The 114,618-nt window shown below is 51.3% G+C and overlaps 1 protein-coding gene across 1 annotated transcript; it reads right to left on the bottom strand.

The window, feature by feature from the left end:
- Positions 1-7,069: 7,069 nt before the first annotated feature.
- On the bottom strand, positions 7,070-73,510 carry ARHGAP8 (Rho GTPase activating protein 8). The gene is made up of 10 exons (XM_032139505.2): positions 73,364-73,510; positions 57,470-57,557; positions 51,010-51,141; positions 44,868-44,954; positions 37,243-37,341; positions 33,872-33,982; positions 11,350-11,423; positions 8,654-8,731; positions 7,648-7,776; positions 7,070-7,203 (listed from the first exon to the last, which is right to left on the bottom strand). Exons 1-10 carry the CDS (start codon positions 73,440-73,442, stop codon positions 7,193-7,195), a joined length of 888 nt encoding a protein of 295 aa, XP_031995396.2. The 5' UTR covers positions 73,443-73,510; the 3' UTR covers positions 7,070-7,192.
- Positions 73,511-114,618: the final 41,108 nt, after the last annotated feature.

Genomic DNA, 114,618 nt, shown 5'->3' with positions numbered 1-114,618 from the left:
AACATGGTGAAACCCCATCTCTACTAAAAATACAAAAATTAGCCGGGTGTGGTGGTGGGTGCCTGTAATCCCAGCTACTTGGGAGCCTGAGGCAGGAGAATCACTTGAACCCAGGAGGCGGAGGTTATAGTGAGTAGAGAATCTTGGCCACTGCACTCTGGCCTGGGCAACAGAGTGAGACTCCATCTCAAAAAAAAGGAATTTATAGCTGGCCGGACAGTAATGTGAGTTGTACTCTGATATGTTGGATGGTGTTGCCTCTAAACCTCATGTTGAATTATAATCCCCAATGTTGGAGGTAGGGATGGGTGAGGGGTGATGAAATCATGGGGACAGATTTCTCATAAACGGTTAGCGCCACCTCTTTGGTGCTGTTCTCATGATAGTGATTTCTCAAGAGATCTGGTTGTTTAAGTGTGTGGCATGACCTCACCCCGTCTTGCTCCCACTCGCACTGCGTGAGACACATGCTCCTCCTTCGGCCTCAGTCCTGATTGAAAGCTTCCTGAGGCCTCCCCGGAAGCCAAGCAGATGCCAGCACCATGCTTCCTAGAAAGCCTACAGAACCATGAGCCAATTAAACTTCTTTACAGCAACACAGACTCGGTGACAGCTGACATCCTACCAGCCATCACCAGCTCTGGGGGTGCTTGTCTTTCTTTTGGCTATCTATGGGGTAACTTTGGCTCTTGGGGTACCAACCATCACCAGTTCTGGGGCGCTTGTCTAAGTCTGTCTTTCTTTTGGCTATCTGTGGGGTAACTTTGGATCCTGGGGAACTCTGAGAACTTCTCTTGTATCCATGGCCACAAAAAGGCTTATTGGTTTTGAGTTACATTGGATTAGGTACACCTTTGGTCAAAAACAAAAAAACAAAACAAAAAACTAGGTGAAAAGGACTATTTGGAAACAAACTGGGCAAAGAAAAAAATCTTTAGGGCCTTCTCCTGAAATATTGATAACAACTTTCACCCTCAACAGGTAATCTTAACTTGTATGAAACTATGTATGAAAGTTATAAGATCTTGGTTTGTGGCCAGGATAGTGGCTCATGCCTGTCATCCCAGCACTTTGGGAGGCTGAGGTGGGGAGATCACTTGAGCCCAGGAATTTGAAACCAGCCTGGGCAACATGGTGAGACCTTGTCTTTACAAAAAAATATTTAAAAATTAGCTGGGTGTGGTAGTGCCTGCCTCAGCTACTTGGGAGGCTAAGGTGGGAGGATTGCTTGAGCCTTGAGGTCAAGGAGAAGGAGACCTTGTCTTAAAAAAAATTTTTTTTTGTTTACAGATCTATATATTATGTCTATGCGTGTATGTTATGTATATGTGAAATTGTTCTCCCTCTGATGGTATTACCAAGTTAATTTATAAAATCCCTTACATGAGTTCTATTCAAATTGGCTTAGAGATACATGAGCATTTATAGAAAATATTTCTAAAGCTCTCAGAAATACAGAAACTAAGCCAAATATTCTTTTCAAGTTCATGTGACTTGAGTAACTGACAAGATTAGTCTGATATTGTTAGTTTATTTAAGAAAGCTATATAGGTTGGGCACGGTGGCTCACACCTGTAATCCCAGCACTTTGGGAGGCCACGGCAGGCATATCACCTGAGGTCAGGAGCTCAAGACAAGCCTGGCCAACATGGTGAAACCCCGTCTCTACAACAATACAAAAATTAGCCAGGCAAAATGGCCGGTGCCTGTAATCCCAGCTACTTGGGAGGCTGAGGTGGGAAAATCGCTTGAGGTGGGAGAATTGCTTGAACTCGGGAGGCAGAGGTTGCAGTGAGCTGAGATGGTGCCATTGCACTCCAGCCTGAGCGACAGAGCAAGACTCCGTCTCAAAACAAACAAAAAAAAAACCAGCTGCATCTTCTGAGTTATCCATATTAAGTATAATCCAAGCATACATCTTTACGTAGTTGGGTTTACTAGTGAAGTAGGGTTAAAAATAGATAACAAGGGCGAGGCGTGGTGGCTCATGCCTGTAATCCCAGCACTTTGGGAGGTCGAGGTGGGTGGATAATTTGAGGTCAGGAGTTCGAGACCAGCCTGGGCAACATGGTGAAACCCCGGTCTCTACTAAAAATACAACAATTAGCTGGGTGTGGCGGTGCACACCTGTAATCCCAGCTACTTGGGAGGCTGAGGCGGATGGATCACTTGAGCCCAGGAGCGAGAGGTTGTGATGAGCCAAGATCAGGCCACTACACTCCAGCCTGGGCAAGAAAGCAAGATTCTGTCTCAAAAAAAAAAAAAAAAGATAACGAGGGGAATTCCTTGAAATGATGACTAGCCTTATTCAGTTTATGTACGGTATTACAGTGAGTAAGGAAGGCCGCTTCCTGGCAGGCCCAGGAAACTTAAAATATGTTGGTTCTCAGTACCTTGAGAAGAGAGGAATTCTCTCAAATCTACAGACACTACAGGCAAAGTCTGATGGCAAATTTTTTTTTTTTTTTTTTTTGAGACAGAGACTCGCTGTGTCCCAGGCTGGAGTGCAATGGCGAGATCTCGGCTCACTGCAACCTCCGCCTCCCGGGTTCAAGCGATTTTCCTGCCTCAGCCTCCCGAATAGCTGGGATTACAGGTGCCCACCACCACGCCTGGTTAATTTTGTATTTTTAGTAGAGATGGGATTTCTCCATGTTGGTCAGGCTGGTCTTGAACTCCCGACCTCAGGTGATCCACCTGCCTCGGTCTCCGAAAGTGCTAGGACTACAGGCGTGAGCCACTGCACCTGGCCCTGATGACAAATCTTTAGCTTGGCTTTCTAGCTTCAAGAGGCTTTTAAAAAGTGAATCTGAGATTCCTTATTAAAAGTTCTAGCAAGGTAGACTTAAAAAGAGCCTACATAGGTCAATTCCCATTCTTGCTGCCCTTATGTAAATAATCAGGCCAAATCTAGTGAGACCAGTCTTATTTTGTAATTGAGAATCAAAAGAGAAGCAGCTGTAAGGAGAAATGATGCTCCAGTGGAAACTACAGTGCACACTTGCGGGTTCTCAGTTCCTCTCGTTTCCTCCAATATCTGGCTACAACGCTCCAAGCTAACACTTCCAGTTTTTCTCCTACCCGCTGAGTTGACATGACAAAGACCTAAAACCTACCATTTCCCCAAAGCCCTGAAAGCTGACACTGGAAGACTTGATATAAACTTCAAAGAAATCATCACAGCAGATGATGTATGGATAATCCTTGTGCCTCCTGCTATACAGGCCACTCAGCAAGTTCACCAGAACACCCAGTGCCATCACCAAAGACATCGAAATTGCAAACTACAAAATAATTCGCTGGCCAGCTGCTGCCTCTCTCCCTCTACCATGAAAGGATACTTCAAGCCAACATCTAGGAATCTTCTCAACTAAATGTTCTCTTGACTAAAAAAGTGGAGTTTAGGCCAGACATGGTGGCTCATGCCTGCAATCCCAGCACTCTGGGAGGCCGAGGTGGGCGGATCACAATGTCAGGAGATCGAGACCATCCTAGCCGACATGGTGAAATACTGTCTCTACTAAAAATACAAAAAATTAGCCAGGCGTGGTGACACGAGCCTGTAGTCCCAGCTACTCGGCAGGCTAGGGCAGGAGAAAGGCTTGAACCTGGGATGTGGAGGTTGCAGTGAGCCAAGATCACGCCACTGCACTCCAGCCTGAGTGACAGAGACTCCACCTCAAAAACAAAAGACAAAAAACAAAACAGACAAAAAACAAAACAAAAAAACCCCCAGAATTTATGGTTTGTTCAAACCATTGAACTTCACGTTTGTTGACATAGAAAGGCCCCTTATTAATGGGCTGACTTAGGTAGTCACCCTACTCCCACCTCCACCTCTGCCTCCTGAAATGAGGCACAACTGTTTACCTGGAGTGACCTAGTCACAGCACTGAGAGGAGGATTCATGCAACATGAGACAATCTACCAACTGTTTCTGGACTGTAAAACTTCCTGGGGAAAGTTTCAGATGTGGGAATGCTGGGGTCCGGAACACTACCGTCCCAAATACGGAGCCTGGGCAGGCTGAATATGTTATTGAGCTGAAGGAATCTGAGAAAGGCAGGTGTGGGAAGGGCTCTCTGACTCCCCCTGCTTCTCTGTAACAGATCATAAAACCTTCTCGTGGGAGGGGGTCCTCCTTATGCCCAGAGGGTGTCTTATCTCTAAAGATGGCGGAATGACAAAAGGAATTGAAGCCCCATGACTTTCCACTCCTCATCAAACCTAGTATCAAAACATTCAGGCTGAGCCGTGTCTTCACCTTCCTTCTTTTTTTTTTTTTGACAAAGTCTCACTCTGTGGCCCAGGCTGGAGTGCAGCAGTGCGATCTCGGCTCACTACAACCTCTGCCTCCTGGGTTCAAGCAGTTCTCGTGCCTCAGCCTCCTGAGTAGCTAGGATTACAGGCATCCACCACCACACCCAGCTAATTTTTGTATTTTTAGTGGAGACGGGATTTCACCATGTTGGCCAGGCTGATCTCAAACTCCTGACCTCAGGTGATCCACCCACTTTGGCTTCCCGAAGTGCTAGGTTTACAGGAGTGAGCCACTGCGCCTGGCCCATTTTCTTTATTTCTTTTCTTTCTTGCTTGCTTTCCTCCCTCCCTCCTTCCTTCCTTCTGTTTTGGGGACATGGTCTTGCTCTTTTGTCCAGGCTGGAGTACAGTGGTGTGATCATGGCTCACTGCAGCCTCAAACTCCCAGGCTCAAGTCATCTCCCACCTGAGCCTCCTGAGCAGCTGGGACTACAGGCATACACTACCAAGCCCAGCCAATTTTTAAAGTCTTTTGTAGAGATGGGGTCTCACTATGTTGCCCAGGCTGGACTCAAACTCTTGGACTCAAGTCATCTTTCTGCCTTGGCCTCCCAAAGTGCTGGGATTACAGGCATGAGCCACCATGCCCAGCCTGGGTCTTCATTTTCTTCATTTTCATAAAGGTTCCCATGTCAGGTGGAGGTTGCAGTGAGCCGAGATCATGCCACAGCACTCCAGCCTGGGCGACAGAGTGAGACACCATCTCAAAAATAAATAAATAATTTTTTAAAAGGCTCCCGTGTCATGTAAAACTTATATTAAATAGGCTGGGCGTGGTGGCTCACACTTGTAATCCCAGCCCTTTAGGAGGCCGAGGCAGGCGGATCATGAGGCAGGAGATCGAGACCACGGTGAAACCCCGTCTCTACTAAAAATACAAAAAATTAGCTGGGCGTGGTGGCGGGCGCCCGTAGTCCCAGCTACTCGGAGAGGCTGAGGTAGGAGAATGGTGTGAACCTGGGAGGCGGAGCTTGCAGTGAGCCGAGATTGCGACACTGCACTCCAGCCTGGGCGACAGAGCAAGACTCCGTCTCCAAAAAACAAAAAACTTACATTAAATAAACTGGTATGCTTTTCTCATGTAAATCTGTCTTTTGTCAGAATAACAAGTTACAGGGTCCCCACCCATGAACCTAAGATGGGTAGCAAGAAACGATTTTTTCCCTCCCGACAGAGGGTTGCTTAATGACTACGCTCTCCGGGTTTGTTAATTGGTGCCTATCCGGAAGAGGACAAATGTCTGGTATCTTTATGACCGGAGGCAGTGGTGCAAGCCAGAGCTGGGTCCTTCCCTCCCTGGGGACTGGGAGGCAGGGGTAGCACTTTGAAGGTTTTCATTTCAAAGAGTTGGCTCTCAGGTCCTTGAGATAGCTCTGGGTGGTGGATGATTTTCATCTCAAAGGACAGATAAAGGATTCATAATTACAAGTTTGTTTTTTTTTGAGACGGAGTCTCGTTCTGTCACCTAGGCTGCAGTGCAATGGCACGATCTTGGCTCACTACAACCTCTGCCTCCTGGGTTCAAGTGATTCTCCTGCCTCAGCCTCCCGAGTAGCTGGGATTACAGGTGTGCACCACCACGCTCGGCTAATTTTTGTATTTTAGTAGAGACAGGGTTTTGCCATGTTGACCAGGCTGGTCTTGAACTGCTACCTCAAGTCATCCACCCAACTCAGCCTCTCAAAGTGCTGGGATTACAGGCGTGAGCCACCGTGCCCGGCCCACAGTTGCAAGCTTTCAAAGGAACTGCTGCTCAAAGAGGGGTTCCAGGGCCTATCTCCCTGTCACCAGGTTTTGGCTGGAACAAACAGTAAGTTCGCCTGGCAGCATTGAGTTTTCTCAAGCAGGAACCTACAGAGGCTGGAGTCATCATCCCTCTGCAGGGGCTAATGAAGTTGGGAGGCTTCTGGAAGCTTCTCTCTAGGACAGAGCCTGGCGCATTCAGGTGATGGAGCATTGTCCATCTTGCCTGCTCTGGGCCCAGCTGGTAGGAGGATGCTGAACGTAGTGCCTCCTTCTCTGTCTCCACCAGATAGCTACCTCTATACCCATGATCGAATTTGTCTCCATGAGGCTCAGCCTGGCTCTGAACTCTCCCAGGCTTCCCATCCACTAGCCAAAGTCAGTCAGCCCTCAACATCTTCCATGGTCTTCCAGGCTGTAGGAGAGACCCTCACCATCTCAGACAGGGCCTTGCATTTGGCAGGCGCTTAGGAGCACTGCTGAATAAATGGGTGTAAATTTGCCTTTGAGGGGAGTTAGGGGTCTAGCGACCTTGACGGGACACCTTGAGACTGAAATCAATCTCCAGCCCCCTGCCCTCCCCAGAGGTCAGGCTGGTCTCACGTGACTCAAAGCCTGCACCCTCTAACCGTGTAATTGGTCTTTCTGGAATGGCCACCCCTATCTTGAGTCACCATAACCATCAGTTACCATAAACCATCAGGGCCCCCGATGAGTGACAAAGATAACTCCTGTCCCTTGGGAAATTCCAAGGTTCAGAAGTCACCCCCCAGGGGCCAGGACAAAGGCCAGGCTACCCTTTGGGTAAAGGTGATTCTTGAATACACAGTGGGGTAGAAACATTGATTTTAAGATTCAAGATTTGTCTTTAAAGTATCTTAACCTAGCTGCTTTAGAATTCACACCAAAATCAGGTTTCCCCCTTCGACTGATAGTGCTCCAAGAAGAAAGGGGGAGCTGGAGGTAGTCCCATTTGAAAAGACGGTGTTCGATGACTTAGATGAAGGCCTGAGTGGTTTTATGGTTCTTTTGAGGCATCACTTTCCTTAGCATTCACCAGTACTTTGAGATGCTGTTACAGAGTTGTTTACGAGTCATCTGTGCTCAGCCACACTGAGCATTTGACTGATCACAAAGTGCCTGTAGGATCAGACCCTATAGCTGCTCAGTTCTTATAAGCTTGACATCCTACAATGATTTGGGGAGAAATGCCGAGAGCCCCTTTCTAGATGAGAGAGCTGAGGGTCTGGGGGCTGGGAAGGGGTACAGGCAGGACTTTGACCAGGATCATGAGCCCCAAATCTAGAGAGCTCCCCATCACCCTGCCTCCCAGCCCAGCTGAGCCTGAGAGACCAGCCTGGACAACCCTGACCGACCCCACCTCCCCTGCCTTTGGACAGCATGGCCTGGCTGTGCATGGTGGGGCAGCCCCAACGACCCCCTCTCTTGCCCTGCAGTGCCAGGTGGCAACAGGATGAGGGTGGGTACGCATCACCTCGGCCACCCCAGAGCCTGACCCTGAGCCAGTAGCTGGGAGACAGCATCTGAGGACCAAGCCCCCACCCCTGCCCGGCAGCTACGCACAGGTGATCCGGAGAATCTGCTCGTAGGCCTGGAAGGTCAGAAGTGGCTGGGGCAGCTCTCTCAGGAAGGTCTTCAGGATCACGGCAGGGATGTGAATGTCCCCGTAGTCGTCAAAGTTCACGGGCTTCCCTGCACACAGAACACAGCACTGCTGAGGTCTGCACCCCGGCCTGGGCACTGCCGCTGCAGAACGAGCTCTGAGACACAGGGCGTGAGATGTCCAGATGGGAAGCGCCTGATGCTGGAGCCACATGTCCTGGGGATGCTGCTGTCCTCACCTAGAAATGGGGGTGCTGTGGCCCCATCAGCCCCTATACCGCCCTCACTGCCTCCTCCTAGGCTCGCAGTGGAGGTTGGGGTGGGCTGCTGGCTTCTCTGTGGCGTGCTGTTGCTCCCAGCTACAATGCCAGCTCTCTGAGGCCAGGTCTGTGGCAGAGATGACACTGCAGGCCTTGGGCCTGAGACGGGCAGGCCTGAGCTGGGCCCCGTGCAGACGTGATGCTCCATGATTGTGTAATGCACAATTGATCATGGGAGCAAGTGGGATTGAGGGCAAGTCTTGTCAGCAAGACAGCGGCTTCATTAGTGTCAGTGCGATGCATCCTCAGCTCAGAGGCCACTGCCCCTGCCCGCGGGTTACACATGGCAGTTAAGGAAGCCGTGCTGAGCCAATTCGGGGGAGCTGCCAGATAAAAAACCAGCTTCCCTGCACTGCAGTGTCTCCTGAAAGCACGTGCCATGTGGTGCGGATGGAGAGACCCTAAAGGCAAAATGGCATCATGCGGCCACCATGTCCCAGTGGGGTTGGGGGTCTGGACAAAAGGTCCCCACTCTGGACTACCAGTGGGCCCCTCGATGGCTCCTGGGCAGCTGCCCCCACCCTGAGTGTTTTCTGGGAGTTGGATGGGTTGTGGGGGCGGTGCTTCCCTGCCTCCGCTCTGAGGCCCCGGAGCGCTGTGCTCGCTGACCAGGCAGCTCAGGGCTCAGGACTGCGGGACACCCTCACCTTGGTTGTAGAGCCTCTGGATCTCGCGGATGGTCTGCACGCTGGCTGATCTCCGGAACAGGCCCTCGGTGCGCAGGCCTGCAGGAGAGGAGCTTCCAGGCATCTCACAGGTCCCAGCCCACTGAGCTTCCAGAACGTTATATGACACTCCCTTGCCTACGGCATCACCCACCTGTGGCTGCCCTCCACACATTTGTTCCTCAAATCCTTTCCATATTCCCCAACCCACCCGATTTCCCACCTCTGTGGTCCGTGGAAATGGAAAGCGGAAGTAGACAGATTCTAAACTCAGACCTAGGCTCTAGTCCAGCTCTGCCTACCAGCTGTGTGACCTCAGAGAAAGCACTCGGCCTCTCTGAGCCTATCTGCCTTGTTTATCTACAGAATAAGGCCATAAGCTCCTGTCTCCAAGGGCTGCAGAGAGGACTGGACACGGTGATGCCCAGCACGTGCCTGGCACCTGGGAGACCTCCAGACACATGCCTTCCCACAAGGCCTAGGGCTGAGCTGTCCAGCACAGCAGCTGGTAGCTGCACATGGGGATTTAATTAAAATTAAATAAAATTAAAAATCTAGTCACTCAATTGCATGAGCCTCATACGAACTGCCCTATTGGGCTACTGCCACAGGGGCTGGTGGCTGCTGTTTAGACAGTGAAGATACAGATGATGTCCAAGTTCGATTGGGCAATTCTGCTAAAGAGGTGACTGTAATCAAAGAAGAAAACTTGTCTCCATTGTCAGTTTATAAAGGGGGTTTTCAGCGCTTGTAATTGGCTCATGAAAGTAGCCCCAGGGTGGAGGGAAGGATTTCCTCTGGCCAGGCCCCTGCTGGCTCCAGAGCCAGGAAGAGAAACAGGCCTGAGCCTGCCCTTGGGGAGCCTGCGGTGGATGATGGGGGTGCCCCGCAACATCAGGACCTGGGACTGTGGCATAGGCATCTGGAGATGCAAGTCTTCTTGGGACTTGCAAGGCCTGACCTCCCCTTCTCCTCCCAACTTCCATTAAGTCCCACACGCTCCCGCACTCCCACGGCCACGAGCCCCTGCACCTGCTTTCCTCTCTGGGGCCTGTCACCCGGCATGGCCAGCTTCTCCCCATCCTCAGAGCTCAGCTCCACTGCCCCTCCCTCAGGGAAGCCCCCCAACAAGGTCAAACCCCCTAACAGGGACCCTGGTCTGGCAGGGCATTTTCCCTGATGAAAGTCAGCATCCAGGCAGCTCTCGGTGGAATAGCTGCTGCTTCCACGTCCCGTGTGCTCACTTTGATATCCCCAGAGTCTGGCACAAGGGAGGCTCATAGTGAATGTCTCCCGAGTGAATGAGTGAATGATGAGGCGGCGTGAAGAAGGCAGTTCTGTCCGGGAGACGGGCAGAATTGGAGAGGGCTTCCGGAAAACAGGACCTAACCGGCAGAGGGCAAGGAAGGGCAATCCAGGCTGGGGACAGGCGGGCCTCTTGGGGTCCCAGCGTAGGGTGCTCCCCGTACCTGCTCACCTGCCAGCTGAGCATCGTGACTGCGGGAAATGCTGGGGCCGTGGGGTCTGGGGTGTGAGGGAGATGGCCTCCCAGGCCCCCGCCCAGCACATCTGCTCACTGATACTGCCCCAATGTGCACGGACTCTTGTGCCAAAGCACATTTCCCGGCCACCCTGTCCTACAAGTGAGGAGGGGCTCTCCAAGCCCCGCCTGTCTGAAGCAGGTTTTTCAAAGACCACCCAGCTGGCCTGCTCCAAAGAGGAAATCAACCCGCTCGTAACCAGAAAGGTGCAGGGCTAAGGCAGTGGCTTTAAGAGCCATTGCATGGCAACTCCCCGCCAGATGGAAACGTGAGAAACGGCAGCAGCCAAGGGACCACGCGGTGGTGGGGTCTCGGGGCCCATGGTGCTGAGTCCGCAGCAGAGCTGGGGTCTGCTTTAGGGGGTTTGGCCATGTTGGGGCGATTCCCTGAGGAAGCAACTGTTGAGCTGAGCTCTGGAGGCTGGAGGGGAGCCAGCCCTGCCTGGGTGGTGGGGATGGGGGGGCACTCACTTCTTGTCTGACACCCACGCATCTGCACTGCAGCTCCCAGGCTGGAGACCACCCAGCCCACCTAGCACACCTGCACCTGTGGTGCCAGGTAAACCTCCCTGGTGCCTGCTCCTCTGTGGGAACCTCTTTCCTCCCATTAAGGTAAACGCAGCCTCCATGCACTTTCTCCACGGACCTCAGTTCTAGCCTCAGGAGCCGTGGAGAGCCCACAGGGCTCACCCCACTCCAAGTGCTTGACTGCGCCCACCCCACTGTCAATGGTGTCTGCAAATCAAAGTTGATCCCATCAGAGGAGCCCTCATTTCCAGAGGGCTTCCTACAGACCAGCACCGCCCGAAGTGCTTTGCAGGCACTGTCTCATTTAGGGGTCACAACAATCCTACAAGTCAGGTACTGTTTGTTATTAACCCCACTGGACAGACAAGGGAATGGAGGCCCAGAGAGGGTGAGTAACTGGCCCCATGTCACACAGCTAGTACACAGGGGAGACAGGATTCAAACCCAGACCATCTGAGGCCAGAGCCCAGACCTGGAGCCACTGTGCTTGAGCCTCTCCCTTCCTGGTCACACCCCCTGGCTTGTGGGTACTCAGGATCCAAGACAAACCACCCAGAAAGGTGCACCCAGCAGCCCTCAGGTCACCCAGCTGGAGCCGGCCCTGTCTCACCTTTCTCTCTCAGGTACGTCACTGTGAACCTCAGCACAGGGGGGATGAGTTCGCCTTGATTTTTGTCTTTGAGGCTGAGAAAAGAGAAAAGAAAGTGGCAGTTTTTACCTGAGCTTGATGGGTGATCATAATGAATAAGAGGCTGGTCCTCTCCACACCCCTGTGAAAACACAGGACCCAGGCACTGTCCAGGAAGAGACAGGTAGGCTCAGCTCTCAGGAAGTAGAAAGTCTGGAGGCCAAATAATAAAATGATAGTGCAGTATTTGAGAACTCCATGAGAGGGCTATTTATGATACAGGGAAGACCTGGGGGTTGGGGAGGGCTTCCCCAGGGGGCAACTTCAGAGCTGGGTTTTGAGGGATGAGTAGGAGCCTGCCAGAGGACAAAAGAGAGAAGGGCATTCTAGACGGGGAAGCCATACTGGGAAGTCCCAGTGGTATGAGATGGCTTGGCTGTGAGGGCAGAAGCAGCAGCCCTGGACTGGATGCTGATTCATTTAAAAAACATAGTTGACAAAAACCCAGTATGTTATCTGGGTTAACCTGTCTCTTACTTTGCTATTTTGAGACAGAGATTCACATAAAGACATGTTGGCCAGGCGCAGTGGCACACACCTGTAATCCCAGCAGTTTGGGAGGCCAAGGCAGGCAGATTACTTGAGCCCAGGAGTTCAAGACTAGCCTGGCCAACATGGGGAAACACTGTCTCTACTAAAACTACAAAAATGAGCTGGGCCTCATGGTGTACACCTGTAATCTCAGCTACTCTCCAGGCTGAGGCAGGGGACTCACTTGAACCCGTGAGGTGGAGCTTGCAGTGAGCTGAGATCGCGTCACTGCACTCCAGCCTGGGCGACAGAGCGAGACTCCATCTCAAAAAATAAAATAAAATCCAATCTGAGAATCTCTGTCTTTTAACTGGAATGTTGAGGCCACTTAGATTTAATGTAATTATCAGTTATGGCTAGGTTTAAATCTACTATTTGTTATTTGTTCCTTTTTCCTCTTTTGACTTTATTTTGCTGGCTATTTTTTAGGATTTCATTTTATCCCCCTATTAATATATTAGATGTGGCTGAGCACAGTGGCTCATGCCTGTAATCCCAGCACTTTGGGAGGCCAAGGTGGACAGATCACAAGGTCAGGAGTTCGAGCCTAGCCTGGCCAACATGGTGAAACCCCATCTCTACTAAAAATACAAAAATTAGCCAGGCATGGTGATGCACACCTGTAATCCCAGCTACTCTGGAGGCTGAGGCAGGAGAATCACTTGAACCCAGGAGGCGGAGGTTGCAGGGAGCCAAGATCGCGACACTGCCCTCCAGTGTGGATGACAGAGCAAGACTTCAACACTCTCTCTCTCTACATATATATATATATATATATGCTGCATCTTTTTATTTGTAGTGACCCTAGTTTTACATTATACATATTTAAGGTAATACAGTCTATTTCAAATGATATTATACCACTCTACTTACAGTATAAGTCTCATATCCCATCCCCCTTTTTTTTTTTTTTTTGAGACAGGATCTTACCCTGTTGCCCAGGTTGGGGTACAGTGGTGTGATCTTAGCTAGCTGCAGCCTTGACCTCCTGGGCTCAAGCAATACTTTCACCTCAGCCTCCCAAGTAGCTGGGACTACAGGCATGTGCCACCATGCCATGCCAGTTAATTTTTCGTAGAGACAGGGTTTTGTCATGTTGCCCAGGCTGGTCTTGAACTCCTGAGCTCAAGCAATCCACCTGCCTTGGCCTCTCAAAGTCCTGGGATGACAGGCGTGAGCCACTGTGCCAGGCCCGTCTTCTTTATAATACATTATCCAGTACTCTAACATGTTTTAAGCCTCATGCTACTTTATTATTTTTGTTTAAACAGTCAATTTACTTTCAAAGATATTCTTAAAATGAGAAAATCAATTTGTTTTGTATTTACACGTTTGCCATTTTCAACACACTTCATCCCTTTGTGAAGACCCCAATTTCCATCTGGTATTCAATTTCTTTGTTCTGCAGAGCTTCCCTTAACATTTCTTATAGTGTAGTTCTGCTGAAAATACATTCTCTCAACTTTGGTTTATCTGAAAGAGTTTTTACTGGGCATTTATTTTTGAAATTTTTTTGCTGAGTATGTAATTTTAGATTGAGAAATTTAGTTTTTTTTTTGTTTTTTTTTTTTTTTTTTAATAATATGATGTTTTTTTGTTTTTTTGTTGTTCCTCCTCCCCAGTGAGAAATTTTTTTTTTTTTTTTTTTTTTTTTTTGAGATGGAGTCTCACTCTGTTGCGCCAGGCTGGAGCGCAGTGGAGCTATCTCGGCTCACTGCAATCTCTGCCCCCTGGGTTCAAGTGATTCTCCTGCCTCAGCCTCCAGAGTAGCTGGGATTACAGGCATGTGCCACCGCGCCCGGCTAACTTTTGTATTTTTAATGGAGACAGGGTTTCACCATGTTGGCCCAGCTGGTGTCAAACTCCTAACCTCAGGTGATCCACCTCCCTCAGCCTCCCAAAGGGCTGGGATTACAGGCGTGACCCACCACCCCTGGCCTGCTATAAATCTCATCTTTGCTCTTCTATGTGTACTGTCTTTTTCCTCTGTCTACTCTTAAAATTTTGTAACTGGTTTTAAGAAATTTGATTATGATGAGCCTTAGTATAGTTTTCTTCACATTCCTTATCTTGTAGTCCATTGAGCTCCTTGGATCTGTGATTTTATAGTTTTCAACAAATTTAGAAAAAATTTTGTCCATTATTTCTTCCAACATTTTTCTGCCCTCTCCTTCCGGGCACTCCAATTAGACTCTAACATATTATATGTTAGATGATTCAATATTGTATCACAGGATAGTCTTTTATTTTTGAGATGGAGTTTCGCTCTTGTTGCCCAGGCTGGAGTGCAATGGCGTGATCTCAGCTCACTGCAACCTCCACCTCCCAGGTTCAAGCAATTTTCCTGCCTTAGCCTCCTGAGTAGCTGGGATTACAGGTGTATGCCACCACATCTGGCAAATTTTTGTATTTTTAGTAGAGATAGAGGTTTCACCATGTTGGCCAGGCTGGTCTAGAACTCCTGACCTCAGGTGATCCACCCACCTCAGCCTCTCAAAGTTCTGGGATTACAGGCATGAGCCACCGCGCCCAGCCAGTCTTTTTCTTTGTGTTTTATTTTGGATAATCCCTATGGGTATACCTTCAACTTCACTAATTTTTTCTTCTGCAATGTCTAATCTGCTGTTAATCCTATCCAGTGTGCTTTTTATTTTAGAAATTTTATTTTATTTTGAGACAAGGTCTCACTCTTATCACCCAGGCTGGAGTGCAGTGGCACGATCATGGCTCAGTGCAGTCTTGACATCCTAGGCTCAAGAGATCTTCCTACTGCAGCCTCTCAAGCAGCTGGGACTACAGGCATGTGTCATCACGCCTGGCTAATTTAAAAGTTTTTTTTTGTGGAGATGGGGTTTTGCTATGTGGCCCAGGCTGGTCTAGAACACTTGGGCTCAAGCAATCCACATACCTCAGCATCCCAAAGTGCTGGGATTACAGGGGTGAGCCACCGTGCCTGGCTGTAATTGTATGTTTCATATCCAGAAGTTTCATTTGGTTTCCTTTAAAAATATCTCTTCATCACGTTCATGTTTTCTTCTACTTTCTTGAACAAGTGGACCATATTTGTATTTGCTGTTTTCATGTTCTTGTCTGCTAATCCCATCGTCTCTGTCATTTCTGGGTCTGTTTCTATTGACTGATTTTTCTTCTGGTTATGGATCATGTTTTCCTGCTTCTGTGCATGCCTTGTAATTTTTCTTTGGGAATTTCACATTCTGGATCATTGGATTTTACTGTATTTCTTTGAAAGAAGATGAACTTTGTTCTGTTCTGTATTAAGTCATTTGCAAGCTGGTAGGTCCCTTTAAGGATTGCTTTAAATTATGTTAGAGAAGGTCTAGAACAGTCTTTAGCTTAGGGCTAACTTAGCTCCACTAATATGCTAATACCCTTCTGAGGACTCCACCCAAAGCTCTGAGTATTATAAAGTCTGGGGTGTAGGGGTGAGGGTAGAGTACAGGGGGCGGGGGAACACTGACCATTCCCAGCCCTGTATGAGCTCTGATCACTTTCTGCTCTGCTACTTTCCAGTGGTTCTGTTCTGTTCCTTTCATTTCCTCTCACATATAAACAGGTTAGCATTTAGCCAAAGACTTGAGGAGAACCTTCTGCAGACCTTGGTGCTCTCTCTGTGCAGTTCCCTCCTCTCTGGAACTCTGCCCCACAAATGTTAGCCACCTTAGCATCCCCAGACCTTGAACTTTATTACTCCAATTCTGCAAGAGTGCTGGAGTCTGTTGGGCTTCTCCCTCCCGGCTCTGCAGCCTGGGAACTCCAGGCAGTAAGTGGGGGCAGTGGCAGGCCCGTTTCCTTTCTCTCAGGAGTCACAGTCCTATGCTGTGTCCAATGTCTGCAAATTCCTAGCTTCATGTAACTTTTTTTTTTTTTTTTTTCTGAGACGGAGTCTTGCTCTGTCGCCCAGGCTGGAGTGCAGTGGCGCAACCTTGGCTCACTGCAAGCTCCGCCTCTTGGGTTCACACCATTCTCCTGCCTCAGCCTCCCTAGTAGCTGGGACTACAGGCGCCCGCCACCATGCCCGGCTAACTTTTTGTATTTTTAGTAGAGACGAGGTTTCACTGTGTTAGCCAGGATGGTCTTGATCTCCTGACCTCGTGATCCGCCTGCCTCAGCCTCCCAAAATGCTGGGATTACAGGTGTGAGCCACCGTGCCCGGCCAACTAGCTTCATGTATCTTATCTACTTTTCTAGTGTAAGGCAGGATGGCAAATCTGTTCATGGTTCTCCATCAGGTCAAGACCCAGAAGCCACCAATTTATTGCTTAGGGGTTTCTGAAGGCAGAGAGGTGGTCTCATGGCCTGGCTACAGTCCCTGTTACCCTCCAGAATGACAGCCTCTCTGGCTCCTCTCTGGCTCTCATTCTGCCCCATCACCAGGTGAGACCCTTGAACATTCGGGGATGGGCAGCAGACAGGTGCAATTCCACTTCAATCCTCCAACTCATGTATGGACCTCAGCCTCTTCCCTTGGTTCCCAAGTTCAGCAATTCCTGTCTTTATTAGAAAAATTAGTCACCCTGCAGAAATACACAGCTTTGCCACTTGCAAAATGCATTGTTTCACTGGAAACAATGTGGTAGGCAAGGCAGCCTACTGTCACCCACTTCATGGATAAGGAAAAGGGGTCGAGAGAGAGAAAGGCTTCCGTGCTTGCCCACAGCTGGCCTCGTGAGGAGGAGTTTACATTCCAGCCGCCCACCTCTGGATGCAGGGTCCTCTCCCTGATCGTTACAGTCCACAGGCCATCAACAACGTAAACCTTCACCAAGATGAAAATGAAAACGTAGCCCATGGCATACATTCTCATCAAAACAGAACACAATGCTGGATGCAAACAAAGACAAACACAGGCCCATCTGGGGTCAAAGTATTCGACTGGGTCTCCCTGGCCTTGCTGGGGCTGACCGTGATGTGAGTCTTTGGACTGAAACAACTCTAAGATGCTGCTTTTCTCTCTCATTGCAAGAGAGCTCCTGGCTTCCCCCAGGCCCTGCCAACCTCCTGATGCTCAGCCCTGGCTCTGAGGGTCTATGTCACCCCTGGTGGCCCCCAAGGAAGCCAGGCTGGGCTCCTGCCCGCCAGTGCCAGCTGGCCCTCACTTCCAGCTGATGCATCATCTGTGTTTGCACATTGCACGTGAGTGAGTGTTAGGGTGAGGGACTTTCCTCTCGCCACCAGCCCCACCTGCCTGAGCCACTGAGGTCTGCCCGTGACCCCTGGCTTCAGGCTCTACAAAGCACGTGACCTTTCTGGAGGGTGATTCCACGACAACCAAAAACCTTACAGTCACACTGTTTGATCCTGTGAATCTATGTCAGGAATTCATCCCAAGGAAATGACTGGGGATGTGTATGCAAGACCTGTGCTGTTTTCGTTTATTTATTTTGAGACGGAGTCTCGCTCTGTCCCCCAGGCTGGAGTGCAGTGGCGCAATCTCGGCTCACTGCAATCTCCACCCCCCGAGTTCAAGCGATTCTCCTGCCTCAGCCTCCCGAGTAGCTGGGACTACAGGCACGCACCACCATGCCCAGCTAATTTTTGTATTTTTAGTAGAGACGGGGTTTCACCATGTTGGCCAGGATGATCTCGATCTCTTGATCTTGTGATCCGCCCGCCCCAGCCTCCCAAAGTGCTGGGATTATAGGCATGAGCCACTGCGCTCAGCCTGTGCCTGGTTTTAACCCTTCAAATCAAGTGTCCAACACAGGGCCTGAGACCCAGCAAACAGTACATACTTGGGGGAGGATGAGAAGCAGATTTTGGCAGTGCTCCCCACACCTGGCACTGATCAAGAGCCGCACGGGAGTAGACTGTGGTGCTGCCAACAAGCGTCCCCTTCCTCTCTGTGTCACCTTCATTTCCTGGAGGGCAGTCACCTCCCTGCCCCACTGGCTCTGGGCTGGGCCATGTGCCCTGCTGTGGGACGTGAGCAGACACAACATATACCATGTCCAAGGAGACCACGTAGTTTGGTGTGGCCACTCTTATTCCAGTCCCCACCCTGAGAATGGCATGTCAAGGGGCTGCTTCTTCAGCCTGGTGCCAAAATGCAGGTACATGGAGGTGGGCCAAGCCCCTGCTGGCCTGTGTACCTCCCAACCTTAGCAAGAAAGCAACATGTTGCAGCCCAGTGAGACTTCTGCAGCATAATTAGCAAGAGCTGACTGGTGTGCACGGGAAGAGGGATACCTTGAGCGCAGTCTGGTACTGCAGAGGAGGCATTTTAGGGATACCTGAAAAAGGAAGTTGGAATTGGCCACGTGGAGCTAGGAGTGCACTTAGAAGGCAGGGAGCAGGTGTGAGAGCTACTCGACGCCTCTGCCTCCACTTCCTCTCCTGTCACATGGGCGGGATACTAGCACCTGCCTCCCAGGGTGGGCAGGGGGGTGAGAATTAAATGAGAACAGACCCCAGCACTCAGAAAACATGCAGTCTATGTAACTTATTACAGAACAATCGGCAAATCATGCTATCACCGAGACTTAACAATTCTAAAAAGAAAAAATACATGGAAGCTTGACTCAGATTCTTGGCCATGACGCATACCTGAATCTTAACGTTAACTTGGATCAGTGCTTGACATCTTCCCTCCCCCGTTCCCTACGGGGGCCGCGGCAGGTTCCACCCTGCCAGGCAGGCACACACGCTTCCTCCTTGCTCTCTATGAGGCCAATAAATGTAAACTGGACTCCCCTGAAAGGCAGCCCCGCATGCATGAGGCCTGCAGAGCCAAGTTCTGGGGCTGTGGAGCTGGCAGTGCCTGGCACGGGAGGTACTCACCAGGGACCCAGCGAGGCCTGCTTCTCTGGCCACAAGCCCCTTCCCAGCCAGACCTCCCCAAAGGCCTGGCTCACCTCAGACACTCCAGGCAGATAGAGTGCTCTTTTAAAAGAGATCCCAGCCAGGCGCGGTGGCTCACGCCTGTAATCTCAGCACTTTGGGAGGCTGAAGCAGGCGGATCACGAGGTCAGGAGATCGAGACAATCCTGGCTGACACGGTGAAACTCCGTCTCTACTAAAAATACAAAAAATTAGCCGGGCGTGGTGGCGGGCACCTATGGTCCCAGCTACTCGGGAGGCTGAGGCAGGAGAATGGCGTGAACCCGGGAGGCAGAGCTTGCAGTGAGCTGAGATCGCACCACTGCACTGCTGTCTGGGCGGCAGAGTGAGACTCCGTCTCAAAAAAAAAAAAGCGACCCCAGAGAGCTTCCCCTTTCTCCACGTGAAGACGCGGCTAGGAGGCACCATCTATGGACCGGGAAGCAGGTCCTCATCCTACACCGAATCCTCATCATGAAAAGGAATGTGCCTGCTTCGTTGAGCTACGAGCCAACGGCACCGACGAAAATCATTCCAACCAGGCCACACAGAGGCAGTCCACATCACAGCTGAACAAACGGGCCCAGCGAGCTACAGTTACTTGTCTGAATCTGGTGGCACCTTGATCTTAGATTCATACAGCCTCCAGCTCTATGAGAAATAAATTTCCGTTGTTTATAAGCCACTCTGTTTATGGTACTTTGTCATAGCAACTGGAACAGACTAAGATACCTGACAGGATCACAAAGATGCTTGCAGAGGATCTTGTGAGCAGAAGGGAGAGGGGATGTAACAAGGGAAGCTGGGGCCAGAGTGATGCGCTGTGAAAACAATGGGAGGGAGGGCTGGGAGCCAAGGAGCATAGGCGCCTCTGGAAACTAGAAGAGAAACAGATAACCCCCAGAGCCTCCAGAAAAAATGCAGCCCCGCCGAGATCCTGATTTCAGGACTTGTGACCTCCAGAATCGCAAGAAAATAAATATGCGTTACTTTAAGCCACTGTGACAGCAGCCACAGGTCCCCAAGGACCCTGTGTGGATCAACAGAATTTGACAGAAGCAACTGTTCAGTTTCTGGGCCGGGTCCTTCTCTCCTGTCCTAAAGAGCCTGACTCTTCCCACCTGTGATCTCAGGAACCTTTGTGCTAGAAGCCCTGAGTTGCCCTGGAAGAAGCACAGCTACCCTGGCAACGTCAGGCTGGGGACACTGCGGGCAGGTGCTCTGGCCAGCAGTCGCCACTGAGGCCAGAGGTGCAGGAACATAAGGCATGTCTTGGATGATCCTAGCCAGCCACCAGCTGGACACCACCACGTGCCCTCTGCCAACGCCCCATGGGCAAACTCGCCTGGCCGAGTTCTGCTCAAATTCCACCAACACCAGGAGCCGTGTGACGTGGTTGCTGTTGGAAACCGCTAAGTCCTGGAGAATCTGTGAAGTGGTAACAGGTAAGGGAAGATTCGGTCATGATGAAAAGGGCCCCACTGAAACCCACTGGGCTGAGTGTGAGCCTTTCCTCCACGTGTGTATCGTCTGCCTCATTTCCACCATTGTTTCATGAGCCTAAGTTAGAGATGACAGGACGACACTGGGAGAGGCCAGGTGACCAGCTCAAGGTCCCACAACTGAGAGGTGGCACAGGGAGGCAAGCCCGGCCTGGGCTTCCATCTCTGCTTCTCCTGCTGGGCTCCATGGCCCCCTGGGAACGTCTCTATGTCAGATGATTTATCAGGTGAACATGGTATCGAGTGTGCTTTAATTTTATTCCAAGATTTACAGAGGAATCTGCTAATCCACTTAAACGGCGATTAGAACTCTGTCCACAGCCATAAGGCTTCTGCATATCCAATCTCGATGGGTGGTTTGGTTTCATGGCAATTTCGCTTTTGCTGAAGCTTCACGCTGGGGACACTGAGCAGCAATCCACAACTCCCCGAGGTGCCCTGGGGGCTGGCGTGACCTTCAGGAGGTCCTGCTGCTGCAGGAATACAGACCTGGCCCCCCGCCTCCTTCCCATCTTGGTTTCCACTCTGGGAGGGAGAAGGTGTCCTGGGGCCCACAGAGACGGTGTCCCTGGGGAGGGAGGAATGTGGCAGGCAGGTCCTTTTCTCCCAGGATGTGCCAAAGTTACAGGCTCTTTTCCTCCTCTCTGCCTCCTTAGGGAGCCAGACAGACCCTTTCAAACCCTGGCCCTCCCTTCCCATAGGAGCTAGATCACCACCGGCCAGTTTCCTTATCCTCTCCAGCCTCAGTTTCTCCATTTGGAAAGCAGAGGTGCTGGCGCTCTCTCCCCAGGGTCTGCAAATATTAAATGACAAGGGAGGTGCAGGCTTTGCTGAGCTACAAGCCAATGGCACTGACGAAAATCATCCCAATGCCAGGGGCTGAGCAGCCTCCCAGGCCGCACACAGGTGCTCCATGTCACAGATGAACAAATGGGCCCAGTGAGCTACAGTGACTTATCCAGGTTCACGCAGCTGGAGAGGCTGCATCCATTGATTCCAAAGCCCTGGCGGGCTACTGTTCCCGGGGAGGGAGACCCACTGAGTCCTACTCCACAGGTGGGACAATGCGGAATTATGAGGAGGATGAGTTCCTGAAAGACCCCTTTACCTACTGCTTTGTCTCTGTGCTGTCCTTTAAAAGTAGACTCTCAGGTGGGGCATGGTGGCTCATGCCTATAACCCTAGCACTTTGGGAGGCCGGGGTGGGTGGATCACTTGAGGTCAGGAATTCCAGACCAGCCTGGGCAATATGGAGAAACCCTGTTTCTACTACAAATACAAAAATTAAGGCCAGGCACAGTGGCTCACGCCTGTAGTCCCAGAACTCTGGGAGGCTGACGTGGGCAGATCACGAGGTCAGGAGTTCGAGACCAGCCTGATCAACATGGTGAAACCCTGTCTCTACTAAAAATGCAAAAATTAGCCAGGTGTGGTGGCACGCGCCTGTGATCCCAACTACTCAGGAAGTTGATGCAGGAGAATTGCTTGAACCCAGGAGGCGGAGGTTGCAGTGAGCCAAGATTGTGCCATCGCATTGCAGCCTGGGCAACAGAACAAGACTCCATCTCAAAAAAAAAAAAAAAAAATTTAGCCAGGCATGGTGGCGCACTCCTGTAATCTCAGCTACTTGGGATGCTGAGGCAGGAGAATGAATCATTTGAACCCGGGAGGTGGAGGTTGCAGTGAGCTGAGACTGCGCCACTGCACTCCAGCCTAGGAAACAGAGCAAGACTCCATCTCAAAATAAAAAAAAATAATAAAATAAAAGACCCTCAGAGCAGGAAGAGACTCTGAGATCATCCAGCCCAACCTCCTCAGGCAGATGAGAAAACAGGTCCCCAAAGAGGCAGGACTTGCCCAGAGCTGCCGTGCTCCCAGCCAAGCGTGTTTTCCGCTGCCCATGTATTTGAGGAGCACCCACATCTACTCTGAGGCTCTCGCAGCTAGCGGAAGAACAGGGCCCCGACATAAAATTACTACTCTCCATAGAGCACAAACCCACAGTTTGGGTTTCTCCTCCCCTGCCCATTCGCTACTTGCTGGCTCAGAGAGAGGCTTGTTCAATGGACTGACAGAGTCAGTGCTGTGCATAACAATGACCCCAGGGGACTCTGGTTGGCAGATGTGCTGTTTCCTGGCTGGGTGGGGATGCCCAGGGTGGTGGTGAATCGTATCATACCACGTTCATCTCGTGCATCTCAATGTGTGCAGGCCAGAGTCAGGTCTCAACAAGGATGCACAAACTGCATTAAACCCACACCATGAACGAAAGTTCCAAGATGCCTGCTGGGCAAGAGGACTCTGGAGCACAGAGCACAGTTTGTTGGTGAGCACAGCGTGCTCTGTGGCCAATGACTCCCACCTGGCTGACAGTCGTCCACCCACTGGAGGGCATCGGGGATTCTCAGCATATAATTCTTGCTTGTACCCATCCCCTCGGGAGATGTGCTTAGAGTAATTCAGAGCATGTTTTTTCTCTGGTTTTGCATGCAAGGAATGCACAAATAAGGATGAATTGTGACTTTTTAAAAACAGTAGGGGCTGGGTGCAGTGGCTCATGCCTGTAATCCCAGCACTTTGGGAGGCCAAGGTGGGCAGATTACCTGAGATCAGGAATTTGAGACCGGCCTGGTGAACATGGTAAAACCTCGTCTCTACCAAAAATACAAAAATTAGACAGGTATGGTTGCACGTGCCTGTAGTCCCAGCTACTCGGGAGGCTGGAGCAGGAGAATTGCTTAAACCAGGGAGGTGGATGTTGTAGTGAGCCGAGATTGTGCCATTGCACTCCAACCTGGGTGACAGAGTGAGACCCCATCTCAAAACAAACAAACAAAACAAAACAAGAAAAGAAAGAAACAGGAGGGAAGTGGGAGGGAGGAATGGCAACCTGAAATTACAGTGATAAGGGGGAGTGCTGAGCAGGCCTGCCTCAGCTGGGCACCCAGGCTTTTCCCAACCCTCTGAGATGGTCATGCATCTTCTGAATACAACATGTCCCCTCCCAATATTTGAAAGGGGATGAATGGCTGCAGCTTGCATCACTGACCTGCAAAGTTCTCAGTCACAGAGTCAGCCAGGGAGGTCCTGGATGCCCACAGAAATGGGCAGTGTATGTGAACGATCACAGTGACCACTGTGTACTGAGGACCTACTGTGTGCTGAGGACCTACTGTGCACCACATGCAATGCTAAGCCCACTCACTGCATCACTCTGCCCCCATTTTTATAGAGGACAAAACTGAGGCTCAGGCAAATTATTGTGTCTGGAGTCACACAGCCTAGGGTTGGCTAGAGCCAGGGTTCAAGTTAAAATCTGACTTCAAAGTCCTCATTATACCTGCGTTCAAAAGACAAGCAGTGTGGCACACACCTGTATTTCCCAGCTACTCAGGAGGCTGAGGCAGGAACATTACTTGGCCCCAGGAGTTTGAAACCAGCCTGGGCAACATAGTGAGACCCTGTCTCAAAAAAAAAAAAAAAAAAAAAAAAGGTACAGATCACAGCCTTGCATTTAGAGTTGTGATTTGGTATGAGGTGGAGCTGCTGTGAGGTGAAAGGTGGCAACAAGGCACTGGAATCCTGTAGTCTCACATCTGCAGGGCTGCCTCTCTTTGTAGGCAGATGGGGAATGAGAAACTGCTTGGTATCCTTAGCGAGGTCAGTCCCCAAAACTCTAATGGGGTAGAGGTTCTGGCAAGTCAGGTTGGCACACATGGCTCAGAACCAGAGCCTATGGGAGGCCAGTGTCCCACCCTGGGGCTGATCGCAAACAGAAGGATTGTATAGTCTCCAGAGAGCCACATGGTACAGGAGACCGAAGAAGAGCATATCCTAAGCACACAGGAAAAAAGAGACTAGAAAGACAGATACTTACCAGTTCTTTTCTGACAAAAGTGAGCCCTGGCTCAGTTAAAACCTTGGCTTTGGGAGATAAGCAGAAACTAAAAGGGCCACGTGGTCCTGCTTGCTAATAAGATCACCATCAGATCAAGTTTCTTCCAGTGGCAAAGAAGGAGGGTTAGAGTGGGGTGGAAGGCAACACCCAAAAGTTGTATTCTCTGAAGAGTTTGCCAGTTCCCAATCCTTCTTTTTTTCTTTTTTTTGAGACTGATTCTCACTCTGTCACCCAGGCTGGAGTGCAGTGGCGCGATTTTGGCTCACTGCAACCTCCGCCTCCTGGGTTCAAGTGATTCTCCTGCCTCGGCCTCCTGAGTAGCTGGGACTACAGGTGCGTGCCACCATGCCTGGCTAATTTTTTTGTATTTTTAGTAGAGACGGGGTTTCACCATGTTGGCCAGGATGGTCTCAATCTCTTGACCTTGTGATCCGCCTGCCTCGGCCTCCCAAAGTGCTGGGACTGCAGGCATCAGCCACCACGCCTGGCTCCACAATCCTTCTTAATTAGAACTAGATGGTTATATTTAAGATATAAATTCTAATCCCTAAGGCAACGATTGAGAAAATACTTTAAATATATATATATATATATATATATATATATATATATGGCAAAAGAAACAAAAAATTGAAACAGTACACTAGAAAGTACGTATTTAACACAAAAGAAGGTATTAATGAAGACATAAAGGAACAAAAAAGACATAAGACATACAGAAAACAAGTAGCAAGATGGCAGATGTAACTCCTACCTTATAAGTAATCACACTAAATGCAAATGGATTAAATACTCTAATAAAGAAGGTGGAATGGCAAAAAACATGACCTAATTATATGCTGTCTACAAGAGACACATTTTAGATTCAAAGACACAAATAGGTTGAAAGTAAAGAGATGAACAAAGATACACCATGCAAACAGTAACTAAAAAGAGCTATAATAATATCAGACAAAATAGACTTTAACACAAAAATTGTTACTAGTGGCAAGGAAGGACATTTTTTATCATCATGCAAGGATTCATAAGAAAGTAAGAATCGCCGGGCGCAGTGGCTCACGCTTGTAATCCCAGCACTTTGGAAGGCCGAGGCGGGCGGATCACGAGGTCAGAAGATTGAGACCACGGTGAAACCCCGTCTTTACTAAAAATACACAAAAAAATTAGCCGGGCATGGTGGCAGGCGCCTGTAGTCCCAGCTACTCGGAGAGGCTGAGGCAGGAGAATGGCGTGAACCCAGGAGGTGGAGCTTGCAGTGAGCCAAGATTGCGCCACTGCACTCCAGCCTGGGCGACAGAGTGAGACTCCGTCTCAAAAAAAAAAAAAAAAAAAAAAAGAAAGTAAGAATCATAAAAATGTATGCACCTAACAACAGAGCCCCTAAACATGTGGAGCCAAAACAGACATAATTGAAGGGAGAAATAAATAATTTTAAAATCATACTGGAGACTTCAATCCCCCACTTTCAATAATAAATAGAACAACTAGGCAGAAATTGACAGAGAAACAGAAGACTGAAAAATACTAAAAACCAAGTAGACTTAACTGACATTTATAGAGCACTCCACCCAACAATAATAGAATGTACATTCTTCTCACGTGTCCATTGAATATTCTCCAGGCTAGACCATATGTTATACGACATAACAAGCCTCCATAAATCTAAAAGAAGTTAAATCATACAAAGTAAGTTATCTAACTATAATAAAATAAAAATAAAAATCAATAACAGATACATGAAAATTTAACAACTTACTCCTAGAAACCAATGAATCAAAGAAAAAAACTACAAGAGAAATTAGAAAATACTTTAAGATTAATTAAAATTGTGGAAATAATACACTAACAGATACATCTACTGCAGGACTTAGAGAGTAATTTATAGCCATAGATGCTTACATTGCAAAAAGAAAGATTCCAAAATGATAAACATTCCACCTTAAAAAACTGGAAAAAGAAAATGAACTAAATCTGACACAGGCAGAAGGAAGAAAATAGTAAAGATTAGAGTAGAAATAAATAGAAAATAGGAAAATAATAAGAGAACATCATCAAAACCAAAAGTTGGCTCCTTGAAAAGATCAACAAATTGACAAGCTTTTAGCTAGACTGACGAAGAAAAAAAGGGTGAAGATTCAAATTACTAAAATCAGGAATGAAAGAGGAAACATTACTAGTGACATTATACAAATAGAAGGATTATGAAGAAGTACTATGAACGATTACATGCCAACTAATTGGAAAACCTACAGGAAACGAACAAATTCCTGGAAAGACACAAACTATCAAAATTGACTCAAGAAGAAATATAAAATCTGAATAAATATAACAAGCAAAGAGGTTACATTAGTAATTTTAAAACTTCCCACAAAGTAAAGCCTAAGATCAGATGGCTTCAGTGGTGAATTCTGTCAAATGTTTAACAAAGTAACTCTAATATGCTGCAAATTCTTCAAAAAATAGAAGAGGAGGAAACACTTCCCAACTCATTCTGAGGCCAGTATCACCAAAACCAGACAAGGATATCATAAGACAAGAAAACGACAAACTAATATCTCTTATAAATATAAATACAAAATCCTCAACAAAATACAAGCAAAGCAAATCCAGCAATATATGAAAAAGATTATACACCATGGGCCGGGCGCAGTGGCTCACGCTTGTAATCCCAGCACTTTGGAAGGCCGAGGCGGGCGGATCACGAGGTCAGGAGATCGAGACCACGATGAAACCCTGTCTGTACTAAAAATACAAAAAATTAGCCGGGCATGGTGGTGGACACCTGTAGTCCCAGCTACTCGGAGAGGCTGAGGCAGGAGAATGGCATGAACCCGGGAGGCGGAGCTTGCAGTGAGCCGAGACTGCGCCACTGCACTCCAGCCTGGGCGACAGAGTAAGACTCTGTCTCAAAAAAAAAAAAAAAAAAAAAAAAAAGATTATACACCATGAACACAGATGATTTACCCCAGGAATACAATGTTTATTCAACATATAAAAATCAATCAATATAATACACCATATCAACAGTATAAAGGACAAAAGCCATGCGATTATCTCAACGGCGATGAAAAGCATCTGACAAAACCTAACACCTTTACATGAACAAACCAACCAACCAACCAACCACTCAACAAACTAGAAACAGAAATGATGTTTGCAGCCTGGGCAACACAGTGAGACCCTGTCTCTACAAATTTAAAAATTAACCAGGCATGGTGGTATATATCTATAGTACCAGCTACTTGGGAAGCTGAGACAGGAGGATCGTTGGAGCCCAGGAGTTTGAGGTTGCACTGATCTATAATTGCACCACTGCGCTCCAGCCTAGGCAACAGACGGAGACTCTATCTCAAAAAAAAAAAAAAAAAAAAAAGAAAAGAAAAGAAACGAAAAAAGATGTTTCTTACCCTGATAAAGGGCATCTATGAAAAGCACACAGCTAACATTATACTTGGTAGTGAAGGACTGTTGATTCTTCTTTTTGTTTTTGTTTTTTTTTTAATAGACACAGGGTCTTGCTATGTTGCCCAGGCTAGTCTTGAACTCCCAGCCGCAAGTGATCCTCCCACCTCCATCTCCCAAATAGCTGAGATTATAGGTATATGCTGCTCAGCCCAGCTTAACTGCTGATTCTTAAGATCAGGAATAAGACAAGGATGTCTGCTCTTATAACTTTTATTCAACAATGTACTGGAGGTTACAGTCAGGCATAATTAGGCAATAAAAGGCAATAGGTTGAAAAGGAAGAAGTAAAGCCATCTCTATTTGCAGATGACATGATCCTGGATATAGAAAATTCTAAAAAAAATCCACACACAAAAAATATTAGAACTAATAAGTTCAGTAAGGTTGCAGGATACAAGATCAATATATTTAAAAAATGTATTTCTAGAAACTAGCAATCAGTAACAAAAAACAGATTAAAAATTACATTGACGGCCGGGTGTGGTGGTTCACGCCTGTAATGACAGCACTTTGGGAGGCCGATGCAGGCGGATCACTGGAGGTCAGGAGTTTGAGACCAGCCTGGCCAACATGGAGAAACCCCATCTCTACTAAAAATACAAAATTAGCTGCGTGCGGTGGCATACACCTGTAGTCCCAGCTACTCGGGAGGCGGAGGCAGGAGAATCACTGGAACCCAGGAGGCAGAGAAATGATAAAACTCTTGGAAGAAAACATAGGCATGAATTGTCATGGCCTTGGATTTGGCAATGATTTCTTAGATAAACACCAAAAGCACAAGCGACAAAAGAAAAAAATAAATAAATTGGACTTCATCAAAATGTGACTTTTATGCTTCAGAAAATACCACTAAAAGGTGTAAAGACAACACACAGGATGGAAGAAAACATTGGCAAACCACACATCTGATAAGGGCCTAGGATCTAGCTTATATCAACAAATCTTTACAACAAACAAAAAATGGGCAAACGATCTAGTGAATATACATCTTTCCAAAGAAGGTAAACAAATGGCCGACAATACATGAAAAGATGCTCAACAGCATTAGGCCTCAGTGAAATGTGAAACAAAACTATAATGAACTAACTTGACACCTACTAGGATGGCTATGATGAAAAATAAAAAACAGGCTGGGCGCGGTGGCTCACGCCTGTAATCCCAGCACTTTGGGAGGCCGAGATGGGTGGATTACCTGAGGTCAAGAGTTCGAGACCAGCCTGGCCAACATGGTGAAACCTCGTCTCTATTAAAAATACAAAAAAATTAATTGGGCATGGTGGCACATGCCTGTAGTCACACATACTCGGGAGGGTGAGACAGGAGAATCGCTTGAACCCAGGAGGTGGAGGTTGCAGTGAGCCTAGATTGTGTCACTGCACTCCAGCCTGGGTGACAGAGCAAGACTTTATCTCAAAAAACAAAAATAAAATAAATAAAAAATAAAAACACACAAAAAAAATTTAGCTGGGCATGGTGACAGGCACCTGCAATCCCAGCTACTCAGGAGGCTGAGGCAGGAGAATCATCCGAACTGGAAGGCAGAGGTTGCAGTGAGCCGAGATTGCGCCACTGCACTCCAGCCTGGGCGACAGAGCGAGACTCCATCTCAAAAAAAAAAAAAAAAAATAAATAAATAAATAAATAAATAAATAAATAAATAAATAAAAATAAAAAAATAGTAACAGCCAGGTGCAGTTGCTCACGCCTGTAATCCCAGCACTTTGGGAAGCTGAGGCGGGTGGATCACCTGAGCTCAGGAGTTTGCGACCAGCCTGGCCAGCATGGCGAAACCCTGCCTCTACTGAAAATACAAAACTTAGCTGGACATGGTAGCGTGCACCTGTAGTCCCAGCTACTTGGGAGGCAGAGACAGGAGAATTGCTTGAACCCAGGAGGCAGAGGTTGCAGTGAGCAGAGATCGTGCCACTGGGCTCCAGCCTGGGCGACAGAGCGAGACGCCGTCTCCAAAAAAAAAAAAGAGAGAGAGAAAAGAAAGAAAATGCCAGAGCTCAGCCATGGCCTGCCCCACCCAGCCTAAGGACACCTCAAGCTCTGCCCTGTACCCGCCTCCCCCAGCGGCCCACACAGGCCTCAGGTTTCCATTTTTCCTTTTCAGGGATGGCAAGCAAAGACCTCTTGAATCTTTGACTTCCCTTTAATATATTAACTTAATTAGCTCATTCTAAGGTGATAGCTTTCTGCTGTATGCTTTTGAACTTAACTCGGCAAATTAACATTTGTGAATAGGATTCAGTTATGAATTTTAATGACTTTCATTCATTCATAGACCAAACAAATTACATATCTAGTGCTTCCTTTAAAATGTTTCTTGCCATTTTATTATAATCATTGGCAATGAAACCGCATAAAATATTAATTTAAAGAGGCAACTGCATGGATTCTCTCTCTCTCTCCAAGCGGCACGCGCAGTGTGGCCCATTGTCCCGAAAGCAGCTAAGGACCGGACTTTTACAGTTACAACTCGCCCTGGGAGAGGGATGGACTATGGCAAGGTGACAGTTAAAGCCAACAGCCCTGCATCAGTACGTTCTGAAAGGCACCTGCTCAGAATGCAGGGCAAATGGTATCTCTGGTGGCCTTCTAGGAGCCGAGAGGCTACAGCCCTGGCTAACAATCTGCTCACACTTCACTCAGGTAGACGGCTTTCGAAGCTTGTTTTTTCTTTTTTTTTGTTGTTTTTTTTTAGATGAAGACTCGCTCTGTCTCCCAGGCTGGAGTGCAGTGGCAAAATCTCGGCTCACTACAACCTCTGCCTTCCAGGTTCAAGCAATTCTCCTGCCTCAGCCTCCAGAGTAGCCGTGATTACAGGCGTGCGGCACCATGCTCGACTAATTTTTTTTTTTTTTTTTTGTATTTTTAGTGGATACAGGGTTTCACCATACTGGCCAGGCTGGTCTTGAACTCCTGACCTCAGGTGATCCACCCACCTCAGCCTCCCAAAGTATTGGGATTACAGGCATGAGCCATCGCACCTGGCCTTTGTTTTTCATTTTTAAAGTTTTGTTAGATGATAAGAAGAGAGAAGTGGCTCTGAACAATGAAACAAGAGATGAGAAAGGCGTGGCTGGAGCCTCCCAGCTAAGGACCCACCCCTGGTCCTGTGTGTGCCAGAGCACATGGAAACAGTATCAGCCCAGCAGAGCCCCAGTAACGGGCTGGAGACACAGGGCTTCAGCAACGTGGGGAAAACGGTCACCTGATGGCTGGAATGAATATCCTGGCCTGGGCCAGGCGTGGTGGCTGACGCCTGTAATCCCAGTAGGGGGCCGAGGCAGGTGGATCACTTGAGATCAGGAGTTCAAGACCAGCCTGGCCAACATGGTGAAACCCTGTTTGTACTAAAAATACAAAAAAAATTAGCCAGGTGTGGCGGTGCACGCCTGTAGCCCCAGCTAATCAGGAGGCTGACACAGGAGGATTGCTTAAACCCGGGAGGTGGAGGTTGCAGGAAGCCGAGATCCTGCCACTGCACTCCAGCCTGGGTGACAGAGTGAGACTCAAAAAAAAAAATTGTCTCAAAAAAAAAAAAAAAAATTCTGGTCTGCTGGCTGAGCCTGGTCAAGGGCTGAGTTCTCACCAGTGCCCCCAGGAGGGGCCCGAGGTCACTGCAGGTGCCTGCCCCACCCAGCATTCCGGGGCAGGCCCTAGGGGTGGTGGGAGCGGAAGAGTGGTTCATACCCGCACATTCTCACAATGTCTGAAAAAGGAAAAGGAAGTACTATTTGGTAGTAAAATGTGTGTTCCAGATACATTTGGGGTGAACATTCTATTTCAACATATATTCTTTTGCTCATTTATTGGCAAAGTGCTTACAGAATGTCTAAGTACAACCCCTTTTGTGTGTGCCTAGTTAGGGAAGGTGAGGGTGAAACAGTCAGAGCTGTGCTGTGCAGTACAACAGTCAAAAGTCACATGCGATGATTCTAATTTAAATTAGTTAAAATGAAATAAAATCAGAAATTCAGCATGTGCACTAGCCGCACGCCATCACTGGCTACCATACTGGACCGTGCAGACCTCGTCCATCCTGACAGAGAGTTCCATCAGATAGTGCTGGTCTAGGGACCCACACTGGGGCACCAACTCTTTAGCTGTGATACACCTGAGATGCCTACCCAACTTCACATTTGCACTCCAGGCCCAGCCCTCTCCTGGGCTCAAGCAGCCTGGAAGCAACCTTGCTAGCTCTGGGAACAAGATTTAGACACACTTCCCTCCCCCTATACTGACAACTACCCACCACTCACTACCACCTACTTTATTTTCATGTGGCCCCAGTAACTAATTACTGTCAACTTGGTAGCTTAAAACAACACAAATGGGCCAGGTGAGGTGGCTCACACCTGTAATCCTAGCACTTTGGTAGGCTGAGGCAGGTGGATCACCTGAAGTCAGGAGTTCAAGACCAGCCTGGCCAACATGGTGAAACCCTGTCTCTACTAAAAATACAAAAATTAGCCAGGCATGGTGGCAGGTGCCTATAATCCCAGCTACTTGGGAGGCTGAGGCAGGAGAATTGCTTGAACCCAGGAAGCGGAGGTTGCAGTGAGCTGAGCTCACGCCACCGCACTCCAGCCTGGGGGACAGAGCAAGACTCTGTCTCAAAAAAAAAAAAAAAAAAAAAGACACCCAAATGTATTATCTCACATCCTGTAGGTGTCAGGAGTCAAAAAGGGGTTGACCTGATCGTGTTCCACCTGGAGGCTCCAGGGGAGAATCCATTTCTTGCCTTTTTCAGTTTCTAGAGGTGTCTGAATGCCTTGGCTTCTGGCCCTGCACCCCTCCGGCCTCTGCTTCTGCTGCCACATCTCCTCTCTGACTCTGACCCTACCTCCCGCCCTCTTGTAAAGACGCTGGCGATTGCTTTGGGCCCACCAGAGAACCCAGGATAACCTACCATCCCAAGCTCCTTCACTTAATCATTTCTGCCAAGTCCCTTTTGCCATGTAAGGTGACCTAATCACAGGTTCTGGGAATGAGGGCATGGACTTCGTCGGGGGCCATGATTCTGCCTCCCCCCACTGCCCTCCCTGAGCTCCTCCACTCTCGGCCAAGAAAGAAACAGGCAGGTCCCCAGGGCCGAATCCACTTCCTTCTAACCCCAGGAATGCCCCTGCCCACATGGCTCAGTAAAGGCGGGTGACCAATGCACCTCCTCCCCTGGCCCAGATGCCGCCCAGAGCCTCCTCAGTTCTCAAAACCTTTCAAAATGTTTCAAAATCTACCCTAGATGGCCAGGTGCAGTGGCTCACACCTGTAATCCCAGCACTTTGGGAGGCTGAGAGGGGTGGATCGCTTGAGGTCAGGAGTTTGAGACTAGCCAGGCAACATGGCCAAACCCTGTCTCTACTAAAAATACAAAAAAATTAGCCAGGCGTGGTGGTGTGCGCCTGTAATCCCAGCTACTCAGGAGGCTGAGGCAGGAGAATAGCTTGAACCCAGGAGGCGGAGATTGCAGTGAGCTGAGATGGTGCTACTGCACTCCTGCCTGAGAGGCAGAACAAGACTGTTCCCGCCACCCCCAAAAAAGGTAGTATAACAGGAATAAGGAAACAAGCTGAGAGAAGAGGTGAGTTCGAGGTCACGTGGCTGATAAAGGGTATTAGGAAGGACAGGTTATGCTACGGTAACAATGACCCTTAAATCTCAGCGGCTGAGCCCAGCACAAGCCTGTCTTCTCTATGCCTGTGTCCAGCCTGGGTGTTAGCAGGGTGCATGGTGATGCGGGGATCAGGGATGCAGAGTGACCAGGCGCCGTCTCTACCGGACCCAGGCCTGTACATCACCATGACAGGCAGCTGCCCACTGGCTCTGGAAGCTTCCTCCTAGCATGACACACCCCACACCTACACCTAAGCACATCCCATGACTACGCCCTCCTTGAAGGTGGTGGGAAGTGTCCCGCTGTGTACCCGGAGGGCAGGGGGCAGCAGTGATGAAAGCTGGGGCGGGAACCCCAGAGACCCCCATCCACTACCCACTGCCGGTCCCCCCCCCAGCACGCGCCCCCCAACCAGGCACCGAGCAGCGAGCCACGGCCGCAGCGATGAGCTCAGGCTTTGTCTTTCCTGCAGGGTTCAGCTTGGCTGCTGGAGACAAAGGTCTGGGGAAAATGTTTCTGGACCCAGAAGCGCCCCACAGCTCCCAGGGTTCCAGGGCAGAGAAGCAGGCACATCCCAGGCTCACTTACTATTGCAGACTGACGCCAAACTGCTGGGTGGGCAGCGGGGGCCGCGGCGGTGGTGTCTTGGTGGGAGGCGGCGTCCGGCCCTCGTGCAGGCTCTGGAGCTTCTCATCGTACCTGTAGACACAGCAGAGGCTGGGCTCTCACCTGGCAGGGGCAGCTGGCAGCCACGGAGGCGCTGGGTGGGGCTGGATGCCCCACCTGCAGGACACCTGGGCATCTCATCCCTCTGGGCGCACGTGCCACACTGCCAGCTCACACACACACTCACATACACACAGTCACAATCCCCCACTGCTGTGGGCTGTTCTCGTAAGAGGCAGTAGTCCAACCCCCAGCAAATGTCCAGTCTCTCCTGAGACCCCTGGCAGGCAGAGCAGCCTCACCTGCTTACCATGCGGTCAGCCCCAAGGTGGGCGTGACCACCCTCAGCTCTACCGAGTGTCTGAATTTAAGACAAGAGCTGGCCGGTAATGCTAAAGGAACCTCGTCCCTTTTGTTAATTACTTTATCCCCAGTGCCTGGAAAGGGCTTGCTGCCTAGTAGATGCTCAATTAAAATATTTGTTGAATGAAACAAGAAACCGATGAATGAACAGATGGACTCTGAATAGGATGGATACACTCTGAAGGAGATGGTTAAAGCCTTCAGGTGAAAAGAACCTCTGTGCTGGGCATGGTGGCTCACGCCTATAATCCCAACACTTTGGGAGGCCGAGGCAGGTGGATCACTTGAGGTTAGGAGTTTGAGACCAGCCCAGCCAACATGATGACACCCCATCTCTACTGAAAATACAAAAATTAGCTGGGCATGGTTGTGCACACCTGTAATCCCAGCTACTCGGGAGGCCGAGGTAGGAGAATCACTTGAACCCAAGAGGTGGAGGTTGCAGAGAGCCGAGATCGCGCCATTGCACTCCAGCCTGGGCGACAGAGCGAGACTCTGTCTCAAAAAAAAAAAAGAAAGAAAAGAAAAGAGCCTCTGTGCTGCAGGTAACAGTCCTTCCCTAACACAGTCCCTCCTTAACACAGTCCCTCCCTAACACCACAGTCCCTCCCTAACACAGTCCCTCCCTAACACAGTCCCTTCCCTAACACAGTCCCTCCCTAACACAGTCCCTCCCTAACACAGTCCCTCCCTAACACAGTCCCTCCCTAACACAGTCCCTTCCTTAACACAGTCCCTCCCTAACACAGTCCCTCCTTAACACAGTCCCTTCCTTAACACAGTCCTTTCCTTAACACAGTCCCTTCCTTAACACAAGCAAATACGTATTGAAGCCCTACTATGTGCCGGGCACTGTCCATACAGCAGTGACCCGGCCACAGGATGAGGGGGCGGGGGGCACATGAGCATTAGTTGGCAGCTCGGGAGCGAGGCAGTCAGTGACACAAGATGGTGCAGACACATGTCGCAGAGGCACCCGACACTCAGGGAAGGTCTGTGGAGAAGGTGGTGCACTGGACTGAGCCTGGCCAGCCAAGCAGGTGTGAGCTGCTAGCACTTGCGGTTGTTCTTTGTGAGTTAATCACAGCGCTCTGTGCCCCGAGTGGCTCCTCAGAGGTGTCTCTGTCCCTCATGAGGGGCCTACTGTAGAGGGGTTATTTTGTCTACTTTACAGATTGGGAAACTGAGGCTTGTCAAGGTCTGGTGACATGCCCCAGATCACAAGCTGGGATGACAGCCAGGATTCAGGACCCCAAGTCCCCGCCCTGCCACTGTGCCAGTGGGTCTCAGCCTCTGGTGCTCACAGTACCCACCAGGAAGTATGCGGGGGTGGATAAAATCCAGACTTAGCCCCACCCCCAGTCTAGTAGATGCTCAATTAAAAGCATCAGGATTGGATGTGTCCTCTGGGGTTCTGCTGCATGGCTATGAAATAGGGGTGCCGGCTGCCTACTGAGTAAGTTCAGGAGCTCCCAATGCCCAAGCCCACGCCCCTCTCCCAAACCTCATCCCCTCTGACTCACAGGACCCTGCACCCTCAGTGTTGCCAGCCACCTGCACATTCGAGGCCCTAGACTGCACCCAGTACCCATTGAGAAGCCGGAGCTGCGTGTTTCACAGATGCCATCCATTTCATCCCCAAATCGCTCTCCCACGCAGGAGGATGTGAGTTACCCTTTGTCACCAGACCAAATCACTTCCACCACAGAGCTGCTAAAAAGACATCTTCTGAGCCGTCTGCATGGACTGCCCCGGATCACTCTAGTGAGGTCTGGGAGTGGGGTCTTGCCAGGGCCCGCGGCCGACCAGGGATTCCCATCATCCTCCCATGGCCTCCAGGTCCAGTCCACTCTCCTCTGCTTGGCACCAACGACTCCCGGCCCAAGGTGACCTCCAGCTTCACGTTCACCAACTTCTGACTGATCACATGGGACTTCTCACTGCCTCCAGATCTCCCAATATTTCACCCACATGTTTGCAGGAGGGCTTCCCTCTGCTGGAAATGTGCTTCCCTGGCCTCTTGATCTAGCCAACTGTCCCTGTGAAACTCACTTTAAAAGCCACCTCCTCCTGGAAGTCTTCCTGGATTACCCCCACACACCAGTCCCCTCCCCAGCTGGGTTCAGTGCCTCCTCTGGCCCCTGTCATCACTGATTTGTGGCCCTCACTAGTCTGAGAGTGTCATGAGGGCAGGGACCACACTCCCTAAACACCTCTATATCCCAGCACCTGCCATGTGACTTGGCGTCCGGAGAGAAGTTATTATCTCCATTACCCCTGCAAGGCTACCAGCCTTACCTGCATGCACTTTGGCAGGAGCCTACTCCCTCAAAGGAGCCCCTCAGAGAGGGAGACACAGGGGCAGAGGGAGCCCAGCCTGGGGGTCCAGAGACCCAGGCTGGATCTGGCCGCACCCTGTACTGGCTGCGTGGCATGCGCCTTTCTGGGCAGCCTCTATTCATCTGGGCCTACATTTAAGCCTCGTAGCAGACACACCAATTAAGCTTTCAGCATCCAGGAGACAGGTCGTTTTCTACAGCACCCGCAACGTCCCTGAGAACATTTCATTCTGTACACAGCGTTATCCACACGCCTGGGAAATTCCCCTAATTGTCTGCTCAAAAGCAAAAACAGTAAACACCAAGGCAACAAACGGCCGTTGCCATGCTAGGGCTTATTTTTTAAATCAGTTTTGCAATGGTGGGCGAGGAAAACATCCCGTCCTGTATACAACCTTTGCAATTTCATTTCTCTGAGTCAGCAGTTAGCACCTTTTGCTGCAGATCTTTGTCGATGCCGCAGATTTCCAAGCCAAATCTAGCCAAGCACACATTTGGAAATCAAGCCTTAAACATTCATGGGATTGAACCAAGCCCTTTGGAAGCACGAAGATGTATTGATGTGGCTTCTGGGGTCTAACAGGCACTCACCGCACAACTTCGGGGGGGATGATCAGCTGGTCGTATTTAAGGTGTTCGTGGAGCTCACTCAGGTAGTTGAAATAGGTGACTTTTTTCCCAAACTTGTGACTAAGAAAGCAGAAGCAAAAGAATAAAAAACGATTAGGCGCCAGCAGAGAGGCCAGGGGTTGCAGGGAGGGAGGGAGAGTTGGTGGCAGAACAATGCAGGCATTTTTCATATTAAGAAAATGTAAACGCTGACACGACTTAAAACCCGAACATAACACAAGCAGCGCACGCCGGGAGATATTTTGCTTTCACGAGATCTCCGGTGCACCAAACACTCTGGAGTGGCTCATCTGCATAAAAATAAATATCTGCCTCCAATTTACATCTGCCCTGAATTTGCATATAGGAGATGGCGCGGAAGTGCCAAGAAGCGCTTTTGGAGGATGCAGGCTAGACAGGGGGCACTAAGCCACTGGCACAGAGAGAGAAGCTCTGAGGTTGAAGCCTGCCCTAGGGCAGCCTCAGTTGCTGGTGGTTCTGGCGTCAGTGGTGGCTTCACGTTTGGCCACCTCTTCTCTCTAAGGCCAGGAACCAACGAGGCTCTCCAGGTTTGTCTCCAGGACAGTCTCTCGGACCCCAGGGAGCAGTGCAGCCCCAAGGCCAGACATGCCCTGACCAGGTGCAGCAACTCCGTCTTCTCCCTCCCCTTGTGCCCCAGGGCAATTCACTCCCTCTCAGGGCCTGGGTCTGAAAGTGGGCGTTCTCCCTCCTAAGTGAGGGCGGAAGACAATGCAAGGCTATTTGCAGGTCTAGTCCACTGCCTGACGTCTGGTGGACGTGCTCGCTGTGGCCACTGCTATTAGTAACAAGGCTCAGTGTGAATTGCAAAGTGGAGATCGTTGACAGGTGGATGTGAGCAGGCCTTTAGACAGAAGCCTGTGATCCCCGCCTTCTTTACGACAGTCTAGGTTTGGTTTTTGCCATAAATATATCATTTGAGTTTTATTTTGTAGGACAGTATTATTTCCTTATTGTATGTGTTTAAGATATACAACTTTCTTTTTTTGAGATGGAGTCTCGCTCTGTCACCCAGGCTGGGGTGCAGTGGTGGAATCTCGGCTCACTGCAACCTCTGCCTCCTGGGTTCAAGTGATTCTCCTGCCTCAGCCTCCCAAGTAGCTGGACTTACAGGCGCACAGCACCACGCCTGGCTAATTTTTGTGTTTTTAGTAGAGATGGGGGTTTCACCATGTTAGCCAGGATGGTCTCGAACTCCTGACCTCGTGATCCGCCCACCTCGGCCTCCCAAAGTGCTGGGATTACAGGCGTGAGCCACCGCGCCCAGCCAAGATATACAACTATTAATGTGAGTAAAGAATTATATTGTTACTGGAAAAGTAAAGTTATGCATTCAGCCAAACCAAAGATATTTTGTTATTATGCGACAATTTGAAAGTCTTCAAATAAGTATTCATGCATTTTCAATGTTATTTTGTGAAGTCAAAATAATTCAAGTTACCATGGCAAAAACAAAAAACACGGAGATCATGACAGGTAGGAGGATCCAAAGGGGCAGCGGCAGCCCAACGCTCAGCCCAACGCTCAGCCCAGCGCCAGCGCTAGCGCCAGGTGGTTCCTAAAGGAGCCCCAAGGGAGGCCGAGCTGTGTGCATCGGCTCCCCCTAGTGGACGAGAAAGATTCGGACACGGGGGCTGAGAGAGAGGGACGGGATTGCCAGGTTTCGCATTCAAGGACGCTGCCAGGTTGGCCAGGGAACCCGGGCTGAAGGCTGGGGCTGCCGAATAGTCACCAAAGTGCAGTGTGCCCCTCACCCCAAGGACAAGGGGAGGGAGGAAAGTAGGGCCTGCCTTAGTCCCTGCACCCCAGCCCCCGGGGGGGAAGGGGCTGGTGGGACCCCTGCGGGAGTGTCCTCACCGACTGCCCATTTAGACTCCACAGGACTCGGGGACAGTCTCGTCTCTGCTGGAAGGATGCCAGAGGGTGTCCCGGGACTGTGAAGTGCTGTCAATGTCCTGTGTGATGGGCGGGAGGAACCCCCTAAGGGCAAAGGGAGTCTTGCCCCTCTGCAGGAACCATCCTCAGGGACAGAGGTGCCCGCTTCAGAGCTGCAGGGAGGCCTCCTGTGCCCAGCCCCTCACCTTCCCCTCTGCAGCCTCCCTGACCCGTCCTGCAGGCCAGGCTCTGCCAAACATGGACTCTGGGACAGGTGCAGCCAGGGCCCTGCCACTTGCCTCTCACTCTCGGGAAAAGGCCCACAGGCCAGCTCAGCCACGGGCTCCCAACACAGCATGCAGCGGAGTCGCTGGGGTTCCTGTTAGACCTGCAGCCACAAGCACCACCTGTGGGGATCTGAGTCAGGAGGTCTGGGCGAGACCCAGGGCTCTTCTGTTTGTGGGCATTTGAGAGCCTCAGAGTTCCTCCACTTCCTTCATTTACAAACGAGGACTTGGGAAACAGAGAGGTTATGTGGCTGCCCAAGACCTCACAGGCTGGGATCTAGAGCCCCAGCCCAATTCCTGTGGTCCTCTCCTGGCAGCTGCTTACGTCCAGGCATGAGGCAGAATGGGGGGTAGAACCACACAGGCCCAGGTTGGATCCCAGCCCACGCCCCTCCTCATGGTGTGACCTTGGGCGTAACCTCTCTGAGCATCAACCTCCTCTTCTTTGAAATGGGGAAAATGTGGCTGACTTCACAGTACTGTTTTGCGGTGCTGGCACACAAGGTAAGATATTGGAATCAAATTAATACAAAAGGGTAGTTTTAAAAGATTTTTTTCTTTTTTTTTGAGGCGGAGTTTCACTCTTGTTGCCCAGGCTGGAGTGCAATGGCGTGATCTTGGCTCACTGCAACCTCCGTTCCTGGGTTCGAGCGATTCTCGGGGCTCACCCTCCTGAGTAGCTGGGATTACAGGCACCTGCCACCACTCCCCGCTAATTTTTTGTATTTTTAATGGAGACAGGGTTTCGCCATATTGGCCAGGCTGGTCTCGAACTCCTGACCTCAGGTAATCTGCCCACCTTGGCCTCCCAAAGTGCTGGGATTACAGGGGTGAGCCACCACGCCCAGCCAGCTTAAAAACATTTTAAAACAGGGCCAGGTGCAGTGGCTCATGCCTAGAATCCCAGCACTTTGGGAGGCTGAGGAATTGGAGACAAACCTGGGTAACATGGCAAAACCCTGTCTCTACTAAAAATACAAAATTTAGCTGGGCATGGTGGCGTGCCTGTAGTCCCAACTGCTTGGAAGGCTGAGGTGGGAGGATCACCTGAGTCCAGGAGTTCGAGGCTACAGTGAGCCGTGATGGCACCAATGCACTCCAGCCTGGGAAACAGACTGAGACCTTGTCTCAAAGCAACGAAACAAAACAAAACAACAAACAAAAAACACAGTACTAGCAACTCTGGCAAGCCCTATTCTAAACAGTCAACATGGCGCACTCCTGTAATCCCAACACTTTGAGAGGCTGAGAAAGGAGGATCACTTGAGGCCAGGAGTTCCAGTCCAGACTGGGCAACATAGCGAGACCCTGTCTCAACAAAAAATTGTTTTAAGCTAGCTGGGCACAGTGGTGCACACCTGTAATCCCGGCTATGTGAGAGGCTGAGGTGGGAGGACCACTTGAACCCAGGAGGTTAAGGCTGCAGTGAGCCATGACTGCACCACTGCACTCCAGCTGGGGTGAGGAGCAAGAATCTATGAAAAAAAGAAAGAGAGAAAAGTAAGGAAGAAAAATAAAATAAACACTATATGTATTAAGTCAGTGAATTATTGTGACAATGCAATGACTTAAGTAGCCTTGTCAGCCACATGGGGAGACTGAGGCAGAGAGGGGTTGGCTCTCTTGTTGAGGGTAATGGATGGCAAGGGGCAGAGCAGTTGAGCCCAGGCAGTCTGGTGCCATCACCACCACTGCCGTCCAGGCTGCCACATGGAAAACAGGAGGAGAAGGTGAACTTTTTTTTTTTTTTTTCTGAGACAGAGTCTCGCTCTTGTTGCCCAGGCTGGAGTGCAATGGCACGATCTCAGCTCACTGCAACCTCTGCCTCCCGGATTCAAGTGATTCTCCTGCCTCAGCCTCCCAAGTAGCTGAGATTACAGGCATGCACCACCACGCCCAGCTGATTTTTGGATTTTTAGTAGAGACAGGGTTTCACCATGTTGGTCAGGCTTGTCATGAATTCCTGACCTCCAGTGATCCATCCATCTCGGCCTCCCAAAGTGCTGGGATTACAGGCGTGAGCCACCGCACCCAGCCAAGCAGGTGAACTTTTTTTCCAAGAACGTTAGAGGTTTCTAGAGCTCTAAGTGCAACAAAGTCTGACTCTGTCGCCCAGGCTGGAGTGCAGTGGTGCGATCTCAGTTCACTGCAATCTCTGCCTCTCGAACTCAAGCAATCCTCCCACCTCAGCCTCCTGAGTAGCTGAGACTAAGGTGTGCGCCACCATGCCTGGCTGATTTTTATCTGTTTTGTAGAGGCGAGGTTCCGCCATGTTACCCAGGCTGGTCTTGAACTCCTGGGTTCAATGATCCATCTGCCTTGGCCTCCCAAAGCGTTCGGATTACAGGCGTGAGGCACCATGCCTCGCCCTCTAAGGACTTTTCTTTTTTCTTTTTTGAGACGGAATTTAGCTCTTATTGCCCAGGCTGGAGTGCAATGGTGCAATCTTGGCTCACTGCAACCTCTGCCTCCCGGGTTCAAGTGATTCTCGTGCCTCAGCTTCTCGAGTAGCTGGGATTACAGGTGCGTGCCACCACGCCCGGCTAACTTTTTGTATTTTGAGTAGAGACGGGGTTTTGCCATGTTGAGCAGACTGGTCTTGAACTCCTTACCTCAGGTGATACACCAGCCTCAGCCTCCCAAAGTGTTGAGATAACAGGCATAAGCCAGCGCATCCAGCCCCTTTAAGGACTTTTCTAAGGTAAATGACAGGACTAGCTTTTTTGCTATGTCAAATACGTCACATGTCACATAGGGCACCAGAGTGCTGGGCCTGGTTAAACACAAACAAAACCTCACCTTCCAATAGGGGAATGTTTGCGGCATAGGCCAGTAGGTGACAAAAACTGGCAGGAAATTCTAGTGACATGAAAGGAGCTCTTTGGCCCCAAAAATCTCTCCTTATATTAAGCAGGAGCTGACTCAAGTCTGCTGCTCTGGGAATTCTCCCAGTGTGCCTCAGGGCCACACAATTCAGTCCCTGGAATGACAGCTTTGGTAGCTGATAAGAAGGCCGGGCATGGTGGCTCATGCCTATAATCCCAGCACTTTGGGAGGCCAAGGCAGGCGGATCACCTGAGGTCAGGAGCTTGAGACCAGCCTGGCCAACATGGTGAAACCCCGTCTCTACTAAAGACACAAAAATTAGCCAGGCGTGGTGGCAGGTGCCTGTAATCCCAGCTACTTGGGAGGCTGTGGCAGGAGAATTGCCTGAACCCAGGAGGCAGAGGTAGCAGTGAGCCGAGATTGCACCATTGCACCCCAGCCTGGAGGACAACAGCGAGACTTCATCTCAAAAAAAAGAAAAGAAAGAAAGAAAGAAAAGAAAGGCTCCAAGCTGCCTGGCAGGGCAGTTCTCTCTCCTTTTTTGAGAGTGTCTTGCTTGTTGCCCAGGCTGAAATGCAATGGCACAAACATGGGCCACTGCAGCCTTGAAGTCCTGGGCTCAAGCAATCCTCCTGCTTTGGCCTCCAGTGTAGCTGGGACCACAGGCACATGCTACACATCTGGCTAATTTTTAAATTTTTCATAGAGGTGGGGCTCACTTTCTTGCCCAGGTCAAATTCCTGGGCTCAAGTGATCCTCCTGCCTTGGCCTCCCAAAGTGCTGTGATTACTGGCATGAGCCACTGTGTCTGGCTGCAGAGTAGCTCTCAATGTGCCCCAAGGACCAGCGCTTGCCAACATTCCTCTGAGTGCCAGTCACAGTAAGAGACAAAGGGACACAGCGACAAGGGTGGGTCGGGGCAGTGTAGCCCTCCGGGGCGGGAGATTGCTGGTGGGAAGACAGGCAGGTGCCTGAGAGCCTGAGCTGTCCATGCTCCTGGGGGGCTGAGATGCTTCCCAGGGATGGATGGGGAAATGGGAAGGAGACAGAGTATGGACTCTGAGGTCCCAGCTGGCATTCCAGCTCTGTCTGGGTGCTCCCTGTATACGGAGCTTCACACCACTTGCACGGTGTCTGTGGGGCATGAGGAAGAGACCTGTGTCAGCAGCCTCAGACCCACTGGGCTTCAACAGGTGGAAAGAGCCGAGGGGGGAGATGGCAAAGGCCTGTGAGATTCGAACCTCTGGGGAAGAATGATGACCCCTCCAGGGATGTGCCTCCCTGTCCCCAAAGGCTTCGTCCCAGGGAGGCCCTCCAGGAGTCCTCCTGCCCTCTCACAGAGGCAACCACCTCACCTGACTATCCTGACCCGTCTGGTGCACACCTGGGCCCGCCTGCTCTGAGCCCCTCCCTCGCCTGCAGAACTCACCCAGGCAGGGCCAGAGCCACCGTGCAAGAACGACGTCTGTCAGTCTCTTCCCCGCCCCACCCCCATCATGTGGCTCCGTGCACACCGTTTGTGCCTGATGCATACAGCCAAAACGGAAGAAAATAGAAGATGCCCATGCGACCCAGGCAGAGCCTCCCAGGCCTCACCAGCCCCTTGAGCTCTTGCTTCCCAATACTGAGGCAGAAATCCTTCAGTAGGAACGAGTCTAAATATGGAAGAAGCTGACTGAAGTCGCCACATTTCCAGGCTGTGGCTGCCTCTGTTTAGGCCGCTTATTCGGGCTGCTATGCAATAAAGGGTTAACTCAGCAGGCTTGGGGTGTCCAAGCCCTGCACGTTCCAAAGAGAAGCCTGGCCATGGGCGACCTGCTCCCGGGTGGAAATCTCTCAGCTCCTGGAAGAGTCGGCCTGGTAATGTCTTTGCCCCCGGAGGCCTTGGGCCAAAACCACAGAGTTTGTGCCAACAATGTGATTGAGGGTGGGGGCCTTGGGCTGTATTCATCTCATCTCAGGAGGGGCTGGAGACCGAGTGACTGAAGTCAGCCGGGTGGATGCTCCATGCCTACACGACTGACCCGCAACAAAAACCCTGGGCACCAAGGCTCGGTGAGCTTCCCTGGCCAGCCATGCTCTCTCCTCCCCCACACATTCTTGCTGGGAGAATGGAGCACTGTCTGAATGAATCCGCCCGGAGAGGGCAGCTGGGAACTTGCACTTGGTCCTCCTGGACTCAGCCTTGTGTGCCTTTTACCTTTGCTGACTTAAATCTGTGCCCTGTCTCTGTAACAGACCACAACAGTGAAGATAACAGCTTTCCTGAGATCTGTGAGTCCGTCTGGAAAATCACGGAACCTGAGGGTGGTCACATAGTGTGGGGGCTCAGGCCAAAGGGGGGGGTTTAAACACTAGGTGCAAACCCCACAGGTGTCAAAGGCCGGCACTGCACTCCTGTCCATGACCTGGGCCGGCCTTGTGACCCCCCGCAGACCCCAGGGTGGGTGGGGAGCCCCAGATACACAGGCACCCTGGAGACGGGCCCTCCGTGGTGCGTGGATAGGGAAGGCCATCCCATAGACCCTGAGGGGTGAAACCTCCAACCCCAGCGGGGTCCTCTCCCAGAGTGACGCATACCTGATGAGGGGCTTCAAGATGTTCCACAGGACCTTGATGAAGCTGGTGGGGTGCACCACGTAGATGGCCTTCAAGTTCTTCTTGTATCTGAGGAGGGAAATGGGGGATGACTTCAGGCTGCCAGGCTCCGAGAAACACCCCACGCCCAATAACCCCAAAACAGCTGTCTCCACTGTGTCTCGGAATGTTGCTTCTCTCAACAGGATCAATTTAAGGACATCAAACAAAGAATGAAATAAACTTGGGGAAAATCAGGACCCCTTACCCGTTGCCCCCGCCAGGCATGCCTACAGCCCTTTACAGTTCACGGAGGCACACGTGCAGGTCGCAGCCCTGTTTATAGGTGCTCACTCACACCAGGGTGGGGTGGGGTCTGAAGCACAACCTGGGGGCAATTTGGCAACAGCTCTCAGAATTAAAACCGCACAGAGCCTCTAGGCCAACACCTGCCCTGCCAGGAGCGGACCCAGGCTAGAAGGAGCTCACCGTGTTGGTTATGACGGCAGAAAACCCGACAATAACCTAAAGATCAGCCGGCCAGAGTCCGGTTCGATGCAGTACAGCTGCCCACACAATGGAACACCCGGTGAGCTTCCCTCTCTCCCTCTGGCCCGGTCTTCACGCTTCCTTCTTGAATATTTCAGCCCAAAGTCATCAGGTTGGGCAAGAAAGGTAAGCAGCCAACCAGGGTGGGGATGGGGGCAGAGGACATGCCAGGGCTCTAGAGGGTAAGTGGGGGACAGTGTGTCCTGCTGGGGAGACACAGCCCAGGAGGCGAGAAGGGGCATCCACACGGCCCACGTGGGGTCAGCCTGTGGGACGCCAGAGCCAGCTCTTATCCACTCACATGGGCTATCAAAATTTCAGGAATTTTTGGAAGCCAATTGTGTATGTGTGTAGATGTATGTAAGTCTAAGTGTGTAGGTGTGTGTAGGTCTATGTAACTGTGTAATTGTATGTAAGTGTGTGTAGGTGTATGTAAGTGTATATAGGTGTGTATGTAGGTGTGTATAGGTGTAAGTGTATGTGTGTGTAGGTGTACCTAGGTGTGTGTGTAGGTGTATTTAGGTGTGTGGGTGTATGTGTCTGTGTGTAGATATAAGTAATGGTAAGTGTAAGTGTGTGTAGTTGTGTGTAGGTGTGTGTGTGTATAAGTGTATAGTGTATGTAGGTATGTATATGTGTGTATGCATATGTGTATGTAGGTGTGTGTAAGTGTATGTATATGTAGGTGTCTGTATGTGTATGCAAATGTATGTACTGTATCTAGGTGTATATGTGTGTATGCAGGTGTGTGTGTGTGTAAGTATATGTATATGTACATTCACACACACATACCCTAACTCTGTCCACTGAAAGGGCCTGGGGGCCACAACACCCCAAAAGCAACAAGCATTCCACTTGTCCAGATCTTGGTCTCTAAATAGCATTCTCCACTACAGGGAGCCAGGGCGACTGTGCTCCTTGGAGAATGGCAGATTCCTGAGCTGGAGCAACAGGAATACAAGATAAGCCTGGCACATCCTGTGCCAGAAAGTAAAGGAAGCACTCAAAGAGTGACGGGGAGTGTCAAAAGGACCCGGGAGTCCTTAAAACGGCACCCACATGGGCACATTTGGGACAATTTGATCATTAAAATGATAGTAATGGATCGTAACCCATTGAATAAAATAGGACATTTTACACATATCCATATTGAGATACATAAGCGAGGAGAAGAAAAAGCTCTTCCCTTAGTCAGATGCTGACCGGTCATGAGACCACTGTTGGCTGCTGTCATAGGAACGACTAAGCCAAGAAGCAGCAATGAAGGTGAAAAGTATTTTGACAAGCAGCAGGGTATTTATATAATCTCAAAGCATCTCTCCAAGAAATGTTAATTAACTAATTTTAAAAAGGCTCTGAGGCCGGGCACGGTGGCTCACGCCTGTAATCCCAACACTTTGGAGGGCTGAGGCGGGCGGATCACGAGGTCAAGAGATTGGAGACCATCCTGGCCAACATGGTGAAACCCCGTCTCTACTAAAAATACAAAAATTAGCTGGGCGTGGTAGTGCGCACCTGTAGTCCCAGCCACTCAGGAGGCTGAGGCAGGAGAATCACTTGAGCCCAGGAGGCGGAGGTTGCAGTGAGCCGAGATTGCACCACTGCACTCCAGCCTGGTGACAGAGCAAGACTCCATCTCAAAAAAAAAAAAAAAAAAAAAAAAAAGCAGAAAGAAAAGAAAAAAGGCTCTGAGAGGAGGGGTGGGGCATGGGGGCAGTAGCAGTGGCTTCCAGTCTCCAGAGCCCAGAGGGCAGCTGCTGCAAGGTCCACCCTGAGACCGAGCTTCCAGTGGCTTCCATTAGTTGACACTCATGGCAGGAGCCCTTTGGTGAGGCAAGCACTCCCAGAAGGGGGGTCGTGAACACTTGTGTGCGAATTTGTTCACCCCTAAAAGGAATGACCTGGCAGGATGGTCTGGAGGATGAGAAGCCAACGGCAGAGAGAACAGAAAAGAATGCAGGAAACCTGATGGGGTGTGGCAATGGCCGACTGAAAACCCTCATTGCATAAATCTTTTTTTTTTTTTTTTGAAACAGAGTTTCACTCTGTTGCCCAGGATGGAGTGTGGTGGCACGATCTCAGCTCACTGCAACCTCCGCCTCCCAGGTTCAAGGGATTCTTATATCTCAGCCTCCCGAGTAGCAAGGATTACAGGCGTGCACCACCACTCCCGGCTAATTTTTTGTATTTTTAGTAGAGATGAGGTTTCACCATGTTGGCCAGACTGGTCTCGAAATCCTGACCTCAAATGATTCACCCGCCTCGGACTCCCAAAGTGCTGGGATTACAGGCGATCTCATCTAATTCTATTTGGAGCACCACTTGCATACCTCTAACGATGGGAAACTCACCACCCCTGCAGACACTCCACTTTTGGGTAGTTTGATGCCTAGAGTGTCCCTCCTTTTTGCTTCTACTGAGCCAAGATCTGTAACGCTAACCCTAACCCCCCCACCCCTATCCAACCTCCTGGGGAGTGGGAGAGTCACACAGAACAAGTCCGCCTCTTTCCATCTGATGACTTCAAGGCCACAGCTGTCACCTTCCTCTCTTCCCTGCCTAGTCCCCTCTGGCCCAGGTTAAATGACCGCGGATTGGAAGTCACTGCTTCAAGTCTCCCCACCTGCGTGGCTCCGCTTATCAACGCCCTTCAATGTGAGAGCCCTGACAGCCTCCCCAGGCTGCCACAAGGCCGGCCTCCTTCCCCGGGCTGGTGCTGTTACCTTTGGCTTTGTCACTGCTCACAGGGCACTGCTGGCAACACAGATTCCAACTCCCCAGCTAGATTTCATCCATCGACCACTGGCACATCTTACCTGGCTGTGAAGGAATTCTGCTGCTTTCTCCCAAGTGGGAGTGACCCACTCCTCATGTGCGAACCAGCAGCCCCCTCGAGAAAGGGAAGGGAAAGCACCCTGGGCTGATTTCGGGTTTCTCTGGGCTTATTTCTGGCAACTGAGAAGTGGGGGAGCTGCCTCAAGGAATCTGCAGGTGCATCTTCATTTCTCACGTGCGGAAGTGCAGAGAGCAAAACCTTCATCTGCTTTAGCTCAAGACAGGGCTACTGTGCACATCCTGCTGTGTCAGCCTGAGCCTCCTGAAAGGGCTGCTTTAAACACGTCACTGGCCTCTCCTCAAGCACCTGCCATGGCTCCCTGCTGCCTCTTAAACACAGTCCAGTGTCCTCTGTGCCCCTTCCTCCTTTGCTGCCTCCCTCCACAGCTCCCCACGGGAACCCTACAGACCAGCCCCTCATCAATTGCACCGAAGTCCACCCTGCTCTTTCTTGCATCTGGCCACATCTCATACCAGAAAGAAAATCCAGTGATTGCCACTTCGCAACACCCTGCCCACCACTCCACGGGCAGCTCAAAGGCTGCCTCCTCCATGCAGCCTTCCTGATTACGCCGGCTGGAACCTTGGTACTTCCTGCCAGTACCACTTCACTCCTCTATCCTCCCATCTAACGCTTATTAAAAGCCTGCCAGCCGGGCACAGTGGCTCACGCCTGTAATCCCAGCACTTTGGGAGGCCAAGGCAGGCGGATCACGAGGTCAGGAGTTCAACACCAGCCTGGCCAACACAGTGAAACCCCATCTCTACTAAAAAGACAAAAATTAGCCGGGCATGGTGGCTCACGCCTGTAGTCCCAGGTACTCAGAAGGCTGAGGCAGGAGAATCACTTGAACCTGGGAGGCGGAGGTTGTGGTGAGCCGAGATCTCGCCACTGTACTCCAGCCTGGGCAACAGAATGAGATTCTGTCTCAAAAAAAAAAAAAAAAAAAAAGCCTGCCATATGCAGACCCTTTCCCCACCTGCAAAGGATGCAGAGATAGGTCAGGGGGTCACAGCCTAGTACAGGAGGCAGACCCATTCACAAACCCCTAAGTGCTAGGATTGCTGTCTGCTCAGGGACAGTGAGGCTGCAGGGGAGCAGCTATTGATTCTCCCAGGACAATCCAGGAAGGCTTCCTGGAGGAGGACACGCGCTGGGGCTAGGCCATCTCCAGCTTATACAGGTGCCCAGTAAATGACTGCAAAATGCAGCAACAATTCTTTCCCTAAGACATGGGACAGGGAACCAAGAAGTCCCTCCAAAGCTCCTGTTGATACTGACAGCAGGACCCAAAAGGCAACTGGAGGGAGGACTTCTGGGACATTCAGGCACTGCCTCCCACTGTCCCACTGACTCAGGTATCTGTGAAGCAGATTTCTGTTACAGGTTTGAAAGGACTTTGAAGAAGGAAAACCCAGAGGAATCTAGGATATTCACATCAACGCCCATCGCCACAGTCTACGAGCCAGATATATTGCAAAGTTGATTGCTAGCCCGGACGTCCCTCAGGAAAAGTCTGCCGGCTCCAGGTCATGGCCAAGTGGTGAGTAGCATTGGGTGGGAGAGGGAGGCGGGGGCCTGGGGTGGGATCCTGCCCTACCACACACACGCTGAGTGACCACGGGTTAAGTCACTTGCTCTCTGGGACCTGTGTCCTCATCTGTAAAATGAGGCTGCCCACCTCACCAACAAGAGGCATCAGAATGCCCCTTGCAGACTGTAAAGGGCTGTGCAAGCAAGAAGAGGCTTTAGTGAAGAAACGGTCATGCAGTTGTTTCTTTGCCAGTAATTCACTGGACCAGGGGTGGGACAATGGGCAGGCAGGATGAACCTAACCTGCTTCCTGCTTCGGTACAGCCTGCAAGCTAAAAATGGCTTTTTGTGTTTTTAAGTGGTTGGGAAAAAAAAAAAAAAAAAAAAAAAAACAGAAGAATATTTCATGACACGTGAAAATGACATGAAATTTACATTTCGGCGTCCATAATGTTTTACCAGAACACGGTCCGGCAGAGTTGTTGCAATAGAGCGACTGGCCTGCAAAGCTAAAATACTGACTGCCTGACCCTTTAAGAACAAGAGTGTTGGCTTGGCATGGTGGCTCATGCCTGTAATCCCAGTACTTTGGGAGGCTGAGGTGGGAAGATCGCTTGAGCCTGGAGTTCAAGACCAGCCTGGGCCACACAGTGAGATCTCTGTCTCTATAAAAAAAATACAAAAATTAGCTGGGCATGGTGGTGAACACCTATAGTCCCAGCTACTCAGGAGGCTGAGGCAAGAGGACTGCTTGAGCCCAGGAGGTTGAGGCTGCAGTGAACCATGATTACACCACTGCACTCCAGCCTGGGCAACAGGGCGATTTTTTTTGTATTTTTACTAGAGATGGGGTTTCGCCATGTTGACCAGCCTAGTCTCGAACTCCTGACCTCAGGTGATCCACTCACCTTGGCCTCCCAAAGTACTGGGATTACAGGTGTGAGCCATGGTGCCCAGGCGAGACCATCCAAAAAAAAAAAAAAAAAAAAAAAAAAAAAAGAAAGAAAGGAAGAAAGAAAAAGAACAAGAGTGCCACCCCTGCCTGGGATTCTAGAGCTTGGCCCAGAGGGGAGGTGAACCCCCACTGCCCCACATTTGCTAACCCTCCACCCTCCGCCCTGCCAGGCCCCTCCCCCACTGCATATTCTGTGACCCCTTGTGGCCACAATGCCTCCTCTTGCCACAAGCAGCCCACACCCACGTCCCTGAGGGCTTGTGGGCACGCACTTCCTGTCGAACTCCTTGTATGCACTCTGGAGCCAGCCCAGGGATGGCTTGTTCCGGCTGTTCAGCCCATAGTGGAAATAGACGATGGTATAATCGTTCTCGACGTACTGGTCCAACATGTACTTCAAATACCTGGGCACAACACAGAAGATTCAGTTATGAAAATCACCTGCTCATTATTGAAACTAAGTGTGCTTTCCCTATAATGGAAGCTGTGGTCACCCAGTGGGTGCCAGCACCGGGCCACACGGAGACTCCACGCACCGTGGGCCCCAGTTCTCATTTCCCAGATGACATCTGAGGCCCAGAGGCATTAAGTGACTTACCTAAAGTCACACAGCTAGTAAGTGGATGTGGTAGGCCAGATTGTTGGCCGTGGAAAGACATCCATATCAAATCCGTGGAACTTGAGAATGTGACTTTATCTGGGAAAAAGGTCTTTGCAGATGCAATTAAATTTAGGACCTTGAGAGGAGGGGCTCATCCTGGACTACCCAGGCGGACCTTCAGTGCAATCACATGCATCCTTCTAAGGCAGACATGAAGATGAAAAGTCAGAGGGGGGAAGGTCACGTAAAGACAGAGGTAAAGCAGAGCGGAGCGTGATGTGGCCACCAGCCCTGGAAGGCCCAGGACTGCCGACAGCCTTTATGGGCTGGACAGGCAAGGAAGGGATTCTCCCTCCGCAGGGAGCACGGCCCTGGCCACACCTCGATTTTGAACTTCTGGCCTCCAGAACTGAGAGAGAATACATTTCTGGTTTTACGCCACCACATTTGTGGTCATGGTTACGGCAGCCCCAGGAAACTCACAAGGAGGATGAGCTGGGATTCGAACCCAGGAATGCTTGACTGCTCAGCCCTTGCTGTTAAACCCAACACCACAGGCCCTTCTACCTCAGATGCCCTGCTGCCTGCTGCATTTCTAAGGCAAGCAATTCCTTCCCTCCGGGTGAGCTCCTAACATTTTGCTTTTCATTACAAAGCCAGAGTCCTGACACTGTTGCCTGCCACCCCCTATGGTGTAGGCTGTACCCGTTTCCCATGGACCACGTTCCATCCCGCCCTGCTGCTCCTAGGAAGCATTGTCTTCATGTCACCTGTGGGAAAGGGCTTGCCCTGCCATCTGCAGGAGGAAGGGCTCCAGAAGGATCCCCTAACCCTCCATCAGCACTCTGCAGGGCCTGACACTGAGCTGGTCAGGCCATGATCCCTCAGCTCAGGTTGTCCAGGTTCTCACCTGGAACACACCTTGTAATTAATCCCTCAGGTGGCCCCACTCTCTGTGGCTGTGGGTGGGGTGCTCTGCAGACAGATGCTCCCAGAACTGCCTCGGGGGAAAGCCGCAGCAGCCTGTGCCCACCTGCAGAGGCTTGGCTGGTCTCACTGCCCAGAAGCCTGGAGACCAAGGATGCCAGCTTCTCCTGTGTGCATTTGATTTCTTTTTTTTTTTGAGACGGTGTCTCGTTCTGTCACCCAGGCTGGAGTGCAGTGGTGCGATCTCGGTTCACTGCAAGCTCCGCCTCCTGGGTTCACGCCATTCTCCTGCCTCAGCCTCCCGAGTAGCTGGAACTATAGGCGCCTGCCACCACGCCTGGCTAATTTTTATTATTATTATTTTTAGTAGAGGCGGGGTTTCACCGTGTTAGCCAGGATGGTCTCGATCTTCTGACCTTGTGATCCACCTGTCTCGGCCTCCCAAAGTGCTGGGATTACAGGCATGAGCCACCACGCCCTGCCTGTGCCTTTGATTTCTAAACGACGTCAGAGTGCCCTCTGTCAAAAGCCCAAACCACCTGAACTGCAGGCCTTCTACACATTTAATTCTCCCAATGACCCTAGGAGGCCAGTACTATTATCTCCATTTTATAGACAAGTCAACTGAGGCTCACAGAGGTGAATCAGTAAGGGGCAGAGCTGGGCTTTGAACCAAGCAGCCTGGCTCCAGTGTCCACACATTCAGTGTCTCTGAGAGCCGTGGGCTGCCATCCACACCTGCTCCCATCCCGCTGTCTGCTTTGATGTAGAGAAATCACGCACATCTGACCTCACACCATGCAGGATTTCAGCTCACCCATTGAGGAAGTAACTTCAACACTCATTTTCCAGCGCGCTGTCTCGAACGCCATGTGGGCTAAGCCACTGGGGCATACTTCACCAAGGTCATCCTTTATTGAGTCACTTTCTCAGAAGAACCCGGGTCGAGACTTCCACCTGAACACAGAGGGGTGGAAGAGTCCACAAACCACTGAGAACTCTTCACTTCTCCTCACTTCTCAGGACAGTCACTTTTGCATTTTGCAAATGACTTTTTCCAAGAGAGGGAAACTGAGGCCAATGTCTCTGCACAGCTCCCTTCCCACTCTGGACGCCTCCTCGTAAAAGCAGGCACCCCTTTCTCTGGCCCCAGCGCTGGGCTTTCCCCGGTGCCTTCTGTTCAGTGTGCCGAAATCCGCCGGGTGTCAACGCATCTGCCCGCATGCTCCGCACAGGAAGTCATTAACTAAATTACTAGCTGGGTTTTAAAGACATAGACTTGTTTCTTCACCCACTTCAAAAATAGGAGCATGCATCTGGCCTCAGGAAAGCCATCCGGTTGGAATGGATAGGGAGATAACGTACGGGGTGTTAATTTTTTTCAGAAAGGCTGCAGAGAAGTAAGCCTGATGGCTCTCCTTATCAAGGCCGAGAAGCCCACAGAGCACCTTTGCATGAGTTAGAAAAAGATGCCTTTTCCTCTGGGCAGATGCTTGTCCCATGCTGAGTGAGAGCACCAGGTGATGGTAGCTTCTCATCTGGTTAGCCTTGTGCTGTGAACAACCTATACAACTGTTCATGGAAGCCATGCTTACTACTTCCACCTAATAGTAAAGGAATCTTGGATAAGCACATAAAAGAGCACAAGGTACCAATTTGTTGTCAGAGGTGCTTTTTGTCCAATTTAGTTGAAATTCACATAACATAAATCAACCACTTTAAAGTGAACAATTCAGTGGCATTTAGTACATTCACAAAGTTGTGCAATTACCACCTCTCTAAGGTTCTGAAATATTATCACCCCAAAAGGAAACCGAGACCTGTTAGTTATTCTCCCTGTCACTTCCCCAGTCCCTGGCAACCACCAATTCGCTTTCTGTCTTTGCAGGCACTTTTGTTTTTATAAGAACAGCAAATCCTGAGCTCATTCCTGGCCCAGCAGCAGCCCTCTCAGGGAGAGCTGACCCACAGGTCACAGGTCTTTCCGTGCCTAAATGACCTGACAAGGGAATGCGTCCTCTCAAGAGGACCCCAGGAGACGAGCTCTTCCTGGATCTGGCATCTGTCTCTCCCTGCGTGCCTGGTAAACACCAAGAGTGGGCTGCAGGCTGGCATCAGCTCCTCACTGGGGTGAGCACCTCCTGGGGAAAGCCAGCCTCATTGTCTGGGGTAACCTGCACCAGGATCCCCGCTTGCCCCACGAATCCTGCAGGTCTCGCCGTGCAGCAGCAGCACTGGTGGAAGTCGTTCCTGGCACGTGCTCCCCGCGAGGTCTCTGCCTTCGCCACTGCAGTTTCAGCTGTGGTCGGAAGATTCTTTAATAGACCAGATAGGATGCATATACTGGGGGGACTCTCATGAAGCAACCAGGCCAAAGTCTTCTGGGTGCTTCTACGATCCAATCCTGCCTTTGTTCACCTTGAGTTGGGGGTTCCAGGTCACAGCCTACTCCCCGAGTCCCTTGGCTTTAGCAGTTAGATGCTGGCATCTGGAAGTGGCGGCAGGCACAGCCTCCCCGCCAGGGTCATGTCCTGAGCTGTCCCCAGCAGTGAGGGAGTCCGCAGCAGGCCAGGTGCCATGTTCCCTGTCCTCACCAGGGCACAATAAATGTTTCCAGGGACACCCAGAGATCGGCCAGGGCTTGGCCTCGGGAATGAAGCTCAACCAGTTCACTGTGGGGGAGCAAATTCCAAGGCCCTCAGAACCGAACTTTCCTTCCCTAAGACAGCTTCTCCCCTGGGCCTGGGGCGTGTCACTCACACAGACACACAGACGGAGATTCCGGCAGAGGTGCCACTCTCGCTATTTGGCCAACTCTCCCCCAGCAGCAGCTCTCCGGGGCCTGGGGGTTTCACCAGGAAGGAGGCTCGGTGGCTGCCTCATCAAAGCAGTGTGGCCAGCACAGCAGACTCCAGCAGCAAGGGACAGATGAAAGAGGGTGACAGGGCGCTCAAGGCCACACACAGCTGAGGAGCAGGTGGTTCCTTCCAAGCAATGGGAAACAGCCAATGCAGAGGGTGCAGGGTGCAAGGCCCAGGTGGCTTTGAGGAGGGTGATGGAGGGAGGGAAAGAAGCAGGCAGAACTAAGAGGGCCTGAGGCCCAGGCCAGCGCTCAAGGCTGTGGACCCAAAGCTGCTTTGGGCTGGAGAAGGCTCAGTCCTGCATGTGGGTCTGGTGGCCTGGGGGTCATGTGACAGCCATCTGAGGACCCATGAGTCAATCTACTTTAGGTTAGCCTTTCACTCTGAACACCCAGTCTGTGCTGAGCATGCGACTTAGTGATGGAGAAGAGTGTGCATGAGAGGGGTGTGTATGAGAGCAGGTATGTGTGCACGGGAGGGAGTGGGTGCATGGGAGGGGATGGGTGCACGGGAGGAGGTGTGTGCCCGGGAGGGGGTGTGTGCACGAGAGGGGGTGTGTGCACGAGAGGGGGTGTGTTCCTGGGAGGGGGTGTGTGCATGGGGGGGTGTGTGCAGCGAGGGGGTGTGTGCACGGGAGGGCGTGGGTGCATGGGAAGGGGTGTGTGTACAGGAGGAGGTGTGTGCATGGGAGGAAGTGTGTGCACGAGAGGCGGTGTGTGCACGGGAGGGGGGTGTGCACGGGGGGGGGTGCACGGGAGGGGGTGTGTGCACGGGAGGGGGTGTGTGCACGACAGAGGGGTATGTGCACGACAGAGGGGTATGTGCACGACAGAGGGGTATGTGCATGGGAGGGGATGTGTGCATGGGAGGGGGTGTGTGCATGAGACGTGGTACCTGCGTGGTGGTGGGGGGTGGAGAGAGGACAGCCACAGTAGGAGACTGGCACAGGATGGGGGTGAGCACAAAAGGGGACATATGCAAGGGAGGATGTGTTTGGGGGTGCTGCATGCAAAGGCTGGGGGAACAGAAGGTGTAGACCCAGGAGGGATAATGTACAAGGAGAAGCCACACGCGGCCTTGGTGGCTATGAGCACCCCTGGGCCCGTCCCTTCAAAGGGTTCTGCTCAATGTAGTAAAAGGTTCCTTGGCCAAATTAGTTTGGGAAACTGCCTGAGACCTCCCCTTCTGAACGCTCCTGATGCCTGTTGGTATGGCAAACCAACAACCACCTTGATTTTCTATGGCCCCCCACCCTGTACCAGCTGTGGAGCCCACACACACCTGGGTGGCACTGGGTGTATACAAGGTACATGGGGCCCAGGCACCCCCTCACTCGGCCCCTTCCATGTCCCGCCACCTTCTGTCTCGGAGTCATTTCCTGGCCTTAGTTCTCCCACCCCAAACCACAGAGGTGATTTCCTCAGTTCACAGGTGGGCCCTGATACAGTGACTATCTATCCAAGGCCTCACATACAGTAGGTGCTCAATAGATGCCTGCTGAGCCAATGACAACAGCAGCAGCAGCAGGCCCTTGTCTTCCGTCCTGGGTTTGAATGGCACCCCTCAAAATTCCACCCAGAACCTCAGAGTGTGACCTTATTCGGAAATAGGGTCTTTACTGGTGCAATTAGTTCAGATGAGGTGCCATGGAATTAGAGTGGTTCTAGTGCAGTGGCTGGTGTCCTTATGAGATGGGAAGACACAGAGGTCAAAAGGCCATGTGAAGACTGAGGCAGAGATAGGAATGAGGCCGCCACAAGTCATCTGGGGCCCCCTGGAGCTGGAAGAGGCCAGAAGCTCCCCCATAGCCTCCGGGGGAGTGTAGCCCTGCCGCCACCTTGTCCTTGGGGGACTGGTGCCCTCCAGAACCATGGAGGATCCACTCAGAGCATTTTAAGCTGCCAAGCATGTGGTCATTTGTTATGGCAGCTACAGGAAACTCACACAGCTCCGAAGGTGTTTCCGGAGAGAGGCCCAGGGAGGTTTCAAAGGGACAGCGCGTGGGGGAGGCCTGGCCTTGGCAGCCATGTCATCTGCAAGGTTGGCCTACACCTAGGACCAGGGGACTGTCCCCAACTCCAAGGGGAGGCACCCACAGCTCGGGTGGCTAAAAGGAAACCAAACCTGGCTCCCACTGTGCTAATGAATGGTGCACAGAAGCCCAGGGACCAGGGGTGTCCACAGACAGCCCTTAGGTAGGCTCATGAGCGCAAGAGCTCTGCACACCAAGGTCACAAAGGAGGTCCCAGAACATAGCAGGTGACTCAGAGTGAGGTGGGGTGAAGGGATGGGGACAAGCAACATGGAGAGACAGGGACAGAAAGAGAGGGGCAGAACACTTACTCTAGCAGCCGCTGGTGGTCCAGCTCGTGGGAGGGCGGCATCCGGCAGCAGCTGAACGTGACAACGCGTCTTCCAAAGCGGTCGTTCCCTGGAGGAGCAGACACAGGTGAGCCTCTGTGCCACCTTCTCCTAGAAAACCCTCAGGCACTTAGCAAAGAGCAGCCTCCTTGGCCAGTCCAGCCCAAGCTGGGAGGCACAGGCAGCAGCGGTCCTCGGAGGTGACACCTGCTGAGTGAGCATCCACCACCTGTGGCTTTACGCACGTGGCCCAAGTTCATCTTCATGACCAGCTGTACACTGGAAATAATCCCCCCACTTTACAGATAGAAAACCAAGGCCCAGCAGGGTTAAGTCATCAGTGCAAAGCCAGCTGGCAGGCGGCACCAGGGACTTAAATCGAGACGCATCTGACTTCAAAGGCAGGGTGTAGCCACTCTACCTCCTCCTCCAACCCCAGGACTCTGGGCCATGGTGGAGGCCAGCGTGGCCTGGGGGACAGTGGCTCCTGGGCATGACCTCATGTCAGGAGTACAGGAGCCCTCTCAGGAATGCAGATGCTCAGTCCTGCCCTCCATCATGGCCCGGGTCACCCTGTGCTATGACAGTCTCAACACATCTGTGCCCCCCACACATGGACAGCTGTGGGGAGGGGTACCCCTTGAGAGCTGGGACTGGGTCTGCTTATCTCTGTCCTCAGAAGCCAGGCTCCGGGCAAGGCACTTAGTGAGATAAAAAGACAGATCAGGCCGGGTGCAGGGGCTCATGTCTGTAATCCCAGTACTTTGGGAGACTGAGGCGGGCAGATCACTTGAGGTCAGGAGTTCGAGACCAGCCTGGCCAGCATGGTGAAACCCCATCTCTACTAAAAATACAAAAAAAAAATTAGCCAGGCGTGGTGGCACATGTCTGCAATCCCAGCTACCTGGGAGGCTGAGGCAGAAGAATGGTTTGAACCCGGAAGGCAGAGGTTGCAGTGAGCCGAGATTGCATCATTGCACTCCAGCCTGGACGACAGAGCAAGACTTTGTCTCAAAAAAAAAAAAGAACAGACTCCTGAAGGAGAGAGCCCTGCAGACCATCCTCTGTGCCTGCAGACACAGCTGCCCCTCCTCTCCCAGCCTCAACCCCACCTTGCCCCACCCCACAGTGGCCCGAAGAGGCTGGAGACCTCATGGTTCAGATCTTCCTCCTCTCTCTGCCCAGGTCCCTGAGAGAGAGGAACCCCTGCGTGCAGGACACCCTCGGGAAGGCCCTGACAGTGATCAAGTGCAGTCTGATGTCACCACCTGCCCCCTACTCCCTGGATTCTCAGCACTTTCTCACTCCACGGCCACGGCTCAGGGACACGGAGAATAGACAGGCCGCCCTGCTTCCCAGCACCCACAGCTTCTTCATTACAGTTAAACACACAAGGACACAGGTAAGAACAGCCTGAGGCACAACACGTGCCGAGGGTGAAAACGGGGCACGAAGGGTTGCAGGCAGCAGTGGGGAGGGAGCCCAAACCCACACCGGGCTGTCGTCAGGAGTGGGGAACACAGAGATCCCTCCACTGCTGGTCCACGAGGCCCCTGCCTCTACCCCTGAGGACCTGGCCCAGCAGGCTTCCTTCAATTCTTCAAGGGCATCCTCCTGCCCGAGCTTCCACCTGGAATGCTCCCCCGCCTCCTTCCTGACTCTACACCCCTTCCCACTAAACCCTACCTCTGCAGGAAAGCTGTTGTCCCCCCATCCACGATGCCCTCGGGCCGGTCTGTGGACGCGCTGTTGCATATGGAGCGGCTCCTCTGGCCGTGAGCAAAGAGACAGGGGCTCCAACCCCAGCGGTGCAGGCCCAGGAGGGGTAATGTACAGGGAGAGGCCACACGTAGCCTTGGTGGCTTTGAGGGCCCCTGGGCTTGTCCCTTCAAAGGGCTCTGCTCAATGCAGTAAAAGTTTCCTTGGCCAAGGTTCCAGGCCCGGCACAGGTGCTGGGTGCTGTGCAAAGGGTCCCAGGCCCTGGCTTCTGCGAGGGTACTCATCTCCCAGGAGACCTTGGGGCGCCCAGGGTGGGGGCTGGGGATGGGAAGCCTGGAGCAGGCTGCAGCCCCTCCTCCCAGCACTTTCTGCTCCCTCTTCCTTTCCTCACACAGGAGTGGGAAGACCCACACCTGCGCCTTCCAGGACGAGAGCAGTCGAATTTTTAAAAGTCCAGCTCCTCAGTGGCACTCATGACATTTCAGGTGTCCAGCAGTCACGCGCAGTGGGGGCTGCCCTGGACAAGGCAGGGATGGAGCGTGTCCAGCACGCAGAACATTCCACTGGGCAGCGCTGACCTCAAGGGTACAGATTAGGGTGTGGAGCTCAGGGAAGGGGCTGTGGCGCCACACAGTCCGCCTCTAACTCTATGTAGTGGGGAAAGAGTGCCCCAGCCCCACCCAAAGGAAAACACAAATCCCCCTGGACCCTCAGAATGTGACACTGGAGGCCGGGCGCAGTGGCTCAAGCCTGTAATCCCAGCACTTTGGGAGGCTGAGGCGAGCGGATCACAAGGTCAGGAGATCGAGACCATCCTGGCTAACACAGTGACCCTGTCTCTACTAAAAAAATACAAAAAAATTAGCTGGGCGTGGTGGCAGGCGCCTGTAGTCCCAGCCACTCGGGACGCTGAGGCAGGAGAATGGCGTGAACCTGGGAGGCGGAACTTTCAGTGAGCCGAGATCGTGCCACTGCATTCCAGCCTGGGCGACAGAGCAAGATTCCGTCTCAAAAAAAAAAAAAAAAGAAAAAAAAAATGTGACACTGGAAAACAGGGTCACTGCAGATCTAATTAGCTAAGGATCAAGATAAGATGATCCTGGATTTAGAGTAGGCTTCAAATCTAATGACTGGAGGGGCACAGTGGCTCACGCCTGCAATCCCACCACTTTGGGGGCGAAGGTGGGAGGATCACTTGAGCCCAGGAGTTCGAGACCAGCCTGGGCAACATAATGAGACCTTCCTTGTCTCTAAAAAAAAAATATTTTGGCCAGGTGCAGTGGCTCACTCATGTAATTCCAGCACTTTGGGAGGCCGAGGCGGGCGGATCACCCTAGGTCAGGAGTTCGAGACCAGCCTGGCTAACATGGTGAAACCCCATCTCTACTAAAAATAAAAAATTACCTGGGCATGGTGGCGCACGCCTATAGTCCCAGCTACTCAGGAAGCTGAGGCAGGAGACTCTCTTGAACCCGGGAGGTGGAGGTTGCAGTGAGCTGTGATCGTGCCACTGCACTTGAGCCTGGGTGACATGGCAAGCCCCTGTCTCAAGAAGGAGAAAAAAAGTCATTACAACTGTTCTCAGAGTGTGTCCTTGGAACGAGAAGGGATGGCAGCGAGCTTTCTCACCCCTCAGCTATGAAAGGTCATGAATCAAGATTCCACACTTGGCTGGGTGCAGTGGCTCACGCCTGTAATCCCAGCACTTTGGGAGGCTGAGGTGGAGGGCTCACTTGAGCTCGGGAATTCGAGGCTACAGTGAGCGAGGATCACACCACTACACTGCAGCCTGGGCAAGACAGTGAGACGCTGTCTCTTGAAAAAAAAAAAAAAAAAAATTACACACTTGCGTGCACACACGTACCCACACGCACACTGGCATGAGCGCACACACACACACGCACGCACAGTGTGTGAACTCTTTGATGTCCCCGCCCTGGTTGCCTGGCCAGGGGGCTGTTTTTTATTTAGGCCACGCATCCGATTCTTCCCAGGAGCCTGGAAGCTACTCTGAGGTTTGGAGTCCTAGAGCAATTTCACAGCTTCAAAATACAGCATCCTCTTCATTTCACAGTTCCTTACGAATTCTGGTCACGCTTTCCATTTATTTAGCAAGCTTCTGTTTTAAACGGTTGCACTGCAAGCCACACTTTTATTTGCTTCCCTTGCCAAGTGGGAGTTTTCAGGCACAAAATCTTCAATGGCTATGCCTGAAAGTAGAGTGTTTTCCAGACAAAGTGTCTACCACCGCAAAGGCCAGGGTTCCACGGCTGACCCACAGCCTGTGCTCTCCTCCTGCGGGATAAAAGGGGAAAGAACAACTTTGCTCCTAAAGTGATGAATCATTTATACGGCTACTGAAGAAACAAGGAGTCAAATCAATGCCTTTAGGGTTGAAAGAGAAAGATAACATAAGGATTAAAAAAAAAAAAAAAAAAAAAAGCCAAGTAGCATTATCATCTCTGGAATCAGACCAAGTGCAAAAGTCTTGAGGGACGTGCTAGATAATTGGACCAATGGAAGATCAGCTCAACCAGCATTTGCTGGGGGCCCACTGTGTACTCAGCTCTGGGGAGAGAAGATGAGACACAGCCCCTGCCAGGTCCCAGCGTCCAGGGGAAAGGGATTTGGGGGAAGTGGGAGGTCTACGCCCAGCCCCACCAGCACCTCTCTGAGAACTGTGGGAGCCCTGACAGCCACACCCATCATCTATGTCTGCAACGGCTTTTATCTGGGCTTAGACCACCATTCACAGGTTGAGGGCACCCCCATGAGAATGCCACCCATGCATCTGACAAGCTGGCTCCAAATCTAGGGGTTCCTACAATCCCTTCACGTTTGATAATTTGCTAGAATGACTTGGAGAGCTCAGGAAGGCACTAGACTTACAATTACAGTTTTATTACAAACAATGCAATTCAGGACCAGCCACAGGAAGAGACGCGCAGGGTAAGGTCTGGGAGCGTCCTGGACACAGAACGTCTGTGACCTCTCCAGTGGAGTTAAGAGGCCTCCCCTTCGGGCCCACTGTCATAGCATCACCAGCTGGGGGAGCAAGGGGCCAACGGAACCTCTGGAAATCCAGGGCCCCCACTGAAGCTTCATTTCTTCAGTGGGATTGATGGAATCACGGGCCACAGAGTGAACTCAGCCTCCAGCCCCTCCCTTCCTGGAGGTCTTAGAGCCGCCGCCCCCCCCCCCCCCCCGCCCCGCATCGCATGAATAACAAAGATACTCCTTTCACTTGGTAAATTCCAAAGACTTAGTTACCTCAAGGGAACTGGGGACGAGGGCCAGCCCCATTCCAAGTGATACAGCATCGGCTCACCCCGCGCCCCAGCCCACCATCGGCTGCCCCCAAGGAGCACACTGTGGGGGCTTCCACCCACCGGGCACAGAGATGCAGCAGAGGCCGGTCTCCAGCAAAAGCAGAGGCAGCAGAAGCCAGGACAGCGGGCAGTGGCTTTGCTGCCCAGCTCCAGGCCATTCCCGGGAGCAAAGCAGTGTCTGCTCTGGGACCCCTGGTCACTGAGGAACCTCAGGGGGTGTTCAGAGGTCACAGATGTGCTTCCCTGGGCTACTGGGACCCAAATGGGAGGGAGGGTCAAGGTCGCCAGGGCAAGGACTGAGGTTTGACTTTTTCTATTGACCCTGGGAAGCCAGGTGAGGCGGGGTAGGGACAGCTTACAGCAAGGCCAGCAGAGGCTGCGGACATGGAAAGGAGTGTGGATCCCAGGGACAGTGGCAAGGCCACTTACAGGGGAGAGGACACAGGAGGAGGAGCTGCCTGTGCATGTGTGGGCAAGTGGGGCTGCAGTGCCACCTGGGGTGGGGGAGGGGCTGGGAGGCTTGTGGGAAGAGCAGCCCCCCAGACTGGCTGGGTCCCGGGAGGTGTCCTGGGAGGCCTGGTGGGAGAACGTGGCTCAGACCTGGTGTCCAAGAAAGAGAACCCTGTGGGCCACAATGGGCCACCGCAGGTCTTTGGCAGCTTTTCTCCAGGTCCTAGCACCCTCCTTCTCACACCTACAGGCCCACCCCAAACCACGGGGCTCCCCTCCGCCTCCCGCCCTCGTCTGGTTTGCAGGTGGTGTGGAGGGGAGGGCTCGTGGCCTGCCACTGCACCAGTGCCTGTTGCTGGTGAGGGGGCTTTGTGCTGTCTGGGGTAGTGTGGACAGGGGACCTGTGGCTCTGGTCAGCTAGCCCAGAGGGTAGACGGGGGTATGGGGATGAAGCCAAGATAGGCAGGTAACGATGAATTCCCACCTGAGAAGCTTGGACTCAGTTCAGCCAGCCACAGGGCCCAAGGTACCCAACCACGCCATGGACCCCCTCCACCCTGCCATTTGCAATGAGGGTAAGAGGGTCCCAGGGCAGAGTACGGCACTTGCAAAGAGACCCCAGCCCAGAGCCCACACTGGGTCACGTTCCTGTTCCTCACAAGCATCCTGCTTGCATACAGTGCTGACTCATTCATTCAATAAACACTTATTAAACACCTACTGTTTGCAGAGCCCACAGTCTTGCATGATACTAAGCTCTGAAAGTGAGCTGTTACTGAAGGCTTTTTACTCCCTCCCAAACCAGAAGGGCAACTAATTTGGTATTTTGTTTTCATACCAACAGATTTTTTTTTTTTTTTTTTTTGAGAAGGAGTCTCGCTCTTTCACCCAGGCTGGAGTGCAGTGGTGCGATCTCGGCTCACTGCAGGCTCCGCCCCCCGGGATTCACGCCATTCTCCTGCCTCAGCCTCCCGAGTAGCTGGGACTACAGGCACCCGCCACCTCACTCGGCTAATTTTTTTGTATTTTTAGTAGAGACGGGGTTTCACAGTGTTAGCCAGGATGGTCTCGATCTCCTGACCTCGTGATCTGCCCGCCTCGGCCTCCCAAAGTGCTGGGATTACAGGCGTGAGCCACTGTGCCCGGCCTTTTTTTTTTTTTTTTTGAGACAGACTTTGGCTGTGTCACCCAGGCTGGAGTGCAGTGGCATGATCATAACTTACTGCAGCCTTGACCTCCTGGGCTCAAACGATCCTCTCAGCCTCCCAAATAGCTGGGATTAAAGGCACAGGCTACAGCACCTGGTTCATATCAACAGATTTCTAAATGTCCTTCCAAATGAACACACAGCATTATTCAGATCTGATAAACTTATGAAGCTTAGAGCAAGTGCCATGACAGAGAAGTTGGGTTCCTTATATTATTATTTCTACATTTGAAGCATTTGAAAATTTCCATAATAAAGTGTATTATTATTATTATTTATTATTATTATTATTATTATTTTCCAAGACAGAGTCTTGCTCTGTTACCCAGGCGGAGTGCAGTGGCCCAATCTCGGCTCACAGCAACCTCCATCTCCTGGGTTCAAGCAATTCTCCTGCCTCAGCCTCCATGGTAGCTGAGACTACAGGTGCGCACCACCATCCCTGGATAATTTTTTGTATTTTTAGTAGAGACGAGGTTTCGCCATGTTGGCCAGACTGGTCTCCAACTCCTGACTTAATGATCTGCCCGCCTCGGCCTCCCAAAGTGCTGAGATTACAGGCGTAAGCCACCGTGCCTGGCCAATAAAAAGTTTAAAAAGAGAGAGAGAAAAAAAAGCAAAGGGCTCGGCCGGGCACGGTGGCTCACGCCTGTAATCCCAGCACTTTTGGGAGGCCGAGGCGGGCGGATCACGAGGTCAGGAGATTGAGACCATCCTGGCTAACATGGTGAAAACCCAGTCTCTACTAAAAATACAAAAAAAATTAGCTGGGCGTGGTGGCGGGCGCCTGTAGTCCCAGCTACTCGGGAGGTTAGGGCAGGAGAATGGCGTGACCCCGGGAGGCGGAGCTTCCAGCCTGGGCGATTCCATCTCAAAAAAAAAAAAAAAAAAAAGCCAAGGGCTGTACCCAGCCTGCCAGGGTAGAATCTCTTGCTCTGCCCAATCCCTGGCTAAGCTGGGCTGGCGCCTCTTTGGTCATCTGCAATATGGAAATAATAATGAAACTGACTTGGAGGGTTACAGGAAGGATTAAATCAATAACCTGCATGAAGTCTCCGCACAGCCCCAGAACACAGTAAGTGCATTGTGAGCTGTTACCATGGACCAGGTAGGATGCTGGGTGCTTCCAGGACTGCTGTGTCCCATCTTCTCATTTACAGGTGAGAAAACTGAGGCCCAGAGGCCAAGTGAGCATCAGGGTGGGTTGACACGAGCAGCTGGCCGAGGCTGACTCCCAGCCAAGCCTCCGCAACTTCCTCTGTCCTGCTCATGCCCCACACTGAGACCGGCCTCCCTCACTCCCTTGGTCTCCCCAGCAGCTGAGAGGAATCCCCGGAACCTTCAACCTTCCCACTTATTAAGCCATCAATGCCGCATCTGTGTTGATGCCATCAGTCAATATGAGTAAATACCCTTCGCTGTTCTCTGGGAACACAGGCCAGCACATCAAAACCAGACTTCAATATGATATAATATGGAAGGAAATGAAAACTATCAATAAAATGCAAATTCTTCAAGGCATCAGATGAATTCATGACCTGTTTCTCCCCTCGCTGTTTACAACACCACATCACTCACTGTCTCTGCAATAGGAGAAGCCCGGTTTATGAATAAAGAAACTATTCCCAGAGCCGTTACCCACAGGGTGCGCGGGGCGATTCATCATTCTCTCCCAGTGGAGGGCGATTAAAACGCACCATAAAGGCAGTAGCAATCTATCCAGAGGGAGTCACAAGTTTGCTATGGTTTTTGTTTGAAGTTGCTAACCATTGTTGCAAAAGTGGAAGGAGAGCTGAAGGCCCCTTTAGGCCCAGCCGGCAACAGAATGGGTTGTGTGCCGAAAGATCCGAACCGAGGGCAGTGGATGTGTGTCATCCTGCAGGGCCAGGTCTGGCATGGACTTCTCTTTCTCTCCCCTGTGACTCCACCCTCCACGTTTCTGAGCGTCTACCTCCACCTCTTCTGGTCCTCAGACCTGGAAACTTCCATCCCCTACCCTGCTTCACACCACCTGATAGATCTCCACTCTGAGCTCCCAGCCTCAGCCCCAGACCAGAGCTTCAGACCCTGCAACACATGCTCAGCCCCACAATAACCACTTCTTAAAATACTGAAGTCAACTTTATTTACAAAACACTATTCTGGCCCGGTGCGGTGGCTCATACCTATAAACTCAGGACTTTGGGAGGCTGAGGTGGGAGGATCCTGAGGTCAGGAGTTCGAGACTAACCTGGCCAACATGATGAAACCTCATCTTTACTAAAAATACAAAAATTAGCTGGGCATGGTGGCAGGCAACTATAATCCCAGCTACTCAGGAGGCTGAGGCAGGAGAATCACTTGAACCTGGGAGGCGGAAGTTGCAGTGAGCCGAGATTGCGCCACTGCACTCCAGCCTGGGCGACAGAGTAAGACTTTGTCTTAAAAACAAAAATAACAAAAACAACACTATTGTTTGTGTCAAAATTCTACAAAGCTTCCATTTGGCCAAGAATATAGTCACTCAAGTAGGGAGAGATCATTCAAAATTCCTTTTGACGGGAGTCTGGTTTCTGGCTATGGTTCCAGATGTTGGTCATGGGGGAAGCAGCACCTGGGACAGAAAAATTCAGAAACGCTTTGGTGGGGAGTGACACTTGGTCACACCTGAAGGACGCAGGAGAGCCCTTGGCCGAAGAAGTCCTGGAGGGGTCCATGCCACGCCCTGGAGGAGCAGGAGGGAAGAGGGTTCCTGGTCCTGAACTGTCCCGCTGGGCCCACAGGAAACTCAGGTGCATCAACTGCACTTAGGGGACGAGGGAACGAAGCTGATGCCAAGGTGAGGCCCAGGAGGAAGGGGAGAGGCCTCTGTTCTGCCAAGAACAGTCCTCGGTGAGGGGCCATCTGGGGGTGTTTTCTGCTGGTTGTCCCAATTGAAAAAGCGACTGGAAGCTGGGCGCAGTGGCTCACACCTGTAATCCCAGCATTTTGGGAGGCCGAGGCAGGTGGATCATGAGGTCAGGAGTTCAAGACCAGCCTGACCAACATGATGAAACCCCATCTCTACTAAAAATACAAAAATTAGCCAGGCATGGTGGTGGGTGCCTTGGAATCTCAGCTACTTGGGAGACTGAGGCAGAGAATTGCTTGAACCCGGGAGGTGGAGGTTGCAGGGAGCTGAGATAGCACTACTGCACTCCAGCCTGGGCAACAGAGCAAGACTCCATCTAAAAAAAAAAAAAAAAAAAAAAGAAAGAAGAAAAAGCTGCTGGCAATTGGAAGTTTTGCTCTAATAATTTTCTCTCTCTGTATCCAATGCATCTGCATTGGAATGTTTAGATTTTTCTTGCTTTGGTGCTTTGGCTGTAAACTCTATTTCACCCGAGTGGAGAGTGGCTTCCACTTAGCTCTTCTCCAGGCACCTCCATCCTTGTTGTTCCTGATGACTGCTGGTTAAGGCTGGCATCTTTTCAGGATGGCTGAGGCCCTCATCTGGTCTCTTGATATGGTTAAATTTCTCAAGAAGCTGGGGGTATTTTTGTTTGTTTTTTGAGATGGAGTTTTGCTTGTTACCCAGGCCGGAGTGCAATGATGCAATCTTGGCTCACTGCAACCTCTGCCTCCTGGGTTCAAGCCATTCTCCCGCCTCAGCCTCCCGAGTAGCTGGGATTACAGGTGCCCACCACCACGCCCGGCTAATCTGTGTATTTTTAGCACACACAGGGTTTCACTATATTGGTCAGGCTGGTCTCGAACTCCTGATCTCAGGTGATCCACCCAACTCATCCTCCCAAAGTGCTGGGATTACAGGCATGAGCCACTGCACCCAGCGAAGCTGGGTTTTAAATAAGTGAAAACTCTGCTCCAACACAAGAGAACTATCTAAAAGCTGAAGACTGCGCCTGTGCCATCATTTCCCAAGGACGTCTGCAGCATCGAGGCCCCGGCTCAAGTGTCAACTCTGACAACTTCATATACTCCCCCAAGGAGCGCACACCCCAGCACAGCGCACAGCCCCCTAATGACATGGAAGGACCACAGTAGACTACACTGTAATCCCACAACATCCCTCCCAGGCTGAACCCTGGCAGCTCTTCTTGTTCCAATTAGTTTTTTTTCTTTTTTTTTTTTTTTTTTTTTTTGAGACAGAGTCTCGCTCTGTCGCCCAGGCTGGAGTGCAGTGGCGCGATCTCGGCTCACTGCAAGCTCCGCCTCCCGGGTTCACGCCATTCTCCTGCCTCAGCCTCTCCGAGTAGCTGGGACTACAGGCGCCCGCCACCACGCCTGGCTAATTTTTTGTATTTTTAGTAGAGACGGGGTTTCACCGTGGTCTCGATCTCCTGACCTCGTGATCCACCCGCCTCGGCCTCCCAAAGTGCTGGGATTACAAGCGTGAGCCACCATGCCCGGCCTAGTTTTCTTTTCGCTGGGAGAAGGATGAATAATCTGGAAGGTTCCCAGCCCCCAGGGTACCCACCAGGAGAGCAAGTGGAGGGAGGCACATTGAAGAAGAAGGCCAAGTTCTGGGTGCGGTGGCTCACGCCTGTAATCCTAGCACTTTGGGAGGCCGATGAGGGTGGATTGCCTGAGCTCAGGAGTTTGAGACCAGTCTGGGCAACACGGTGAAACCCTGTCTCTACTAAAATACAAAAAATTAGCTGGGCATGGCGGCACGTGCCTGTAGTCCCAGCTGCTTGGGAGGCTAAGGCAGGAGAATGGCTTGAACCCGGGAGGCAGAAGTTGCAGTGCGCCAAGATCATGCCACTGCATTCCAGCCTGGGAGAGAGAACGAGACTCTGTCTCCAAAAAAAAAAAAAGGCGGCCAAGTTACTTCCCAGGGCTCCCCCTTTGTTTTTTTGTTTTTTTTTTTTTGTTTTTTTTGAGACAGAGTTTTGCTCTTGTTGTCCAGGCTGGAGTGCAATGGTGTGATCTTGGCTCACTGCAACCCCCGTCTCCCGGGTTCAAGTGATTCTGCTGTTTCAGCCTCCCAAGTAGCTGGGATTACAGGTATGTGCCACCATGCCCAGCTAATTTTTGTATTTTTAATAGAGACAGGTTTCACCATGTTGGCCAGGCTGGTCTCGAACTTCTGACCTCAGGTGATCTGCCTGCCTCGGGCTTCCAAAGTACTGGGATTACAGGGATGAACCATGGCCTGTAGGTGGCCTGACCACCTCTTCTCTTAATTTAAACTCTTCCTTTACACCCCTGGAAATCTTATCCCATGTGACAACCCCCACCCTCAGTTTTTGGTTTCAGCTAGGCCACCAGCTGGACGTTTTTAAAAACATCTCTCAAATCCACGCCCTCCTCTGCATCCCACTGCCACGACATTAACTCAAACCTCTATTCTTGCTCTTACTGGCCTCCCTGACTCCAGTAGCTGCCGTCATCATTCTCCAACCCCAGAGACTTCTAAATTATACATCTGATTACATCCGTCCTCTGTTTAATGTGCCCCAGAGCCACCACGACCAAGTGCAAACTCCTCTGCTGACCCTCCCAGGCTTTGACGACGTGATTTCGGCTGCATGTCCATCTTGCAATTAAAGTTTTTAAAAAACGTTTAGTGATAAGCTGTTTATAACAGATGCACTTTCTGTGCAGACTGAGACAGACTGAAAGGAAAAAGGATGGAAGAGGCACACCTTACCAACACCGGTGATGAGAAAGCTGGGAGAGCTGTCGTGGCTATATTAGTATCAGAAAAATCAGACTTTAAGACAAGCAGTATCACCAGACATAAAGAAGGTCACTTGGCCGGGCGCGGCGGCTCACACCTGTAATCCCAGCACTTTGGGAGGCTGACGCGGGCGGATCACGAGGTCAGGAGATCGAGACCATCCTGGCTAACACAGTGAAACCCCGTCTCTACTAAAAATACAAAAAATTAGCCGGGTGAGGTGGCGGGTGCCTGTACTCCCAGCTACTCGGGAGGCTGAGGCAGGAGAATGGCGTGAACCCCGGGGGGCGGAGCCTGCAGTGAGCCGAGATCGCGCCACTGCACTCCAGCCTGGGCAACAGCGAGACTCTGTCTCAAAAAAAAAAAAAAAAAAAAAAAAAAAGAAGGTCACTTAATAATGGTAAAAAAAATACACCTATAATCCCAGCACTTTGGGAGGCCAAGACAGGCCGATTGCTTCAGCCCAGGAGTTCAAGACCAGCCTGGGCAACATGACAAAATCCTGTCTCTACAAAAAAAAACAAGAAAATTAGCCAGGCGTGGTGGCCTATGCCTGTGGTCCCAGCTACTCAGGAAGCTGAGGCGGGAGGACTGCCTGAGCCCAGGGAGGTAAAGGCTGTAGTGAGCCGAGACAGTGCCACTGCACAGCCTGGGCAACAAAATGAGACCTTGTCTCAAAAAAAGGTCAATACATCAAGAAGTCATAACAATCCTAAGTATATATGCTCCTAGTAACAAAGCATCGGCCGGGCACAGTGGCTCACACCTGTAATCCCAGCACTTTGGGAGGCCAAGGCGGGCGGATCACCTGAGATCAGGAGTTTGAGACGAGCCTGGCCAACATGGCAAAACCCTGTTTCCACTAAAGATACAAAAATTAGCCGGGCATGCTGGCGGGTGCCTGTAATCCCAGCTACTTGGGAGGCTGAGACAGGAGAATCACTTGAACCAGGGAGTTGGAGGTTGCAGTGAGCTGAGATCGCACCACTGTACTCCAGCCTGGGCAACAGAGCAAGACTTCATTCCAAAAAAACAAAAAACAAACAAACAAAACAAAAAGCATCAAAACACAGGAAGCAAAGATGGACAGAACTAAAGGAAGAAATTTACAAAGTCCAATTTTGGGAGCTGTGAACAGTCTTCCATTAGTAACTGAGAGCAGACAGAATATGAATAAGGACGTAGAAGATGTGAACACAACTTAATCATTAATCAGCTTAACCTAACTGAAATACATAGAGCACTCTACCCAACAACGCATAACATACATTCTTTTCACGTGCACAAGAAACATTTATTTACTTAGACAGATCATAGGCAAGTCTACTAGTTTGCAAACTTGCAGGTCTCAGAACCCATCAGTATTCCTAAGGTTATTATTAAGGACTTTGAAGAGCTTTATTTTTTTAAGTGGATTGTATCCATAGATATTTACCATATTAGAAAACTAAAACAGGAAATTCAAAAATATTTATTCATTTTAAAATAATAATAACCAGCCAGCATGGTGGCTCACACCTGTAAACTCCAGCACTTTGGGAGGCAGAGGTAGGTGGGTCACTTGAGGTCAGGATTTCGAGACCAGCCTGGCCAACATGGCAAAATGCTGTCTCTACTAAATATACAAAAATTAGCCAGGCACGGTGGTATACGCCTGTAATCCCAGCTCCTCGGGAGGAGTTGCACTTGGGAGGGTGAGGCTGCAGTGAGCCAAGATGGCACTACTGCACTCCAGCCTGGGCAACAGAGACCCTGTCTCAAAAAATAAAAATAAAGTCCAGGGATGGTGGCTCATGCCTATAATCCCAGCACTTTGGGAGGCCAAGGCAGGTGGATCACCTGACGTCAGGAGTTCGAGACTAGCCTGACCAACATGGCAAAACCCCATCTCTACTAAAACTACAAAAATTAGCTGGGTGTGGTGGCAGGCGCCTGTAATCCCAGCTACTTGGGAGGCTGAGACAGGAGAATCGCTTGAACCCGGGAGGTGGAGTTTACAGTAAGCCAAGACTGTGCCATCGCACCCTAGTCTGGGTGACAAAATGAAACTCCATCTCAAAATAACAATAATAAAAAATAAATAAAATATAATAAAAATTTTAAACACTATATAAATAAAAAAAATATATTTCCTGCCTTCCTTTTGTTGGCACCTGGCCAGGGGATCTGCATTCCTCACACTCGGTCCAGTGTCCCTTCTACCTAAACCCTAGAAGTTTTCTTAAAAGGACATTTGGGGCTTCAAATGACTGAGTGCCTGTCAAGTCCTGCCCTCTTACCGTCCCTCCTGTACACAGTGTGCACTAAAGTGTTGGCTATCATGTTTCTGGGGTCTTTAACTGTTTGAGAACTGGCCTCTTTTTATCATTACCTTGACAAGGTTCCAGGCCCCTCAGAGATGGCAGCTAACGATTATGGAGCTCAGTACAGGGGACACCAATGTGAGGGTTGGAGTCACTACCCATGGGAGAAATGCATGCTCAGGCCTAAATTAAAGCAACGCAAGGCCAGCTCACTCCTGTAATCCCAGCATTCTGGGAGGCCGAGACGGGTAGATCACTTGAGGTCAGGAGTTCAAGACCAGCCTGACCAAAATGGCAAAACCCCGTCCCTACTAAAAACACAAAAATTAGCTGAGCATGGGGGTGAGCGCCTGTAATCCCAGCTACCTGGGAGGCTGAGGAGCAGAATCTCTTGAACCTGGGAGGCAGAGGTTGCAGTGAGCTGGGATCACACCACTGCACTCCAGCCTGGGCGACAGAGCGAAACCCTGTCTCAAAAAGAACAAAACAAAACAAAACAAAGCAACACAAGATGTTTTCCTCGACCAACTGCTGGGCATGGAGTTGTTTGTTGTCTACGTTTTTGCAGATGTTTGTTGCTTTGGAGGAGACATAACAGTGCCCTTGATTAATAAAACAATTCATTAAATTTCAGCCTCTGCTCTTTAAAGACTAGCAGGACACTACCCGTTGGCTTCTCGGAGCACCTGGGCAATGCTTTGACAAGTGTGTAATTTATTTCTGAAAACAACTAGCAGGCCCTCCTTTTCCAATTAGTTTTACTTCTTTTTTTTTTTTTTTTTCTTTTTTCGAGACAGGGTCTCACTCTGTCACCCAGGCTGGAGGGCAGTGGTGTGATCTTGGCTCACTGTGCAACCTCTGCCTTCCAGGCTGAAGCAATCTTCCCACCTCAGCCCCACAAGTAGCTGAGAATACAGGCATGCAACACCATGCCCGGCTGATTTTTGTATTTTTTTTTTTGTAGAGACGGGGTCTCACCACATTGCCCAGGCTGGTCTCGAATTCCTGGGCTGAAGCAATCTGCCCACTTTGGCCTCCCAAAGTGCTAGGATTACAGGTATGAGCCACTGCACCTGGCTCTAATTAGTTTTCAATCTTCCCCAGCTGCAGTGAGGCAGCCCCTGACAAGCCCACTTTGTCCCAAAGTTGCCGAGAGGAAGGCTGCTCTCCCCCATGGTCCTGCAGACTGCCCAGCTGGGGCCCTACCTGCCACCTGCAGAATGCCATGTCTGGCCACGTCGTAGAATGGGTGACTCGTGCTCAGCGCGGGGTCCTGGCCAGCCATGGGCACCACTGAGGGCCTCCTCCTCACTGCACCCAGCACAGCAGCCGCCGCCTTGTCTCTCTGCAGCTCTGTGGCAAAGAAGATTAAAGGAAGTCAGTGCATTCTCCAGTAAGGAGGGAAATGAGGGAGCCTCCTGATGCCTTTCATAAGACAGTTACCCACCTCTGCTGCACACCCACTATGCATCCTCTCTCAGCAGTGCACGACTATGCACCCTACCTCAGCCGTGCACCCACTATGCGCCCTACCTCAGCTGAGCACCCACTAAGCATTCTCTCTCAGCCATGCACCCACAGTGTACTCTACCTCAGTTGTGCACCCACTAAGTGCCCATCCAGTGTCCAGCACCACGGAGGGAGAAAAATAAGACCTAAGGGTCAGATGCTGTCCACACTGACAGCGTTGGCAACTAAGGCTCAGAGAGGGAGAGTGATTTGCTAATTGGAAGCAAGGTGTGGACTTAACTTTGGACCTCCAGCTCCAAATTCTGACCCAGGCCTCCATGAAAGACCCTGACACTGGCAGCCAGCAGGAAGCCAGCACTGCCGAAAGCACCAGGGTGGGCTGGGGTTGAGGGCAGGCACTGGGGTCACTGCCATGAGGAAGAAAGAAAAGGCTGCCTTCCTAAGTCGAATCTTAGCAGGGGAGGTTCTCATGCAAAACCAATCAAGGTTCTTAGAGAAATGTTTTCAGCTGCAAATAAGAACAGGAATTTTGAATTTCAAGGTCAGAGTAGATGTAGAACCCCAGGTGTAGGGGGTTGAAGAGTATTCCCCACCCCCAATATTCCTCCTGGAGCTCAGAATGTGCCCTTATTTGGAAGTTGGGTCTTTGGAGATGTAATTAGTTAAGATGAGCTCAACTGGATCAAGGTGGGCCCTGAATCCAATGACTCAGGAGATACAAGGGGAGGGTGTGTGCGGACTAGTGTGATGCGGCCGCAAGCCAAGGGACACCAGGAACCACCAGAAGATGCAAAAAGGACCGTCCCCTGGAGCCTTTGGGAAAGTGCAGCTCTGTAGACACCTTGACTTTGGACTTGTGGCCTCCAGAACTGAGACAGTCTTAAGCCACTAGGTTGTGGCACTTTGCTGGCAGCCCAAGGAGATGGGTAGAATCAGGTCCCATGGAGTTAGGAGGCCCAAGGCATGATGGGGCTGGTGAGGGTGCCTGGGGAGGAAGCACTGGCTTTTCTAACAATTTCTGGAGGTGATTCTGATGCAAAGCCAGGTTTGAGATTCACTCACCCAGACCAACACCCCATCGAGGAGGGAGCGTGAGGCAGGGCCTGAGGGCTGCCTCACATGGGCTAGAAGCTGCCTCCCGTGCCTCCGTGCCCACTCAGTCCTGGTCCACCCCAGTTCTTGGAGTGTTTACCTGGTATTTACTCAGCACTGCTCCGTGCAGGAATGGGGAGGGGGACGGGGCCAAGGCCCCTGTTCATCAACAGGTGTGAGGGTCCCAGGGTGGGGTGAGTAGGGAGTGCCACAGGACACCCCTCCTTCCAGTCAACAAATATGCATTGAGTACCCACTATGTGCCAAGAACGCTTTCAGGCAGTGAGGACCTGGCAGCCACACAGGCAAAGCCCCTGCATCGGGCAGAACAGAGGCCTCCCAGTGATGTCCACATCCCGCTCCCTGGACCCTGTGCATGTGACCGTCTGTGGCAAAAGGGATTCTGCAGAGGGGATTAAGTTAAGGATCTTGAGATGAGTGGATTCTCGTGGATTATCCAGCTGGGCCCAAAGTACAGTTGTCTCTCAGTATCCTGGAGGGATTGGTTCCAGGACCCCCCAGGGATACCAAAATCTTTGGAAGCTCAAATCCCTGATAGAAAATGGCGTAGTGTTTGCAAGGAACCTACACACACTCTCCCGTAGGGTTCAAATCACCTCTAGATTACTTATAATACCAAATACAATGTAAATGCTATGTAAGGAATTTTTATACTGTTTGTTTTTGTTTTGTTTGAGACCAAGTCTCACTCTCTTGCCCAGGCTGGAGTGCAGTGGCATGATCTCTGCTCACTGCAACCTCCGCCTCCTGGATTCAAGCAATTCTCCTGCCTCAGCCTCCTGAGTAGCTGGAATTACAGGCATGCACCACCACGCTCAGCTAATTTTTGTCTTTTTAGTAGAGACAGGGTTTCACCATGTTGGCCAGACTGGTCTCGAACTCCTGGCCTCAAGTGATCTGCCCTCCTTGACCTCCCAAAGTGCTGGGATTACAGGTGTGAGTCACCGTGGCTGGCAGTGTACTTTTTTTTTTTTTTAATTTGCATGGTTTTTATTGTGGTATTAAGATTTTTGCATTGTTTTTATTTTATTTTTTTATGTATTATGTTATAAAGTATTTTTGATTTGCAGCTGGTCGCATCCTTGGATGTAGAACCCGCGGGTGCAGAGGTTGAGTATAATCACAGGGGGTCCTTACAAGAATGAGGCAGGAAGGGCTGAGTCAAGGAAGCAGCCATGACCGTGGGTGGAGGCACAGAGAATGATGGGGAGAGGCTCTGCGGCTGGAGGCAGGATGGGCCCAAGCCCAGGAATGTGGGCGGCAAAGGGGAGGAAACAAAGCCTCCCTGGAGGCTCCGGAGGTACACCCGGCCGCCAACGCCTTGACCTCAGCCCAGGAGACGCCTTTCGGACAGGTCGGGAAGCTAAAGTCTCTGTGCCATTTGTGCCGCTGACGGGGCCGGGACTTGCTGTGGCAGCCGCTGGAAGCTTGCACAGCTGTGGCCTCGGGGATGCCGGTTCTAGTGGGGAAGGGTGGAGCAGAGGCATGAACAGGGAAAGGAGAGAGACCCAGGGGAGGTGGGTGCAGGAGGTGGGCCTCCAGGGACCTTCACCCCAAGCGTGACAGAGCCGCTGGATGTCCTGAGTCGAGGGTGGTCTGCCCTGCCTGACTGGGCTTCCGGGATCCCTCTGGCTGCAAGGAAGGGGGAGCAGGAGGCCTGTGGGGGCCGAGCTCTTCAATGACAAGCCCCAGGTGTGGGTCCTGGCCGGTGCTGGCCCTGAGTGGCAGTGAAATGGATGGCCCGCCTGCCTCTGTGTGGACAGCTTGGGGATGGACCGCTGCGGGGGTGGGGAGGGGGCACTCAGAGAGTGGCAAAGCCCTGCAGGCAGGGGAGGGCCTCCAAGGTCAGCGTGGCTGTGGGAGAGCCAGGCCAGACCATGGAACCTTGAATCGGGAGGACTTGGGCTTCATGCAAGGTCAGGAGTTCGAGACCAGCCCTGCCAACGTGGTGAAACCTCCTGGGGCCTGAGAGGATTGAGCAGAAAGATGGAGTGGGGCAGCCTGGCCCAGACGGAGGGAGGGGAGCATGTGTATCGGACTGGAGCTGGGCTGGCACAGGCCCATTGCGGGCACCAGCCTGGAAACCCCCGTGGCCCTACACGTTAGCCACGTGGACACCCCCATCACTGCACAAGTGGAGGCCTCCTGATGTTTCAGTGCTAAAGCATGTGGTGGAAAACAGCGTGGCGGCTTCCCAGAAAGCCAAACCTAGGACCCAGCAGTTCTACTCCCAGGGAGAAGCCCAGGAAAGCTGGAGACGGGGACTGAGCAAATACACACACACGCATGCTCAGAGCAGCACTGCTCACAACAGCCAAAGGGTGGCAACTGCCCGGATGTCCACCAGTGGATGGATGGATAAGCTATGTGCGGTCTAGCCATACCGTGGAATATTACTCAGCCGTAAAAGGATGAAGTTCTGGCCTATGACCCAACATGGAGGAACTTGAAACAGCTCTGTTCAGTGAAAGAAGCCAGGCACAAAAAAGCACACACAGTATGATCCCATTTACATGAAGCGTCCCGAATAGGCAAATCCACAGAGACAGAAAGCAGATGGGTGGATGCCAGGAACGGGGGGGAGGGAGGGCAGGGGAGTGGCTGTTTAATGGGAGTTTTCCACTGGGGCGATGAAAACGTTCTGGAACTAACTAGCAGCGGTGGGTATACAGCACTGTGAGTGGACTCAACAGCCCTGAATTGTGTGCTTTAAAGTGATTAATTTATTATTTTCATTTATTTTTTATTTTTTGAGATGGAGTCTCACTTTGTCACCCAGGCTGGAGTGCAGTGGCGCAATCTTGGCTCACTGCAATCTCCTCCTCTCAGGTTCAAGCGATTCTCCTGCCTCAGCCTCCTGAGTAGCTGGGACTACAGGCACATGCCACCACGCCAAGCTAATTTTTTTGTATTTTTAGTAGAGACGGGGTTTCACCACATTGGCCAGGCTGGTCTCAAACTCCTGACCTCAAGTGATCTGCCCACCTCAGCCTCCCAAAGTGCTGGGATTATAGGCGTGAGCCACCACACCCGGCCCTAAAGTGGTTAATTTAATGTTACATGAATTTCACTCCAATTCAAAAAAGAAGGGCTAGACATGGTGGTGCATGCCTGTAATCCCATCTACTCAGGAGGCTGAGGTGGGAGGATGACTGAGCCCAGGAGGTCAGGGCTGCAATGAGCCAATTTCACATCACTGCACTCCAGCCTGGGCAACACAGCAAGAGTCTGTCTCTAAAAATAAAATAAAAATAAATAAAATACGCCAGGCCCAGTGGCTCACGCCTGCAATCCCAGCACTTTGGGCGGCTGAAGTGTGTGGATCACCTGAGGTCAGGAGTTCGAGACCAGCCTGGCTAACATGGTGAATCCCTGTTTCTACTAAAAATACAAAAAATTAGCTGGGCGTGGTGGTGCGTGCCTGTAATCCCAGCTACTCGGGAGGCTGAGGCAGGAGAATCGTTTGAACCTGGGAGACGGAGGCTGCAGTGAGCTGAGCTCACGCCCTTGCACTCCAGCTTGGGCAACAAGAGTGAAACTCCATCTCAAAAATAAATATATAAAAATTTAAAAAATAAAATGTAAATTATTTTAAAAAGAAAAAAATGCTACAGTACATGGGAAGCACTATGGTAAGGAAACAGGATGAGGCAGGTCGAGGGACCCATCTGAACGCAGCCCACACTTGAACCTTATACTGCAATCTCCTGAATCTGCATCACCATCACGCCGCCACAGCAACCCAAGTGAGAAGTGGGTTCCTATCGCTGCACACCTGAAGCAGTAAGGAAAGTAAACCAGACGGCAAAATCATGACTTCTTGGAAGCAAACCAAGCAGCGTTATGTAAAACTCCGCCAAGGCTTCCTGCATCTGGGTGTGAAATGCTGATGCTAGATGCAGAATGGAAAATGATTTCTTCCAGAGCGGCGGGTCATCAGTAGGTTCTTAAGATCACCTCTGGTTATTTCAAACCCAGAAGGGAAATCTGCCCGGCAGCCGCCGGCAGCACACATGATAGTGACGGCCACTGCCCCTCACTTGGACACACGTGCACGGGAGTCCGTGGAACCAGTGGATACCTGGAAGCGAGGCGCTCCTCCCAGCTTGGACTTTGTCGTCTGCTTTCCTCAGATATGCTCTTCAGTGCCTCTGAGCCTCAGTTTACTTTTCTGTAAAATGGGACACAGAACCTAGCACCTTATAGGGTAGCTCTACCTTGAATGAGGGTGTTACCTCGCTCTAAAGCCTCACAACCCGGAAGGATGACCCTCATCCCCAGGGCTTTAAATCTGCACAACGGAAGTCTACAAAGATAAAACATGGACTAATGGCATTGGCCAGTGGTAGGGGTGAGGGCAGGGCCTGAGGATGGGGTGGAAGAAAGACTTTTCACTGAATACCTATTTTATTATTTTAAGATGGAGTCTTGCTCCGTTGCCCAGGCTGGAGTGCAGTGGTGCGATCTGGGCTCACTGCAACCTCTGCCTCCCTGGTTCAATCGAGTCTCCTGCCTCAGCCTCCTGAGTAGCTAGGACTACAGGCACCCGCCACCATGTCTGGCTAATTTTTTGTGTTTTTAATAGATACGGGTTTTCACCATGTTGACCAGGTTGGTCTTAAACTCATGACCTCAGATGGTTCACCCGCCTCGGCCTCCCAAGGTGCAGGGATTACAGGCGTGAGCCACCGTGCCCGGCCTGTTTTCTATTTTTTAAGAGATAGGATCTTGCTCTGTAGCCCAGGCTGGAGTGCAGTGGCACGATCACAGCTCACTGCAGCCTCAGCCTCCTGGGCTCAAGCGATCCTCTTGCCTCAGCCTCCTGAGTAGCTGAGACCACAGTTGTGCACCACTGTGCCAGCCCACTGAGTGCATTTCTATAGAGTTAGATTTTTTTTTGAGCCACATGAATGTATTATCTACTCAAAAACTAAATGTATACCAATGATCTTCTCCCAGGACCAGGCTGGAGGGAGAACATACATTAGCTATGCCGGCCAGCTCCTCAAAGTCCTGCCTGGACACCCTCACCTGGCAGATGGGGCACCCGCTGCCACCTCTCGGGGTCCCAGCCTGGGGGTCCCTCCCTCTGACACCCTGAGGGAAAAGCACACAGAACACAGAGGCGTGTTTCACACAAGCCCGCAGGGTGTGAGGAAATGCCCTTCAAGGGACCCGCCTGTTGTTTTGTCTAAAACGAAGAAAAAGGCCGAGCGTGGTGGCTCATGCCTGTAATCCCAGCACTTTGGAGGCCAAGGCAGGCAGATCACCTGAGGTCAGGAGTTCGAGACGAGCCTGGCCAACATGGTGAAACCCCATCTCTACTAAAAATACAAAAATTAGGCCGGGCACGGTGGCTCACGCCTGTAATCCTAGCACTTTGGGAGGCCAAGGCGGGCGGATCACGAGATCAGAAAATCAAGACCATCCTGGCTAATGCGGTGAAATCCCGTCTCTACAAAAAATACAAAAAAATTAGCCGGGCGTGGTGGCGGGCGCCTGTAGTCCCAGCTACTCAGGAAGCTGAGGTAGGAGAATGGCAGGAACCCGGGAGGTGGAGCTTGCAGTGAGCCGAGATTGCGCCACTGCACTCCAGCCTGGGTGACAGAGCAAGACTCCATCTCAACAAAAAAAAAAAAAAAAAAAAAAAATACAAAAATTAGCCGGGCGTGGTAGCCCATGGCTCACACCTGTAATCCCAGCTACTCGGGAGACTGAGGCAGGAGAACTGCTTGAACCTGGTAGGCAGAGGTTACAGTGGGCCGAGATCACCCCACTGCACTCCAGCCTGGGTGACAGAGTAAGACTCCATCTCAAAAAAAAATAAATAAATAAATCCCCAAACTGGAAACCTCCCATGTAAATCTCCACAGCAGGAAAAGGAGATGTAAATGGCAGACGTCCTACAGGGGGATGTTACGTGCCAGGTGGACAGGCCACTATAGCCACGCGTACCAACGTGAGTGGTCTCGCAATATGTTGAACAAAAAGTCAGACACCAGCCAGGCGCAGTGGCTCATGCCTATAATCCAAGAACTTTGGGAGGCCGAGGCAGGCAAATCACCTGAGGTCAGGAGTTCGAGACCAGCCTGGGCAACATGGTGAAACCCCATCTCTACTAAAAATACAAAAATTAGCCAAGTGTGGTGGCGGGTGCCTGTAATCCCAGCTACTCGGGAGTTTGAGGCAGGAGAATCGCTTGAACCCGGAAGGTGGAGCTTGCAGTGAGCCAAGATTGTGCGATTGCACTGCAGCTTGGGGGACAAAAGTGAGACTTTGTCTCAAAAAAAAAAAAAAAAAAAGCCAGGTGGGGTGGCTCACGCCTGTAATCCCAGCGTTTTGGGAGGCCAAGGCGGGTAGATCACCTAAGGTCAGGAGTTCGAGCCCAGCCTGGCCAACATGGTGAAACCGCATCTCTACTAAAAATACAAAAATTAGCCAGGCGTGGTGGCGGGTGCCTGTAATCCCAGCTACTCAGGAGGCTGAGGCAGGAGAATCGCTTGAACCCAGAAGGCAGAGTGTAGTGAGCCGAGATTGCGCCACTGCACTCCAGCCTGGGTGACAGAGCAAGAATCCATCTCAAAAAAAAAAAAAAAAAATTTTACTTGCAAACTACATGATCATCTAAATAAAAATCCTAAGGAATCTACAAAGGAACTACTAGAACCAATAAACAAAATAAGCAAACTTTCGGAAAAAACTTAATATACAAAAATCAATTCTATTTCTATATGCCAGCAAAGAACAAACTGAAAATTAAAACTTAAAAATCCATCAACAGTGAAACCACCTTTGCCGAAATTATAACAGCGAAAAAATTATGACAGTGAAAGAGATTTGATCTGACCAACTCCATCTTTCCCTTAACTTCCAAACTGCCTTTGGCCATTCCTGGGCATGGGCCAAGCTAACTTTGGGAGAAGTTTAGTTTATAGTTTAAATGATAATAGCCCTTCCCAAAACTAAACCATCTTTATAAAACTAATAAAAGGCTACAAGGTGAGGATTAATGAGAGGGGTCTGAATTCTGCAAAGACCTAGGTGTAGTCACCAGCCATTGTCCTGAAGGTCACAAGATTTATGTGTTCCCCAGTTACTCCCATAGATAACATCACTACCATAGAACCCAAGATTAGGCTGGGCATAGTGGCTCATGCCTGTAATCCCAGCACTTTGGGAGGCCAAAGCGGGTAGATCACGTGAGGTCAGAAGTTTGAGACCAGCCTGGGCATCATGGTAAAGCCCCGTCTCTGCTAAAAATACAAAAATTAGCCAGGCGTGGTGGCAGGCACCTGTATCCCAGCTACTCAGGAGGCTGAGGCAGGAAGACTGCTTGAACCCAGAAGGTAGAAGTTGCAATGAGCCGAGATGGCATCACTGCACTCCAGCCTGGGTGATAGAGTGAGACACTGTCTCAAAAAGAAAAAAAAAAAAAGAATCTAGGATTGGCCTTTTCAGACTTTTGCATTCCTGGCAGGTGACTCCACCTGCACCCAAGACTCCTGACTCTGGTCCTGTAGCCTCCCACTCAGAAGTGGACGCAGCAGACAAGAAGAATTTTTTTTCTTTTTTTTTTTTTTTTTGAGATGGAATCTCGCTCTGTTGCCCAGGCTGGAGTGCAGTGGCGTGATCTTGGCTCCCTGTAACCTCCGCCTCCCAGGTTCAAGCAATTCTCCTGCCTCAGCCTCCAGAGTAGCTGGGATTACAGGTACACACCACCATGCCTGGCTAATTTTTGTGTTTTTAGTAAAGATGGGGTTTCACCATGTTGGCCAGGATGGTCTCGAACTCCTGACCTCATGATCCACCAACCTCAGCCTCCCAAAGTGTTGGGATTACAGGCGTGAGCCACCACGCCAATCATTTTCTACAGTCCTGTGACTGCATCCTGAACCAATCAACAGTACCCATTCCCTAGCCCTCTGCCTGCCAAAATATCCTTAAAAAACCCTAGCCTCTGAATTTTCAAGGAGACGGATTTGAGTCATAACTCCAGTTCTCCTGTGTGGGCTGACCTTGAATCAATGAAACTGTTTCTTTACTGCAATCCTGCGGTCTCAGTGAATTGGTTTTTCTGTGTAGCTGGCAGGAAGAATCCATCAGACAATTACAACAGCACCAATAATTACAAAATACCGAGAGATAGAACATAAGAAGTGCCTAACCTTTACACAGAAAACTACAAAACATTGTTGAAAAAAAGTAAAGGGACCTAAGTATACAGGGAAATATATCACACTCCTGGATTAAAAGAGACAACATTGTTACGATATCAATTCTTCTCAAATCAATCTCTAGATTCAAACACAATCCCAATCAAAATCCCAGCAGGCTTTTTCACAGAAATTAATAAACTGATTCCAAAATTTATTTGAAACTAAAAAGGGCCCAGAATGGCAAAAACAATTTCAAAAAAGAAGAAAGTTGGAAGAATTTCTGATCTCAAGACCTGTTATAAAGCTACACTAATCAGGACAGTGTGGAGTTGGCATAGAGAGTCATACAGGTCACTGGAATGGAACAGAAAGTCTCGAATAGACCACATATATGTTCGGCTGATTTTCAAGAAGTGTTTCAGGCCAAGATTGTGGGTGGATGATGGAGCCTCAGGTGAAAGATGATGGAGAACAGGATGCTCACCAAAGCCCAGGGCTGCTCAAAGGGAAAAACACAGCCCGAAGCAGTGGCTTAGGCTGGGCACGGTGGCTCATGCCTGTAATCCCAGCACTTTGGGAGGCCGAGGCGGGTGGATCACCTGAGGTCAGGAGTTCAAGACCAGCCTGGCCAACATGGTGAAACCCCATCTCTACTAAAAATACAAAAATTAGCCAGGCATGGTGGTGCACACGTGTAATCCCAGCTACTCGGGAGGCTGAGGCAGGAAAATCACTTGGACCCAGGAGAAGCAGGTTGCAGTGAGCCGAGATCGCACCATTGCACTCCAGCCTGGGCAACAGAGACTCTGTCTTGAAAAAAAAAAAAAAAGAAAAGAAAAACACACCTCAACGACAGGGACTCTGGCAGCCACCACCTTAGCCAAGAAGCTCATCTGGCATCATGACAGTAGGGCGACCTGATGTCATACCTTCCTGCAACAGGAAGGACACAGAGCTGTGAAGAACTCTTGCCCAAAAGGCTTCATCTGAATCTAATTAAGCCTTCGGTGCTAATGTTCAGTTTACAGGAAATACTCCTAGGTCCAAGAACAAAAGACATCAAGGTGCCGGGCGCGGTGGCTCACGCCTGTAATCCCAGCACTTTGGGAGGCCGAGGCAGGCGGATCACGAGGTCAGGAGATCGAGACCATCCTGGCTAACACGGTGAAACCCCGTCTCTACTAAAAATACAAAAAATTAGCCGGGCAAGGTGGCGGGCGCCTGTAGTCCCAGCTACGCGGGAGGCTGAGGCAGAAGAATGGCGTGAACCCTGGGGGGCGGAGCTTGCAGTGAGCCGAGATTGTGCCACTGCACTCCAGCCTGGGCGACAGAGTGAGACTCTGTCTCAAAAAAAAAAAAAAAAAGACATCAAGGCCAGGTGCGGTGGCTCATGCCCATAATCCCAGTGCTTTGGGAGGCTGAGGCAGGAGAAGTGCTTGACCCCAGGAGTTAGAGACCATCCTGGGTAATGAAGCAAGACCCCTGTCTCTGCAAGATTTAAAAAAAAAAAAAAAAAAAAAAAAAAAAGCCAGGTGTGGTGGTGTGCACCTGTAGTCTCAGCTACTCAGGAGGCTGAGGTGGGAGGATCGCTTGAGCCCAGGAGGTTGAGGCTGCAGCTGAGGCTGATTGTGCCACTGCCCTCCAGCTTGGGTGAAAGAGTGAGAGGCTGTCTCAAAAACAACAGAAAAAGAAATGAGGCCGCATGCGGTGGCTCACACCTGTAATCCCAGCACTCTGGGAGGCTGAGGCAGGTGGATCACGAGGTCAGGAGTTCGAGACCAGCCTGACCAACATGGTGAAACCCTGTCTCTACTAAAAATACAAAAATTAGCCAGGCGTGGTGGTGGGCGCACGTAATACCAGTTACTCAGGACGCTCAGGCAGAATTGCTTGAACTCGGGAGGTGGAGGTTGCAGTGAGCTGAGATGGTGCCACTGCGCTCCAGCCTGGGCAACAGAGCAAGACTCTGTCTCACAAAAAAATAAAATAAAATAAAATAAAACGACATCATGCAGGGAGGAAATCCGACAAATCTAGGAGAGACATTCTACAGGACAATTGGCCTGGTTGCTTTAAATGTTGATGTCATTTTTTTAATTTTTTTTTTTTTTTGAGATGGGGTCTCACTCTGTCGCCCAGACTGGAGTGCAGTGGCTCGGTCTCGGCTCATTGCAACCTCCGTCTCCTGGGTTCAAGTGATTCTCCTGCCTCAGCTTCCCCAGTAGCTGGGATTATAGGCACACGCCTCCACGCCCAACTAATTTTTCTATTTTTAGTAAAAACGCAGTTTCACCATGTTGGCCAGGCTGGGATGTCAGTTTTTAAAAGGAGAGAGGCGGTAAGGGGTTGTTTTCCAAAGGAAAGAAGCTAAAGAGACACAACAGTTAAAGGCAGCGTGGGAGCCTTGGTGGGTTCTGGTTTATAAAAGAGCGCTGCTGGCCAGGCGCAGTGGCTCACGCTTGTAATCCCAGCACTTTGGGAGGCTGAGGCGGGCGGATCAAGAGGTCAGGAGATCGAGACCACGGTGAAACCCCGTCTCTACTAAAAATACAAAAAATTAGCTGGGCGTGGTGGCGGGTGCCTGTAGTTCCAGCTACTCGGAGAGGCTGAGGCAGGAGAATGGCGTGAACCTGGGAGGCAGAGCTTGCAGTGAGCTGAGACTGCGCCACTGCACTCCAGCCTGGGCGACAGAGCAAGACTCCGTCTCAAAAAAATAAATAAATAAAATAAAAGAGCGCTGCAACCATTCCGGGGACAACTGCGGGATTTGAATGTGGCCTGCATAGTTGATGACATTAAGGATTTGCTGGTCATTTTCTTAGTGTGATAATGGTATCAGGCTATACGGGAGAATGTCCTTCTGTTCAGGAGGGGCAGCTAACACGTTCAGCAGGGACTGCCAGGGGTCTGCAGCTTACTCTCCAATAGTTCAGCTTAGAGAGAGACAGAGAGAGGGGGAGAAAGAGCATCCGTAATGAACAATACCAACTTCTGAATCAAGAGAAGGAGTGTATGTGTGTTCTCAGCAATATTTCTGGAATTTTTCTGTAGTCCGGGGAAAGCGGGAAGGAGGGAGGGAGGGAGGAAGCAGAGAAGGAAGGAAACCCTTGCACAGCTCCATTAACTTGATATGTCCAACTTCTCCACTTATCAGAGAATCAGAGGCCGGTGAAGTACAGACATTTGTTCAAGGGCAGACACTTGTTCAAGGTCACACAGCAAACCAGCCTGAGGATGGCTCCTGTAACTCCCAGCTCTGCATTTGCTTTTACCTTGACACAGGTAAGCCCAGACTTTTTGGTTTTGGAGCCAAGCAGTGGCCGTTTTCCCAGACTTGATATCCAGTTTCAACCAGCCTCCTCACTCCACCTCCTGCGGCAGCCCCACCCCCACCCCAAGAGCCTCCCCAAAGCCCCTGTCGTCTGCTGCCAGACTGCTGTGTGGCCTTGGCCAGGAGTTTTGCTCTCTCTGGGCTGTGAGATGGAGCAAGAACCCGAACCCTGCCCCACTACTCCCCGACTTGGTGCCAACCACCTGCGGGATTCCAGAGCATTGCCAGAGCCCAGGACCGGGGAGAGGAAGGAGGAAAGGGCGGCAAAGACCCCCAGAGAGACCCCCCGGGAGGGTCCCCAGGAAGACAGGCAGGCGGGGTCTTGGAATCAATCATGTGCGTACTTTCCACATATCTCACACACAGAAACACACAAGCGCATACATGCACACAGACACGCATGCCCACATGCAGACACACGCCTGCAGACACACGCAGACATGCAGACACACGTACCCAGAGACACATGCACAAAGACACACGTGCGCACAGACATGCACACATGTGTGCATAGACACACATGTGCCCACACAAGCTCTGACTCCTCCGCACCTGCAGTTCTGGGCCGTCAGACTCCAGCAAGTTCCTCATGGACACTCCTTCCTCCTTCCTACTCCAGTATAGACAACTGATTCCAGAGCACCCTCCAAGGATGCACAACCTCTCACACCAGGTACATGACCTGCTGCCAGCTCCACCCCACAGCCTCCCCTGGGCTTTGGTCTGCTTGTGTTTTTCCACAATCACCTGATCCCAGAGACCACGCCATGGCTTCTGAGGGCAGGAGGCAGATGAGTGGAGGTGGTGGAGCCAGCTGGCAGGGCCCCGCGTGCAGACCCAGGATCAGGTTGGCCTCCCTGGCAGGGTGCAGGACCCCAGGTGCCAGGCAGGGGAGGCCCAGCGTGTCCCAGCCGAGGCCCCTGGGCCTGCCTTCTCCAGGCGGAGCCCCAGTGCCTCTTCCCAGTCCTCCCTGCACCGGGGAACAGATTGCTAGGGACTGGAGAGGGGCATAGGAGCAAGACCCAGGCTGGGACCCTGTGTTCACACCCTTTGGGGAGCTGCCCCTTGCCTTCTGGGAAAGTGAGAAGAACTCAATCATCTACACCCACAGCTCCCGCCAAACCACAGGCAGCTGGTCAGGAAGAAGGGCTGCCCGGCGAGCTGAGAACTTGGCGCATGCTGGTCATGTGTCCCTCGGCCGCCCAACAAGCCCTGGCTTCCAGATGCAGAGGTGACAAGGGCTGCTCCTGTCCTTGGCCCGGGGGGACTACCTGCCACCCTGTCATGCCACTCAAACCTCACGACAGGCAGGAGGGGGTCCCAGTGCTTGATGATGGGAGGAGGGCAGCTTCCAGTCGGGGACAGACCCGACCTGTCCCCACTCCCACCACTTGGACCTCACTGCAGCCCAGGCTCCAGGCCCCTCCAGCTCCATCCCACTCCTCCCCAGGGCCCCCAGGGTCTCAATTACACCCCCATTGTGGGCTGGCTGGGAAAGCCGGCCCTCACTAGCGACACAGCCTCCGTGACAAACCTGTTACAAGCCAAGCAAACAGCGGGGAAGCAAACTTCTGGGGGCACCAGATCCCACCTGGACACATCCTCCTCCCTGGCAATGCAGGGGCACCTCCTGAGGTACCCACCCCTCCCAGGGCACAGGGACACAGCTACAACATTCTTGCCTCGAAGCCTTGCAGGAGACAGTGACACCAGACGGAACAGCCAAAAGGGCCCTGGGCCTCTTCTTCCCTGTCCTCAGGGAATAGGCCTCCCTGCCACATGCAACCCCCACTGCAAGCCCCTGGCCAGCTGCGGCCCCAGGGCCACTCACAGGTCACAGGGCTGAGGAGCCTGCCCAGAGCCCAGCGCCTCTGAAGCCAAGAAGGCTTTGTTTGTTCCTCCAGCCTCTGCATCATCCAAACAAGGACAAAGCCTTCTACTCCTTCCCCTATCTCAAAAAACACCGACGGGATGATTTGTTTTGAAGTTTGCTCACTCAGTGTAAGCACCACATAATCCAGGCCTTGTGTAGCAACAGCCAGGAGGGGAGTGTGCCAGGGTGAGCCCCGGAAGCCCCTCTCCCCTCCCGCAGTCCTACAGTTGACAGCACTCTCAGCTCCCTCTCGCAGGGGTGTGTGTGTCAGGTGTGTGTGAAAACACACACACGCACACACATGCACACACACACACACACAACTGCTATTTTTTCTGTTGGCCTGGAGACCCTGACTGACGCAGGCCTTTTCTGCACACTCAGGTTTCTCTTTCCCGTGAACTGCCAGAATACCAGAGAGTGGCGCCAGGACCACCCCAGCGAGCATCTTGTGTCATCAACTGACACTGTAAAGAAGGAACACAGAGGCCCACAGAGGAACAAATCAAGTTGGCAGAGGGCTGCGTCTGCAGCCCAGGTCTCTTGGCTCCAGCCAAGAACCTGAATATGACTCAGAACACGCAGGGAATGTCAAACACACAAAGGAACGTGAGCAGGAATAGCCACCGTGACGCGTGCCACCACCCTGGACCACCGCAGCGGACCCTTTCCTGCCTTTCGAGGGGCTGCTCTGTGTGGCACCAGGATGTGTCTGTCTCTCTCAGGTCTGTCTTTGCCATGGGACCCCCTCTCCTCTTCCTCATCGGTTGTCTTGAACTATTATTTAGATCTCATGCCACAAATCCATTTTTCCAGCATTTGCTACCAGTCCCTGCAGGAGCTTCCTTGTAATTGTAGTGACAAATGTGGGCCTCAACGGAACACGCTTGCATCATGAAGACCAGAGAACGCTCCTCCAGGTTCTCTGACTCTGACTCTTTGGGAGTTGTTTTACAACTCTGCAAGCTGTGGATAACTTATAGCAGTGAAAATCATGGCTGGGCGCGGTGGCTAAAGCCTGTAATCCCAGCACTTTGGGAGGTCGAGTCGGGCGGATCACGAGGTCAGGAGATCCAGACCATCCTGGCTAACATGTTGAAACCGTCTCTACTAAAAATACAAAAAAAATTAGATGGGCGTGGTGGCAGGCACCTGTATGAGACACAGAATGGCTGAACCAGAGGCGGGTCCATTGCTGTATTGTCCTGAGTTTGTTTTTTTGAGACCCCATCAAAAAAAAAAAAAAAAAAAAAAAAGAAAAGAAAATCATTCTCGCCCATAAACACGGCGATTCTGCCTTGTCTGGCGGAAGTGCAATTGCCTTCTCTCCCTTCCTCCCCTTCTCCTGCCAAAACTCCCCAAATTTGCCTCCATTTGCACTTCCATTTCAATACCCTGATCTACAAATGCCCTGTCCTTCCGATTCCCTTTTCAGTCGCTAACATCTGCCTGATTCTCTCATGAGCTAAATAAAATCTTTAATGCGTTCATTTTTACATCTGTATGACAGTCATGATTTTACCCTCTTCTGAAAAGTATCTTTTTTTTGAGACAGAGTCTCGCTTTGTCACCCGGGCTGGAATGCAATGGCGTGATCTCGGTGCAACCTCCACCTCCTGGGTTCAAGTGATTCTTGTGTCTCAGCCTCCTGAGTAGCTGTGATAACAGGCATGCACCACTATGCCTGGCTGATTTTTGTATTTTTAGTAGAGATGGGGTTTCACCATGTTGGCCAGGTTGGTCTCGAACTCCTGACCTCAAGTGATCCACCCGCCTTGGCCTCCTAAAGTGCTGGGATTGCAGATGTGAGCCACCGCACCCGGCCTGAAAATTATCTTTTGCTCTAAGTTTGCTGTGGGCACCTAGCCCATTGAATGAGCAGGCACTGAAAAAAGGAAAGTCGTTTTTCTCCCCACCTTCCCAACCAGCATGAAAACAGGCTCTTAGCCTTGCTGTTTCACAATTTTGACCCAAGTTTTGTTATGTAGGCGTGACTGGATAAATCACTGGCCATTGGTGATCCACTCACACTCCAGTCTCTCTCCCTTCCCCAAAGGTTGTGAGGGACTGATAGCTCCAACTTTTAATCACATGGCTGGTTCCTCTGGGACAGCCCCCATCCTGGAGCTATCTAGGCCCCTCCTTGAGTCACCTCATTACAGTACAAACTCAGGTACTGTCAAGAGAGCTCATAATCGCTGGGCACGGTGGCTCATACCTGTAATCCCAGCACTTTGGGAGGCTGAGGCGAGTGGATTACCTGAGGTCAGGAGTTCAACACCAACCTGGCCAACATGGTAAGACCTCATCTTTAATAAAAATACAAAAATTAGCCAGGAGGGGTGGTAGGCGCCTGTAATCCCAGATACTCAGGAGGCTGAGGCAGGAGAATCGCTTGAACCCGGGAGGTGGAGGCTGCAGTGAGCCGAGATTGTGCCACTGCACTGTAGCCTGGGTGACAGAGTGAGACTCCATCTAAAAAAAAAAGAAAAAGAGAGAGCTCATAATGAATAACAAAAGATGCTCTTCCAAGGATTTTAGGAGCTCTGCCAGGAACCAGGGACAAAGACCTAATGAAGATGTTTTTTTGTTATAGAGATGGGGTCTCATGCTGTTGCCCAGGTTAGCGTGCAGTGGCATGATCACAGCTCACTACAGCCTTGAACTCCTGGGCTCAAGCCATCCTCCCACCTCAACCCCCTGAGTAGCTGAGACTACAGGTGCACACCACTGTACCTGGCTTTTTCATCTATTTTGTAGAGACTGTATCTCACTATATTACCCAAACTGGTCTCAAACTCCTGGCCTCAAGTGATCCTCCCATCTCAGCCTTCCGGCTCACTGGGATCACAGGCACGAACCACTGTGCTCAGCTAAGATTCATTATACCACAGCCCCCACCTGCAGGTCAGCTCCTATCTGTCCTTCTGATCGCCATTAAGACAATTCTGATATGGTTTGGCTGTGTCCCCACCCAAATCTCATCTTCAACTGTAGCTCCCATAAATTCCCACGTGTTATGGGAGGGACCTGGTGGGAGGTAACTGAATTATGAGTGGGGGGGGTCCCCCACACTGTTCTCATGGTGATGAATAAGTCTCATGAGAGCTGATGGTTCTATAAGGGGAAACCCCTTTTGCTCGGTTCTCAGTCTTTGCTGGCCACCACGTAAGATGCTCCTTTGCTCTTCCTTCACTTCCACCATGATTGTGAAGCCTCCCCAGCCACATGGAACTGTAAGTCAATTAAACCTCTTTCCTTTATAAATTACCCAGTCTTGGGTATGTCTTTATCAGCAGCGTAAAAATTGACTAATATATTCTCTCTTTCCAAACAGGAGCATGGCAGGCTCCTCTCCATATACTCTTAGCTCCCTGTATCCATTACTCATAGCTCTCAACCAGGTGCAAGTTTACAGATGTCCCTTGGGGAATTCATTCCAGGACTCCTGGCCGATACCAAAATCCACAGATGCTCAAGCCCCTGCTGAAATATGGTGTAGTATTTGCATATAACCTGTGCATATCCTTCTGTATGCTTTAAATCATCTCTAGATTACCTGTAACACTTAACACAATGTAAATGCCTATAAATAGTTCTTCCATTGTGTTGTTTAGGGAATAAGGAGAAAAGTCTGTATAAATTCAGTACAGACACAACCATCTATTTTCTTTTCCCAATACATTAAATCCGTGGTTGGTTGAATCCACAGATGAGGCACCCATAATATGGAGCCCATGGATACAGAGTCCACTGTTACAGAGGCCACAGACGTGGAGCCCACGAATACAGAGGCCACCAATACGGAGGGCTGACGGCACTTATTTCCGTGATCCTTTTGCTAATGTTAACATGGGCTTCCCTTAGCAGATCAAAGTTTCATGGGGACCGAGCCCATGCCTGGACTTGCTCCAACAGTCTCCGTGGTGCCTAGTACAGGGCCTGGCACATGCAGGTCCTTCGTAATCATCAAAATGAAGTGAAAATAAACCAGACATTACAAGTGGGTCCTTTCTCCTGGCCAGTGGGCTTCAGAGCAGAAGCTCCATCCCCCAAAGCCTGCCTCGCCCTGCATGTGACTCCGCACACGCCTCAACTCCCTCCCGGCCCTCCCTGACAAGCCCTTTCTCTCGGAGCCCCCCTCAAGGTGGGGGACAAGGGCACAGAGGAACCATCAGCATCTGTGGCGCTGGGCCGGCTGCAGCCCGTCATTAGACATGGACCCGAACAGGCGTGCCGGCAGAGTGGATGTTATGCAAAGGAGAATTTAAATCACCCAACTGTTCTATTTATAATTCATAGCAAAATGGTTTGTTGCTGTAAAAATATATTTGCACATTACACAAATAGACCCTCACAGCAATTATCTTAATGCTGTAGCTACAAATTAACACCTACTTACCTCGGGCAAATTAGCACCAAACTTAGTTTGAGTGGCAAGTCCGATGTGCAGGGCATACAGAGGAAGAGCTCGCTGTGGTATTTGCACAACGCAGGCTCTCGTTTTGGAACTGGGTGTTCTGATAAAGGGCTATTGGGAGGAGGCGGCAATGAGTTTGATGCCACCCAGGCCTAGGCTTCTAAGACCCAGAGACAAAGAAGCTTGCACACAGTCATACCTGAGGCAGACACTGGCCAGCGACTCCTGGGAAAGTCTGGGAATGATGGGGGCAGGAGATCTTGCTCATGGCTGAATGGGGGTCACTACTGAGCTGGGATTCCAGGGTCCCTCAGTGGCATCCCATAAAAAGTAACTTCCACTCTTTTGTCTCAGCTATGCGTGAATTCGTTAATACAGACCCTCACCACCCAGTCTTCATCACAACCACCACTGGGTCTCCAACGCTGGCAAGACGGCATGCGCAAGGCCATTTGTCCAGGTAGCAGACACACGAGACCCCCAAAGGTGGCGGCAGCGAAGTCCAAACAAGCTATGACCTGCATGAGGACCTTGTCAGAGGCCTGCCCACAAACCACAGACCTTCAGCACCCTGAAAGGGCAAGCGGGTCTCTAAAAGGCTGCTGGGGCCACCCCCTCTCCTGTGGGTTAAGACTCAGGGCTCCTCACACAGTCTTTAGGGAACGCCAAGCATCTCTGCTGCCCTGCGCAAGAGCACCCAGGTGGTCATTAGGGTGCGCAACTCTCACCTGCACACCCTCCAGCTGCAAGAGGTGAGGCTGTCCCGCCTCCCAGGGCCCGCCCAGTTAGGCTAAGAGTCATCATATCTCTCTTTTCAAAGGTTAATTCAGAAACCCAAGCCAGAGCTAATCAGCACGAGGCAATCTCCCTGACCACGGGAATTGGTTCCTTCAGGCCCCTGAGGCTCCAGGAAGTATCCCAGGTGCTTCTGAGACAGAAGATCCTGTTTCTCAAGAGAGAACCACTGTGAGAGTCTCTCCGAGCAGCTGGGTATGCAAATGAGCCCTGGAGGGCTGCAGCCAACTTGCCGCCCCCTCTGCAGACCCAGCAGCCCACAGAGAATGAAGGGAATAGCTAACCCCTGATCAACCCACACCTGATCTCCATACTATCCTCAGACCTTTGCAGCTACATGGGCTAATGCATCCCCCTTGACTTTGGGCCGGTTCAGAGTTGTGTTTTCTGTTAATTACAGCCAAAAGCGTCCTGATGCTCCAGGTGCCCTGCCTACCCCAGATTGGGAGAGGGGCTTCCTGTGGGCTCTGGCAGCCCTCAGGTCCATCACAGCCCTCATCAGTCTGTACCATGTACCTGTATGCTCTTCTTGACCCATCACTGTGTGTGCCCTGACAGCAGGGCCATGTCGGACTCACGTCTGAGTATCTGCACTCAGCCAGCCCAGGGTTGGGGACACAAGCAGGGACTTGGGAGGTCTGTTGAATAAAAGAACAAGCAGAGGGCTTGGGACAGACCCCAGGATCCAAGGCCCGGCCTGGCCTGTTCCACCCACACTCCAGGGTCACCCCACCATCCACCTTGTTCACCTCTTTCTCTGCCATTCCAGGCTGTCCCTGAAGTGGATGCAGCTGGGGCCTCTGCCATGCTCCCTACCATCCACACTTGGGCCTGTTGGGTTCACACTGGGCTCTCTCTTCTCCCACCTAAAAAACTGGTAAATCCGTGTCCTCCACTCCTAAACCCAGATCTCAGGACCGACCCCTCTCCCAACTCAAACTTGAATATCCAAACTGCCTATTCAACACCTTCCATGACAACCCTCTGTCAAGGGCTTCCTGTCATTCTTGGAATAACATTCGAACCCCTGCACAAGCCTGAAAGAGCCTGTGGTTTGGACCTGCTGCCCTCCAGAGCTCATGTCATTCACTCCCACCCCATTCCCTTTGCCCTGGCACACCGGCCTCCTGGCTGCCCCTCAAATACACCCCCCACTGCCACCTCACGGCCTTTGCACACGCCATGTTCCCCACCTCCCCACTATCTGGAACGCACAGCCCTGCACAAATTAAGTGACCCACAGATGGTTTCTATTATCATCATTGGCTAGAGTCCAATTCAATGACTCAGTCTCAATTCAAATCTACCTCCTCACTGGCCTCCTGGGAAATTAAAGTGGGATTCACGGAGCCCCACATACCCAGCCTTGGCCTTCAGATGCCTCTTATTTTTTTTTGAGACAGACTCTCACTCTGTCACCCAGGCTGGAGTGGCACAATCTTGGCTCACTGCAACCTCTGCCACACGGATTCAAGCGATTCTCCTGCCTCAGCCTCCCGAGTAGCTGGGTTTACAGGTGCACACCACCACAACTAGCTAATTCACCATGTTGGACAGGATGGTCTCAATCTCCTGACCTTGTGATCCGCCCACCTCGGCCTCCCAAAGTGTTGGGATTACAGGTGTGAGCCACCGCGCCCGGCCTCAGATGCCTCTTCACAGAAAGATCTGGTTACGCTTTAGCCAGGCCAAAGAGACCTGCCCTCCCTGCAGCCAGAGGAAACTGCCGTGGGTCCCTGGAGAAGTTCAGGCAGCCCTGTGCCTCCCACCTGTTCCGACTCCCTCTGTGACCCCATCCAGGGATCCCCCTCTTGACCTCTGAGGTGGAGGCCACTGGCTCCTATGAAAAAGCAGCGCAGGCTGGGGGCAGTGGGTCACGCCTGCAATCCCTGCACTTTGGGAAGCCTGGGGTGGCCAGATCACTTGAGATCAGGAGTTTGAAACTAGCCTGGCCAACATGGTGAAACCCTATCTCTACTAAAAATACAAAAAAAACCAAAACAACAACAACAAAAATTAGCCAGGCAGGGTGACAGGTGCTTGTAATCCCAGCTACTCGGGAGGCTGAGGCACGAGAATCATTTGAGTCCAGGAGGCGGAGGTTGCAGTCAGCTGAGATCATGCCACTGCACTCCAGCCTGGGTGACGGAGTGAGACTCCATCTCAAAAACAAAACAAAACAACAAAAACAGTCTGAAGGAGCAGGGGGTTAAAGTTTGGAAGGAATTTAAAAGAAAGATCAAAGGGCCAGGCGCGGTGGCTCAAGCCTGTAATCCCAGCACTTTGGGACGCCAAGGTGGGCGGATCACCTGAGGTCAGGAGTTTGAGACCAGCAAGGCCAACATGGCGAAACCTTGTCTCTGTTAAAAATACAAAATCAGCCAGGTGTGGCGGTGCATGCCTGTAATCCCAGCTACTTGGGAGGCTGAGGCAGGAGAACAGCTTGAACCCGGGACGCGGAGGTTGCGGTGAGCTGAGATTGCATCATTGCACTCTAGCCTGGGCAACAAGAGCGAAACTCTGTCTCAAAAAAAAAAAAAAAAAAAAATTAAATATTTGAGGCAATTAGGGATTTGAACACTGAGCAGTGGCTGATAATAAGAACTTGTTGCTGCCGGGCACAGTGGCTCACACCTGTAATCCCAGCACTTTGGGGGCCAAGATGGGGGAGGATCACTTGAGCCCAGGAGCTCAAGACCAGCCTGGGCAACAAAGCAAGACCTCGTCTCTACAAAAATTTAAAAATTAACCAGGCAGGGTGGTGTGCACCTGTAGTCTGAGCTACTCGGGAGGCTCAGGTGGGCGGATCCTTTAAGCCCAGGAGTTTGAGGCTGCAGTGAGCTATAATCACACTCTAGTCTGAGCAACAGAGCAAGATCCTGTCTCGAAAAAATAAAACATTGTTGTTAATCGTTTTAAATATGATGCTAGTATTGCAGTAACGTGGAAAAAAAAGGGGGGGATGGATTCAAGCTTGATTTAACATCACAATGCATACATATATCAAAACATCACATTGATCACTGTAAATGTGTACTATTTTTGCCAATTATGCCTAAATAAAGCTGGAAGAAAAAATAATTTTTTAGAAGAGGGATTCAACTTGCAGTATTTATGGAGTATGAGGTCTGGGAGCTGCTCTAAAATGATATGGGGAATAGGGAGGGGAGGGAAGGGGTGAGAGGGTGGAAGGGTGAGTTGAAGGAAGGGTGGGGGTAGGTGTATGGGGCGGGGGAGGGGGGAGGGGGTGTGGGGTGAGCACAGGCCAGGTTGGCTGCAGGGTGGCTATGGTTGATGCTGGGAGATGGCGGCTCATTGTACATCATTTGAGTGTCTAAAATTCTCCACAAATAAAAAGAACTGAAATGAAAAAATAAACCCTCTTATACAAAATGCAAGGAATTACAACAGCGTGGGGTCTGCTTTGGAGAGTCAGGTGGGATTCCCAGCTGCAGGGGCCTCAGAGGCACCTTCAGGGAGCCCCACCCGAGTGCCACAGGGGGTCAACCTTTCCTGTGATAACAAACTTGCAGCCCAGACAAACCCACTGCCCCGTCTGAGTTTCCTTTGCTTGTTTTCATTTTATGGCCAGGTAGCGGAAGGGAGGGGGGAGCTACCCAGGAGTTTCAGGAATTCAGACCTGCCCAACCAGTTCCTTCTGGACAGTCACTGGCTCCACTCTCCTCCCCTGGAAAGCCACTGCTCTGTCCAGGCCACTGAAGAAAGAACTGCTTGGCCTTGGCCTTCAGCGTGGAAAGAGTAGGCTCTAAACAAAGCGCATTCTTCTCTGTCTCCCCAAGCAAGATCTTCCCCCAAGGTCAGGAAACAGAACCAAGACCAATAAACAGGAACACCTGCGCTTCGCATGCGTTAACTCATTTAGTTCTCCTAACGGCCCTATGAGTCGGTAATGACATGGCCCCTATTTTGCAGATGAGGAAACCAAGCAGAGTGGCCAGCAACTGACTCCAGGTCAAGGGAGTGGAAGGCAGGCCCCATCCTGGTTGGTAACCACGGCAGCGCCTGCCTCTCCTGAGCCCTGACGTTATCCCCACCTCCCACTTCCCCAGCCTCAACACAAACCGATGGTTTATGACACCCACCTGAGAGGTGAGAAAATGGGGGTCCAAAGACCTAACTTGGAGAGGGAGTCACTCAGCCAGGTCCTCTGCCTTCCAGGGACACAGAAATCTGGACACAACAGGCTGCCAGAAGCTCCAGGGAGACGCCCTGTGAAGGCAGCTGGGGCAGGACTCCGGAGCAGCGTGCTCTCCTGCAGCTAAGCCCCACCGATGCTCCTGCAGGGGCATCCTCACCCACAGTGCAGGGCCCAGAGGGTCTCCCCTCAAATGCACCCCAGGGAGGCCTGGGAAGCATCTGGACACACGTGGTGCATCTTCCTTGAGCATCAGATTTAATCAAAGGACCAAGGGGTAAAAGTTAAATAATTTGGAAAGAAACGGAAAATGTCTATTTTCTATCCCTATGCTAATTTCACATAGATTTGAAGGGTAGTCACCGGCAGGCTCCGAATGGCTCCATCTTACACCAGACACCAGCTCCCATGTGGGAGGCATACCTTAGTGCCCAGGGAGGTGGCTCAGCACAGTGTATGTGGGAGGAGGGTGGGGACACGGGGGACACTGTAGCTGCAGCACAGCTGGCTTCCAAGCCTGGCTCTCTAATCACTAGCCATGTGACCTTAACCCTTCTTGTCTGTTTCCTCATCTGTGAACGGGGCAGTAACAGTCCCTGCCTCATGATGTGAGCAAGGAGTCAGGCAGCCAACCGTGCAGTGAGGGTTTCATGGCCATTTGGTGACCACCGTCGCAGTGGGGTCCTGTGATGGTGGTCCTTTTGCAGATGAGGAGGCTGAGTGCCCCAGAGGGAGAGTGACCTGCCTAAAAACCAGGTCACCTGACTCCTTCTCCATCTCTTTCTCACCCTCATGCTGCCGGTGCCTCAGTTTCCCTATCAGTGAAATGAGGGTAAAATCAAGGAATGGGATGGGTTTTTTTTAATGTGGTGAAAGATACTGTCAGGCAGCTCCAGGACCTGAGTTCCTTGCTCTCGTCTCTTTAACCGAAGCCGCCTTTAACTCCATCGTTTACAGTGTGCCCTTGAGTAGCTCAGCCTAGAACTGGCTTGTTAGGCAGATGGCATGATGTCCCAGGCATGTTTAAGTCAAGTAAGTTTCAATGACTCGGCCGGGTGTGGTGGCTCATGCCCGTAATCCCAGCACTCCCAGCACTTTGGGAGGCCAAGGCAGGCAAATTGCCTGAGGTCAGGAGTTCGAGACCAGCCTGCCCAACATGGTGAAACCCCGTTTCTACTAAAAATACAAAAATTAGCTGGATGTGGTGGTGGGCGCCTGTAATCCTAGCTACTCTGGATGCTGAGGCACGAGAAGCGCTTGAAGCCGGGAGGCAGAGGTTGCAGTGAGCTGAGATCGTGCCATTGCACTCCAGCCTGGGCGACAAGAGCAAAAACTGCATCTCACAAAAAAAAAAAAAAAAAAAAAGTTTCAATGACCCAATGATGTTATCCAAGTAAACTGGCCCACCCCGTCAGGTACTCCATGGACTTTTCTACCTGTACCTCACAAGCGAAGTATCCCTAGCCAGCAGGTGCCATTCCCTTCCCCGTCCACCTCCCATCCACCTTCCAGCTCAATGGCCACCTCCTCCAGGAAGCCCTTCCTAAGCTCCCACAAACCCTTGGATTCTCTCCACGCAGAAGCCAGACTCTGGGCCCCTGAGGGCAGGGACCAGGCAGCTGGCTGTCCACAAGAATCAGCTGGGCTCAGGCCCACATCCCATGTCCCTCTTCGCCCTACCCCCAACTCTGGCGTTGGTTTGGGGAATGGTTAGTCGGTGAATCAAATGAGGAGTCCACAAACATGATCCTAAAGCTGCCAATAGAGAGGCCAACCAAAGGACATCGACTTCTGAAACAGCTGAGTCTTAAGCATTTGCTCAGCTGGACAAATGTCAACACTGCATTTCACATGCAAGCGAGGGACAGCACAGAGCTCTCTGGAATCCACACAGCCTCTGCCCCAAAACCCTGAAGTCAGTGGCCAAGGCGCTGTTCCCATCCCGCCAAACGATGCCACCCTCCTTCCCGGGTGGACTCTGCGGTTCCTTCTCCGGGGACTTCGCGCTCCTCCCAAGGAGCAGGGAAATTTCCAAGCCAAGGTGTGGCAGAGCCCGAGGGATTCTCAGAAGCCACCCACCCCCCACCCCCAACAGGACTGAGGGAAAGTGAAAGGCAAGGCCTCCCTGCCTTCCTGACGACCTCCGAGGCTGCTAGCGGATTGGTTTAAACTTTGGGCTTTTAGGCCGGACGCGGTGGCTCACGGCTGTAATCCCAGCACTTTGGAAGGCCCAGGCGGACGGATCACCTGCGGTCACGTGTTTGAGACCAGCCTGGACAACATAGTGAAACACTGTCTGTACTACAAATACAAAAAATTAGCTGGGCATGGTGTCAGTGCCTGTAATCCCAGCTACTTGGGAGGCTGAGGCACGAAAATCGCTTGAACCCAGGGGGCGGCGGTTGCAGTGAGCAGAGATCGCACCACTGCAATCCAGCCTGGGGACAGAGCAAGACTCGGTGTCAAAAAAAAAAAAAAGTTTCTGCTTTTAACCCCCGGGGGGTTCCACCGATGTGTGTTGAACCGGCCAGACCCCCAACCCCTGGGTTTGAATCAGCGCAGCACCTGCCCCGGCCTCCGTTTTCTCATCTGTGAAACGGGAATGACCTCACCCACCTTGTAGGTTTGGGGTGTGTGCATGGGGGCGGGGGTGCCTCCCCGAGGCGCTGACCCGGCCTAACCTGAGACCCCAGGACAGAAGCAAAAAGGGAACGTTTGAGCTGACACCGTCCCGCCAGACCAGACCAAAACCCTGGCAGAGAGGGGCGAGGGCGGGGCAGGCGGTGCGGGGTGAGAAGGAACAGGACAGGGGAAAAAGCAGAGGAGGGGAGGGTGGGGGGCGGGAAAGAAAGGAGGTGAAGGGAGAGGGAGCCCAGAACCCACAGGGGTCCTGGAGGCTGCGCGCCGGCCAGAGTCTCCCCACGGCCGCACGTGGCGTCGCGCCCGCCTGGGCGTCCCTACCCGGCCTGCGGCCCCTGGCCCCTGCCCCCCGCGCACGCCCTGGGAGCCCCCGCGGCGCCCCGCCGGAGCACGGCCTCCTCCCTGCGCGCTCCCTCCCGCGGCCGCCAGTCTTACCTGGCCACGGAACCCGCCGGCCCCCACCTGCGTGCCGGGTCTGCCGCTCACCTGGCCCCTCCCCGGACGTGGCTCCCGGGCACGCCCCGCCCCTCCGCACCGCACCGCCCCTCCGCCCCTCCGCCCCTCGCCCCCACCTCCGCCCCTCCGCCCCTCCGCCCCTCGCCCCCACCTCCGCCCCTCCGCCCCTCCGCCCCATCGCCACTCCGCCCCTCCGCCCCATCGCCACTCCGCCCCTTCGCCCCTCTGCCCCTCTACCTGGCGGGAGCGATTTCTCAGGTGCACGAGCTGACCCTGGGTTCACCTGTGTGTCGGGGGTGGGGGGGACAGGGCGGGGTCGGGCGGAGCACGCGCGCTCAGGAGCCCCTCGCACGTCGCACCCTGGGCGCCCCGATTCCGCGGCCTGAGCCGCGTCCCCGTCCCGCACGGCACCCATGCCTGAGGCGGGCACTTACTTGCTGATCCATTTCCCCATTTCTTATTTTATTTATTCATTATTTTACTTTATTTGTTTATTTACTTATTTTGAGACGGAGTCTCGCGCTGTCGCCCAGGCTGGAGTGCAGTGGCGCGATCTGAGCTCACTGCAGCTTCAACCTCCCGAGTTCAAGCGATCCTCCCACCTCAGCCTCCATAGTAGATGGGATTACAGAGGTGCGCCGCCAAGCCCGGCTAATTTTTGTATTTTTAGTAGAGACGGGGTTTCACCATGTTGACCAGTCTGGTCTTGAACTCCCGACCTCAAGCGATCCTCCCGCCTCCGCCTCCCAAAGTGTTGAAATTACAGGTGTGAGCCACTGCGCCGGGCCCCATTTTTAATTTTACTTTTTTGAGACAGGGATCTCGCTCTGTTCAGGCTGGAGTGCAGTGTCTCGAACTTGGTTCACTGCAGCCTCCACCTCCCAGACTCAGGCGATCCTCCGGCCTCAGCTTCCCGAGTAGCTGGGACCACAGGTGTGCACCACCATACCCAGCTAATTTTTGTAGTTTTTGTAGAGACGGGAGTCTTGCCATGTTGCCCAGGCTGGTCTGGAACTCCTGGGCTCAAGTGATCCACCCTCCTCAGCCTCTCAAAGTGTGGGGATTACATGTGTGAGCTACTGCACCAGGCCCCTTTCTTAGGGGTGTGCAAAGCGTGGCAGAACCGGGTGAGATTAGGAGGGACTTGAGAGGAAATTTTCCCTAGGGTTTGTTGAAGGATTGGTATCTGAGGAAATTTTGTATCTGAGGAAAGCAGCTCAGATACAAAATGTATCAGGCCCAGAGAAACATGAGTATAGGACTTCAGTCCGGGTCCCCCTGCAGTGCTTGGGGGCCATGGTTTTGTTTGTTTGTTTGTTTTTGTTTTTGTTTTTAGACAGTCTTGCTCTGTTACCCAGGCTGGAGTGCAGTGCTGCGATCTCAGCTCACTGCAACCTCCACCTCCTGGGTTCAAGTAATTCTCCTGCTTCAGCCTCCCAAGTAGCTGCGATTACAGGGGCCTGCCACCATGCCCAGCTAATTTTTTGTATTTTTAGTAGAGACGGGGTTTCACCATGTTTGCCAGGCTAGTCTTGAACTCCTGACCCCAAGTGATCCACCCACCTCGGCCTCCCAAAGTGCTGGGATTACAGGCGTGAGCTACTGCACCCATCCGTGGGGGCCATGGTTTAAAGGCATTTTGTTCCTGACTCACTGCCTCACCCATCATCTGCATGTTCCTGCAACCTGTGATACAGAGAACAATGTGTGGCCAATCAACAATTTATTATTTTTATTTTTATTATAGATTCAAGGGGTACATGTGCAGGTTTGTTAGGGGATATATTGGGTGACACTGAGGTTTGGTTTTCTGTTGATCTCCTTACCCAGGTAGTGAGCACAGTACCCAATAGGAAGTTTTTCAGCCCTTGCCCTACTCCCCCCACCCTTCTGGAGTCCCCAATGTCTCTTGTTCCCATCTTTATATCTGTGGGTACCCAAGGTTAAGCTCCCCCTTAGAAGTGAGACATGTCATATTTGGTTTTCTGTTTCTACATGAATTCACTTAGGATAATGGCTTCCAGCTGCATCCATGTTGCTGCAAAGGACATGATTTCATTCTTTTTCATGACTGCATAGTATTCCATGTTGGATATGTACCACATTTTCTTTATCCAGTCCACTATTGATGAGCACCTCAGTTGACCCCATATCTAACCTATTGTGAATAGTGCTGCTATGCACATATGAATGCAGATGACTTTTTGGTAGAATGATTTATTTTCTTTTGGGTGTATACCCACTAATGGGATTGCTGGGTTGAAGGGTAGTTCTATTTTAAGTTCTTTGAGAAATCTCCAAGCTACTTTCCACAGTGGCTGACCTAATTTACATTCCCACCAACAGTGTATAAGTATTCCCTTTTCTTTACAGCCTCGCCAATATCTATTATTTTTTGACTTTTTAATAACAGCCATTCTGTCCAAAATCAAGATGCTGGCAGAAAAAAATAATAATAATAGCCATTGACTGATGTGAAATGGTTTCTCCTCGTGGTTTTGATTTGCATTTCTCTGATGATTAGTGATGTTAAGAATTTTTTCATGTTTGTTGGCTGCTTGTATGTGTGTATGTCTTCTTTTGAGAAGTGTCTGTTCATCTCTTTTGTCCTTTGTTTTTTTTGAGACAGAGTCTTGCCCTGTCACCTAGGCTGGAGTGCAGTGGCGCCATCTTGGCTCACTGCAACCTCCTCCCCTGGGTTCAAGCAATTCTCCTGCCTCAGCCTCCCAAGTGGCTGTGATTACAGACACATGGTACCACACTCAGCTAATTTTTGTACTTGTAGTAGAGATGGGGTTTACCATGTTGGCCAGGCTGGTCTCAAAGTTCTGACCTCAAGGGATCCGCCTGCCTCGGCCTCCCAAAGTGCTAGGATTACAGGCATGAGCCACCATGCCTGGCCCCTCGCCTACTTTTTAATAGGATTATTTGATTCTTGTTGATTCGTTTAAGTTCCTTATTGTTTCTGTATATTAGTCCTTTGTCAGATGCATAGTTTGCAAATATTTTCTCTCATTCTATAGATTGTCTGTTTACTCTGTTGATAGTTTCTTTTTGCTATGCAGAAACTTTTTTTTTTTTTTTTGAGACGGAGTCTCGCTCTGTCGACCAGGCTGGAGTGCAGTGGCGCAATCTCAGCTCACTGCAAGCTCTGCCTCCCGGGTTCACGCCATTCTCCTGCCTCAGTCTCTCCCAGTAGCTGGGACTACAGGCGCCTGCCACCACGCCCGGCTAATTTTTTTTGTATTTTTAGTAGAGACGGGGTTTCACTGTGGTCTCGATCTCCTGACCTCGTGATCCGCCCACCTTGGCCTCCCAAAATGCTGGTATTACAAGCATGAGCCACTGCGCCTGGCCTGCTATGCAGAAACTCTTTAGAACAATTTACTTTTTTCTGTTTGTTTGTTTTTTTGAGATAGAGTGTCGCTCTTGTCACCCAGGCTGGAGTGCAATGGCGTGATCTTGGCTCACTGCAACCTCTGCCTCCCGGGTTCAAGCATTTCTCCTGCCTCAGGCTCTCAAGTAGCTGGGATTACAGGCACCCGCCACCATGCTCGGCTAATTTTGTATTTTTAATAGAGACAGGGTTTCACCATGTTGTCCAGGTTGGTCTTGAACTCCTGACCTCAGGTGATCCACCCACCTTGGCCTCCCAAAGTGCTGGGATTACAGGCATGAGTCACTGCACCCAGCCAATTTGTGTTATTTTAATGTAAATTCTTGGTAAACAATTTAGGAACTGCCTCTTCTTTTCCTTTAAAAACTTACTTATAACTGTTGCTAATCACAGTGAATATTCAGGGCAACTTGAATGTATACTCCCAGGTTGCAGTCCTCAAACTTGACCCAAATATACTCTTTTTTTTTTGAGACAGAGTTTCACTCTTGTTGCCCAGGCTAGAGTGCAATGGGGTGATCTCAGCTCACTGCAACCTCCGCCTCCCGGGTCCAAGCAATTCTCCTGTCTCAGCCTCCCAAATAGCTGGGATTACAGGCATGCGCCATCACGCCCAGCTAATTTTGTATTTTTGGTAGAGACAGGGTTTCTCCATGTTGGTCAGGCTGGTCTCGAACTCCCGACCTCAGGTGATCTGCCCGCCTCGGCCTTGCAAAGTGCTGGGATTACAGGCGTGAGCCACCGCACCCAGCCCCCAAATATACTCTTACTTGTATTAATTTTGCCTCAGTTTTTTCCTTTAGATCAACGACTCCCTGCCACAATGATTATTTCAGGTTCTGGAAGGAACTGGGCCTGTGCCAGTCAACACAGGCCTTCCTCCGGCCACAGTGAGCAGTTCAGGTCAGAGTAACTGGACTTTGCCTGGATGGCTGGGGCTTATCGAGCCTTCTCTTTCTCTCTCTCCAAGCCCTGATGACAAAGCCTGGCACACGGGGAGTGCTGGTGTTGGGGATAAAAAGAGATCTTTTCCTCAACCATGGCTGGGTTCATGGCTGAGGCCCCTATAACAAAAGACAGATTTACCAGAGAAAAACCTACACACGTGTTTAATGTAAGTTTTATGTGACACAGGAACCTTCATAAGGAAATGAAGGCCCAAAGCAACAGGCTAATGTGTATTTCTATGCTTCGGTTTGATGAAGACCAGACAGTTGCAGAGGGGTCTGATTAGAGGATTTATGAGTCCATTCTCATGCTGCTGATAAAGACATACCCCCCATGAATAGTTGGGACCCCCCAGCACCCCAGCCGCCCACCAAGCCTTTCCAGAGGCTCTTGGCAGTGGTTTCTCCTTCATTTCAGAAGAGATTAGAATGATCCAAGCTGGCCAAGCGCGGTGGCTCACGCCTGTAATCCTAGCACTTTGGGAGGCCGAGGCAGGTGGATCACCTGAGGTCAGGAGTTTGAGACCAGCTTGGCCAACATGGTGAAACCCTGTCCCTACTAAAAATGCAAAAATTAGCTGAGCGTGGTGGTGGGTGCCTGTAATCCCAGCTACTTGGGAGACTGAGGCAGGAGGATCCCAGCTACTTTGGAGTCTGAGGGAGGCACAAGGGGTGGATTATCTATGGGTTTTCCGGGAAAGGGGTGGGCAATTCCTGGAACTGAGGGTCCACCCTTTTTTAGACCATATTGGGCAACTTCCTGATGTTGCTATGGCATTTGTAAACTGTTATGGCACTGGTGGGAGTGTCTTTTAGCATGCTAATGAATCATAATTGGCATATAATGAGCAGTAAGGATGACCAGAGGTCACTTTCATCGCCATCTTGGTTTTGGTGGGATTTGGCCGCTTCTTTACCACATGCTATTTATTTATTTATTTATTTATTTTTTGAGATAGAGTCTCACTCTGTCACCCAGGCAGGAGTGCAGTGTCGCCATCTCGGCTCCCTGCCACCTCCACCTCCCGGGTTCAAGTGATTCTCCTGCCTCAGCCTCCTGAGTAGCTGGGATTACAGGTGCGCTGCCACCACACCCAGCTAATTTTTGTATTTTAGTAGAGACGGGATTTCACCATGTTGGCCAGGCTGGTCTCAAACTCCTGACTTCAGGTGATCCACCCTCGTCGGCTTGTTAAAGTGCTGGGATTACAGGTGTGAGCCACCATGCCTGGCCCTGCATGCTATTTTATCAGCAAGGTCTTTGTGATCTGTAGCATGTGCTGACCTCCTATCTCATCCTGTGACTAAGAATGCCTAACCTCTTGGGAATGCAGCCCAGTAGGTCTCAGCCTTATTCTACCCAGCCCCTATTCAAGATGGGGTCGTTTTGGTTCAAACATCTCTGACAATATGAACGGACAACCTCCATTTCATTCTCTCAACACCCAAGCAGCTGCCTTATTCCTGTGCAAAGAATTCGTAGCCATCCTAGCCTGTGGCCTGTTCAACCAACACAACACAATTTGTGTGTTATTATTTTATACTTTCCTGGCTCTCAAAGGACTCGAAGTGGTAAGAAAGTGTGGTGCTGTCTAACTTCTTTTTTTTTTGAGACGGAGTCTCGCTCTGTCACCCAGGCTGGAGTGCAGTGGCGCAATCTCGGCTCACTGCAAGCTCCGCCTCCCGGGTTCACGCCATTCTCCTGCCTCAGCCTCTCCGAGTACCTGGGACTACAGGCGCCCGCCACCACGCCCGGCTAATTTTTTTTGTATTTTTAGTAGAGACGGGGTTTCACCGTGGTCTCGATCTCCTGACCTCATGATCCGCCCGCCTCGGCCTCCCAAAGTGCTGAGATTACAAGCGTGAGCCACCGCGCCCGGCCGTCTAACTTCTAATGAACATAGATATCTGAGCCTCTGGGCAGATCAGAAGTGCAGGCTATTTCTAGGTCAAACACTTCATTGCTCTCAAAACGTGACAAGGAAGTCACAATGTCTTATTCCAGCAATGTACACACACTTGATGGTTTTCATCTGGCGCTGAGTGCAGGGTTCTCTTCCTCTTGTGAAATGTAAACGTCTTTTATATTACCAATGTAAGATCCGGCCCTCATGAAAGAAGGGCAATTTGCAGGGTTTCTGTTTTAAAAAGCGACTTTGGACAGGAGTAAGGGAAACCCCCCACCCCCACCCAGTCGGCCTACGGCTGGCAGAATAATTTCACAGTATTAAGAGATGTCAGGGGAAATACCACCCTCCTTGCATCTGTGTTTTGTGAAAATCTCATACAAATTTCACCCCATAGCTTAGCGATATTAACATACATACAATAAAGCAACAATACCGAATGATTGTGTGGCAAAGAATGCAGGTGTGTTCTGCCATTCATAATCAAAGGAAAAAGAAATATAAAAGAACTGTACAACCCAGGCTGGTTCCCTTTTCAAGTTCTTTCTTCTGTTTTTCCCCAAGCACTGTTTAATCAGTAATCAACCAGTTAGCCATTTCCTTTTGTAGCTATCACAATAACTCCTTGCATTTCAAATGCCTTGCAATAGAAAAGAAGGAATAATCATGCAAAATAAAGGAATTACATCTGCATGGTATTATTCTCAGCTTTATTAAATTTGCTCTTACAAATGTTTCTGAAGTCAAAGAGTTGGTTCTCCCCCAAGCAGCAAATTCCACATTAATAAGCGCTGGGGATGGAGAATTTCAAGGAGGAGGGAATAAAAGATCTATGTCCAAGGTCTTGGGCTTCCCGTTTGTTTTCTCCCGAATTAACTCAGCCTGCCAGCTGCTTGAGCTAAGACTTGGCCTGCTTTTAACCTTATTAAAACCACGAAGCCAACACTACCCCCCGATTTGGGTATATGACTGCCAGGTTAGGGCAAAAGGGATGTGGAAGATAATCTTCCAACCCTCTCCCTTTATGGGCCAGGATCCTGGGATCCAGTCGGTTAAGGGGCTTGCTTTATCCCTGTGTAGCCTGGCCCAGAACCCCAGGCAGGTTCCCTGACCCCTGCCCGTCTACTACATGCCCTGGTCCCATGTCAGGGCAAATGCATTGTGTGGTTAGTACCACCTGCAAACTGAAGGTGTGTGCATTCTCCACTGGGTTTCCTGGGATCTTTGGGTCCAATAATGGAAACCCTTCTGATTTGCAGCTGAGGCAGCCATGCTCCTGCTGCCCTGGTTGACAGCAGGGTGGATGCTGATCTTGTGCACCAACCTGCCCACCCCTCAAATGCCTTTACCATATTGGCACTCCCGACCTTACAGACATCTCACAGCCCCAAGGTGGCCTGACAATGGGCTTACCCGGTCCCTTTGCAACGAGGGCCCAGATAGTGACAGGCTGCACCATTGTGATGTCCATCCTGAGAGAGGAGGCTGCCCTAGAATTCATAACCCTGGAGAGGGTGTCCCCAGCGATGCCCAGCTTGGGTGGTGAGGGAGGACACAGTGGCTACAAAGTGAAGTGCCTGGAACACAATGGGTATTGGCGCTGGTGGCAGTTGGGTTTGGTCCAGCGTAACTGGGGCATCTCTGTGTATGGGGAGCATCTGTGCAGCAGGAGTCTCCCCATATGATGGGTGCCTCTCTGTGCAGTGGGAGCATCTGTGCAAGCCTCTCTGTGCGGTGGGAGTATCTGTGCAGTGGGATCATCCCCATATGAAGGGCGCCTCTCTGTGCGGTGGAGTATCTGTGCAGTGGGAGCATCCCCATATGTTGGGAGCCTTCCCTGTTCGGTGGCTGCAATGCTGCCGGTTTCCCATCAGGCCCACTGTCTGTCGTGTGGGGTGATTTGGGACACCGTTCCTGGAAGTGGGCTTGGCTCACCCACCTCATCACAGCTGTAGGAGCTCGCAACATTCTTCAATAAACTCCCTCTCTGCATGATCACTGGCATCTGCCTTGGCTGCTTGCAAATCAGAGCCCGCCTGATCCTGCATCCTCATATTTTACACTCCCCTGGCCTCTTCCCCCACCAAACACAGGCTGACATGAATCCCCATAGTGAGAAGAGAAATGTCAGCATGAGAAATTCCTCTTGTAGATGATGTCAATGATAGTTTACATTTTTATAGCTTTTTACAGCCTGTGAGAGCAGTTCTGAGCTCTCTGCAAACACATCGGTCAATGAGAAGAAGGGTTCTTGGGGGTAAAACCATCCGTTTATTATTAAGCCATTATCACCTTCAGGTCAAAAACCATTAAGTACACGGCGTCTGCCCGATGCTTGTCATCTGCACAGAGCTCCTTTGTCTGAGATGTCTGGTGTCTGGAGTTTACAATCTAACAGCCCTGCTCTGCACGTGAGTCCACGGTGCACAGACAGGCAAAGAAACAGCGCTGGTCACTGATTTCATAGCTGGGAAGATCCTGGCTATGGATTGGGAAACTGAGGACACGGTGACCTGCTCAATATCACACAATGCCCAATTTAGGGTCAGACCCTGGAGGTCCTGGCTCTGCCCATGAGGGGTGTGTGACATACATAAATATATGCAATGAAATATCCCATGCTGGCCTTCTCCCCACTGAAGGACTATGTGATTCTAGAGTACTGGGAAAAAGGAGTGTAGCGTCAAGTTAAACCTGGTTGTGCCGAGCAACAAGCGTCTCCCAATCACGGGGGCCTCCACCACCGTAGCCGGCCTTCTTATCCAGGCCACACGTCTGCCTCCTGGAGCAGGCTTGCCTAGGACACTGCCAACCACCATGGCAGAGGGAAGGACAGTCCTGGAGGGGCCTGTGTCTGCAATGAAATGCTCCAGCTCTAGAGCGCCCCGCATCACTTCCGCTTAGAACTCACTGGCCAGGGCTGGTCACATCGCCACCCCCAACTACAAGGGCACCAGAAAGAGCATCACGGTTCTTAGGGGCTCATCTTCAGTCTGTGTCAGTTGCATCCCTGGCAGAGGCTCCTGTGCCTCGGCAGCCTCCCTACTCCTCCCAGCGTTTCTGAGGCTACTGCCTGTTCTACCTCTGGACAATCCTGGAGTTGGGGACCACAGTCCCCCGATGGAATGCTGTGTCCCTCCACTCCAGTCTCGGTAGAGGGGCCAAGACGATCAGTTCACGCTCCCTAAGGAAAGCAGCTACAGGGACTGCAAGGAAGGAAGGAGTCCTTTCCTCTCTCCTTTCCTTCCTTCTCTATCTTTGCTTTGTTCTTTTCTTTTTCCTTCCTCCCTTCGTCCCTCTCTTCCTTCCTTTCCTTCCTTCTCTCCCTTTTCCTTCCTTCCTTCCTTCCTTCCTTCCTTCCTTCCTTCCTTCCTTCCTTCCTCTCTCCCTCCCCCCCTTCCTCCCCCGCTTCCTCCCCCCTTCCTTATTAAAAAATATTAGCCAGGTGTGGTGGCACGTGTCTGTAGTCCCAACTACTCTGGAGGCTGAGGTGGGAGGATTACTTGAGTCGGGAGGTTGAGGCTGCAGTGAACCGTGATTGTGATTATGCCACTGCACTGTAGCCTGGGCAACAGAAGGAGACGCTGTCCCCACTGCAAAAAAAAAAAAAAAAAAAAAGTTGACCTATAACTAAGACTTCTCGGTCGGCTGGGTGCGGTGGCTCATGCTTGCAAAACCAGCACTTTGGGAGGCCGAGGCAGGCAGATCATGAGGTGAAAAGATTGAGAGCATCCTGGCCAACATGGTGAAACCCTGTCTCTACTAAAAATACCAAAATTAGCTGGGCGTGGTGGTGCACGCCTGTAATCCCAGCTACTTGGGAGGCTGAGGCAGGACAATTATTTGAACCTGGGAGGTGGAGGCTGCAGTGAGCCGAGATTGTGAGACTGCACTCCAGCAGCCTGGGCGACAGAGCGAGACTCCGTCTCAAAAAAAAAAAAAAAAAAAAAAAAAAGGCTTCTGGGTCTATACCTAAAAGAATTGGAAGCAGGATCTCAAAACGATAATTGTACACCCGTGTTCACAGCAACATTCTTCACAACAGCCAAAAGGTGGAAGCTAGCTTCCTTCCCTCCCTTCCCTCTCTCCTTTGTTCCCCTCCCCTCCTCTCCTCTCCCCTTCCTTGTGTGTTTACTGTGGTAAAATACACATAATAAAGTATGCAGTTCAGTAGTGTTACGTACATTCATGTTGCTGTGCAGCCAATCTCCAAAACTCTATTTATCTTGCAAAACTAAACTCGAAGCCCATCAACGACTCCTTAAACCCCGCCTCCTGCAGGGCCTGGCGACCACCTCTCTGCTTTCTGTCCCTGTGGATTTGCCTATTCTGAACATCTCGGAACGGAATCATCCAGTATGTGGTCTTTCCTGGCTGGCTTCTTTCACCTCACATGAGGTTTTTAAGTCTTATTCATGGGCAGCATGTATCAGGACTTCATTATTATTATTTGGACTTCATTCTTTTCCGAGGCTGAAGAATATTCCCTTGTATGGATGACCACATTGCATATCCATTCAGCTAAGGATGGGCATTTGGTTGCTTCCACCTTTTGGCGGTTGTGAAGAATGCTGCTATGAACACGGGTGTGCAAACATCTCTTTGAGATCCTGCTTCCAATTCTTTTGGGTATAGACCCAGAAGTCTCAATTACAGGCCAACTTTTTTTTTTTTTTTTTTTTTTTTTTTTTGCAGCAGGGACAGGGTCTCGCTCTGTTGGCCAGGCTGCAGTGCAGTGGCGTGATCACGGCTCACTGCAGCCTCAACCTCCCAGACTCAAGGGATCCTCCCACATCGGCCTCCAGAGTATTGTGACTACAGGCACGTGCCACCACACTTGGCTAATTTTTAAAATATTTTTTATAGAGACAGAGTTTCACCCTGTTGTCCAGGCTGGTTTCCAACTCCTGAGCTCAAGCAATCCACCCACCTTGCCCTCTCAAAATGCTAGGTCTACAGGTGTGAGGCACCGTGCCTGGCTGCAAGCTATTACTTTCATGGTCAGATGGAAAATGACAAATGGGCCCACGCTTATTGTGGGCACCCCTTTGGCCTACACGCTTCCCAGTCCCTCTCTCTTCTTCTGGAGTCTTCCCTTCTCTGGGAGGGGCTTCGGCTGCCGGCATCTCCACCTTCGGGACCCCTCTTCCTCTCCCCAGGGCCAGCACATCCAGAGAGCATGTTCGCCCCCTACCTCGTGATTCCTGGGCTACAGCCCACCCAGCAGCACCTTCCTGAAATGGAGCTAGTCCTTCTGGAGATGAACACCACAGGGTGCAAAGTGGGTGCTTGAGAGGGCACGTGGGGTGGGCATCAGCACTCCAACGGACCCGCCTCTGAGACCTCCTGCCAGGGCTTAGCTGCTGTGTGGTGTACACTTGCACACACACACACACACATGCACACACATACACACCCACCCACTCGCGCACGCACACACACACACACCCAAACACTTGCACACACACATACACACACACAGACACCCAAACAAATCTGAGCTCTCAGCAGGGGTGCAGTCAGGGTCACTGCGAAGCCTATCATAACCCACCCTGGGTTTTCCTAAGTGCCACCCCCCACCCCCTAGACCCTGTCACAGTGCAGGTGAGGCTCACATGTCCCGGCAGGCCCATGGACCCCAAGGCGGGGCTGAAATGCAGATTTAGGGTCAGCAGATGCGGCCAGGGCCTGAGATTGTGCATTTGAGAGGTAAGGGGTAGAGCGTTCACGAGAATCCTGCGCAAAACTTACAACAAACACACAAAAGACAACAACGATAAAGCCGTTTCTAGAACCCCAGCCCTGAAGATGCAGAGGAATCCACCCCCTGGACACCGCGGTGATGCCGATGGTAGACCAACCACGAACTAATTAACCAGCGATTTCACTCTTTTAACAAACCTTAGGGTGTGGGAGACAGAACAGCAAATGTAAGCAGCCGTGTCTGCTCATTTCTGTTGTCAACATAATTTCATCAAGCCCTGACTCTGTGACAAGGCACAGCCCTCCAGGAGGATGCCTGGAAGACCAAACAGGATGCAGGATGGAGCACACGGCCTCCCACGCCTCTTCCCTGAGTCACTCTATTCCTTAAAAGATAAATAAGGGCCGGGTGCAGTGGCTCATGCTTGTAATTCCAGCACTTTGGGAGGCCAAAGTGGGCGGATCACCTGAGGTCAGGAGTTCAAGAACAGCCTGGTCAACATGGTGAAACCCTGTCTCTACTAAAAATAGAAAAATTAGCCGGGCATGGTGATGCGTGCCTGTAGCCCCAGCTACTCGGGAGGCTGAGGCAGGAGAATCACTTGAACCTAGGAGGCAGAGGTTGCAGTGAGATGAGATTGTGCCACTGCACCCCAGCCTGGGTGACAGAGCGAGACTCTGTTGGGATTACAGGTGTTTACCAATTTATAAGATGTCTGAAGGCAGATCACCTCTGACATCTTTGGGAACAAGGCTGGGACACACACACGCACCCCTCTTGGTGGGCTGCTGCTTTCCGGGAGTGGGAGTGCAGCCCCCTCACCTCCTTGGGGCCCCCACTGAGTCCTGGGAGCTGCTGCAGGGCCCAGACCCAGCACCCACTCTCCTGGATTGCAGCTCCCCAATCTGTGGTTGGGGATGCTGCTGGCTGCTGCCCAGGGGCCTCCCCTCCTGCCCCAGGGCGGGAGGACTGAGAGCTCAGGGCCTCAGTCCTTGGCCCTTGCCAAGTGCCCAAGCCAGCAGGGGCCACCAGTCCCTGGGCCACCCCAGGCCCGGCAGCATCCAGGGGCCAGGGATGCGCGACTCCCCACGATGGAACCCCCACCACTCAGGGGACAGAACACAGGGTCTAGCACTCTGGTGTGGACAGAGCCCAGACAGCAACTCCCTGCCACGGCTTCTAGTCTTCTGTCCTCCTGCCTTGAGGTGACTGCTGGGAACCCTTCTGCCCATGTAGCTAATGGTCACCCACTACCCCCCACCTCAGGCCACCTTGGGATCCATGATGGAGCTGGGAGCCAAAGAGGTTGGTTCAGGGATCTTGGCCTCATCAGCCTGGCTGAGTGGTTCTCAGACAAGGTTCTGGCTTTCCCCCAGGCCTGGGTCCCGAGGCTGCTCTTGCTCCCCTACTTGCCCAGCTGAGCCCTGCCTGGGGCACATTACCCATTCCGAGTAGCTTCACAGAGCTCCAGAGGGTGGTATGCACCCATATCACAGATGACAAAACTGAGGCTCAGCAGAGTCAGAAGCCAGAGCCCCCCCTGCCCCCACCCCTACACCCTCCTATCCTGAGCTGAAGCAGGGGTGCCAGGTCTGCTTCTCCCACCAGAGAGGGAAACTCCTCCATCCAGAAGGCTCTGCCGGGAGACAGCCTGGGCCAGCTCCGGCCGTCACTCAGGGGTCAGGTGATGTCCCCATCCTGCTCACGCCCGGCTCACAGCCACCCTCTCCCTCCAATCACACCTGGTTCCTCTGCCCTGGGCCTGTCCTTCATTTGCTCAGCACTCCTTCCCCACCTCGAGAAAACGCCATGAGAGGCGAGCACGTGGAAGGCTGCGGGGGTGGCAGATGAGCAGGTGAATGGGGTGTGGAAAGGTGCCTGCCATCAGAGACCTCCCCACCCCTCCCCATGGAGGCCACACTGACCCGATGCTTTAAAAGGGCAGGAGTGGCCAGGGAAGCTTGCCCCAGGCTCAGCTCCTGCCCTGAAAGTTGGGGTGCCCGTGGTGCTGGGCTGGCCTTTGGCTCTCAGTAACATTCGGGCCCCACTGATGGGGGGACAAAGAGCCCTGCCTGCCGCGGCTGATGGGGTATCCT

The sequence above is a fragment of the Hylobates moloch genome, unplaced genomic scaffold (assembly GCF_009828535.3).
Source record: "Hylobates moloch isolate HMO894 unplaced genomic scaffold, HMol_V3 SCAFFOLD_19, whole genome shotgun sequence".
Lineage (NCBI taxonomy): Eukaryota > Metazoa > Chordata > Mammalia > Primates > Hylobatidae > Hylobates > Hylobates moloch.
This window is presented reverse-complemented; position numbering and strand designations above follow the sequence as displayed.

Coding starts and splice junctions, on each gene's coding strand:
- ARHGAP8 (XM_032139505.2), bottom strand. CDS start 73,442: ATGGCTGGCCAGGACCCCGCGCTGAGCACGAGTCACCCATTCTACGAC. Junction 37,342..44,867: donor ATCTTGAAGCCCCTCATCAG/GTATGCGTCACT, acceptor CTGCTTTCTTAG/TCACAAGTTTGGGAAAAAAG. Junction 8,732..11,349: donor GACGTACCTGAGAGAGAAAG/GTGAGACAGGGC, acceptor CCTCTCCTGCAG/GCCTGCGCACCGAGGGCCTG.